Below are 144,179 nucleotides of genomic sequence, written 5' to 3'. Positions count from 1 at the left end.
TGTCGATAAAAGCCTTTGAAACATATGAAGTGCATGTAATTATATTTCACTACATCACAGAAACAACTGAAACAAAGATCTAAATGCAATTTAGCAGCAAACTTTGTGAAAACTAATATTTGTGTCATTCTCAAAACTTTTGGCCACGACTGTATATACTTTGTTATTAGTTTAAGCAGACTGTGATTGTCTATTGTTGTGACTTAGATGAAGATCAGATCACATTTTATGACCAATTTGTGTAGAAATCCATATCATTCCAAAGGGTTCACATACTTTTTCTTGCAACTGTATACCTTTGGTTAAGCCTATAGGAGTCATATCAGGGGTAACAATTCCCCAAAGCCTCGCTTGTTGTTTACTGGACATGAGGTCTATTTCTATGTCGAAGCCAAGTGTACGGTATTTGGGAACACATACCTGTAACCATCGTTTTAGTTGAATTGCTTTGTAGTAGTAATTTAAATCCGGCAAGCCCATTCCTCCATGTACGCGAGTTCTAATTAATTTGTCATAAGCTACTCTAGGTTTTTTGTTTTTCCACAAAAATGAAGCAAGAGTCTGCCTAACCCTCCTGAAATATGAATTAGGAATATGGATAGGGACCATTTGGAGGAGGTACAGCAATTTTGGAACAATATATGTTTGGAGAAGGTTTTTACATCCTAACCAGGAAACCCATGGGAGTGTTAATGATTGGAGCTGATTCTGAATCTTTTTCAGGAGAGGTAAGTAGTTGGATCTAAAAAGGTTAGAGGGGTCTTTAGTGAGTTCAATGCCCAAATATGTAAGGGAATCCTCATTCCATCTAAAGGGATAGGAAGTTTTGAGACAATGTGTCACACGGGAAGGTAAGGCCAGTCCCATAGCCACAGATTTTGAGTAATTTATCTTGAAATTAGATAAAGTACCAAAGGTGGAGAAGAGTTCTAGGATATGAGGGAAGGCTTGTTTGGGATTTGTTATCAGTAGCATTAAGTCATCCGCGAAAACCGCACACTGGTGGTTATTAGTGGTACACACTCAGATTGGGTCACTGTCACTAGTGGAGTTCCTCAGGGGTCAGTATTGGGCCCTATTCTCTTCAATATATTTATTAATGATCGTGTAGAAGACTTGCATAGTAAAATATCAATTTTCGCAGATGACACTAAACTGTGTAAAGTAATTAACACTGAAGAGGACAGTATACTACTTCAGAGCGACTACAGTACCCTGAAAGATTATCAAAATTAGGGTTATTCACTTTAGAAAAAAGACGACTGAGGGGAGATCTAATTACTATGTATAAATATATCAGGGGTCAGTACAGAGATCTATCCCATCATCTATTTATCCCCAGGACTGTAACTGTCACGAGGGGACATCCTCTGGGTCTGGAGGAAAGAAGGTTTGTACACAAACATAGAAGAGGATTCTTTACGGTAAGAGCAGTGAGACTATGGAACTCTCTGCCTGAGGAGGTGGTGATGGTGAGTACAATAAAGGAATTCAAGAGGGGCCTGGATGTATTTCTGGAGTGTAATAATATTGCAGGCTATAGCTATTAGAGAGGGGTGGTTGATCCAGGGAGTTATTCTGATTGCCTGATTGGAGTCGGGAAGGAATTTTTTATTCCCCTAAAGTGAGGAAAATTGGCTTCTACCTCACAGGGTTGTTTTTTTTTGCCTTCCTCTGGATCAACTTGCAGGATGACAGGCCGAACTGGATGGACAAATGTCTTTTTTCGGTCTTATGTACTATGTTACTATGTTATGCTCGGTTTTATTTATTGTCAAGCCTCGTATGGAAGATGGATTATCTCGGAAAGCTTGAAGCAACGTCTCCATTACCATTATAAACAAGGAAGGGGATAGAGGACATCCCTGCCTAGTCCTGTTAGTAATGGCAAAAGGCTTGGATAATGTGCCATTGACCCCCACTCTAGCACTAGGAGCATGGTATAAAGACATAATCGCTTTTATGAACAAGTCGGGAATCCCAAATCTATGAAGAGTGCGCTGAGTGAAAAGCCAATTAACCCGGTCAAAAGCTTTTTCCGCATCCGTACTTAAAAGTACCACCAGAGGCTGAGAATTCTTTTTGGCCCAGTAGATAGCGTTGATAAGCTGACAGGACTGGAAATTCCCCTCTCTTCCCAACACAAAGCCTGCTTGCTCCCTATTGATAATCCACGGGATTATAGAACTAAGTCTAGACGCTAGTAGTTTGGCCCATATCTTTATGTCTATGTTAAGCAAGGAAATAGGTCTATAATTGCCACACTCTCGGGTGTTCTTACCATCTTTTGGGATTATGGTGATTGTGGCTTCTAATGATTGTTTAGGGAGAGTTTCTCCTGCTGATAAGGCATGGCACCAATTAGTTAGGTGTGGGGATAAAATGTGCAAAAACTTCTTATAGTAACCTATTGGTAGGCCATCTGGACCTGGGGCTTTACCCAAGGGCATGCTTTTAATAATCTTTTGGACCTCACTCTCCGTTACTGGTTGCAACAGATAGGAGCAATCCTCGGGACTAATCTTAGACAGTTTTAGAGCATCTAAAAAGTTGTCAATTTGTCTCACTTTCTCAGACTCATTCAGATCATTTGGTGCTTTTCCAACGTTACTATCCAAGTTGTATATGGCTCTGTAGAAGGAGCAAAACTCATCCGCTATAGCCTCTGTAAAAGACACCAATTTTCCTTTTTTTGTCTTGATAGAGGAGACAAATTGGGCCGCCCTCTGCTTGATCTGGTGAGTCATGAATTTATTTCCTTTATCGCCATGCATATATTGTTTAAATTTCGTGTACTGGTAAGCTTTTGCACATTTTATGTTGAGTAGTTCTTTTAATTGCCTCCTCAAGGATGTAAGTTCATCCTGAGCAGAAGAAAGTTTGGATCGTTTCTGGATAGATTCAATTGCAGAAATTAGGGAGTTAAGTTTTTTCTGCCTCTCCTTTTTGAGTTTAGAGCCCAGCGCTATAAGTTCCTCTCGGAGAAAAGCTTTGTGGGCTTCCCAAATGAGGGTCTGGGGGAGTCCTGTAACTTATTCTCTTGGAAATAATGGGATAATTTAAGAGTGATGTCTTCTACATGTCTATCCGAGTCTAGTATGGTTTCATTTAAACACCATATCCATTCCCTTGAAGGAAGATTGGTGAAAGTTAGAGAGGTGGTAACAGGGGCGTGGTCAGAAATTGTGATAGGGCCTATGGACGACTTTCTTAGCATTTCTATGTGAGGGTTAGAAAGGAAAATATAGTCCAATCTTTGGTAAGACCGGTGAACCGCTGAGTAGAAGGTAAAATCTTTTACTGTATCATTGAGTGTCCTCCAAGTGTCTATTAAATGCTTCTCTTTTAACAACTTTTGAATTCCCTCTAGTGCTTTTTGTGGTTTGGTGGAGCTGCCTAAAGATGTATCTAGATGAGGATTTAGGGACACATTTAAGTCGCCACCAATTATTTTTACACCTTCAGCAAAGTCACTGAATCTGGAGAGGGTCTTCTTAAGCCAACTATGGTGTCGGGTATTTGGGGCATAAAGACCCGCAAGTGTTACTACCAGGTGGCCGATCCTACCTTTCACAAATATGAATCTGCCTTCAGGGTCCTGCTGAGTAACTATTGGTACGAACGGTACATTCTTGCTAATCGCAATACTAACACCTCTAGAGGCAGATCCATATGTGCTGTGAAACCACTGAGAGTACCGTGATTTGGGTATGAGCGGTATTTTATTCGTCTTGAAATGCGTTTCTTGAAGAAAGCATATATCACCACCAATCTTTTTCAGAAGTGTGAAGATATGGGACCTTTTCTGGGGCGTGTTACAACCTCTGACATTGAATGTAGTTATGTTTAATTCTGTCATGGTTACAACAGTAGATAGTGCTGCTGGACCTTCTGGGGAGTCATGCAGAGGAGTAAAACCAGTACTGAAACAGGTAAGCTGAATACATAATAGTCATGAAAGCTGAGTACATAACAGTTAAATGCGGTGAATACATAACATACATATGAGCTGAGTACAAGGAGAACCAAAAAGCTGATTACATAGAGAATTGATAAGCTGGGTACATGAGAAGATAGGTGATACTTCATAGAATTAGTGGACTGGAGCCACTGTAATATCACGTGGTAGGGCGTGAAGGGACAGAGATGCATCCTAACCCGTATCATCCCTACCCGCATTACTTATAACAATAATACTACCTAACTGAGGCGTATGTAAGTGTATACTGTTAATGGTAGCAGTTGAGGTAGCTGAAAGAATGCACATCTATTAAAATACCAAACTGAAACTGTCGCATGTAAACTCCTCACAGTAAACAGAATGCTGAGTTGGCAGCAGAATAAAGATACCACAGAGTTGCCCAATGACAGAGTGATGAGGTGGCAGCTGCATGATGATACCACAGAGTGGTGAGGTGGCAGCAGCATAAAGAGACCACAGAGTGGCCCAGTGACAGAGTGTTGAGTTGACAGCAGCATGATGGGACCACAGAGTGGTGAGGTGACAGCAGCATGAGGATACCACAGAGTGGTGAGGTGGCAGCAGCATGAGGAGACCACAGAGTGGCCCAGTGAAAGAGTGGTGAGGTGGCAGCAGCATGAGAAGACAACAGAGTGTTGAGTTAGCAGCAGCATGAGGAGACCACATAGTGGTGATGTGGCAGAAGCATGAGGAGATCACAGAGTGGTGAGGTGGCAGCAGAATGAAGATACCAAAGAGTGGTGAGGTGGCAGCAGCTTGAGGAGACCACAGAGTGGCCCAGTGACAGACTGGTGAGGTGGTAGCAGCATGAGGAGACCACAGAGTGGCCCAGTGGCAGAGTGTTGAGTTGACAGCAGCATGATGAGACCACAGAGTGGTGAGGTGACAGCAGCATGAGGATACCACAGAGTGGTGAGGTGGCAGCAGCATGAGGAGACTACAGAGTGGCCCAGTGAAAGAGTGGTGAGGTGGCAGCAGCATGAGAAGACAACAGAGTGTTGAGTTAGCAGCAGCATGAGGAGACCACATAGTGGTGATGTGGCAGAAGCATGAGGAGATCACAGAGTGGTTAGGTGGCAGCAGCATGAATTGACCACAGAGTGGCAAGGTGGCAGCAGAAAGAAGGGACCACAGAGTGGCCCAGTGAAAGGGTGTTGAGTTGGCATCAGCATGAGGAGACCACAGAGTGGAGAAGAGGCAGCAGCATGAGAAGACCACTGAGTGGTGAGGTGCAGCAGCATGAAGAGACCACGGAGTGGCCCACTGACATAATGGTGAGGTGTCAGCAGAATTAGAAGACCACAGAGTGGCCCAGTGCCAGAGTTGAGTTGGTGGCAGCAGCATGAGGAGAGCAAAGAGTGGTGAGGTGGCAGAAGCATAAAGAGACCACAGAGTGGTGAGGTGGCAGCAGCATGAGGAGACCACAGAGTTGTGAGGTGGCAGCAGCATGAAGAGACTACAGAGTGGCCCAGTGAATAAGTGGTGAGGTGGCAGCAGCATGAGGAGACCACAGAGTGGTGAGGTGGCATCAGCATGAGGAGACCACAGAGTGTTGAGTTGGCAGCAACATGAGGAGACCACAGAGTGGTGAGTTGGCATCAGCATGAGGAGACCACAGAGTGTTGAGTTGGCAGCAACATGAGGAGACCACAGAGTGGTGAGTTGGCATCAGCACGAGGAGACCACAGAGTGTTAAGTTGGCAGCAACATGAGGAAACCATAGAGTGGCCTAGTGACATAGTGGTGAGGTGGCAGCAGCATGAGGAGACCACATAGTGGCCAAGTGACAGAGTGGGGAGGTGGGGGGCAATACCAGTACCAGCTGAAGATGGTGGGCGGCAGTAGGAGCACCTGGCAGCAGGTGTGTGGCATCAGGCAGGTGGTAGCATCAAAACTGTAGCTGAAGCAGGTAGCCAGCAGAAACAGTTCTCTTTTGAGAAAGTTTAGGTGTGGCACCATGGATGATCTAGTCTGATGCATCAAGCACTGGTATGTGGAAATCCTGGCTGATCCATGTCTGATTCATCTTCACAAAGGTCAGTTTCTCCACATTTTGGGTGGACAGGCGAGTACTCCTTCGGGTAACTATTGCCACTCTGATGCCACACTGCTTGCCAGACAGGAAAGCTTGTCCAGGGCAAACTCGGCCAGTTGCGGCCACAAATCGAGTTCGGCTGTCCAGTAGTCAAGGGGATCTTCGATGTGTGATGGCAGGGTGCAGTCCAAGTATGCCACCATTTGCTGCATCAGGTTCTGCTCCATGTCTACCGGCTGCTGCTGGTGAGTAGTTTCTTCAGTAGGAGGGTGAAGGAAACTGGTTATCAGCGACTCTAGACTTAAGTTGCTGCTGAGGGAGCTGGTACTGCTCCTGCCTTCCCCCCCTGCGAGCAGCCACGGCAGTGGAATGGGAGCACAGAGGGTCCCCGGGTCAGACCTGCGTGAGGATGGGCGATGGCGCACATAGGTAGCGGCCAACTGACTACTTAGGATGTCTTGATAGTAGTTCAGTTTGTCCTCCCTCTCAGTGGGTGGTAAAAAAGGCCCCCATTTTGGGCCTGTAGCAAGAGTCTATCATGATTGAGAGCCAGTAGTCATCCCTCTGCCGAATGGTGACAATTCGGTTGTCACTATGCGAGCAACTGAACATGCATCGGGCCATTTGCGCAAGTGACTCGGAAGGGCTACCTGCCTCCATCTCCAATGCATACTGCCATGGTGTGTCTGGGTCATCTGCATCATCTCCCTCATCGCCCAGTAGCTCCTCCAGCTGCTCCTGCTCCTCCTCTCCTGTCAGCTGCGTAGACAAAACACATATTTCTATACGCATTGCTTATGCCCGAATGTCCTCCTCCTCGTAACAGTGGCTGCTGGTGCCACTGTTCCCCCGATTACCTCTGTCCTAATCATTGAGCAATCTGTGCTGATTTTTCATACAATCAACCATGTATATTCATATGTCATGTTTCTCGGTCTCTCTGCTATTTTAGTGGCCCCGTCAATTGACATTGCATTTTATAATATTGTTTTCTATATTTTTTCTATTATATCTTCATTTTTTTTTATACCTTCATACTTTTACACATATACAGTCCTGATCAAAAGTTTAAGACCACTTGAAAAATGGCAAAAAATCTTATTTAGCTTGGCTGGATCTTAACAAGGTTCCAAGTAGAGCTTCAACATGCAACAAGAAGAAATGGGAGTGAGACAAAACATTTTTTGAGCATTCAATTTGATGAAAACAACGAATAAACTGAAACAGGCTGTTTTTCAGCTGATCAAAAGTTTAGGACCACACCTCCAAAAAAAAACTAAACCCCCCCAAAACAGAAATCCAACTTCTAAACATGAACTCAGTAATGAGTAGCTCCGACGTTATTGTTTATCACTTCCAAAATTCGTTTCGGCATGCTTGATGCAAGCGTTTCCATGAGGTGAGTGGGAACATTTCTCCAAGCGGTGAAGACGGCCGCACGAAGGCCATCTACTGTCTGGAACTGTTGTCCATTTTTGTAAACTTCCCTTGCCATCCATCCCCAAAGGTTCTCAATTGGATTTAGATCAGGGGAACACGCAGGATGGGCCAAAAGAGGGATGTTATTCTCCTGGAAGAAGTTCCTTGTCCTGCGGGCATTGTGTACTGTAGCGTTGTCCTGTTGAAAAACCCAGTCGTTACCACACAGACGAGGGCCCTCAGTCATGAGGAATGCTCTCTGCAACATCTGGACATAGACAGCGGCCGTTTGATGCCCCTGCACTTCCTGACGCTCCATTGTTCCACTGAAGGATAAAGCACCCCAGACCATTATGGTGCCCCCTCCACTGTGGCGTGTAGAAAACATCTCAGGTGGGATCTGCTTGTCATGATAGTAACGTTGGAAACCATCAGGACCATCAAGGTTAAATTTTTTTCTCATCAGAGAATAAAACTTTCTTCCACCTTTGAATGTCCCATGTTTGGTGCTCTCTTGCAAAGTCTAAACGAGCAGTTCTGTGGCGTTCAAGGAGACGAGGTCTTTGAATACGTTTTTTGTTTTTGAAGCCCTTCAGTCTCAGATGCCGTCTGATGGTTATGGGGCTGCAGTCAGCATCAGTAAGGGCCTTAATTTGGGTCAAGGATCATCCAGTGTCTTGACGGAAAGCCAATTGGATCCTCCGGCTCAGTGCTGGGTCTTCCACTTGACTTTTTTGTTCCATAACCCTCAGGATCATTTAAGAAATTCCAAATGACTGTCTTACTGCGTCCTACCTCAGCAGTGATGGCGCGCTGTTAGAGACTCTGCTTATGCAGTTCAACAACCCGACCACGTTCAAAAAGGGAGAGTTCTTTTGCCTTTGCCATCACAACGTGTGACTACCTGACAGAAAATGACAATAAATCCACATCTTTGCACAGATTTGGCCTTTTAACCTCTTCAGGACACATGACGTACCGGTACGTCATGATCGGAACAAGGTGCCATCGGATCGGGACAATGTGCCATCGGGTCCCCATGCTGCTGTAGGTTGGACCCGATGGCATGGAAGGCAGCACGATGCCTAAGGAAGGCATCGAGCTGCCTTCCGGTGACGAGCCTGTGAGATCCAGCCCCCTGGATCTCACAGGCCGGAAGCTGTATGAGTAATACTCACAGTATTACTCATACAGCCAATGCATTCCAATACAAAAGTATTGGAATGCATTGTAAAGGTATTAGACCCCTAAAAGTTCAAGTCCCAAAGTGGGACAAAAAATAAAGTGAAAAAAAGTTTAAAAAATAAAGTTTTCCCCCCCAAAAATTAAAAGTTTCAAGTAAAAATAAACCAAAATGTCATCTTCCCCAAATAAAGTTAAAAAATTGGTAAAAAATAGGGGGAAAAAAGTATACATATTAGGTATCACCGCGTCCGTATCGACCAGCTCTATAAACATATCACATGACCTAACCCCTCAGATGAACACAATAAAAAATAAAAACTGTGCTAAATAAACCATTTTTTATCACCTTACATCACAAAAGTACAACAGCAAGCAATCAAAAAGGCGTTTGCCCACCAAAATAGTACCAATCTAACCGTCACCTCATCCCGCAAAAAATGAGCCCCTACCTGAGACAATCGCCCAAAAAATAAAAAAACTATGGCTCAGAATATGGAGACACTAAAACATCATTTATTTTTTTTAAAAAGCTGTTATTGTGTAAAACTTACATAAATAAATTAAAAAGTATACATATTACGTATCACCGCGTCCGTATTGACCGGCTCTATAAAAATATCACATGACCTAACCCCTCAGATGAACACCGTAAAAACAAAAAAATAAAAACTGTGCTAAAAAAAACATTTTTTGTCACCTTACATCACAAAAAGTGTAATAGCAAACGATCAAAAAGTCATATGCACCCCAAAATAGGGCCAATCAAACCGTCATCTCATCTTGCAAAAAATGAGACTCTACCTAAGGTAATCGCCCAAAAACTGAAAAAATTATAGCTCTCAGACTATGGAAACACTAAAACATGATTTTTTTTGCTTCAAAAATTAAATCATTGTGTAAAACGTGCATATATATATAAAAAAAGTATACATATTAGGTATCGCAGCGTCCGTAATAACTTGCTCTATAAAAATATCAATGACTTAACCCCTCAGGTGAATACCGTAAAAAAATAAAAATAAAAACGGTGTAAAAAAAGCAATTTTTTGTCACCTTACATCACAAAAAGTGTAATAGCAAGTGATCAAAAAGTCACCCCAAAATAGTGCCAATAAAACCGTCATCTCATCCCGCAAAAATCATACCGTACCCAAGGTAATCGCCCGAAAACTGAAAAAATTATGGCTCTCAGACTATGGAAACACTAAAATATTATTTTTTTGGTTTAAAAAAAGAAATCATTGTGTAAAACTTACATAAATAAAAAAAAGTATACATATTAGGTATCGCCGCATCCGTGACAACCTGGTCTATAAAAATATCACATGATCTAACCTGTCAGATGAATGTTGTAAATAACAAAAAATTAAAACGGTGCCAAAACAGCTATTTCTTGTTACCTTGCCTCACAAAAAGTGTCATATAGAGCAACCAAAAATCATATGTACCCTAAACTAGTACCAAAAATACTGCCACCCTATCCCGTAATTTCTAAAATGGGGTCACTTTTTTGGAGTTTATACTCTAGGGGTGCATCAGGGGGGCTTCAAATGGGACATGGTGTAAAAAAAAACAGTCCAGCAAAATCTGCCTTCCAAAAACCGTATGGCATCCCTTGCTTTGTTACTGGGAAAAATGGATTAAAATCGAAAATTTGTCAAAAAATTTAAATTCTGAAATTTCATCTCCATTTGCCAATAACTCTTGTGGAACACCTAAAGGGTTAACAAAGTTTGTAAAATCAGTTTTGAATACTTTGAGGGGTGTAGTTTCTTAGATGGGGTCACTTTTATGGAGTTTCTACTCTAGGGGTGCATCAGGGGGGCTTCAAATGGGACATGGTGTTAAAAAAAAAACAGTCCAGCAAAACCTGCCTTCCAAAAACCGTATGGCATCCCTTTCCTTCTGCGCCCCCCTGCCGTGTGCCCGTACAGCGGTTTACGACCACATATGGGGTGTTTCTGTAAACTACAGAATCAGGGCCATAAATATTGAGTTTGGATTGGCTGTTAACCCTTGCTTTGTAACTGGAAAAAAATTATTAAAATGGAAAATCTGCCCAAAAAGTTAAATTTTGAAATTGTATCTCTATTTTCCATTAATTCTTGTGGAACACCTAAAGGGTTAACAAAGTTTGTAAACTAAGTTTTGAAGACCTTGAGGGGTGTAGTTTTGAGTGGTTTCTATTATGTAAGCCTCGCAAAGTGACTTCAGACTTGAACTGGTCCCTAAAAATTGGGTTTTTGAAAATTTCTGATAAATTTCAAGATTTGCTTCTAAACTTCTAAGCCTTGTAACATCCCCAAAAAATAAAATATCATTCCCAAAATGATCCAAACAACAGTAGACATATGGGGAATGTAAAGTAATAACTATTTTTGGAGGTATTACTATGTATTATAGAAGTAGAGAAATTGAAACTTGGAAATTTGCTATTTTTTTACACATTTTTGGTAAATTTGGTATTTTCTTTATAAATAAAAATTATTATTTTTTACTTCATTTTAACAGTGTCATGAAGTACAATATGTGTCGAGAAAAGAATCTCAGAATGGCCTGGATAAGTCAAAGTGTTTCAAAGTTATCACCACTTAAAGTGACACTGGTCAGATTTGCAAAAAATGGCCTGGTCCTTAAGGTGAAATTAGGCTGTGTCCCAAAGGGGTTAAAGGCATGTGGTCCTAAAATTTGGATCAGCTGAAAAACAGCCTGTTTCAATTTAATCGTTATTTTCAATTAATTGAATGCTCAAAAAATGTTTTGTCTCACTCATTTCTTCTTGTTGCATGTTGAAGCTCTACTTGGAACCTTGTTAAGATCCAACAATGTAAAATATGATTTTTTGCCATTTTTAAAGTGGTCTTAAACTTTTGATCAGGACTGTATCTGGACATATCTGTGTGTATATATATTGCAGAAAAGACCGGCACTCGCTGTAGATCAATCTTGTATTTATTCAGTCACATGTACAGGGAATAAGTGACGCGTTTCGGTGCTACCGCACTTTCATCAGACTTATCATCATTCAAGAAAAATTTCATGTTTAAATAGACCGCCCAAACACAGGGAAATGACATCACACAGAAAACCACTCCCACACCACTGTATATATATATGTTTGTTTTTAAGACTTGAAAAAGGAGCTCCGCATGCTCCGAAACGTGTTGTCATCCTCCATTGAATAAACAGAAGTTCACATCCTTACTCATCTGGTCGTTCAGTCGCACCGACAAAGTGTCTTCACAGAGGTTGTATCGCCTTAGGGCACCACCCTCTCCAATTTCAGAGTGGATAGGTTTTCATCAGTAAGTTTGTGTTGACGTCACAGATTATTTGGCCCTTCCTCTGATCCATCAGAACAATAACCACCATCCGCCGTCACATAGTCAGTGACCCATAAGTATTGCTAAGGCCAAAAAAACCAGGAGTGGATCCAAAACAGAGTTGACACGTGAATGGAATATTTGCATGTCTTTTGGCTAACAAATTATAAGCCAATTCTGATGTAAAATAGGGACCATGTCTGTTAAAGGGGATATTAATTATTGATATTTATGCGGATCTCAATAATTAATATTCATAAATAGGCGTGAGTCGTCTTATGATAGCTCCGCCTATTTATGCCTTGCTTAACAACAAATCGCTACTGATTGCCCTACGCTACTCACTAAACTAGCTGCATGCGCCTTACTAACTCGCTACCGCTAACAAGTACACGCTACACAAAGGGTATAAATAATACCGTATATTTATTAATTCTTGCAGAACATAACACATGTAATACACTGATAATACAGTACAACAATACACTACAACTATTGCTGAGGCAACTTACATATATAAGGAATATAAAGGTTTATAACTATATATTTCTATATCAAGGGTATAGACTTATATAGTTACAGCGGCCCACAGCAATATGAATACACACACTATTACAACACACTAATACGGTTCTGACTACACTAACGAAGCCCCAAGTCCTCCCCAAAATCTAACTACAATTGCACTAATACACATACACACACCTTACCATCAACCCACCCAATCCTGACAATATACTATCCCTATGGGGAATGACCAGAGGTTATTACGGGCAAGGAGGGATGTCCTAGGGGAACACAGGGGATAGAAAAGGGGGGAACTCAGGGCAGGAGAAGGTATGGGTAACCAAAGGGATAAGGGGTGTTTCAAGGGTCCGGGGGGGGTATGTTGCAAGGGTTAACAGGATTGTATGGGGGGAAATAGGGTGTAGACTTAGGGTAACAGGGGGGGTATATATACTTAGGGTAGCAGGGGGGGGGAAATATATATACTTATATAGCAGGGGAGTAGCAATGGAGTATATATATAGATGGATAGTTAGCAGGGGAGTATGTATATAGATAGTGTGTATATATATATATATATATATATAGTTAGCAGGGGAGTATGTATATAGATAGTGTATATATATATATATATTTATATAAAGTTAGCAGGGGAGTATGTCGTTGGTGGTATAGGGTAGGGTTAAAGATACTTAGCGGTATAATGCTCGTTGTCCAGGGGGGCTTGTTTGTCCAGGGATGATCCTCTCCGGCTGGGGCTCCGTACAGAAGTGCCTCAGCGTAGCGCCGCCTGACTATTTAAGTTTGGCGGCGCTCGCTCCCGAGGCAGCACGTCCGGACGTGCACGTGCGCGCCGCCGGCCAGAACACGTGGGCCGGCGCGGTGATATGACGCATCCCGGAGCGCGCTTCCAGGCGGAGGGTTCCTTTGATCCTCCGCCTGTAGCGCATCTGCATACCATGCGGTGCGATAATTATCGCGCCGGAGGTGTGCAGATAACAGCGGGAGGGACGTTTGTTCCTCTCTCTGTTATGTTAACTATCCCCAACGGTTAGGGATAGTTAAATACCAAAAGGCATCGGATCTCTATTGATCCCATGCCTTTTGAGGTCACCAGAGGCTGGACATAATTGTCCAGCCATCTGGAGACCTTCTCATCCCCTGCAGGGATACATGAGGAGGGGGGGGGGGGGGGGGGCGGCACGTCTTGTTCCTATACTATATGTGTATGGATGCTTGGGGCACATCCATACACGTGTATATATATATATATATATATATATATACATATACACAGTTATATTTATAAGTATATGCACATTCATGGATGTTTGGGGCACATCCACAAATATGCATACACACACACAAGGGACAATAAGCCCATCCATACATATTATATATATATATATATATATATATACATAGAGATGTATGCCTGTCAAGGAGGCCTACATACATCTCCATGTATATCCCCTGGTCCCACCTGGACGGGCCCACAGTCAAGGGCCAATATACATGTATATATGTCAGGGCATATATACATATATATTTAAATATAACCCTTCCTTCAACAATCCCCCTGTTGTCGGGAATACGACAATAAACATTTTGGGGGAAGGGTTGGGAGGTATTTACCCCCTCTCAATCGCACTCTAGGTGACAATTCAGGAAGGACTGAAGTAGTATGACCCTTAGGTACCTAGACATCACCTATCATGACTAACATCTCCGACCTGCCCTTCACCAACGTCTCCGTCCACCGAATACACCGTCTTCTCTTTGGATAACTTCCTCGGCATCTTACATTATGTTCCTCAGGTGTCAGCCACTCCCTATGTAGTCTATTTCTGACTCCGGAATGGCTTCACCCTTGCCGTATTTAGGTCACTCCACTCGGTGATCGTGTTCTCTCTCTTGGCCAGTGTTGTTCTTCTGGCGTCCGTTACCCACAATGTTAGTGCCGGTAATTCATGTAGCACCTCCTTATGGGGTACGGACGGCCGTACCTTTTAACACCAGTATGATTTTCATCTTAATTGAAGACTCAGTTGTTGGAGAGGTTCTCCCATGGACAGATACATAGGTTTTTACAAGGCAGGTCAGATTTTCTGGGGGGGAGGTGATGTCATAGTACCTAAATTCTACCTGCGGGAAAGAACCCCGCATTACCATCATTCAATCCAACCCTTACAAAAAGTCACCATTGTCGACATTGAAGTGGCAAATACTTTAGTAGATGAGGGGCCTGACCCTAGGGAATCTACTCTACCCCACTCACACAAACATGTCATATCCCTCCCAATACAGCCCAATTTAATTCAGTGTGTACCCATAGAGACTCATGCCACCTGGCCTACTCTCTATACCTCCCAAGACACTGGTAGTTAACAGACCTTTGTGTCCTTGGGGAAATGACTATAGGATGCAAGTGTGCGTCCAGCCATATTGTAGTATGGCTGTCGCACATCTACACCTAGAGTGTCCATGGGTACATGAGGACACATACATACAAATAATCAATGTAAATCTATACACAATATGATGAGGTCACAGGGTGGCCTATGATTATACCCCTAACCTTCTTACGAAAATCTACTACAATACGTGATATACATGTACATAAGGCTATGAGGTCACAGGATGGCTTTGGATGTTCACCCTGAACACTCATAGGAAAAACCTACTACAACACAATATTTATATACACCCACCCCCACACACAATACTATGAGGTCACAGGATGGCTTTTGGATTTTCATCCCGACCCTCATAGGAAACAGTATGTCCATGCGATCTCTGGCTCCAGGACTTTGTTGGAGCTAAGTCCTGAGCCTCCTATGATTAACTTCGTGAAGTTCTGTCTGGTTCTGGTTTAGTTGGTCCGCAAGTCTCTTGACCCTCCTGTAGATTAGAAACAGTCCCGTGTACATGAAGATTACCAGAACCAGAAGAACTATCACCGGATGAATCAATAGGTTGAAGAAGGATGTTGCCTTTGGACTGTAGCCAAACAGACTTTCCCACCAGGAGACCTTGGAGTCTTTGTCCAAAGCGGTAGTGATTGCTGTTATTTTATTCTTGTCGTGCGTCAGTTGGATAGTGGCCTGTTCCTCTGTTTCTCGAAGATTCCTAAGTATTTCATCTTCTTGGCTGAAGTCCAGCAGGAGATGTTTGAGTTCTAGCCCAAAGCCAAGAGGAATCTTCTGGAGTCTCACGGGTACGTCAGGGCGGATGTCGAGTCTTTTCTCCGGGGTGATTGGTGTCCTTCCTTGTAGCTCTGCGACATCTAAACCTAGGACGGGACTAAGGGTGCAATACGCTCCAGGGAGGAGTTCTCCTCTCTCAGTGCAGTTAGTTCCATAGATTGTATAAGACATGTTTTGCCTTTGGTAACAGCACCAATACCCCTGTCCCAAGTATTTAAGGGAGGAGGGTATTGGGCTGGCCTTCATCTCACAGGACCCCTCGGTGCTCCAACATTGGTGTCTTAACACCCGATCCTGACTACCTTGACAGAGGATAGCATCCTCTTTCTTCCAACATCCCTCTGTGTCTAACAGATAAGGATGGCCTCTCTCATAGGTTAGAACGCCCGGGGGGAGCTGTGGATGAAGCACCGTCTGGTTATTTATGACAATCCCTAAGTTAATTGCACTGTAACCCTGTCTAAGATGGCCAGATACAGGAGCCAATGACGAAGCAGTGCAAGTGAGATTCCTACAGCCGTGCCACTGGACTACCCACTAGTTGGTGTGATTGGCTGCAAAAGGAGATATAAGAGGACTTACCCGTTGGCGGAGGTTAAATGGGAAGAGTCCGCCGTACAATGATGATACAATATGTTTAAGGTTGCCTGAGAGTTCACTCTGGACTTGCGTACACGCCAGAGCGAGCTGAGCTCTATCCTGTTCTTCCAAGAGACCCACAACTAACCTTCTAAACTTCTCTCGTAAAGCAGAAGATAGAGAGGTAGTGGCATCTATGTGTGAATGTTGCAAACCCTCTAAGACGTGGTTTACATCAAGCTGGGTCTCGAATCCTTCTCCGGCGTGTCGCGCAACATCCCCAAGTTTACCTCTCAGGACTTCCATATCCATAGTGTTCAGGGCGCCCACTCACAATGCACCTCCGCCTAGTCCCATGGCTATCAGATCTCTTCTTCCCCTGTGATTTCTATGTATGAGATCGTCCTTTCTTACCTCTTGCCCCGCCTCTATCCAACCTCTTATCATGTCAATTTGGTTCCTCACAAATTCCCCACATCTGTGATCCCACTGGTCGACTCGGAAGTCATCTACGGAAATTCTCCAAGTAAATAGGACGAATTTTGTCCCTGTGATGATCTTCCATGGGGATGACAGTTGAGGAGCTATAGGATCTGCCAATTGATGGATAGGGGCGGTGCAAGAGTCTAAATGCATTTTTACAGGTTGGAGACCTGTCGCTTCATAGGGGATCCTCACCACCGTTACACAAACTTGCCCTCTACCTCTGAACGGATACCATTGGTCACTTTCTCCAACCTGTAGCACTAGTTTTCCTACGGGTTTGGATTTAGACAGATAGACCCATTGTGTAAATGTCCAGCACCCTTCATCTACTGCCTCACAAAAAGGCCATCTAAACGAACCATCTATATTGATGTCAAAGTTAATATCCCTGCCACTGGGGTCTTTCCAATCGGAAGACACATACCTACCCCGGTATTCCTCATTCATAGGGGTACCGTCCATCCATACATCCACTGTAGGGGTATCCACCCCATTGCACACTAAATCCCAACTCCAGGGATTAGTGTCCAAGGTTACCATCTGGGTATCTTGTTCCCAGTGGGCATAGGTGATGAAATAATATCCAGTCACCTCCTGAACACAATTGTCTCTCATGATGGTGATCATAAAAGACCGTATGGATGGAGATCCCTTTGACTGAGCATACCTGGGATCCTTGGCATCTGTCCGTACTTTTAAAACCGTGGCTCGGTAAAAGCCTTCCAGTTTCACCGGACCACTCTGGTCATTCCATAGGGCCTGGCCAGAGTTACTGCAGTTTAACTTTAGCATCACTATACTGGTTCGTATGTAATCTGTGGACACATGTCCCTGAACATAACTGGATTCCCTGGTGATAATCATCTGGGAATCTCTTAACATACAATAAGCTTTTAGGGTGCCCTTTACCGGAATGGGTCTGTCAAAATATGTCCTTACCCTCAGCCCATCTTGGCTATCCCTCCTTATGAAGGTAGCTTTAAGGATATACCAGCCACTATACTCTGCACCCGTGACATCCTCGGGACTCAGAACCCCCTCCTTGGTACACAACACTGTGGTAGTGTTGGCTTCCACTTGTTTGTAAGGATGTAAGTGAGGGTCCTTGGACACCCATCGTAAGGATCTCATAGGAGTAGGGTCAGAGTCCCGAAAATGTCTGAATTCTTTGAGGCAGAGGGCATGTAAATCATGTTGTATGGCAGACACATTCTCCACAGGGGTATAATGTTGAATTACACCTTGGGCAAAACTCTCCCTCTGGAAACCATACAGATACCACTGTCCTGGTGTAAATGAAAAGTTCTTGTATGGTTTCAGAATCTTTCCCTCCAAACATTCCACCATTAAAAGGCCGGGTTTATTCATAGATATGTCAGCCATATCTATATTAACTCCCAGGCCCTCCCCCGAAGAGGCTGAGCCCGCCATCACCATGCTTACCACCAGTGCCACAAGTTGGGGATATGCCATGTTCAGAGGATTTATATATCTTTTCAGTCTAGTCGTAACCTTGGTGAGTCTCCCTCCCGTGATCTGTTAATTCAATGTGAATGTAATTAGTTTCATGGATCCACCCTCGACCCACCAAAACCCCCCCCCAGGTTACCCAACTCTGTGAGGGTTCATGTTATTGAATTGGGGAGGCTCGGGTGGCCTTGGCCTGGTCGATATGGATCCATAAAACTCCCTGCCGCCTACGTGACTTTTTCTTGGTAGTCATCGGCCTTTGCACCTTTAGCATGGTATCACCCATTACTTCAAGGACCTGATAGGGTCCTTCCCAGTTTGCATCCCAGGGGCCGGCCCGACGGAAGATTTTCACCATCACTAGCTCTCCTACAGAGGGCATTGGCGTTTCCCCCTGTAGATACGGTCTGTGTAGCCGTATTGCTGCATGAGGCAATAACGCCTTCAGGTTTAGTTGTACCTGTTGGAGAAACAGGTCTCTGGCGATGGCATTCTTCACTGGTTCTGACACTAGGGGTTCATTGGGTAGGCATAGGGGCATTTTGCGTCCGGTCATTAGTTCAAATGGGGTGATACCGGTACTGGTAGCCTCGGTAGCTCGGATTCCCATTAGCACGGCTGGCAGAGAGGTTACCCACGAGGAACCTTTCTCCAGTAGTGCTTTAGAAAGTCGTGTTTTTATGGTCCGGTTCATCCGCTCCACGATGCCCGCAGACTGAGGGTGGTAAGGCACATGAAACCTTTGCTTTATATCTAAAAGACCACAAAGTGCTTTCATTACCTTACCCGTGAAATGGGTCCCTCTGTCCGACTCTATCAATCTGGGGATACCCCATCGTGACAGAACCTGTTCCCAGAGAACACGGGCAGTGGTTGTAGCCGGAGAAGACATCCACTACCACCAGTGCGTAACGATAGTTACGACTTCCTGTTGGTAAGGGTCCTATAAAATCTATTTGTAGTGCGGACCATGGACCATCTGCAGGAGGAACTCTCTGCAACACCGGCTTCAGGGCTGACGCCCTTGGGTTAACCTGAGCACATACCAGGCACTGTTGTGTTACTTCCTCTACTGTGTTGGACATTCCCGGCCAGTATAATTTGTCTCTCAGGAGAGACAAGAGTTTATCCCGGCCCAGGTGTCCACAGTTGGTGGTTCAATCTGGTTAGCTCTGCTTGCAGATGCTGTGGAACCACTGGAAGAGGAAGTTGCTGTGTACCGGTATCGTAACACAGGATCCCTTGCTGTATTGACCAGGGATGCTGTGGAGATGTGAGGGGTGTCATTAGAAGAGGATCTTTTGCTTGTTCCTCCTCAAATGACACCGGGCCTTTACTCAGGTTGGTACGAACTGCAATCTGGTAGGCCGGTAACGGCTCAGTGTCTGTTTCCTGAAGGATCCCAGCCACTGCCGCTAGTTTGGCCAATTCATCCGCCTTGTTGTTACCTAACGTCAAAGGCTCATCCCCTTTCTGATGCGCAGGGATTTTTATGATGGCTGCTTCTGCCGTGTGTGCCATGCCCCATTCCCAAAGTTCTTTCAGGACCGACAAATGAGCCAGAGGTTTGTTTTGGCTATCCACAAATCCTCGTCTTTTCCATGTGTCCAGGTGCAGGGTGAGAGAACGAACTACATATGAACTGTCGCTATATATAGTTCGTTTCCCTGGGGGTTGAAGAAGCAAGGCTTCCTTGACCGCCTCCAGTTCCGCCCGCTGTGCTGACATGTGACCTGGTAACTTGACAAGATTCTGGGTACCTGTGGTCTCATCCAGCACAGCAAAACCTGTAACATAGGTCCCATCCATGAAAAATCGAGAGCCATCAACAAAGATGACTCTGTCTTCTGGATGTTTATCGGTCCTGAAAATTTGTGGTGCGTTGATATGCGCTGGTTGGCCACAGTCATGTTCGGTGCCAGTTAGGTTCAATAACTGGGACAGAACATACTTGGCTTTGTGGTTCACCTGCAGACTCCGGCCACTGAGATCCATAATCCACCTCCCGAATCTCTGTTGGGAGACTCCAGGGAGTGTATCACGGAGCAAGAGGGCCAATGGAGAGTGTGGAGTCTGTAAAGTGAGGGGCCTGAAGCCTACAATATGCTCAGTGGTTTTGACGGCATAGTGTATGGCTGCCAGTTGTTTGGCACACTCATCGAACCCTCGTTCAACAGGCGAAAGTAACCTGGAGAATTATCCCAGCGGTCTAGTGTCATACCCTATCTGCTGTAGGAGGACCGCTGAGATAGACTCCGTCCCTGCATGCGCCTGTATGGCTATTTCACTTTCAGGATGGGGAGTGGCCAATACAGGGGCAGAGGAGAGGTCCCTTTTCAAAGTAGAAAAGGCCTCTTCCTGTGCATCAGACCAACCTTTGATTGAGGGGTCTTCTCCTCTGAGGAGTTCATAGAGGGGTTTTGCTTCGGCAGCAAAATCCTCTATGAATTCCCTCATAAAATTATCAACTCCCAGGAATTTTCTCAAATCCTGTAGAGTGCCCGGTCTAGGTAACTTTACCATGGCTTCCACTCTGGCTGCCACGATTCCTTTGGCTCCAAAAGAAATTTGGACTCCAAGGAAAGTCACCTCTGTTCTGGCCAAATTTGCCTTGTGGGGACTCAGCTTGAGTCCTGACTTGGCCAGGAGTCCCAATAGCTCTTTTAACAGAACCAAGTGTTCTTCTATGGTTTCTGTGTGTAAGAGCAGGTCATCCACGTATTGCAGAAGGCATTCCAGCTGTGACAATACACTCAGAACGGCCGCCAATGCCTGGTGAAAATACGTGGGACTACTGTGGAACCCCTGGGGGAGTACACCGAACATGTACTGTTTGTCCCCTACTGTAAAGGCAAATTTGTACCTACAGTTTTCAGTGAGTTCAATTGAGAAGAACCCATTGGCAACATCTATGGTTGAGAATATGCGACTTTTGCCGCTTATTCTGGCCATGATGTCGGGAGTCTGTGCCACCACTGGAGCGGACATTGGGGTATATTTGTTGAGGACCCGGAGGTCTACGGTGAGCCTCCATGCATTGGTGTCCTTTTTCTTTACTGGCCAGAGGGCATTGTTGCATTTAGAATTGCCCTCTATGACCACCCCCCTAGTTTTCAATTCTTGGACGGTGTCCAAAATTGAATGGGTGGCTTCTGGCGGAAAGCGGTATTGGCGTTGAGGTGGAGGGTCGGGACCTTGTATGTCCACCTGAACACCAATCAGTCTGCCACAATAGTTTTTTCCCTGGGCCCACAGATCGGGGTACTCATACACAATAGGCTCAAGGTCTGGATTATGCGAGACCTCAGGCCATTTGTGTTCAAGTACTTCAGTAGAGTCATCTATTGTTGGCAATGGTGGTCCCAGAGACTGGCGTTGGATGACAAACACCTTGGATTGTCTGGGACCCTTCCATACAATACTATTTGCCAGATCTAGGATCCACCCATTTTGTGTCATTACGTCGGTTCCAATAATGTTGTCAGAACCGGGGTAATACCACATGGGGATCCTAAGGGTCGTGTGACTGGTAATCTAGACAATTACTTCTTCTATTCTGTGGGCCCTCACCCCCCCTTGTTGGTGATCAAATCCGATCACCACACACTGAGGGCTGTTGGGATGTAAATCATGTTTGACATTGGTAATGGAAATTTCCGCACCAGTGTCAAGCATGATTTTGGCGTCCTGATTTTTGATTTTGGCCTTTATGTGGGGTCTCCCTGAAGAATCCAGTATGATGGGACATACTGGCGCCAGATCTTTAGGGATCCCTGATCTTCAATCAATTTCTACCAGACTCCCAGTAGGTACCTGTGAGGTACATACTGCCACTTGTGGGTTCTTGCTATGGACCCTTCGTGTGGATTCCAGGGATTCCACACTCATTACCGAACGCGCTGGGTCATTCACAACAGTCACACGTTTTGGTGTCTGGACCTGTGAATGTCCCAGATATTCCCCCACTGGTTTGGCATAATTAGGTTTCATCTTGAAACCGTTATTATTGCCTGTTCTCTCAGGATTTGTCCGGTTACTACGTGACCATTGTGGACAATTCCTCTTTATGTGCCCGTATTGTAAACATAGGAAGCATCGAATGCCTCCCATCCTTTCCAATGGCGGGGCTGTGGGGCGAATAGCCGAGTTACCTTTTGTGTGCTGTACCCGTTCATCTTGAGATGTCTCGTGTACAGGCGCACGCTCCGTCACTTTGACGGATTTCTTATTGAGCAGTGTATCCTGTCTGCACTGCTCAATAATCATAGCAGCATCCGTGAGGGATGGCTCCCTAGCTGCACTCAACCGGATTGCAGTGTCAAGGTATGGGAATTTTTCCACAAACATACGTATTATACCCTGTGGAATTCCGATACCGTGATCTTTTGTAACCCTTCTGTACATTGCTTCAAACCGACTACACATAGACAGAGGTTCGTCATGTATAGTGGGTTTGAACTTGGACAGGATATCCGGAGTGACGTCCCAATGGCCCGTTGCCAGTCTCATGAGTATGGAGAGACGTTCCTCCTTGTCATAAAACTGTCCATTCATGGGTTGCGTCCTCCCCGTTACCTCATACCTTTGGTTTAGGTGTGTAGGTAACCATAACTTGAATAACTCCATGCGATATTCGTGAGCCACTGAATACTTGTTACAGTGACCCTCGAAGATATCACATGAAGTAAACGGATCTACACTGGGATCATATTTTGGGATCTCCTTGCAGATCCGTAACAGGAAGTTTATCCTTTCCATACTGGAATGGTTAGGATAAAAATCTTCTTGTCTTTCCGGACGCGTTGGCGGATTGGAAGTGGTAAATGGCCAACCACTTTCCTCTCTCCAATCGTTGCCCTGTTCCTGGGATCGGTTGCTACTATTCTCCCTGGGTGTGTGGGTGAAATGTAGCGTCCGTTCCACCTGTCCCCTAGTGTCTACTGTATCGGATGTTTGATCCGTGGAAGATCTTGGCGCTGTCGCCGCTATCTCCCACTGTGCCGTTTCCGAAACACAAACCTGTTTCGTGGGCACCATACTGTTAGCACCAGGCCGTGACAGATTCGAGATGACCTGCTGCAAATCCGCAATGGTTTGCGTTTTTGCAGCCAGGTCCTCTCGAAGTTGAACAATCATGTTATCCATAGATACCGTATTGTTCCTGAACTGGTTTATCTCAGTGTACAGTCTGAGCAGTTCCTTATCCATGTCAGAGTAGAAACTCTCCTTGTCCGAGAGTCTAGACTCTAACACGCAAATTTCCCTGCCCCTCTCGACCGTACACTGGGATTTCTCTTGTAGTTGTGTTTGTAATGTGTGTAACTGTTTAATGTTCTCAACACAACAATTGCAGTGGAAGTTTGCAGTGTTGGAAACTTCCTCTGCCTTTGCCGTGCTGTTAAGTGTTTCCAGATGTTCCGGCTTCCAAATGATATCCTCAAAGGTGTGAACCAATTTGGCTAACATTTGGAGCCGTTTTTTGTTTTTTTTAAACATGCTGCGATTAACGCAGAGTTTGTCATGAGCGTATGCCTGGTCCAATAAAGTGGACCATAGCAGCTCAGTGGATTTGTACGTGGTGGGGATGATGGGGTTGTATGTGCTATGTTTGCTGAGGTGTTGCAGTGTGGCGAAGTTCATACTTACTTTTTGACGAGAGGCCATCTTCATTGGTGTCGTTTGTTGTGCTGTGTTGCTGCGTGGAGGAGGTCCTTCAATATTCGGAACGCCTTCTCCCGACCAGCCAGACGACTTGTGTTCGACTTCAATGACGATGGTTCTCTCTTCAGTGGTGTATGACTTCTCTCCCGTGGGCGTGTAAGGGAATCAGAAAATATTAATACAGAAAAATCAGAAAAGATTTTAGATTCTCTGCTGTAGAGATTGCTCTGTGTCTGGTTCTGATTGAACAAACCGCTTTACCTGTACGAACTATCAGGCAATGGACGCTCAGAATCCACTGACCGCGTCCCTCCCGCCTGACTAGTTCCCAGCGTAAGCGATTCTTTTCACCAAAACCAAACACAGAAAACAAATTCTTAGCAGTGGGCCTGGCTCGCCAATGTTAAAGGGGATATTAATTATTGATATTTTTGCGGATCTCAATAATTAATATTCATAAATAGGCGTGAGTCGTCTTATGATAGCTCTGCCTATTTATGCCTTGCTTAACAACAAATCGCTACTGATTGCCCTACGCTACTCACTAAACTAGCTGCATGCGCCTTACTAACTCGCTACCGCTAACAAGTACACGCTACACAAAGGGTATAAATAATACCGTATTTATTAATTCTTACAGAACATAACACATGTAATACACTGATAATACAGTACAACAATACACTACAACTATTGCTGAGGCAACTTACATATATAAGGAATATAAAGGTTTATAACTATATATTTCTATATCAAGGGTATAGACTTATATAGTTACAGCGGCCCACAGCAATATGAATACACACACTATTACAACACACTAATACGGTTCTGACTACACTAACGAAGCCCCAAGTCCTCCCCAAAATCTAACTACAATTGCACTAATACACATACACACACCTTACCATCGACCCACCCAATCCTGACAATATACTATCCCTATGGGGAATGACCAGAGGTTATTACGGGCAAGGAGGGATGTCCTAGGGGAACACAGGGGATAGAAAAGGGGGGAACTCAGGGCAGGAGAAGGTAAGGGTAACCAAAGGGATAAAAGGTGTTTCAAGGGTCCAGGGGGGGGGGGGGTATGTTGCAAGGGTTAACAGGATTGTATGAGGGGAAATAGGGTGTAGACTTAGGGTAACAGGGGGGTATATATACTTAGGGTAGCAGGGGGGGAAATATATATACTTATATAGCAGGGGAGTATATATATAGATGGATAGTTAGCAGGGGAGTATGTATATAGATAGTGTATATATATATATATATATATATATATATATATATATATATAGTTAGCAGGGGAGTATGTATATAGATAGTATATATATATATATATATAGTTAGCAGGGGAGTATGTCGTTGGTGGTATAGGGTAGGGTTAAAGATACTTAGCGGTATAATGCTCGTTGTCCAGGGGGGCTCGTTTGTCCAGGGATGATCCTCTCCGGCTGGGGCTCCGTACAGAAGTGCCTCAGCGTAGCGCCGCCTGACTATTTAAGTTTGGCGGCGCTCGCTCCCGAGGCAGCACGTCCGGACGGTCACCGCGCCAGCCCGCGCATCCCGGAGCGCGCTTCCAGGCGGAGGGTTCCTTTGATCCTCCGCCTGTAGCGCATCTGCATACCATGCGGTGCGATAATTATCGCGCCGGAGGTGTGCAGATAACAGAGGGAGGGACGTTTGTTCCTCTCTCTGTTATGTTAACTATCCCCAACGGTTGGGGATAGTTAAATACCAAAAGGCATCGGATCTTTATTGATCCCATGCCTTTTGAGGTCACCAGAGGCTGGACATAATTGTCCAGCCATCTGGAGACCTTCTCATCCCCTGCAGGGATGCATGAGGAGGGGGGGGGGCGGCACGTCTTGTTCCTATAGTATATGTGTATGGATGCTTGGGGCACATCCATACACACACATATATATATATATATATATATATATACATATACACAGTTATATTTATAAGTATATGCACATTCATGGATGTTTGGGGCACATCCACAAATATGCATACACACACACAAGGGACAATAAGCCCATCCATACATATTATATATATATATACAGTGGCGGAAATAATTATTTGACCCCTCACTGATTTTGTAAGTTTGTCCAATGACAAAGAAATGAAAAGTCTCAGAACAGTATCATTTCAATGGTAGGTTTATTGTAACAGTGGCAGATAGCACATCAAAAGGAAAATCGAAAAAATAACTTTAAATAAAAGATAGCAACTGATTTGCATTTCATTGAGTGAAATAAGTATTTGAACCCTCTAACAAAAAAAGACTTAATACTTGGTGGAAAAACCCTTGTTTGCAAGCACAGAGGTCAAACGTTTCTTGTAATTGATGACCAAGTTTGCGCACATTTTAGGAGGAATGTTGGTCCACTCCTCTTTGCAGATCATCTCTAAATCCCTAAGGTTTCGAGGCTGTCTCTGTGCAACTCTGAGCTTGAGCTCCCTCCTAGGTTTTCGATTGGATTAAGGTCCGGAGACTGACTAGGCCACTCCATGACCTTAATGTGCTTCTTCTTGAGCCACTCCTTTGTTGCCTTTGCTGTATGTTTTGGGTCATTGTCGTGCTGGAACACCCATCCACGACCCATTTTCAGTTTCCTGGCAGAGGGAAGGAGGTTGTCGCTCAGGATTTCACGATACATGGCTCCGTCCATTTTCCCGTTTATGCGAATAAGTTGTCCTGTGCCCTTAGCAGAAAAACACCCCCAAAGCAAAATGTTTCCACCCCCATGCTTGACGGTGGGGACGGTGTTTTGGGGGTCATAGGCAGCATTTTTCTTCCTCCAAACACAGCGAGTTGAGTTAATGCCAAAGAGCTCTATTTTGGTCTCATCAGACCACAGCACCTTCTCCCAGTCACTCTCTGAATCATTCAGGTGTTCATTGGCAAACTTCAGATGGGCCTGCACATGTGCCTTCCTGAGCAGGGGGACCTTGCGAGCCCTGCAGGATTTTAATCCATTGCGGTGTAATGTGTTTCCAATGGTTTTCTTGGTGACTGTGGTCCCTGCTAATTTGAGGTCATTAACTAACTCCTCCCGTGTAGTTCTAGGATGCTTTTTCACCTTTCTCAGAACCATTGACACCCCACGAGGTGAGATCTTGCGTGGAGCCCCAGAGCGAGGTCGATTGATGGTCATTTTGTGCTCCTTCCATTTTCGAACAATCGCACCAACAGTTGTCACCTTCTCTCCCAGCTTCTTGCTAATGGTTTTGTAGTCCATTCCAGCCTTGTGCAGGTCTACAATTTTGTCTCTGACATCTTTGGACAGCTCTTTGGTCTTTCCCATGTTGGAGAGTTTGGAGTCTGCTTGATTGATTGATTCTGTGGACAGGTGTCTTTTATACAGGTGACTAGTTAAGACAGGTGTCCTTAATGAGGGTGACTAATTGAGTAGAAGTGTCTAACCACTCTGTGGGAGCCAGAACTCTTAATGGTTGGTAGGGGTTCAAATACTTATTTCACTCAATGAAATGCAAATCAGTTGCTATCTTTTATTTAAAGTTATTTTTTCGATTTTCCTTTTGATGTGCTATCTGCCACTGTTACAATAAACCTACCATTGAAATGATACTGTTCTGAGACTTTTCATTTCTTTGTCATTGGACAAACTTACAAAATCAGTGAGGGGTCAAATAATTATTTCCGCCACTGTATATATATATATATACATAGAGATGTATGCCTGTCAAGGAGGCCTACATACATCTCCATGTATATCCCCTGGTCCCACCTGGACGGGCCCACAGTCAAGGGCCAATATACATGTATATATGTCAGGGCATATATACATATATATTTAAATATAACCCTTCCTTCAACAATGTCATACAGGCTTTACAGTTGCTATATAGACAGGACCTGTTGTGTGTCTCATTTTTCCTTCCTTCTGACAGATCAGAAAAAGGGTCAAATAAATGGTGATGTCATCCAGGCCAAAAAAGCAAAAAAGTGTCCCAGGCATGGAGTAGGGAGGTTGAAAACAGCATAAGAAGTCCATAGAGTGGCCCAGAGAAAGAGTTTTGAGGTGGAGGCAGCATGAGGAGACCACAGAGTGGCCCCAGTGACATAGTGGTGAGGTGGCAGCAGCATAAGGAGAACACAAAATGGCCCAGTGACAAAGTGCTGAGTTGCCAGCAGCATGAGGAGACCACAGAGTGGTGAGGTGGCAGCAGCATGAGGAGACCACAAAGTGGTGATGTGGCAGCAGCTTTAGCAGATCACAAAGTGGCCGAATGACAGAGTTGAGTTGGCAGTAGTATGAAGAGACCATAGATTGGTGATGTGGCAGTAGCATAAGGAGACCACAGAGAGGCCCAGTGACATAATGGTGAGGTGGCAGCAGTATGAGACCACAGAGTGGCCCTGTGACAGAGTGTTGAGTTGGCAGCAGAATAAAGATAACACAGAGTTGCCCAATGACAGAGTGGTGAGGTGGCAGCAGCATGATGATACCACAGAGTGGTGAGGTGGCAGCAGCATGAGGAGACCACAGAGTGGACCAGTGACAGACTGGCGAGGTGGTAGCAGCATGAGGAGACCACAGAGTGGAGCAGTGACAGAGTGGTGAGTTGTCAGCAGCATGAGAAGACCACAGAGTGGTGAGGTGACAGCAGCATGAGGATACCACAGAGTGGTGATGTGGTAGCAGCATGAGGAGTCCACAGAATGTTGAGTTGGCAGCAGCATGAGGAGACAACAGAGTGGCCCAGTGACATAGTGGTGAGGTTGCAGCAGCATGAAGAGACCTTAGAGTGGCCCACTCACAGTGGTGAGTAGGCAGCAGCATGAGAAGACAACAGAATGGTGAGGTGGCAGCAGCATATGGGACTACAGAGTGGTGAAGTGACAGCAGAAGGAGGAGACCACAGAGTGGTGATATGGCAGCAGCATGAGGAGACCACAGAGTGGTGAGGTGTCAGCAGCATGAGAAGACCACAGAGTGGTGAGGTGACAGCAGCATGAGAAGACCACAGAGTGGTGATATTGCAGCAGCATGAGGAGACCACAGAGTGGTGAGGTGTCAGCAGCATGAGAAGACCACAGAGTGGTGACATGGCAGCAGCATGAGGAGACCACAGAGTGGTGAGGTGGCAGCAGCATGCGGAGACCACTGAGTGGCCCAGTGACATAGTGGTGAGGAGGCAATAGCATGAGGAAACCACAGAGTGTCCCATTGACATAGTGGGGAGGTGGCAGCAGCATGAGGAGACCACAGAGTGGCTGTCACGGGGTTCCGAAGGTGCACTCTGTCCCCCATTGCCCGCAGACCTGTTGCTTAGCTTTGGGAATGAGGATCTGTGTTTGACCTCATTCCCAGGGCGGCTTTACTGCTGGGTGGCTTCCTGCTCCTAAGTCTGCCTTGAGCGCCGAGCTGATCACTCGGTGCTCAACTGGTTGGTCTGTCGGTCATGTGACGCTGGCCACGTCACATGACCCTCACTCCCCACTATAAATACAGGCAGCCTGCTAGCCACAGGTTGCCTGTTAATTTCTTGGTTCCTGGCTATTTGTTGGACTGCTGAATACTTACCTGATCCTGTTCCCTGACCATCCTTTTGCCTGCTCCTCCTGTACTGCGCATCCGTCCTGGTATTGTGACCTCGGCTCCCACCTGACTACTCTCTTAGGACTCCTCTTGTACTTCTCTGCTCTCCTGGTATTTGACCCCGGCTTCTCCTGACCATTCTTTGCTTAACCCTTTGTATTGCGTAGCTCTCTTGGTTCTGACCCGGTCTGTTCATGTTCCGTATTTTGTCTTGTCTGTCTTCCCTGCACATATCCTAAGTTAGGGACTGTCGTCCAGTTGTCCCCTGTCATCAGGACTCGTGAGGCAAGTAGGCAGGGCCAGGGGTGAGGGTGGAGCGCAGTGGTCACTATCCTTCCCCCTGTGTGTGTGTGGACGTGACCGTTACAGTGGCCAAATGACAGAGTTGTGAGGTAGCAGCAGCATTAGGAGACCACAGAGTGGCCCAATGACAGAGTGTGGAGTTGGCAGCAGCATAAGGAGAACACAGAATGTTGAGATGGCAGCAACATGAGGAGACCATAGAGTGATGATATGGCAGCAGCATGAGGAGACCACAGAGTGGTGAGATGGCAGCAGTATGAGAAGACCACAGAGTTGTGAGGTGGCAGCAGCATGCGGAGACCACATTATGGCCCAGTGACAGAGTGGTGAGGTGGCAGCAGCATGAGGAGACCAAAGAGTGGTGAGGTGGCAGCAGCATGAAGAGACGACAGAGTGGTGAGGTGGCAGCAGCATGAGAAGACCATAGAGTGTTGAGGTGGCAGCAGCATGAGAAGACCACAGAGTGGTGAGGTGGCATCAGCATGAGGAGACCACAGAGTGGCCCATTGACAGAGTGTTGAGTTGGCAGCAGCATGAGGAGACCACAGAGTGTCCTAATGACATAGTGGTGAGGTGGCAGCAGCATGAGGAGACCACATAGTGGCCAAGTGACAGAGTGGGGAGGTGGGGGGCAATACCAGTACCAGCTGACGATGGTGGGCGGCAGTAGGAGCACCTGGCAGCAGGTGTGTGGCATCAGGCAGGTGGTAGCATCAAAACAGTAGCTGAAGCAGGTAGCCAACAGAAACAGTTTTCTTTTGAGAAAGTTTAGGTGTGGCACCATGGATGATGTAGTCTGATGCATCAAGCACTGGTATGTGGAAATCCTGGGTGATCTATTTCTGATTCATCTTCACAAAGGTCAGTTTCTCCACATTTTGGGTAGACAGGCGAGTACTCCTTCAGGTAACTATTGCCCCTACCGCACTAAACTCCCACTCTGATGCCACACTGCTTGCCAGACAGGTAAGCTTGTCCAGGGCAAACTCGGACAGTTGCGGCCACAAATCGAGTTTGGCTGTCTAGTAGTCAGAGGGATCTTCGATGTGGGATGGCAGGGTGCAGTCCAAGTATGCCACCATTTGCTGCATCAGGTTCTGCTCCATGTCTACCGGCTGCTGCTGGTGAGTAGTTTCTTCAGTAGGCGGGTGAAGAAAACTGGTCATCAGCGACTCTAGACTTAAGTTGCTGCTGATGGAGCTGGTACTGCTCCTGCCTTCCCCCCCCTGCGAGCAGCCACGGCAGTGGAATGGGAGCACAGAGGGCCCCCATGTCAGACCTGCGTGAGGATGGGCGATGGCGCACATAGGTAGCGGCCAACTGACTACTTAGGATGTCTTGATAGTAGTTCAGTTTGTCCTCCCTCTAAGTGGGTGGAAAAAAGGCCCCCATTTTGGGCCTGTAGCAAGAGTCTATCATGATGGAGAGCCAGTAGTCATCCCTCTGCCGAATGGTGACAATTCGGTTGTCACTATGCGAGCAACTGAACATGCATCGGGCCATTTGCGCAAGTGACTCGGAGGGGCTACCTGCCTCCATCTCCACTGCATACTGCCATGGTGTATCTGGGTCATCTGCATCGTCTCCCTCATCGCCCTGTAGCTCCTCCGGCTGCTCCTGCTCCTCCTCTCCTGTCACCTGTGTAGAAAAAACTCTGATTTCTATACGCATTGCTTATGCTCTAATGTCCTCCTCCTCCTTGTAACAGTGGCTGCTGGCGCCGCTGTTCTCCCGATTACCGCTGCATTCCGGGACAATCTATTTGTATTAGTGATATTGCTTCTGAGGATTCCGCTCCACATCTTCTATTCAGCCCTGGACACAGCCAGAGTTCGGCTGGTGTCATGTTACCCTGCTCTAGGGCCGACAGTATCACTCCCTGGGCGGGCTGGGTTAGGTCAGATGACCAACCCTGGCTCTCCTGCAGGTATTTAAGTGGTTCAGCCCTTCTCCCAGACACCTGTGCTGCCACCGTCTGTCATATTCCATCATAAAAGTTACCTTAACAGACATTTTCGGCAACCAAGTCCGCTTAGCTAGAGACCCCCAAATTATTTATTTATTTATTTTTTCCATCCAGTCTCTCTCACCAGGCTTCTGGCCCTTTAAATTCCACACAGCGACTCCTTTGCAAACCAGCAAAAAAGAAATGTCCAGAACAGCACGGGCAGCACCTGCTCCTTTCATTGATGACGTTGCCCCTAGCAACCTCTTTGCCTTCTTTCAGCAGGGACGCCTGCCCTCATCCGATACCAATTGTGGGGGATTAGCTCTTTTTCGGGGGTTGCAACCACACTTCTTTACGGACACCAGGATTTAGGGGCCAAACTGTGCTTTATTGTGGCACACGGCATAAAGAAAAAACATACAAAGCCAAAATAAAATACCTTGCCCGTCTGGGCCCTACCTAAACACATATGTTTCCCTGACTCACCTAAAGTGTAACACAGTTCACACCCGTAATGAGATGCGGCTTTCCCAGCCCAACCTCCAGCAGCCTCCAGGCTGCTCCCACACCAGTGTCTCTTGGGGGATAGTGGTCTCTCAGCCATCCCGGCTCAGACCACACGGAGCCACTTCAGCCTTCTGTGTGCAAGTCCCCACCCCTTCTCACTCGGAGGATTCCTTTATCCCCAGGTGATTACTGCACCTGGTCTTTCTTCAGAACTGGTGATTGTGAGGAAGACACAGAAAATCCTGCCATATATCTCCCCTAACACTCATGAGGCCTGTCACTGTATTCTTACTAATACACCACAAAAATGACTGTAAAACAATGTACATTTACTGCTGAACAGCTAATAACACACTTTTTTCTTATTAATACGCTACAAAAATGTCTATTAAACAATGTTTGTTCACTGTACTATCAACAAGCCTTTTTTTTACTTTTTAATACACCACAAAAATTTATTTGAAACAATGTACGTTCACTGCAAAACGGGTACTAACTCGCCCTTTTTTTCTTATTAATACACCACAAAAATGTCTATGAAAAGAAGTACGTTCACCGCTGAACGGCTAATAACTCGCACTTTTTTTTCTTATTAATTCACCACAAAAATGTCTATGAAACCATGTACGTTCACTGCAAAACGGCTAATAACAAGCCCTTTTTTTCTTATTAATACACCACAAAAATGTCTATAAAACAATGTACGTTTACTGCTGAACGGCTAATGCACACACGTTTTCTTATTAATACACCACAAAAATGTCTATTAAACAATGTACATTCACTGCTAAACGGCTAATAACACACACACTTTTTCTTATTAATACACCACAAAAATGTCTATAAAACAATGTACATTTACTGCTGAAAGGCTAATAACACACACTTTTTTCTTATTAATACACCACAAAAATGTCTATAAAACAATGTACGTTCACTGCTGAATGGCTAATAACAAGCCCTTTTTTCTTATTAATACACCACAAAAATGTCTATAAAATAATGTATGTTCACTGCTGAACGGCTAATAAGACATACTATTTTTTCTTATTAATACACCACAAAAATGTCTATAAAACAATGTATGATCACTGCTGAATGGCAAATTAGACATACTTTTTTTCTTAATACACCACAAAAATGTCTATAATACAATGTATGTTCACCGCTGAACGGCTAATAAGACATACTATTTTTTCTTATTAATACACCACAAAAATGTCTATAAAACAATGTACGTTCACCTCTGAATGGCTAATAACGCGTACTTGTTTTTCTTAATACATCACAAAAATGTCTACAGGGAGTGCAGAATTATTAGGCAAGTTGTATTTTTGAGGATTAATTTTATTATTGAACAACAACCATGTTCTCAATGAACCCAAAAAACTCATTAATATCAAAGCTGAATATTTTTGGAAGTAGTTTTTAGTTTGTTTTTAGTTTTAGCTATTTTAGGGGGATATCTGTGTGTGCAGGTGACTATTACTGTGCATAATTAGTAGGCAACTTAACAAAAAACAAATATATACCCATTTCAATTATTTATTTTTACCAGTGAAACCAATATAACATCTCAACATTCACAAATATACATTTCTGACATTCAAAAACAAAACAAAAACAAATCAGTGACCAATATAGCCACCTTTCTTTGCAAGGACACTCAAAAGCCTGCCATCCATGGATTCTGTCAGTGTTTTGATCTGTTCACCATCAACATTGCGTGCAGCAGCAACCACAGCCTCCCAGACACTGTTCAGAGAGGTGTACTGTTTTCCCTCCTTGTAAATCTCACATTTGATGATGGACCACAGGTTCTCAATGGGGTTCAGATCAGGTGAACAAGGAGGCCATGTCATTAGATTTTCTTCTTTTATACCCTTTCTTGCCAGCCACGCTGTGGAGTACTTGGACGCGTGTGATGGAGCATTGTCCTGCATGAAAATCATGTTTTTCTTGAAGGATGCAGACTTCTTCCTGTACCACTGCTTGAAGAAGGTGTCTTCCAGAAACTGGCAGTAGGACTGGGAGTTGAGCTTGACTCCATCCTCAACCCGAAAAGGCCCCACAAGCTCATCTTTGATGATACCAGCCCAAACCAGTACTCCACCTCCACCTTGCTGGCGTCTGAGTCGGACTGGAGCTCTCTGCCCTTTACCAATCCAACCATGGGCCCATCCATCTGGCCCATCAAGACTCACTCTCATTTCATCAGTCCATAAAACCTTAGAAAAATCAGTCTTGAGATATTTCTTGGCCCAGTCTTGACGTTTCAGCTTGTGTGTCTTGTTCAGTGGTGGTCATCTTTCAGCCTTTCTTACCTTGGCCATGTCTCTGAGTATTGCACACCTTGTGCTTTTGGGCACTCCAGTGATGTTGCAGCTCTGAAATATGGCCAAACTGGTGGCAAGTGGCATCTTGGCAGCTGCACGCTTGACTTTTCTCAGTTCATGGGCAGTTATTTTGCGCCTTGGTTTTTCCACACGCTTCTTGCGACCCTGTTGACTATTTTGAATGAAACGCTTGATTGTTCGATAGCTTTGCATTTTTAAGAGTGCTGCATCCCTCTGCAAGATATCTCACTATTTGCCTAATAATTCTGCACTCCCTGTATAAAGAAATGCATGTTCACCGCAAAACGGCTAGTAAGACGTACGTATAATTCCTATTAGCACACCCCCTAAGTGGCTGTATCACACAGCACCCCAATAACATGCAAGGTTTGCTGGAATTACTGATGTATCATATAGGGCAAACAATCTAAAAGCAGCAGTATAACAGAAATTTGGATCCCCAATTAGTGCAGCAAGGTGTAATAGAATCACTCCTATTACCCAGGCTGTACATTCCTCTATGGGACCCTGTTCTCCTTTTATAGTGTAGATATATTTTCCCTACACCTTGAATGATCTTTCCCTGAACTTTTAAATCTTTTTTTCAGCACAATAAAGTCTTTCCTAATACTATCCCTAGCGCCTTTTACGTCTCTCCCTGCACTAAGTACTCTGGAAAATGGCAGCATCCAAGACGCCTGAGGCTATTTATAGGGCTGTGACATCACAGTGGCTGGCTGGCTGCTGATTGGCTGCATGCATGGCATTGTGGGTGATCCCTCGTTCCCAGAGTTCTTTGCTCCATGTCCTAACATGTGCAGCAGCCATTTTAGAAAATTCGACTTCGGTGCGAATCAAATTTTTCCTGAAATTCAGATTGAATTCCACTTCCTCAACTTCGATTCGCTCCTCTCTAATCATAATACTAAATTTAAGGGAGATGGTTTTAACATCAACATAGAGCTTTTATGTTTTTTACTGTAAGAGCCATAGGACAATGGAACTGTGGTGGTTGAAAACCAGGCCCAGGTCGTCCGAGAGTCATAATTTGTTTAGTAGCAGCACCAGCCATCCAGCCAGTAGTAGTAATGGTACTTGTAGCCATGGTGGTGGGAGTAGGGTCAGTGGTAGTGACAGTTGCAGTTGGACCAAATACATAGCACGGAATTGGGAGGTGTACCAAGGAGCTCACAATGACATATCATAGTCTGATAAAAGTGGTGGGGAGGGTGAAGACTATGATGATGATTGTGTGTCAGACAGGACCTGGGAACCAGATTGGGGTGAAGAGGAGGAGTGACATCTGAGATGAGTGTGGTGGCAGAGGTGGCAATAAAGAGCAGAGGCAAAGTATGACCAAAACATCTCAAAAAGCTGGCAGAGCCAGATCTGCTTTTTTTTGTGGTCAGTTCAGGAACTGGTGACACTGCAAATGCTGTGGGTACAGGCTAAAATGTGGCAGACCTAGGCCAAACTCAGCTTCCTCTAGTTCTGTGCGAGCAACTCCCGTATTGCATTTTTTTTTTAACAAAAGCCTGGCACACAAAACCACAGCCATGTTTAAGATCTGCAGGATTAAAACTAGATGCGGACCGTCAAACACAAACATCGGTAACAGAGCCATAATGCAGCACATGAGGCAGCATCACCGGATCCTGTGGGAAAATAGAACTTGCCAGGATTCTCCTGGTCTTCTTTGTGGCAGCCAGTCCGCTTTCCCAAGCAATACTGTTTCCTTGTCATCATCAGCTTCTTCTTCTGCTCAGACTCCTTCTCCTCCTTGTCCTCTGCTTCATAGTGAGACATCCATAATGGATTGTGTGGCCCTGAGAAAACTATTTGTGAACAACAATTAGCTTATATTCAAGCTGAACTGTCACCTGGCCAATTCACTGGCCGTGCAGTTGCTGCCTTAACACTTAATAGTGTAAATGTGAGACACTTCTGTGCCTTCACCAAAATTTCATTCTGTACTTCTGGCCAAGTTGCAGGCGGTGCAGTTGCTGCTGTACCACTTAGTTGTAGGAACTATGGCACATGTCCACACCTTTACTAAAATGTAATTTTCTGGGCCGTATTTTCCCACTTGTCGTCAGTAGGACCTTTGCCCAGGAAGGCATGAGTAAACGACTGTCTGGTTTTGCGAATGTGGCATACTTCCATGCCTTCACCCAAATTTTAGTCATCACTTTCCAGCTTTCTCTGCTACAAGTAGCAGTAGCTGCAGCAGCCAGTGCAGTTTGCTAGTTATTGCATGATGCGGCCTCCCACAGCCCCCCCTCCCTCCCTCTATTGTATTATCATTGGTGGCCAGTGTGCGCCCCCCCCAGCCCCCCTCTATTGTATTAATATCATTGGTGGCCAGTGTGCGGCCTCCCCTCTCCCCCCCCCCCCCGATCATTGGTGGCAGCGGAGATTCCGATCGGAGTCCCAGTTTAATCGCTCTGGGGCTCCGATCGGTAACCATGGCAACCAGGACGCTACTGCAGGCCTGGTTGCCATGGTTATTTAGCAATATTACAATATTAGAAGCATCATACTTACCTGCTGCGCTGTCTGTGACCGGCCGGGAGCTCCTCCTACTGGTAAGTGACAGATCATTAAGCAATGCGCCGCACAGACCTGTCACTTACCAGTAGGAGGAGCTCCCAGCCGGTCACAAACAGCGCAGCAGGTAAGTATGATGCTTCTAATATTGTAATATTGCTAAGTTACCATGGCAACCAGGCCTGCAGTAGCGTCCTGGTTGCCATGGTTACCGATCGGAGCCCCAGCGATTAAACTGGGACTCCGATCGGAACTCTCCGCTGCCACCAATGATCGGAAGGGGGCGGAGAGGGGAGGCCGCACACTGGCCACCAATGATATTACAATAGAGGGAGGGGGGGCCGCACACTGGCCACCAATGATAATACAATAGAGGGAGGGAGGGGGGGCGGGGGGGCGCACACTGGCCACCAATGATAATACAATAGAGGGAGGGAGGGGGGGCCGGGGGTGGGGGCCGCACACTGGCCACCAATGATATTCAAACTGGGGAGGGAGGGGGTCTGCCCCCCTGCTGCCTGGCAGCCCCTGATCTCTTACAGGGGGCTATGATATGCACAATTAATTGTGCGGATCACAGCCCCCTGTAAGAGATCGGGTGCTGCCAGGCAGCAGGGGGCAGTCATGTACACAGTTAGTAGTATATTCTAACTAGAAGCGTCCCCATCACTATGGGAACGCCTCTGTGTTAGAATATACTGTCGGATATGAGTTTCACGATCTAACTCATATCCGACAGTATATTCTAACATAGAGGCGTTCCCATGGTGATGGGGACGCTTCAAGTTAAAATATACCATCGGATTGGAGAAAACTCTGATCCGATGGTATAATAGGGACTCCTGACTTTACATTGAAAGTCAATGGGGGACGGATCCGTTTGAAATTGCACCATATTGTGTCAACGTCAAACGGATCAGTCCCCATTGACTTGCATTGTAATTCAGGACGGATTCGTTTGGCTCCGCACGGCCAGGCGGACACCAAAACGACTTTTTTTTTCATGTCCGTGGATCCTCCAAAAATCAAGGAAGACCCACGGACGAAAAAACGGTCACGGATCACGGACCAACGGAACCCCATTTTGCGGACAGTGAAAAAATACGGTCGTGTGCATGAGGCCTTATACTGAGGGAAATCATCTCATTTGCTAATGATAGGTTTGTAAGAAAAATCTTATAATTCATCTAATGCAACTTTTTCTTTTTCCTTAAAAGCAATACATGTAGAACTTTAAATTGACTTAAGGCTCATGCACACAGCTGTAGCTGTTTTTGCTGTCTGCACATTACCAGCCAAGAGCCTGCAGACATTTTTTTTTCCACTCCTTCACAAATGTCCATATTTACAATTAGGATTAACCTAGAAAAGTGTAATAAATATAACCTTGATATCTTTCAGCTATTCTTAGCTTTTAGACAAGCATGTGATAGTATTTACTAAAAAAAACTACAATATAATATAGTGTGAAGTTCCATGAAAACTGGAATTGTATGTTATTATTAAAAAGGGTTTCTATCACTTCGTATGACATAATTAGCTCTCAGACACTAGTGATCCGCTAGTGTCTGCTCTGGCCAACCATCCTAATATAACAGCTTTTGGGGCAGCCGTTTTGCTAAAAAAATAACTTTTATAAATATGCTAATGAGCCTCTAGGTGCTATGTGGGCGTCATTAGCACCTAGAGGCTCCGTCTACCTTCATACACAGCCACCGCCCAGCGCGTCCCTCCAGCCCGCCCATCTCCTGCTGAATGCGATCCTCCGTGTGACGGCGGCCGAATTCTCGCGCATGCGCCGTGCGCGGCTGTTGTATTCGGCGCATGCGCAGTGAATGTCTGACCGCTTCCCTGCTCAGACATCTCCACTGCGCCTGTTCCTTGGAGCACTATGACGTCATCGGCGCAGGCGCAGTGGAGATGTCTGAGCAGGGAAGCGGTCAGACATTCACTGCGCATGCGCCGAATACAGCCGCGCACGGCGCATGCGCGAGAATTCGTCCGCCGTCACACGGAGGATCGCATTCAGCAGGAAATGGGCGGGCTGAAGGGACGCGCTGGGCGGTGGCTGTGTATGAAGGTAGACGGAGCCTCTAGGTGCTAATGACGCCCACATAGCACCTAGAGGCTCATTAGCATATTTATAAAAGTTATTTTTTTAGCAAAACGGCTGCCCCAAAAGCTGTTATATTAGGATGGTTGGCCAGAGCAGACACTAGCGGATCGCTAGTGTCTGAGAGCTAATTATGTCATACCAAGTGATAGAAACCCTTTAAGTCTTAAAAAAGCTCTGTTTAAGCTATGATTTCAGTGTGAAAAAGCAGCGCTGAGGTTTCCCAATGGATAACTAACCTGCTCTGACTCTGCTCTAATTTATTTTAGATTAATTAAAGACCAAAGTTATGCATTGTTTAAAGAGGACCTGTCACCTCTTCCCGCGTGTCTGTTTTAGTAAATACTTGTTTTCCATAAAATAGAGATTCACTGCTCAGAAAGATTAAGCCTATAGAAATGATAGGATAAAAACTCTAATTTTATTGGTATGCATTAAAAACTCTGGGTATAAAGTAAAGTGCCAAAAACATCCCACAATTGTTTGATTAGTAGTTTAGCAAATCAGCATTGGGAAACTCAGCAATGTGTATTAGTCAATACAATTCCATTATTAGGAAATGAACACTACTCCATACTTTTGAGTATATGGGCATAAATGTAGTATAGTAATTAAAGCCCACCACTCGAGATTGGAGACTACTTACTTATAATAATTGAATTACTCCCAAAATGCTACTTCCAGCTGAGTAACGTTGAGCGCTTGAGAACCTGGACATTTTACTCTTATTTCATATAGTCCAGTGTTCTCAAGTCATGACTCCAATGGAGCAGCCGCAGCGCTACAAAGGCAGTCACCCTGTACCACTCGCGTTGTCCTTATTTTCACAAATGTATATAGTAAGCCCTGAGCTCGACTATCTCTGATCCAAAAATTGTCAACTGGATGTTACAACTCCCTTGCCAAAGGAATGTGTCATAACACAGACTTACACTGGCAGCACTGATTGAACAGTGTGAGAGTGTGCAGTGCAAGTCCCACTGGTTAACACAGAGTTGGCAACAAATTCAGTGTTTGGGACAGGTGTAGTACAGAATCTATCAGTCAGGGCGCTTCTGTACTATACTGCGCCTGCACTGAACACTGAAGTTCATGTACAGGCACAAGACTTCAAGAGACTTCGGGACCAGGCATAATTATGTCTTCACTGACTGGCCTAGTCAGTCATAGGTATGGGAGTGCGGCATGCAAGAAAGTGAACAGAGCCTCTGGATGGAAAATGTGCATTTTAGGGCTCATTAAAATATTATTTAAAAGCAAATTTCTCAGCAATGTGGACACCTAGCGAGATGGAACCAACACCATTAAATTCATAGGACAGGCCCAGATCTCTCAGGTCAGCTTTTATTGTATTTGGTGACAGATTCCATTTAAACACTTCTTTTTGAATTAAACTGTGTTGCAGCTAGATTCTTGTTGTGATCTTCAGGGGCATAGTCCTAAAAAAAAGTGGCAGCACTTAGAAGCAGAGTCAGATGTAAGGTGGGCAGAGCTAGCCGCATAGGCAGAGGTATCTGGTAAGTTCTGTATTTGTGGCCATTTTCATGAAATAGAAGATATATATATTTTTTTCTTCCTTCTCTCCCCTCCCCCCTGTCTCTCCCCCTTCCTTTGGGAGGGATAAGGGGAGAAAAAGAGGTTATTAAATATATGGAGAGTTCATACAATTTCTTGTTCACTGTAATTTGTTTTTGATATACCGGTACTAATAAAGAAATTAATAAAAAAATAAAAAATAAAAAAAGCAAACGGGGATTGTGTTATGGTATTGCCTACCACCGCAGAGTGAACACACAGTGGTATATACCAGCTGTACACAGGTATACGTAATTACAGTAAATCCAGTGACTCCAAGTGATGTCTTCTCTGATTGTAGATGTTCTCTTTCTTTCTCTATTGACCAGACTGATATGACTACTTTTGACTACTACAGAGTTTCCTGCCAATACATCTTTGGCCTCTTGTTTCTGCAACCATTCCCAGCCTCTGTTGAAGCGCAATATAATTCAGACCCCCAAATTAATTCAGACCACAGGCCATACCTCAAAAATAAATTCAGAGCCTAGACCACTGAAATTTAGACAGCAGATGAGATAAAAAAAAAACACACCAGGCCCCTGCATACATAGTTACCCTCCTTCAGTCGATGTTCCTCATCAGATCCAGGCAATGGGAACTGCAATGGGGACCAAGTGTAGCAGCACCCAGAGCCTAAAAGGAATCTGTGACCAAAGTAGGGTCAAAAATTGCCAACCAGCTCTGTGAGAGAGCAGGGACAGGAAATACATGCTACTGAATCTCTGTTAGGGGAAGGAGGGCAGAAGAAGGTGGCAGAGACATAGTAGCAGGTGGCAGGGGCGTAGTTATTGAAAGGGGAAAAAGAAGGGAGTCAAAAGATCTCAGGGACTCTATGGAGGCAGGAACTTGAAATAGAAAAGGTGACAATGGCTCTGTTAGGAGAGAAGGCACATAAAATGTTAGTGGTATTAATCTGAATCTTTGAATGGGGCAGAATAGGGGCACAGATGGTGGCAGAGGCTTTGTGGGTGAAGAGGAAGAGGCATAAAAGATGGCACAGACAGTAGGAGACAGGCAAATGTGCATGTAGGCAAGTAGTCTTCCTACTTGAGACTCTCTCCTGACTGTCCTCACTGTTGATATGCTAAACTGAATGACACTGGCAGGCTGCGGGCATTCAAGACTCCTGCTGCTTCAGCCTGCCATAATGAATGCTCCACCTAGTATCACTGAGGAGAAGGATAGAAAGCAGGATGAGACAGGAGGTTCTTCTCACTTGCCACACTGCTTTGTCAAGCTACATTTTCTTGGCTGTGTGGCCCTAGCAGTGACATAATGATTGTGGACTTAGGGGATCGACTGGGCCATACCCACCCTGATCCTCAGACCATGCAAAACTTTCTATTGTGTCTGCAACTTCAAGATTCATATCCAGTTGAAAGTTACGGCAGAGAAGAGAGCCTTTGGCTCACTGACACTTACTCTAGTAAGCCACAGGCTACTTTAGGGCCGTGACTTACCAGATAACCAGAGGCTGAGCTCCCAGGTGCTCGAGAACAAATGGAAGTTGACTTCCCAGGAGATCGAGAGCAACACTGCCTTTTGCCACCTGTGTCGGGCAGTTCACAACGAGCATGAGGAAGTGGCAGCATATCATGTGAACAGAGCTAGATGATTTAAAAAAAAAATTATTGTTGCAAATGGCACACGTTATGGGTCATTACTATATAACAGGGCACAGTGGGGGGGGGGGGTCATTACTATTATAACAGTGTACAGTGGGGGACATTATTATTATAGCGGGACACAGTGGGGATATTACTATTATACCAGGACACAGTGGGGGACATTACTGGTCTAACTTAGCACAGGGGGTGACCACTATTATAATGGTGTACAGTGTGAGACATTACTATTCTAATGGGGTACAAAGTGGCACATTAATATTATAAGTAGAAAGGCGAACATTACTATTGTATAGGGCACAAACACAGTAATTTCTACTTTATGGAGCAAACAGAGTAACTTTCCTACTATATATGGATACAAAGAGGGGATTACTGTTGGGGTACAAAGGCGGCCCTAAATATTGCATGGGGCATAAACAGGGATATAACTATTAAGAGTGCTGAAAATGTGAGGAGTCAAAGAAGTCTTTGCTTTCATTCTGCAGAGTTGTGACTGGAGGAAGTCTTTATGATGATCTGGACAGGATGGTTAAGAACAGGGAAAGTGAATAATTCCAGTCTGTGAGGACATCATCTGTAAGTCACTGGATATAATTGTATTGTATATCCTGCAGAGCATTTGTTTAAAATTAGTTTCTACCACTATACTGTCACTGTATGATGGTAATTTTGGTCATAGTACAGTGGTTTCCATTGAGGTGGTTATGTGGTAGCAATATATGTTCATGGTCTGGCCAGTGTTATTGATCTTGGTTACTTAGTTTTGTTATATATATATATATATATATATATATATATATATATATATATATAGTATATGTTAACTGTATGTATTTAGAGGTTTGTTATCGTAGGCAGGAGGGGGAGGGGAGGCATAAATCTTCATGCAGGTTGGGGAAATCCATGTGGGGGGCAGGTCTAAAATTTGTCATGGGGTCCACAGGATTTAAGTTACTCCCCTGGGCCCTGACTGCAATATGCCACCTTGACACAACCTTTACACAAAGCCTATGTACAGTGCTGCCCATAATTATTCATACCCCAGGCAAATTTTATTTGTTCAATCAGCAAGTCATTTTTTGACCTTTGCAAAAGCTCATCTGGACAGAGAAGACAAAGAAGACGACTTCTGGTCTTCTGTGTTATGATCAGATGAAACAAAAATTGAATTGTTTGGTCACAATGATGTTTCCTTCATTTGGCGTAAAAAAGGAGAAGCCTTCAACCCAAAGAACAGCATCCCCACTGTCAAACATGGTGGTAGGAACCTAATGCTTTGGGGGTGTTTTTCAGCCAATGGACCAGGGAACCTAATCACAGTAAACGGCACCATGAAAAAAGAGCAATACATGAGGATTCTCAACGACAACATCAGGCAGTCTGCAGAGAAACTTGGCCTTGGGCACCAGTGGACATTTCCGCATGACAATGACCCAAAACACACAGCAAAAGTGGTGAAGAAATGGTTAGCATACAACAACATTAACGTTTTGGAGTGGCCCAGCCAGAGTCCAGACTTGAATCCAATTGAGAATCTGTAGAGGGAGCTAAAGATCAGGGTGATGGCAAGAAGACCCTCCAACCTGAAAGATTTGGAGCTCATTGCTAAAGATGAATGGACAAAAATACCTGTGGAGACATGCAAAAAGCTGGTCTGCAATTATAGGAAGCGTTTGATTGCTGTAATAGCCAATAAAGGCTTTTCTATTGATTATTGAGAAGGGTATGAATAATTTTGGACTAGACACTTTTTGCTCAAATGTAAATAAAAGCTGAGAAATGTTTTTTTTCCACAATAATGCCTCTTGTACATCGTCTTATTATCTTTTTGGAGACACCTATGTCATTTCCCGTCAAAAAATTACTTGCTGGTTGAATAAAAGTAACTTTAAGTAAAAATTTGCCAGGGGTATGAATAATTATGGGCAGCACTGTATATACAAGTGCTTGCATGCACGACTTTTTGTCAGGCCGAAATCCAATATTTATGCCAGAATGTGGCACTTTCAGTACAGAAGCAAGGATGAAAGGAAGTAGTTATATATCAACTAAATACACCCGAAAACTGGTTGTATCAAACAGCAGTTTCCACCCGATAACAGACGGTTGAGTTAATGAAATTACTGTTTAAAACAACCTAAAATCTGTAGTAATAGATCACTTTTAGTAACTCCAATTAGTGCAGCAAGGTGTAATAGAATAGCTCCTATTACCCAGACTACATTGTTCTATCGGTCCCTGCTCTCTCCCTATAGTGTGGATATTGCCTCCCTATCCTTTCCCTACACTATGAATAATTTTTTCCTGAACTGCTCAATAGATTTTTTTGGAATAAAGTCTTTCCTAAACACTGTCCCTAGTGCCTGCAACTTCTCTCCCTGCACTAAGTTCACTGTAAAATGGCGACCGGGCATGAGAAGGCTTTTTATAGGGCTGGCTATCTGCTGATTGGCTGTCTGCATAGCATTGTGGGTGCGCCCTCATTGTCGGGCTTCTTACTTTCACTTTGTAATGTGCAGCAGCCATTTTAGAAAAAATGTGATTAGTTTCCACGAAGTGTGAGGAAATTCGAATTTGGGATTAATAGAATTTTTCCTGAAATTCGGATCGAGTTACACCTCGTCAGCTGCGATTCCCTCATCTCTAGTACATGCTGCTTCTTAACTTAGAAAATCTGTATTCAAACAGTAGTGTATTTGTAAATTATGCAAAGCTTTAGTCATCATATTCCTGAACATATAATGGAAGCTATCAACCCAAAATAAATTTTTATAAGCATATGTAGATTATGCATTTTTCCTGTATAATGTATTTTTAGACCAAAAATCATTTACAAATATCACACACAGTTCTTTTTCTGTCAGCAAATAATATGTCTCAAAGGAAAGGATATCCAGTACCCAACTTGGTACAAAAATAATGACAAAGATTCTATTAAAGACGTTAAAACAGTAGAAAAAAAAAAACATCCATGGAGGTCACTTACGCATTTTGAACTGCTGTGAATGGGTTCTTAGTCATGTCATGCTTACGAACCCATCCAAAATGATTAATATAAAATCTTATTTTTTACTTTTCTACCAAGCCAGGTGCTGGATATCTGTTTCTTATTGGTTCTTATTGGTTGAATCCATTACCAATGTGGATTACTTCTTTGCAGCATCGAAACAAAAGTGGATTGTTTTCTTATCACGGTGAGCCGTATTAACTTTTTGTTTTTAACAAACAATATTAATGACCAGACAGAATTCTTATTTTGGAGATTCAAAGGTTTATAAAGCAAAATAACAGTCAGTAATATTTCTGAAATTAGGATGGGGGGCATAGGGATTTTGTATCAGATGTTATGTAAAGCCTGTTGCTGGAGGTATTTTATGCTGAGCTTTTTAAACTGCTCATTGGTAGGCTGTCGCCTTGCTTAAATTCTGATTGAATTACATTTTTGGATTGAAGGCAGATGCAATAATACTAGTGGTTGCAAGTTGGAACCAAACAAATGATATTGAAATCAGGGAAACACCCAACAAATAAAGAGATACAAAGTATATTGGTATTTTAAATACATATCACAACAATGATATGTTATTTCTTCAGCTTCTGTGATTGCTTGCCCCCATAGAAAAATATTGTTTCTGGGCTGCAGATCTGTGTTTTCATAGCATGATCTGCTGCCAAGAACAGTGATTTTATTGCAACAGGAGGCTCCCATTGTGCATTAACTTTCTTTACTACTCCCATTAGCAGCAAGAATAACTATTACAACAGGTGAAATTTTTTTTTTCAAGACAGGTATTAAATATGTAAATGAGGTAGTCCAGGTAGCCAATCATAGATCTCCCTAGTGTATAAAAGGTGTTGTTGATGTAGGTTCTGCCTCTTTCTTGCTGCTCCCACAAGAGAAGATACGTATTTTAATGTTATTTTAACGTTATTATATATCACCAATTGTAATTCAATGCCAATTGTATTTTAAGGCATAAATATATGAAATTTAGAGTTATTTGTATCAAGGGCTGAGGTCCGGTTCAGACCACTCAGAGTGGCGCGTGTCCCCCGTTCATAAATGCGCGTTCTATGCCGCCGTTTTATTGTGATACTTGTAGCTTCTTTCCCCCTTCCTTTAACTCCTGACTCGTTCCATTAAATTATTTCAGCCCTCAATACCTTTTAAATTTACCTCCGTCCCCTCTCCGGTATCTGAGCTCCATTTCCTGCATTCAACACCGAAATCCCGTCTATCGCGAGATTTCGAGCGCTCCGCTCTTTTGACTGTGAGGTGATTGCGCGCGCTTTTCAAATTACCTCAGAGCAGCCAGTCATCTCACAGAGAGCGCCCACTTACAGTTTTCTCCTCTTTTTCTCCACACATTATTAAAAATATACATATTCCTATATAGCTCCTACCCAATTGTAAGTATACCTATCACATTTACATTACATTTATTTACAGGCTTTTACACTTGCATACATTCAGTTACTTTATACTGGTCTGTATATATATTATGCGGATTAAGTACATTCCTGAATGCGTGCACTAGTGTGTATATATATATATATATATATATATATATATATATATATATATATGAATAAAACATTCATTTAAATTTTTTCCCATTTTCTCTTTTCTATTCTCATTCTTTATTTAGCAATATTAATCCCTGTGAAGAACAACCTAACCCCCAATCCACTCAACCCATACCCATTGGCTATGAGGTATTAATTTCGGATTCCATTCAACAAATGGTTGATCAATCCGTTTCCAAATCTGTATCAGTTGCAGTACAGTCAGCCATGGTATCCATTCAGGATTCCATTTCCAAATCCCTTTCCTTGATAGTAAACCAAAGACCTCTAAATTACCCTTCTACTCCAACTGACAATTTCCTCTCAGCGGAAGATTCAGTTACAGAACTTGCCAAAGGTTTTAAAAAATCAGGCAAATCAACAAAAAAGAGAAGATTTACAGACGACCCAAAATCCCACATCACGGGAAAGGGTCAAAATCACAAGGAATGTCCGCATAAACCTTGCGGTAATGATAACGGTGGCAAAAATCCCCACAAAGGACCCTCCACCCGGGAGGAGAATATCAATAGCCGGGTTATGACAGCCAGTAAGAGGGCTAAGTTTATCTCTTACAAAGAAATATCTCCCTCATCATCATCAGATGATTCTGATTCAGTGTTAAGGGACGAATTGCCATTTTTCTATGAGGATGACTATCCTGAGGATATTGAGGAATTCTCTTCAACCAGCCAGATCCCAGAATCTCTAGTCCTAGACAGTCAGGGTATCCCCTTTTTCAACCCTGATCAGATAAAACACCCGAGATCTGGAGAATGGGTTCCCCAACCTCAAATTTCAAAATTTTTGACGCTTTGGGTTAACAAATCCCTGGATAGATCCTCCAGAAACAAACTAAAAGCTGAATGTCCTAGACCTACTTTGCCACATAAAAAATCCCTGACTCCAGAGTTAGACCCCATAATTTTTAAATATTTAAATAAAACGGGAAAAAATCCCAAAAGAGGTCTGGACAGATCATTTAAACTTTGTCAGGACAAACTTTTAGATTTATTAGGACCCCTCAATAAAATATTAGACTTATCAGAACAAGCCGTTATTACAGGCGAACCAGTAGACACATCAGTTCTACGTGGCTGGGCCCAAAGGGCCATCTGTTTCTTCGGAAACATCAACTCCGCCCTGAGTGCGGAAAGAAAACAAAATATATTGATGAAACTAGACCCTCAGCTCACCCATTTGGCCAATTCTGACCCTGATGAGTCTGCCGATGGTCTCCTTTTTGGGGATTCCCTCATTAAAGAGATAGGGAAATTCGTGGGAGTATTTTCCTCCCTTGATAAAGCCAAAACCTCTTTGAAAAAAGTAGGTCAGCCCAAAATTTTTGGCAGGGCTGGGAAAGGCAGGGGCCGCTTTCCCAGCTGAACTTCACAGTTCAGACAAACTCAGCAGGCTCCCTTCCAATCAGACAGAACTACCACTTTTACACCGTCCACCACACCATTTTTCCCTACCAGAGGACGCCCATGGAGAACCCGAGGCCAGCGAGGTTTCCCTAGATCCAGACCCTCATCAGGTAAGCTTTTCTATCCCAAACTATTCCCACTTTCCTCTAGGGGGAAGACTGAAACATTTTTTCCAAATATGGTCCTCTCTAACCTCAGATTTATGGATCCTGAACACCATCTCAGGATATCTGATAGATTTCCAATCCCCCCCATCACAGAATCACATCCCTCAACCAATACATTTCTCGAACTTAGATCAAGACCTCATAGAGTCAGAGATACTAGATCTTTTCCACAAGAAAGCTATCATTCAGGTACCACCCCTATCCCCAGGTTTCATCAGCAACATCTTTCTAGTAAAAAAGAAAGATGGAGGTCACAGACCGGTCATAAATTTGAAAACCCTCAACAATTTTGTGACTTACCATCATTTCAAAATAGAGGGAATTCACCTTCTCAGGGATCTCTTACTCCCTCAAGATTGGCTAATAAAAATAGATTTAAAAGACGCTTATCTCACTGTACCCATACATCCTTCCCATCAACCCTTTCTACAATTTTTCTGGGACAATCAGAAATGGCAGTTCACTTGTCTTCCGTTTGGCCTTTCATCAGCCCCTTGGTGTTTCACCAAATTAATGAAACCAGTGATATCATCCCTAAGATCCCGAGGTGTACGTCTAATGATATATTTGGACGACATCCTAATTATGGCACAAACACTCTCACTAATCCGTACGCATTCACAATGGACCATTTCTCTTCTAACCAATCTTGGTTTTCTAATCAATTACAAAAAATCTATCCTATCCCCTTCCAAAGAGCTAGAGTTTCTAGGCTTCAACATCAATACAGACTCTGCTCTTTTGAGTCTTCCTACCAAAAAACTCACATTGATTCGAAGAGAAATCCGTTCAGTACTAAACAAACATCTAGTCTCACTGAGGACCATTGCACGGATTGTGGGCCTCTTATCGGCCTCCATACAAGCAATCTTCCCCGCCCCATTACACTACAGAGCCCTTCAACGTCTAAAAACGCAACACTTACGAGAGGGATTACAATATTCAAACAAAGTCCCATTATCCCTGGAAGCCAAAGAAGAACTTCTTTGGTGGCTTCAACATATTCAAATCTGGAATGGGAAAATGATATTAAACTCCCTTCCAGATCTGATACTAGAATCAGATGCCAGCCTATCGGGATGGGGTGCTCATTGTGGCCCTTACTCCACAGGAGGAAAATGGTCAGACTCAGAATCTCAACTACACATCATGGAATTACTAGCCGCCTTTTTCGCCATGAAAAGTTTTGCAAAAGACAAATCGCACTGCTGCATCCTCCTACGTATGGACAATATTGCAGTAGTTCAATACATCAACCGTTTCGGGGGCACCACCTCCAAGATTCTAACAGACATTGCCAAAGAATTTTGGCACTTCTGTCTAGACAGGGATATCACCTTAAAAGCAGAATACCTTCCAGGTTTGATAAACACAGTTGCCGATTGGAATTCCCGATACCTTTCGGATTCCAGCGACTGGCAATTACACCCGCTCATCTTTCAGCAGATCAATAAATTATGGGGTCCCTTCCTCATAGATCTATTTGCATCACGTCTGAACACCCAACTTCCCACCTTCTTCAGCTGGCGTCCAGATCCAGAAGCCTTAGCCATAGATGCTCTCCGCCAAATATGGCCACAGGAACGTCTCTACGCCTTTCCCCCATTTGCACTAATCCCCAGGGTTCTACTTCAGACAATCGCACAAAATTCCACACTAGTGATCATCACCCCATGGTGGCCGTCTCAAACATGGTTTCCCACACTACTCAGTCTGACGATAGATATCCAGAGAATTCTTCCTTCTCCCCAAGATCTTCTCCGAGACCCTTCGGGACACCTACACCCTCTGATCCTTTCGGGACACCTAACACTGATAGCTTGGTTGATTTCAGGCAACCAACAATCGATCTCGGACTTTCACAATCTACTATCGACATCCTCTCTGATGCATGGGCCCCGGGAACCAAAAAGGCTTATAGATCAGCCTGGAAAATTTGGCTTCATTGGTGCACTCAACGAGACTTGGATCCCATTCAAGCACCTGTTACCCACATATTAAGTTTTCTTTCTGAATCATTCAATATGGGGAAGGCTTATAGGACCATAAACCTTTATCGTTCCGCAATATCATCAGAACATGCCCCTATTAACTCCATTCCAGTCGGTAAACATCCAATGATTTGTAGACTCATGAAAGGCATTCGTTTTAGAAACCCCCCAAAACCTAGGTACCATTCCACTTGGGACGTTACCTCCCTTCTAAACCTTTTTTCTAACTGGGAAGACAATGAACATCTTTCACTAAAATTACTCTCTTTTAAAATCACGACCCTCTTATGCCTCATCTAACTAAAAAGAGTGTCAGATGTTAGAGCCTTAGACATTTCCCACAGATCCTTCACCCCTAACGGAGTAACCTTCCAAATAACCAGAAGAACCAAAACCAACTTACACATGGTTTTCTACCCGGCTTTCCCTTCTAACGATAAATTATGCATTGTCCGTTGTTTAAAAACATACGAATCCATGACCCAATCTTTACGCTCTCCTCAATCTTCGCAACTTCTTATTTCTTTTCGTAAACCACATCTTCCAGTATCCTCCCCTACATTAGCAAGATGGATTAAACTTACCATGCAAATGGCAGGGATTAATACGACAATATTTGGCCCGAGGGGCAGTTTCTACTAAAGCATTCCAAAAAGGAGCTTCTCTCTCTGAGATTTTGAGATTTTGAAGGCCACGGACTGGTCTTCAGAATCCACTTTTAAAACATTTTATTTCAAACCTGACACTCATGTATCCATGTCTATAATTTAATTATGGTTATGTCATCTAGCATAAAGTTAGCTTTAAACTTGCACAATGGGAGCCTCCTGTTGCAATAAAATTGGAGATTTTCCTAGCTATTGTAACGGAAAATATAGATTTTATTGAAGACAGGAGGCGAGCATTGTCCCCCCCATTTTTAACCCAACCCTAATAGTTTTTTAAATATATTTCTATCTCCATAGCATACTAGAATATCTTAAATTCTTCAATCCTCCATCCATCCTCCAATGTTCCTGTTACTCCGGATTTGTCTCATCTAGATCTACTTTATATTCCTTTATGGTCAAGATACGTTTAATTTCAAGTTACTTCATCGCGAGTCATCATCAAGAAAGAGGCAGAACCTACATCAACAACACCTTTTATACACTAGGGAGATCTATGATTGGCTACCTGGACTACCTCATTTACATATTTAATACCTGTCTTGAAAAAAATCTTTTCACCTGTTGTAATAGTTATTCTTGCTGCTAATGGGAGTAGTAAAGAAAGTTAATGCTCAATGCTCGCCTCCTGTCTTCAATAAAATCTATATTTTCCGTTACAATAGCTAGGAAAATCTCCAATTTAGGTGTCCATATCAGCTATGCCTTTACTAGTTTGCTTGTTAATCAGGTGATCAGGGGCACCAATCCCTGTAGTTGTCCTGTATAACTTTCTGTAAATCAGTTTGGTTTTACAGGAATCTGCAGCTTTGCTTTAAATACAGAAAAGTTCATTTTTTAACATTACTGCTTGTGATGCCAGACATTCCCCGGGTTGCCTTCAATGAAGCATCACACTTGTATCCTTTGCTTTCTATTTAGACTGAGTCATTAGCTCTGATGTGGACATTATAGGCATCAAACTGGGCATTTCAGAATAACCTTTTATTGAAGACAATGTGTTACTAATGTTAATGATGCCACTTGTAATTATTCCTTGCCTCATGAAATGAATCAATGACTTTGATCTACGTACAGGTTTGGTGGTTCATTATAATGAGGCTATGACTATGCAGCGCTGACTATAAACTTTCAGTTGAAATTATATTTAGAGAAATATTAGTTCTATTAGATCCTTAGTTCCTGGACATAGAAATGTATGAATGCCACTTACCCCACTGACACACAGGGGCGTTACTAGGGTCTCAAAAGATCTGGTGCCCAAGCCCCGATGAATATGGCCCAGTTCTCTAAGTCGACCCCCCCTCCCCCGCACACTGCATTTTGCTGTACTTGCTATACAGCAGCGCATACCTGTCACATCCAGTGCCTCCCAGGTGATGTCTACTCTGATGTAGATCTTCTCTGTCATCTTCTCCATTTGGTCCGCACAACTTCTTTCAGCCGCACCTCATCTCTGCAGAGTGTGACACACAGACATCTTAGCTTCCTCACATTTCTATCATCATCCCCCAACCTGGAGTCCCCACAGTGTTATCCTGCTGCTCGCTGTACCCCCCAATACCTCAAAATACTATTCTGAAGAAATATGAGTGCCCCCATAGTAATAGTGCTCCTCATAGTCCCACCAATAGTAATTCCCTTCTGGAATGCCCTCATTAGTAATACTGCCCCCTACAGTGCCCCCAACAGTGATAATGCTCCCCAAGAATGCCCCCATTAGTAATACTGCCCCATACAGTGCCTCCAACTGTGAAAATGCTCCCCAAGAGTGCCGCTATTCAAAGAAGACCCTTCCAGTATTAATAATACCCTCACAGAGCCCCCAGTAGAAATAAGGCCCCCTATTGTTCCTCCAGTGGTAATAAAGCTATCTACAGACCGCTCAGTAGTAATAAGGCCCCCCCATAGTGCTCTTAGTACAAATAAGGCAGATCAGTAGTAATAAGAATGCCTATAATGTCCCCTGTATTTAAAATAGTTGCAGAAGAAGAAATAAAATGAACATTTTGGATGGCGCTGTCAGCAGGAGTCAGAAGCAGGTAAGTGTTGATAACACAGTACTTTTTATTTTCAGTCAACGCGTTTCAGGGGCGGAGAGCCCCCTTCATCAGGACAATATACAACATAAAACAGCATTCACATGTGGCGGTTATTTAAACTCAAAAAAGGCGCGTGAGGCCAAACAAAGGTGGAGCAAGGGGAGGGGAGGGGGCGGAGGGTGAGTGTGTGTCTCAAACAATAGAGAGCTGTCATCGGGCATTCAGCTCCTTGCTGATCCCTTTAAAAATATATAATGGACCTGATTTCTTTTAGGAAAAAGAAAATAAAATGATTATATTCTAAGGTGCTTTCTTACCCCTTGTACCAATTATTATACTACACCACACATGAGGCGCTGCCTCCTATCTCTCTTTTATCTTCCTGGATTTAAAATATCCCTACAATGCCCTCAGTATTTATACTGCCCACCCTGAAGTGCCCCCAGTATTTATAATGCCCCCTGCAGTGCCCCCTGTAGTTATATTCCTCCCTCCACCATACAGTCCCATTTAAATAACATCACACCATCTCTCCTACCCACTCCAAAATAAAGTCCTATATAAATATCATCTCTCCCCTCTCTCCAGCTCCTCTAATATGTAGTCCCATGTAAATAACACTATTTCCCTCCCTCCACCATAGAGTCCCATGTAAATAACATCACACCATCTCTCCAGCCCCCTCCAATATACAGTCCCGTGTAAATAACATCCCTCTCTATCTACAGCCACCTCCAAAATATAGTCCCATGTTAATAACATCACCTCCTCCCCAGCCGCCTTCAACATACAGTCCCAAGTAAATAATATCACCCCCTCCCCAGCTGCCTCCAACATGCAATCCCATGTAAGCATCACCCCCTCAACATTCAGTCCCATGTAAAATCATCTCCCCACACAAGCCACCATCAAAATCCAGTCCCATGTAAATAACATTGTCCCCTCAACATCCAGTCCTATGTAAATAACATTAAGGCCTCCCCCAGCCCCCTCCGACATACAGTCGCATGTATATAACATCACTCCCTCCCACAGCCACCTCCAACATACAGTCCCATGTAAGGGCGGGATTCCTTTATTTTCTGTTATAATGGAAAAAAACTAAACGGAATCCATAATGGTGATGTGAGCCCGCCCTAAATAACATAATCCCCTCCCACAGCCGCCTTCAACATACAGTCCCATGTAAATAATATAACCCTGCCCCAGCCCCCTCCAACATTCAGTCCCATGTAAATAACATCACTTCCTTCCACAGATGCCATCGACATACAGTCCCATGTAAATAACATGACCCCCTTCCCCAGCCACCTCCAACACACAGTTCCATGTAAATAACATACCTCCCTTCAGCCTTAACATACAGTCCCAGTTAAATAACCACAACTCCCAGCATTTCTCTGTCTCTCCTTTCACTTACCTCTCCTCATGTAGCAGACATCTCCACAGCTTCTTCCCCCAGGACTTCTCCTCTTCACTGCCGTCCTCTCCTGCACTGGTTACATGATGGTGACATCATCGCAGGTCCTTCTGAACCACTGCCTGTTTTACTGGTCACATGACCTGTGATATCACCACAGGTCCTTCAGCTCTTTCAGTGCATTAGATTCAATTGTATTGCCGTCCTGAGGAGGGCAATACAGTTGTATCTAGCTGGCAGGCAGGACATTCAGGGCCTGGGACAAAACATCTGGGGCCTAGGACCCGAGTGTTTTAACCTAGCAACACCCCTGCCAACACACATAGTAACATAGTTTAGTAACAAAGTTTATACGGCCGAAAAAAGACATCTGTCCATCCAGTTCTGCCTGTTATCCTACAAAATTTTCCTTTGTGTGAAAAACAGGTATTGGTAACTTAACCACTTCCCGACCGCCCATTGACTATAAGCGTCTTGGGTGGTCGGGTTTATCTCTGAATGGACATTCTGCAACGTCCGTTCAGAGATGGTTGCTGCACGCTAATTGTGCAGCTTCTGAGCGGGGGGCCTACTGTCAGTGACAGCAGGGCACCCAAGAGAGAAAGCAGGGACTGTTCCTGGGTGTCCCTGCCTTCTAGATAGCTGTATACACAGCGCTGAATGAGCACTGTGCATACAGCTGAGGAAGCGATGTGCGCTGTGTATGACCTTATGGGGGACACAAAGTGTAAACTAAAAAAAATAAAAATTAAGTGTTTTATGAAAATAAAATAAAAGTTTCACATGTAAAAAAAAAATAATAATTCCCCAATGAAGTCATTTAAAAAATGTAAAAAAAAAAAAAAAAAAGAGATATTTGGTATTGCCATGTCCGTGACGACTGGCTCTATAAAAATATCACATGATCTACCCCCATCAGGTCAACGCTGTAAAAAAAAAAAAAAAATAGACATTAGCCAAAACTGTTTTTTCAGTTACCTCACCTCCCAAAAAACAATGTTAATCGATCAAAAAGTCGTATGTACCCCAAAATAGTAGCAATAAAAACATCACCTCATCCCGCAAAAAATGAGCCCCCACACAAGACCATAGCTAGAAAAATTATAAAAATATGGCTCTAAGAAAATTGCAACACAAAAACATGATTTTTTAAATATAAATGCTCTTATTGTGTAAAACGTAAACATAAAAAATAAAAAATAGACATGTTTGGTATTGTCGTGTCTGTAACAACTGGCTCTACAAAAGTATCACATCATCTACCCCATCAAGTGAACAGCGTAAAAAACAAATAAAAATGACACCAAAACAGCTTTTTTTTTGTCACCGCACCTCCCAAAAAACATAATATCTATCAAACAAAAAGTCAAATATAGCCCAAAATGGTAGCAATAAAAACATCACTTCAAAAAACAAGCCCTCACAGAAGACCATAGCCAGAAAAATTTTAAAAAAATATGGCTTTAAGAAAATGGCAACACAAAAACATGATTTTTTTTTTCAAAAAATATTATTATTGTGTAAAATGTAAAGATAAAAAAAAAAATGGACATATTTGGAATTGTTGCATCCGTAGTGACCGGATCTACAAAAATATCACATGATCTACCCTATCAAATGAACGCGGCTCAGTCAACAAAAAAATGAAAAAGTTATCGCTCTTAAAAACCATGGCAGAAAATTCCATGTTAGAAAATCCAGATGAAAATCCAGATGCAGCTCCTTCCCTTCTGATCCCTGGCGTATCCCCAAATAACAGTTTACGACCACAATTGGGGTGTTAATACAGGGAAATTGGGTAGCAAGTTGTGGGGGGATATTTTCCTGGTTTGTTTTGTGAAAAAGAAAGAAAGCTCTATTTTCTTGTAAAAAAAATGAAATTTTTCATTTTCATATCCAAGGGTTATAATTTCTATGAAATGCTTGTTGGGTCAAAGTGCTCACTACACCCCTTAAAAATTCCTTGGATGGATGTAAAAAAAAAAAAATTCCCCAATTAAGTCATTTAAAATATGTTAAAAATGAAAAAAAATAAAATAAACTAGACATATTTGGTATTGCCACGTCCGTGACGACTGGCTCTATAAAAATATCACATGATCTACCCCATCAGGTCAACACTGTAAAAAAATAAAACAAATAAACATTAGCCAAAACAGTTTTTTCAGTTACCTCACCTCTCAAAAAACAATGTTAATTGATCAAAAAGTTGTATGTACCCCAAAATAGTAGCAATAAAAACATCACCTCATCCAGCAAAAAATGAGCCCCCACACAAGACCATAGCTAGAAAAATTATAAAAATATGGCTCTAAGAAAATGGCAACACAAAAACATGATTTTTAAAAAAAATATATTATTATTGTGTAAAATGTAAAGATAATTTTTTTTTTTACATATTTGGAATTGTTGCATCCGTAGTGACAGGATCTACATGTCACATGATCTACCCTATCAAATGAACGCGGCTCAGTCAACAAAAAAATGAAAAAGTTATCGCTCTTAAAAACCATGGCAGAAAATTCCATGTTAGAAAATCCAGATGCCGCTCCTTCCCTTCTGAGCCCTGGCGTATACCCCAAATAACAGTTTACGACCACAATTAGGGTGTTAATACAGGGGAAATGGGTAGCAAATTGTGGGGGGATATTTTCCTGGTTTGTTTTGTGAAGAAGAAAGAAAGCACCATTTTCTTGTAAAAAAAATTTAATTTTTCATTTTCATATCCAAGGGTTATAATTTCTATGAAATGCTTGTTGGGTCAAAGTGCTCGCTACACCCCTTAAAAATTCCTTGGATGGTGTAGTTTACAAAATGTGGTCACCTTTTGGGGGTTTTCACTGTGGGGGTACCTCAGGGTCTCTTCAAATGCAATATGGCACCCAAGGACCACAAAGGCCTCCAAAAACCATGTGGCGCTCCTTGACTTCTGAGCCTTGCCATGTGCCCATACAGGGGTATATGACCACATATGGAGTGTTTCTGTAAACCGAAGAATCAGGGTAATAAATGCTGAGGTTTGTTTTGTTGTTAACCCTTGATGTGTTACAGGAAAAAAATGATTAAAATGAAAATCTGCAAGAAAAAGTGAAATTTTGAAATTTTACCTCTATTCTGCTTTAATTCCTGTGGAATACTTAAAGGGTTAACAAAATTTTTAAAACCAGTTTTGAATAGTTTGAGGGGTGTAGTTTCTAAAATGGGGTATTTATGGGTGGTTTCTATTATGTGAGCTCCTCAAAATGAATTCAAAACTGAACTAGCCCTTAAAAAAGTTGATTTTGGAAAATTTCTCAAAAATTGCTTCTAAAATTCTAAACCTTCTAATGTCCTAAAAAATGTAATTACATTACTAAAATGATGCCAACATAAAGTAGACATATGGTGAATGTTAATTAATGAGTATTTTATGAGGTATCACTATCTGTCTTAAAAGCAGAAAGATTAAAATTTAGAAAACAGTGATTTTTTAAAAATTATCGGTAACTTTTGGATTTTTTTTTATAAATAAAGGTGAAATATATTGACTCAAATTTGTGCATCATGTTAATGGTAATCTGTCATGAGAAAACAGTCTCTGAATGGCTTGGATAAGTAAAAGCATTCCAAAATTATCACATAAAATGACATATGTCAGATTTGCAAAATTAGGCCTGGTCAGGAAGGGGGCAAATGGCCTGGTCTGGAAGTAGTTATTTATTAAAATTTATTTCTGAACTTTTTGACTATATTATGCACTGTAGATGGTGGGATATTCTTTACAATTTTACATTGAGGAACATTTTTCTGAAATTTTTAGATTCAGTTTTCGCAGGTTTGTGAATATCTACACATCTTGCTCTTTTTATACTCAGTCGTAAGACTTACCGTAGTTGCAACTTGCTACATCAGCTGTTGTTTTTTTTATATTAGTTCCACTTTATTTTCCAGCCTTTTTTTTGCACCTGTTCTGACTGTTTTGAGATATGCTGCCGCCATCAAGTTCTAAGTGAGTAATTTTTTTATGAGATGGTAAAATATCTCATATTCAACATCTGATATGTGTTCTATGATCTATTGTGAATGAAATATGGGTATATGAGATTTACAAATCATTGCATTCTGTTGTTATTTATATTTATTTACATTTTACACAGCGTCCAAACATTTTGACATATTTGGCGCCTCTTTGCACAGTTGTCAGCAAATCTGCACTTAGAATATGTGTATGACAGTTTATGCAGCCAAACACCAGTTATTAAAAAATGTGAAGGAAAATATTCTTTGATGTATACCTTTTATTTCTATGGCATGCAAACTGATAAAAAAAACGACATCACTGCATCAGTTTAGTCAGGATCTTATGCTCTAAAATACGAAAACATACAGTATAGAAGCGCTCTAGGGCTAATTTTACACAAGCAAGGTTTTCTGTCCGGATGCAATCCCAACTAAAAACATGAAACACTGAATGCAGTCGCAGAATAGGGTTGCCACCCGTCCGGGATTGACCCGGACAGTCCGGGTTTGCAATCCTGTGCCCGGGTACAAGCCTTTCTTAGACCCGGACACAGGATTATTCTATTCTATTCATTGAAACTGCAGACAGTCAGTGTGGAGTCCGTCCGATCGCATATTTAAGCTGCTGCTGTCTGAGTGCACTGCACTGTCACTGATGATCAGCTGAGCGGAGCGCTCCCTCCCCCAGTCCCCCTCCTCCTCCTCCAGTCTACAATCACTACAGTGATGCGGCTGCCAGGCAGGCAGCGCAGGCGCAGCAGCTCACTCACTGTTTAGTAGTCTCCAGTCTCCTCGCTCCTCCTCTGCCTCCCAGTCCCTCCCTCCTTCTCTCTGATAAGGAACTAAGTCAAGTCCACAGGAAGTGACATCAGAGAGAGAGGCAGGGAGGGAGATTTGAAATCATTCTTCCAGCAGCTCCAGGCTCCAGCAGCCTGCCCAACTAGTGCCCAGCCCAGACTGTGCCCGCTGTGCCCTGCTAGTTTTTCAACATGACCAAGACTGAGTCTGACTGTGACACTAGGTAATCACTTACTTTACTTCTAAAAAGGTATAAATATAAAACATTTGAAGCATGTTTGTAACAGTGTTTAAACAGCCTCAGGTTTCTGAATCTGTCAATCAGAAAAAACATTTATGTTATGTAGCTGATTGACATGAGCGATGGGCTGATGTCAGCAGTGCATAACAGTGTGTTTTATAACTCCCTGCCTGCTGCCGTTCTCTTAAAGGGCTTCTGTCACCCCACTAAAGTGTTGTTTTTTTTTGGGGCCAGTTAAATTAGTTATATTGCGATATATGAAAATATAATGGTGTTACTTACTTTGATCCAGCAGTTTATTCAAAAAATGAAGTTTTATCATATGTAAATTCGGTCTCTACCAGCAAGTAGGGCGGCTACTTGCTGGTAGCTGCTGCAGAAAACCGCCCCCTCGTCGTGTTGATTGACAGGGCCAGCCGTGATCTCCTCCTCCGGCTGGCCCTGTCGGCATTTCAAAAATCGCGCGCCTGTGTTGATTCGGCGCAGGCGCTCTGAGATGAGGAGGCTCGTCTCCTCAGAACTCCCTCAGTGCGCCTGCGCCGATGACATCACCGAAATAGAAGACGTCATCGGCGCAGGCGCACTGAGGGAGTTCTGAGGAGACGAGCCTCCTCATCTCAGAGCGCCTGCGCCGAATCCACACAGGCGCGCGATTTTTGAAATGCCGGCTGGCCCTGTCAATCAACACGACTAGGGGGCGGATTTCTGCAGCAGCTACCAGCAAGTAGCCGCCCTACTTGCTGGTAGAGACCAAATTTACATATTATAAAACTTCATTTTTTGAATAAACTGCTGGATCAAAGTAAGTAACACCATTATATTTTCATATATCGCAATATAACTAATTTAACTAGCCCCAAAAAAAAAAATCACTTTAGTGGGGTGACAGAAGCCCTTTAAAATAAAGACATGATATGCTAATGAGCCTCTAGGTGCTATGAGGGCGTTGCTGCAGCACCTAGAGGCTCCGTCCATTCACCTTTGGCAGTGGCACGCCCATGTTTAGTTGATTGACGTCCGAGTTCTCCTCTTCGTCCCGTAAATCCTGCATCTGCGTCGAATACTAAACAGTACGGCGCAGGCGTGGGATCAGGGGCGTAACGATTGCGGTGCGACAGCAATCAGGGGTGGAGGTGGGACATGGGCGTGGTTGGAGGCGGGGCATGGGCGTGGCTGGAGGTGGGACATGGGTGGGGCCTGGAAAGGGCCCTCCCTCCCTTCTGTTCGGGTTTGGCTTGAAGAAAAGGTGGCAACCCTATCGCAGAATAAAAATAATTCAACTTGCATGCACAACCACCAGTTTTTCATTGAACAGACCCTGAGACATTCTGTATCACTCTTGTGAAAGAGGCCTTAGGATGTAAATCTAACTGGTAAACTAACAGGTAAGAAGTTGCTGATCCAATATGGCAGATTGAATTAAAGGGGTTGTCTCGTCTGGGATATTTATGGCACAGGATATGCCATAAATGTTTCATAGATGTGAAAACCACTTTTGGACCTGCACCAGAGTAATACAGGCTAGTTGCATGGTATAGCCATCTGACTCTTAACCCCAGGGCCGGTACAAGGCAGGGGCCGAAGGAGCGGGTGCCCTGGGCGCTACCATTTGCGGACAGGAGGGGGGCGCAGGTGAAGTGCCAGCAGCAGTGGCGTCGCCAGGGGGGGGCCAGAGGGGGCCACGGCCCCCCCTACATCATGCTGTGCCCCCCCATGTGCCCCCCCAACTAAAATGACCCCCCCCCAAGTGAGCAGCCGCCGCCGGGCACAGGGAGATGAGCGCTTCCATTGCGCTCATCTCCATTGTAAACTGTCTGTGCCAGCGGAGGTGCAGGGGAGGGAGAGGCGTGTCCCTTCCCTTTCCTCTGATAGCCTGCAGGCAGGCACCGAAGTGGAGGAGAGGCCCCGCCCCCTAATTACTCCTGTTTACCTTTCTAAAGCTAAAGGACCTTTGATGATGTCATCACAGGTCCTGTAAGGGAACTGCACAGTGTAAAGTGTAGTTCCCAGGTTAGAACAGTGCATCTGCCAGGACCTGTGATGACATCATCTTCAACATCACAGGTCCTGCAGAATCTAGCAAAGGAACTGCACCAAAAATGGTGTAGTTCCTAGGTTTCAAAGGTACATCTGCCAGGACCTGTGATGACATCATCACAGGTCCTTCAACCCCTAACAGCAAGTATTAAAAGTTCACAAGCAGCTCTGTATTGATCCATACAGACTGGAATGGAGAGGTAAGAGGAGGTCCTCCACTTTTCATCATTTACCCCCCCCCCCTCCATGCCCTGTTTTTACTCATTGCTCACTCATGTATACTACTTCAGACAGTTACCACTACCTCATGTACCTCACAGTGACTATAATGCATAACTGACCACATATTTCTATAAACACTGCATCTACAGTATTATACCTTCTATGTGTCACATCAATACACTGCTCTGTATATATATATATATATATATATACACACACACATACATGCACACACACTGCATATATTACACAGTATTATACATGCAATATGTACAGATATATAGTATATACCGCAGTGCACTGATATGTGAGGTATGAGGTATAATAGATGCTGTGTGTACAGATATCAGTACACTTCTGTATATACTATATATGTGAGGTACGAGGTATAATAGATGCAGTGTGTACAGATATATAGTATATACAGCAGTGTACTGATATGTGAGGTACGAGGTGTCAATACACTGCTGTATTTACTATATACCTGTACACACTGCATCTATTATACCTCGTACCTCACATATTACACTACTGTATATACTGTATACACTGCATATATTATACCCCGTACCTCACATATCAGTACACTGCTGTATATACTATATACCTGTACACACTGCATCTATTATACCCTGTACCTCACATATCAGAACACTAGGGAATATACTATATACCTGTACACACTGCATCTATTATACCGCGTACCTCACATAACTGTACACTGCTGTATATAATATACATCTGCATCTATTATACCTCTTTTGTGTGCCAGGGCTGTTTTGTAATCCCATTCCGGCCCTGATGGCATAAATTATAAAACGCAGCAGCAAGAATAGTTCATGGAACAAAGGGAGGGGCTATAAAAGGGGAATGGGGGCCCAATTTAGATTCCTGCTATGGGGCCCAGTGATTTTTATGTACGCCCCTGGCTGCAGGCACTAGGCCGGCAGCCTATCAGAGGCCGGCGCAATGACGTCATCGTGCCGCCTGAGCCTTACATTACAGCGTGGGACACAGGAAGAGGCTGCATCGCATCGCTGACACTTAGGTAAGTATAAGTGTTTTTTTTTTGTTTTTTTTTACAATAGTGTTACTGGCACATTGGGGGGGCTTATTACAAAACTGGCACATGATGATGGGGGGGACTTTATACTGGCACATGATGATGGGGGGGAACTTTATAGTGTCTGTGACTTTCAAAGTCCCACAGTCCTTTGTTCTATTGCTTTAAGTATATTCTTGTTTTGAAACAACATTGATTCTTTCTTAAAAACGGGGGGGGGGGGGGGGGGGGGCGCAGTTTGCCATCTTCGCCCTGGGCACCAAATGGCCTTGTCCCAGCCCTGCTTAACCCATTACCAACCAGACTGATCAAACCTGTTTGTCATAATCTCTTCCTGCCTGTCCTGAGTGAATACCTGAGGGACACACGTTGTGCACACTGGAAATCCTAAAAACAACCCTTTACCTTTATTGAATGAGTCGGTACAATTACCAAAATACCTAATTTATGGACTTTCAGTTCCGGCGCGCACATGTGAAGACGTGCAGGGAAGGAGCTCCGGACACTCAGGCGAACATCGCAGGAAATAAGCCACAGATCGGGGAGATAAAACCCCAAGAATACTACCTGCGGTCACGTGGATACAGATGGAAAAATTAACCGTGTGCAGCGGCTCCCCGCCAGCAGAGTCTCCTCTCAGTCAGCGAGAGAGCGGCATAAAGCAGAAAGGCAAGATGGCCGACAGGAGGCAGAGACTTAAACGCTCCTCGACCCAACCCCCTCCTCTGCAAGAAACTGGTGAGTCCAGGACCACAAGGATAGACATGTTCCCGCAAATACAGGGGCTTGAAATACCATGTAAGGAACTTGCAATAGCAGTGGCCAATTTGCTAGCGCCTGACATTAAGGCCACGTTAGAAGCAACAGTCGCCTCTTCTATGAAACAAATGCAAAGTGAGGTGGCTCAGCATTCAGAGCAAATCCAAGAACTGGAACAGAGAGTGTGACTAATGGAAGATGAGCTGGAGACAGCGGAAATTCAAGTCAGGGAAACTCTCAGGACGAATCAAGTTCTAAGAGATAAAGTGGAAGATTTAGAAAACAGCTCACAAAAGGAACAATCTTAGGATTGTGGGCCTTTCGGAGACGATACCCCCAAGCCAGCTAATTCAAATATGCGCAGTGGAACTGCCCCAGGCCTTGGGAATCCAAGGCCCATTAACAGTGGAAAGAGCCCACAGAATTGGTCCTATGAGAGAATCACGCAAAGAAGAGCCCAAGCAGAGACCAAGACCTGCTTTTGTAAAATACCTCAATTACGCTGAGAAAGAATCCCTCTTGATCAGATACAGACGTGCAATACAACCGCTTAAAGATCTTACTTTTTGGAGATTATTCAGCAGACATGGCTAGAAAGAGAAGAGCCTTCTCCTCTGTATGTCACACTGGTGACAGGATTTAGAAGGTCTGAAAGATTATTTGGTTTTGGTTTCACTTTGTCTGTGTGTTGCTTGTATGTCCACATCTCCTGTTCAGGTGTGGATCATGTGACCTTTACCTCCCCCTATTTAGTCTAACTTTACCCATCTCTCCTTGCTCCGGATAGCTTAATTTGGTTTTTGGAAGAGCTGGAGTGTGGTTCTAGTTGAAGTCCTGTTCATCCATCATCAATCAGCCTCAGAAGTTAAGTGTTCCGCTTGTATTTTGTATTCCCCCCACCTTTGTTGTTTGCTAGGCCTCAGCGAGACACTGGTTCCTTCACCAGGGAAGGAGCGGGTTGTCTCTGCCCTGTCATTACCATTGGGGCATCCGAGGGCCACCAGGGTTTTCTAGGTTTCTGTGTATGGGCATCTCTACCATCGGGAGGTGCCCATATGGATAGGAGTTAGGACCAGGAGCAGGGTTTTATAGGTAGTGACCCTTTTCCTTCCCTAGCGGTGAGGCCTAGTGTCTTTTCCCTTCCCTCTTGTTGTCTTTTGGTGTTCTCCCCTACTACATCCGTGACATAATCCAGAGCCCATACCGCCATTTTTTGTTCTGATCTGTGCAGCTATGGATGCTATGACTGCACTGGTCGAACAGCTGCAGAATCTGACTTTGGAGGTAGCAGACCTCTGTGCGATGGTTTTGCAGATTCAGAGTCCACAGGCTGCTGGTTCCGGTGGTGGGTTACAGGCCTGCCCTGAACCGAAGGTAGCTCTCCCGGACAGGTTTCCCGGGGGTAGTGACAATTTCATCCGGTTCAGAGAGTCATGTAAATTATACTTTAGGCTGCGTCCATACTCTTCTGGTGATGAGTGTCAACGTGTGGGTATGATTATTTCATTGCTTAAAGAGGACGCCCAATCTTGGGCTTTTTCTCTGCCGACCGGATCACCGTCCCTCCGGTCGGTAGATGAATTCTTTAGAGCCTTGGGTCTTATCTATGATGACCCAGATAGGATCTCTCAGGCCGAGACCAAGTTACAGGGTTTTTCGGCAGGGAGAACGTTCTGCGGAGACCTATTGCTCTGAATTTAGGAGATTGGCTACGGATACAGAGTGGAACGATTCTGCTCTCTGTAGCCAATTCTGCCAGGCTCTCTCTGAGAGACTACAGGACGCATTGGCTTTTCATGAAAATCCTGAGTCATTGGAAGCAGCTATGTCCCTTGCTGTACGTCTTGATAGATGTCTGAGGGAGAGATCTAGGGGTCCTCACCTTCAGGACGTACTGTCCAATAAGGGTACTGCCAGTGGCGTAGGGATCACCATAGCAGCCATAGCAATGGCTATGGGGCCCTACGCCACCGGGGGCCCGGGCCGCCGGCTGAGTATTAAAATTTTTTTAAATTCATGCGGCGAGTGGCAGTGCGATAGTGAGCGGCCTCCCCCCCCAATCATTGGTGGCAGCAGCAGTTCCGATCGGAGTCCCAGCAGTGTAATGCTGGGGCTCCGATCGGTTACCATAGCAGCCAAGATGCTACTGAAGCCTGTCTGCCATGGCCAGTTACTCTGCAGCAGCATACTTACATGCGCTGTGGCCGCCGGGCGCTCCTTCTTCTTGTAACTCATCACAGATCTGTGCGCCGCATTGCTATAAGCATAAGCAATGCGCCGCACAGACCTGTGAGTTACAAGAAGAAGGAGCACCGGACGGCCACAGCGCATGTAAGTGTGCTGCTGACTAACTGACCATGGCAGCCAGATAGGACTTCAGTAGCGTCCTGTCTGCCATGGTAAACAATCGGAGCCCCAGCATTACACAGCTGGGACTCCGATTGGAACTGCCGCTGCCACCAATGATGGGGGGGGGAGGAGGGGAGGGCGCACTGCCCACCAATGATTTTAATACTGGGGGGGCAAGGCGCACTACCCACCAATGATTTTAATACTGGGGAGGGCGCACTGCCCACCAATGATTTTAATACTGGGAAGGGGGGGAAGGCGCACTGCCCACCAATGATTTTAATACAGGGGAGGGGGGGAGGGTGCACTGCCCACCAATGATTTTAATACTGGGGAGGGGCGGAGGGTGCACTGCCCACCAATGATTTTAATACCTGGGAGGGGGGGAGGGTGCACTGCCCACCAATGATTTTAATACCGGGAAGGGCGCATTGCCCACCAATACTTTTAATACCAGGGGGAGGGTGCACTGCCCACCAATGATTTTAATACCGGGGAGGGCGCACTGGGGGGGCTGATGGAGAGGCACTGGGGGCTGATGGAGAGGGTACTGGGGGCTGATGGAGAGGGTACTGGGGGCTGGTGAGAGGCACTGTGGGCTGATGGAGATGCACTGACTGGGGGCTGATGGAGAGGCACTGGGGGGTCGCTGGTGAGAGGCACTGGGAGCTGATGGAGAGGCACTGGGGGCTGATTGGGAGGCACTGGGGGCTGATGGAGAGGCACTGATGGCTGGTGAGGGGTACTGGGGGCTGATGGAGAGGCACTGGGGGCTGCTATGAGGCTACTGGGGGCTGCTATGAGGCAACTGGGGTTGCTATAAGGCTACTGGGGCTGCTATGAGGCTACTGGGGGCTGCTATGAGGCATATGGCTCTTATCTGAGGTCTGATTGGGGGTCATTCATATTGGGGTCTGAGCTGAGGTGTTATCTGAGGTCTTATTGGGGTCTTATTAACATTGGGGATCTTATTGGGGCTGTTAGCTGAGGTCTGATTAACATTGGGGTCTGATTGGTGGTCTGACCTGAGGTGTAATGAATAAAAAAAAATCCAGAGCAGCTTGGAGAAAAAAGGCCTCACAGTCTCCCAAACACCTCCTGCCCGGCCAAGCGAGCCAGCACCCCTCAAGGCCAAGCCAGCCAGCACCCCTGAGGCCAAGCCAGCCAGCACCCCTGAGGCCAAGCCAGCCAGCACGCCTGAGGCCAAGCCTGCCAGCACCCCTGAGGCCAAGCCTGCCAGCACCCCTGAGGCCAAGCCTGCCAGCACCCCTGAGGCCAAGCCTGCCAGCACCCCTGAGGCCAAGCCTGCCAGCACCCCTGAGGCCAAGCCAGCACCCCTGAGGCCAAGCCAGCCAGCACGCCTGTGGCCAAGGCAGCCAGCACCCCAGCACCCCTGAGGCCAAGCCACCCAGCACCCCTGAGGCTAAGCCAGCCAGCATCCCTGAGTCTTCAGAACTGTAAGTAAATTATATATAAGGGGAGCTTATAATATGAAAGAGACGAATTATGTCTGAACAGACATATAACGCAAATTCCAGTTTTTGTTTACGTTTTATGTTGCACTGAATTTTCTGCGAAATATATATACACGTGTATCAGCACTAGATATATACCTCTTACTCTCCCTAATACCCAAACTACACAAGATACATATCCCTACCTTCTGTCTAATACATATACACACACCACGATATGTACTTTCACCTTCTTGTGTTACAGACCCCTGTACAATTTAACAATCTTCTTTAATTCACAGACATTTAGATTCATACATTTCCTACACTGGCACAAATGCATTGCCAGTGACCAACTTTCTGTGCTCAGTCCTACGCATAACCGTCGCAAGTGCATGAGGAGCTGCGGATGTGACAGCGAGGTCCGATAGGTATGTGGGGGTGGGAGATCCAGGAGGGGGGGCCCATCATTTTTTTTGCTATGGGGCCCAGTCATTTCTAGCTACGCCCCTGAGAGCTGCCTCATCCTCCTCTCTGATTGACAGGGATTATGATTCTGAATACAGCTGATAAGATCTTTAGCTGAATCTCTGTTGGAATTGAGTTCATGAGCAGATGATGAGCAGCAGCTCTTGTATGCAATCTCCATTACCACAGCCCCGCATTACCACAGTATGTCCTGTCCATCCTTTCTGTACTTCATGTCTCCTCATGAACTCCATTCCCACAAAGATTCAGCTAAATATTATATTAAACTGTATTCAGGATCATAATCTCTGACAAACAGAGCAGAGAGGAGGATGAGGCAGCTTTTTACCTCAGTGTTATGAACTAACTTGTCCTCCTGTGTGATTAGGACAGGTTTTGTGTGTACTAATAGTACAGCGGCCATTTTGTTTCTCCTAATCATTGCTCTCTAGACAAAATGAGCCATTATTACTAATGAAAGGTATTTGGGAATATATTTATAATAAACTAATATTTACATATTTTAATTTTCTTAATTTACGGAGAACCCCTTTAACAAGTCAGTTTTACTGCATAGGGAATGCCAAAAAATCAAAATGCACAAAAATAGCAAAATTGACCTATTTAACTTTTTTTCCACCTTATCACAATATGATGTGGAATATTAAGTGGTGCTATTACAGACTACAACTTGTCCCACAAAAAACAAGCCCTGATTTGGCTGTGAACAGAAAAATAAAAAAGTTATGTCTCCTGGAAGTCAGGGAGTATTTTGAATAGTCTTGGCTGTCATCAGCATCTACTTTGCTTTGCCATATTGCTGTGTCTTTGTTACTTTAAGGGAAGATATGCACAGATCATTTGTACGTTCCTGACCTTTAGCTATTCTTTCATTTCAAAGCAAGGTAGACAGTATTTGTTACTCATCTTTCATCTGATGTGAACTCTGCCATCCCTGTATATACTAGGTGTGAAAAGGCTTCCGAATAGGTGAAAGACAATCAGTCATCACTTTCAACCTTGGCTTTGTAATTGTCTCATCGATAGACACAAAGTGCAATACAGTAAAGTTTCCAAACTATATATAATATTGCATATTCTAGATATTATATATTCTAGAAGTCTAAACGTTTGACCTTCCTGTCTGTATTTGCAAAGTACTCACCTGGAAATGCAGAAGATGTTAATGCTTATGACAAACATAATTATATTTTCAGGGTGTAAACACAAGAAATAGGTGAAAATTCTATATTTTATCTGATAGGAAAGCTCAACCCTTGTAGATAATTTTCAATTTGGTAAGTATGCACAAAAAACTAAGTAAGGTGTCATTAAACTTTTTGTTACATTTTTCACAATACAACGCTATAATAAAACACCAAAAATATAGTGTCCCAAATAAAGAGAAAGAGACTGAACAGATGCAGGAGAAAATAAAGAGTCCCAAAAGTGGGTTTTTCACTATTCAGGTAGAAGAGTAAATTCAGAATTCTCCTGGACTTCTGTAGTAGACAACAGTTACAATTTATAAATAAAACTGTTAGGTCACATGTCAGACAGTGGACTGAACCTTAAAGGTTTCCGACTTCTGGCATCAGCTGTTTAAAGGGGTCCCAGTGTCCATGACTTAACCTCTTGGGGACACAGGGCGTACAGGTACGGCCTGATGTCCCGGTACTTAAGGACACAGGGCGTACATGTACGCCCTGTGTATTTCCGATCACCGCTGCGCGGCGGGCGGTGATCGGAACAGAGTGCCTGCTTAAATCATTCAGCAGGCACTCTGTGACGATGCCGAGGGGGGTCCTGTGACCCCCCGTATCGGCGATCGGAGCAAACCGCAGGTCAATTAAATTTGCTGCGTTTCCGGGTTATTCGGGTCTCTGGTGACCCGATAACCCGGAATAGGATGGTGATTTTTGGTGTGATAATACACCACCAATCACCATCCTTAGATCCTGGGAGGTGGCGGTGACATCACCTCCCAGGATCGCTTCATATTGGCTGCACGGGCGGGCAGGGGATAACTTCCCCCAGATCTGCTCTCCTCCTCCACACTGCGTCCTGGAGCCGTGGACAGAGGAGCCTCGTGGATCTTTGAGCCCAGCACCCCTCATCTGTGCCCAGCACCCCCCATCTGATCCACCACAGTGCCATCTGGCACTAAAAAGGTACCTAGGGACAGGTTTAGGGACAGCTTAGATTAGGCAGGGAGACTTAGGGAGAGTTTAGGGTGAAAGAAAGTTTTTTTTTTCGGCATCACCCTGATTAGGTGTCTGGGGTCCACAGCACACTCAGCTGTGTGACCCTAGACCCCCCAGGGGTGCTGCAGCTTTTTTTTTCTGCGTACGCGGACTGTGGCCGGCACTCTTAGCGTCCGGCCACTGTTAGCGCATCGCCCACCCCACCGCTGATCAGCTTATCAGCTTTGGACCGCTGATCAGCAAGTTTGAATAATTTTTTATTTATTTTTTCACATTTTTTTCGTCTTTTATTTTTCTTAGTTAGTTTTTTTTTCCTGTTAGGTTTAGGGGTAAGTGTACGCGAACACCCGTCCCCCCACACACACGCACACTAAATAAAGTTTTCCACACACACGCACACACACACTCCCCTATGGCCCACCGGACGTTCTCAGCCGAGGAGGCATACGCCCTGCTTGTCTCTCCGAATCCGAGAGCCCCAGTGAGGACGAGGATGACCCCACTTTCCTCTTGTCATCCGTGTCCTCCTCCTCATCTAGTGATGATGATGAGCCCTCAAGGCAGCGGAGACGCCGCCAGGCGGAGACAGGGGACCCCCATGCCAGGTACCCTGTGGCCCACACTAGTATGAGCAGCTCTGGGGCTCGTACTAGTTTTCCGGCCCACCAGATAAGTCCACTTGAGCCGCCTACCGGTGAACTTGCATGGTGTACCCCAGAGAATTTTGAGCCCGTGATTCCTGATTTTGTTGGCCAACCAGGAATCCAGATTTCCACAGTGGGCTTCACTGAATATGACTATATTATTATTTTTTTCAGTGACCACTTTGTGAATCTGATGGTGGAGCAAACAAACTTGTATGCCCAACAGTCCATTGCTCAACACCCGGGCTCCTTTTTGGCTAGGTCCGGTGGCTGAACTCCGGTCAGTGCAGCCGAGATGAGGACGTTTTGGGGCCTCGTGCTGCACATGGGCCTAGTCAAAAAACTCAGTGTCAGACAGTACTGGAGTGGGGACGTCCTCTACCAGACCCCACTCTACTGTATGGCCATGACACGTTCCAGTTTTGAGCCCATTCGGAAATGCTTGCATTATGCAGATAATGCAGCATGTCCCCCCCGAGGTGATCCTGCCTATGACTGCCTGTACAAAATCAGGCCGGTCATCGATCACTTTGGGGCCAAATTTTTGGAGGCCTATGTACCTGGAAGGGAGGTCGCTGTTGATGTCTCTCATTGCTTTCAAGGGGAGACTCATTTTTCGCCAGTATGTTCCCTCTAAGCGGGCGAGGTATTGCGTGAAGCTGTACAAACTTTGTGAGAGTACCTCAGGGTACACTTACAAGTTTCGTGTGTACGAGGGGCAAGATTCCCGTATTGAACCTCCAGAATGTCCCCCCACTCTGGGTGTTAGCGGGAAAGTTGTGTGGGACCTTATGCACTTACTGCTGGATAAGGGTTACCACCTTTACGTGGATAACTTTTATACTAGTATACCCTTGTTCCGTTCCCTCGCCGCCAGATCCACGTCCACTTGTTGGACCGTGCGGAAAAATTAACGCGGCCTCCCTACCTACCCCCTCCAGGTACCTATCTCCAGGGGTGAGACCCGTGCCCTTACCAGTGGAAACCTATTGCTGGTCAGATATAAGGACAACTATCCACAATTCACGGTAACGGCATCATCCCTGTCCCTGTGCTAGGTACCGCTGCAACGTTCCTCAAGCCCGATTGTATCGCCAAATACAATCGGTATATGGGAGGAGTTGATCTCTCTGATCAAGTCTTCAAGCCATATAACGCCATGCGCAAAACCCGGGCATGGTACAAAAAAGTTGCGGTCTACTTGGTACAGGTTGCCTTGTATAACTCTTTTGTGCTATCCCAGAGCGCTGGCAACACAGGGAGATTCCTGCAGTTCTATGAGGCAGTCCTCAAGGACCTGATCTTTTCTGACTGGGAAAGAGCAGGCTGGAGTACTTCGGGAACTGGAGGCCAAAAAAAGTGCAGAGTGTGTCACAGGAGGGGATACGGAAAGACACCACCACTCAGTGTGACACGTGCCCGGATCATCCAGGTCTCTGCATTGACAGTTGCTTCAGGGAGTACCACACTTCCATGGAGTACTAAAGGCATCATAAAAATGATATTACTTTGTAAAATTCCATTTGCCAATAACTTTTGTGGAACACCTAAAAGGTTAACAAAGTTTGTAAAATCAGTTTTGAATACCTTGAGGGGTGTATTTTCTTAGATGGGTCACTTTTATGGAGGATCTACTCTAGGGGTGCATCAGGGGGGCTTCAAATGGGACATGGTGTAAATAAACTAGTCCAGCAAAATCTGCCTTCCATAAACCACATGGCGCTCCTTTCCTTCTACGCCCTGCCATGTGACCGTACATAAGTTTACGACCACATATGGGGTGTTTCTATAAACTACAGAATCAGGGCAATAAATACCCTTGCTTTGTTACTTGAAAAAATGGATTAAAATTGAAAATTTGCCAAAAATTCTAAATTCTGAAAATTCTATCTCCATTTGCCATTAACTTTTGTGGAACACCTATAGGGGTTAACAAAGTTTGTAAAATCTGTTTTGAATACCTTGAGGAGTGTAGTTTCTAGAATGGGGTCATTTTTGGGTGGTTTATATTATGTAAGCCTCACAAAGTGACTTCAGACTTGAACTTGTCCTTAAAAAGTGGGTTCTGAAAAATTTCAAGATTTGCTTCTAAACCTCTAAGCCTTGTAATGTCCTCAAAAATAAAATGGCATTCCCAAAATGATCCAAACATGAAGTAGACATATGGGGAATGTAAAGTAATAACTATTTTTGGAGATATTACTATGCATTATAGAAGTAGAGAAATTTTTGGTAAATTTTGTATTTTTTTATAAATAAAAAATGAAATACAATATGAAATACAATATGTGACGAAAAAACAATCTCAGAATGGCCTGGATAAGTAAAAGCGTTTTAAAGTTATTCACACATAAAGTGACACTGGTCAGATTTGCAAAAAATGGTCTATAAGATGAAAATGAGCCTGGTCCATAAGGGGTTAAGGACATGCGCCCGCCCAATCTGCGGCAGGAGTCCGGCAGTCACTGATAGCAGGACCTCTGCTGCATGCGCTGAATGCGTGAAATCACCGATGGCGGCGCATTAACCCTTGATGTGCTGCAGTCAGCGCTGACCGCGGCACATACGATGTCCTCGCTGGTATAGAAGCTGCGATCGGGTCCCCGTGCTGCAGTGGCGGGGACCCGATGGCATGGAAGGCAGAATGATGCCTTCCTTAGGCATCGTGGCAGCCTTCCCGGAGAGCCTGTAAGATCCAGCCCCCTTGAGGGGTGTAATTTCTAAAATGGGGTTACTTTTTTGGAATTTCTACTCTAGGGGTGCATCAGGGGGTCTTCAAATGTGACATGGCAGCTTAAAATTATCCCAGTGAAATCTGCTTTCCAAAAACCACATGGCATTCCTTTCCTTCTGTGCAATGCCTTGTGCCCTTAAAGCAGTTTACAACCACATATAGGGAGTTTCTGTAAACTACAGAATCAGGGCAATAAATATTGAGTTTTGTTTGGCTGTTAACCCTTGCTTTGTTAGTGGCAAAAATTTATTAAAATGGAAAAACTGCCAAAAAAGTGAAATTCAGAAATTTCATCTCCATTTTCCATTAATTCTTGTGGAACAGATAAAGGGTTAACAGAGTTTGTAAAATCAGTTTTCAATACCTTGAGGTGTGTAGTTTCTAAATTGGGGTCATTTTTGGGTGGTTTCTATTATGTAACCAGGGCCGGCGCAACCTGTAAAGCGACCTAGGCAGCGTGCGGTTTAAAAAAAAAAAAACTTTGGTTAAGTGGCCGGCCCGCAACTAACTATAAGCAGGAGTGGACACGTGTCACACGGAGATGAGCGCTTCAGAACAGCGATACAGAAGGCTGTGCAGCAGGGCAGGGGAGGGAGAGGTGTGTCCCTTCCCCTACCTCTGATAGGCTGCAGGCACTAGGCCGGCAGCCTATCAGAGGCCGGCGCAGGCGGAGCGATGATGTCATCGCGCAGCCTGAGCCCTGTGCCGTACAGCGCGGGACACAGGCCGGAAGAGGCCTGCATCGCATCGCTGACATGGAGGTAAGTATAAGTGTTTTTTTGTTGTTGTTGTTGTTGTCAATACTGGTGGCTACTGGGCTGGCACATGAATGGGGGCTCTGGCTACTGGCACATGATCGGGGGGGCCTATGGCTACTGGGACATGATAGGGATAGGGGGGCCTATGGCTACTGGGACATGATAGACGGGGCCTTATGGCTACTGGCACATGATACGGGGGCCCTATGGCTACTGGCACATGATAGGGGGGCCCTATGGCTACTGGCACATGATAGGGGGGCCCTATGGCTACTGGCACATGATAGGGGGTGCCCTATGGCTACTGGAACATGAGAGGGGGGCCCTATGGCTACTGGCACATGATAGGGGGGCCCTATGGCTACTGGCACATGATAGGGGGGGCTCTGGCTACTGGCACATGATATAGGGGGGCTCTGGCTACTGGCACATGATATAGGGGGGCTCTGGCTACTGGCACATGATATAGGGGGGGGGCTCTGGCTACTGGCACATGATATAGGGGGGGGCTCTGGCTACTGGCACATGATATAGGGGGGGCTCTGGCTACTGGCACATGATATGGGGGGCTCTTGTTACTGACACATGATGGTGGGGGGGCTCTTATTACTAGCACATGATTGGGGGGCATCTATGAGGGCACATTTTACTGGCACATTATTGGTGGGCACTATAGGGGCATCTACTGAGGCCACAAAGAACTGCTATTTTATATGGGGGCTCTGTATAGGGGCATTTTATACTGGGACACATTATGGTGGGTACTATGGGGAAGGTGGGAGAGGAGTACTATGGGGTCATCTACGGGGGCACTGAGAAGGGGTATTTTATACTTACAAATTATGGGGGACACTGAGGGCATCTACTGGGGCCCTATATATGGGCATTTTATACTGATATAAACATGTAGTAGACAGATGGGAAATATAAAGTAATAACTATTTTTGGAGGTATTACTATCTATTATAAAAGTAGAGAAATTGAAATTTGGAAAATTTACTAATTTTTCATTTTTTTTTATAAATTTCATTTTTTTTATAAATTAAAAAAAAATAATTGTACTTAATTTTACCACTGTCATGAAGTACAATATGTGACGAGAAACCAATCTCAGAATTCCCTGGATAAGTAAAAGCGTTTTAAAGTTATCACCACATAAAGTGACACGTGTCAGGTGTGCAAAAAATGGCCTGCCTACCACAATCACTCTACGGCTAACATGGCTACAAGTGCCACTACTACTGGCTGGATGGCTGGTTCTGCTACTACCCACATTCTGATTATGGGAGGATGAGGTTTGAGTCTTTTGTTTTACACTATTCAATTTTCCAGACATTTTAATATAAGACTATGAAAAGTCACAGGTTTGGTGGACCTAGATTGTTAAACAGTACTAGCAAAATTGCAGGTGTTTTTTTTCTGTCATTTAAAGACAGAGGTGCAATTATATGTCCCGAATATCTCCCTTTCCACAAACACACTGTAGACCAGTATTGACAATCTACAATGGTAATAATGCAATTTTTGGAGTGAAACATGTTCAGACTACTCGCTCTGAAGTAATACCAGCCCTTTACTAAAACATGTGTGTGACAATGCAATCTCTTTTGCAGTGATACCAGACGTCTGTACAAGACGCTTTGATACAGTTGTCTTCAGTAACACGGTTATAATTTGCTTTAATGATTTGAAATGCATATGCTGCTGCTGTATCCTATCTACCCCTTATCATGCAGCAATGTATGTGCTGTAAAACAGCTATAACGCACTGAGATGCCCAATTACAAATGGTAAATAGAAACTGGTTTCTAGGAATAAAAGGGCAATTCCACAGTGTTATACCTGGAATAAAAGGGTGAGGAACAAGAAAAAAAAAACTATGTGGATAAATAGAATTGTAAATAAAGCAATAAATGACAAAAAAAAACATTTAAATCACTAATACAGGAGGGTAACAAATCAGAGAAAATTGCTGCACTCCAATCATATCAGTAATTAAAGTATAATTTATTTTACAAATACATCGGAAGTTTCTGATCCAGATATATATACAGTTGCAAGAAAAAGTATGTGAACCCTTTGGAATGATATGGATTTCTGCACAAATTGGTCATAAAATGTGATCTGTTCTTCATCTAAGTCACAACAATAGACAATCACAGTCTGCTTAAACTAATAACACAAATAATTAAATGTTACCATGTTTTTATTAAACACACCATGTAAACATTCACAGTGCAGGTGGAAAAAGTATGCGAAACCCCTAGACTAATGACATCTCCAAGAGCTAATTGGAGTGAGGTGTCAGCCAACTGGAGTCCAATCAATGAGATGAGATTGGAGGTGTTGGTTACAGCTGCCCTGCCCTATAAAAAACACACACCAGTTCTGGGTTTGCTTTTCACAAGAAGCATTGCCTGATGTAAATGATGGCTCGCACAAAAGAGCTCTCAGAAGACCTATGATTTAAGAATTGTTGACTTGCATAAACCTGGAAAGGGTTGTAAAAGTATCTCCAAAAGCCTTGCTGTTCATCAGTCCACGGTAAGACAAATTGTCTATAAATGGAGAAAGTTCAGCACTGCTGCTACTCTCCCTAGGAGTGGCCTGTAAAGATGACTGCAAGAGCACAGCGCAGACTGCTCAATGAGGTGAAGAAGAATCCTAGAGTGTCAGCTAAAGACTTACAAAAGTCTCTGGCATATGCTAACATCCCTGTTAGCGAATCTACGATACGTAAAACACTAAACAAAAATGGATTTCATGGGAGGTTACCACAGAGAAAGCCACTGCTTTCCAAAAAAAACATTGCTGCACGTTTACAGTTTGCACAAGAGCACCTGGATGTTCCACAGCAGTACTGGCAAAATATTCTGTGGACAGGTGAAACCAAAGTTGAGTTGTTTGGAAGAAACACACAACACTATGTGTGGAGAAAAAGAGGCACAGCACACAAACATCAAAACCTCATACCAACTGTGAAGTATGGTGGTGGGGGGCATCATGGTTTGGGGCTGCTTTGCTGCGTCAGGGCCTGGACGGATTGCTATCATCAAAGGAAAAATGAATTCCCAAGTTTATCAAGACATTTTGCAGGAGAACTTAAGGCCATCTGTCCACCAGCTGAAGCTCAACAGAAGATGGGTGTTGCAACAGGACAACGACCCAAAGCATAGAAGTAAATCAACAACAGAATGTCTTAAAACAGAAGAAAATACGCCTTCTGGAGTGGCCCAATCAGAGTCCTAACCTCAACCCGATTGAGATGCTGTTGGATGACCTCAAGAAAGCGATTCACACCAGACATCCCAAGAAAATTGCTGAACTGAAACAGTTCTGTAAAGAGGAATGTTCAAGAATTACTCCTGACCATTGTGCACGTCTGATCTGCAACTACAGGAAACATTTGGTTGAAGTTATTGCTGCCAAAGGAGGTTCAACCAGTTATTAAATCCAAGGGTTCACATTCTTTTTCCACCTACACTGTGAATGTTTACATGGTGTGTTTAATAAAAACATGTAACATATAATTATTAGTTTAAGCAGACTGTGATTGTCTATTGTTGTGACTTAGATGAAGATCAGAACACATTTTATGACCAATTTGTGCAGAAATCAATATCATTCCAAAGGATTCACATACTTTTTCTTGCAACTGTACAGTCGTGGCCAAAAGTTTTGAGAATGACAAAAATATTAGTTTTCACAAAGTTTGCTGCTAAACTGCTTTTAGATCTTTGTTTCAGTTGTTTCTGTGATGTAGTGAAATATAATTACATGCATTTCATACGTTTCAAAGGCTTTTATCGACAATTACATGACATTTATGCAAAGAGTCAGTATTTGCAGTGTTGGCCCTTCTTTTTCAGGACCTCTGCAATTCGACTGGGCATGCTCTCAATCAACTTCTGGGCCAATTCCTGACTGATAGCAACCCATTCTTTCATAATAACTTCTTGGAGTTTGTCAGAATTAGTGGGTTTTTGTTTGTCCACCTGCCTCTTGAGGATTGACCACAAGTTCTCAATGGAATTAATATCTGGGGAGTTTCCAGGCCATGGACCAAAAATGTCAACGTTTTGGTCCCCCGAGCCACTTAGTTATCACTTTTGCCTTATGTCATGGTGCTCCATCGTGCTGGAAAATGCATTGTTCTTCACCAAACTGTTGTTGGATTGTTGGAAGAAGTTGCTGTTGGAGAGTGTTTTGGTACCATTCTTATTCATGGCTGTGTTTTTGGGCAAAATTGTGAGTGAGCCCACTCCCTTGGATGAGAAGCAACCCCATACATGAATGGTCTCAGGATGCTTTACTTTTGGCATGACACAGGACTGATGGTAGCGCTCACCTTTTCTTCTCCGGACAAGCCTTTTTCCAATCGGAAAGAGGCTTCATCAGAGAATATGACTTTGCCCCAGTCCTCAGCAGTCCATTCACCATACTTTCTGCAGAAGATCAATCTGTCCCTGATGTTTTTTTTGGAGAGAAGTGGCTTCTTTGCTGCCCTTCTTGACACCAGGCCATCTTCCAAAAGTCTTCGCCTCACTGTGCGTGCAGATGCGCTCACACCTGCCTGCTGCCATTCCTGAGCAAGCGCTGTACTGGTGGCACTCCAATCCCGCAGCTGAATTCTCTTTAGGAGACGATCCTGGCGCTTGCTGGACTTTCTTGGACGCCCTGAAGCCTTCTTAACAAGAATTGAACCTCTTTTCTTGAAGTTCTTGATGATCCTATAAATTGTTGATTGAGGTGCAATCTTAGTAACCACAATATCCTTGCCTGTGAAGCCATTTTTATGCAACACAATGATGGCTGCACGCGTTTCTTTGCAGGTCACCATGGTTAACAATGGAAGAACAATGATTTCAAGCATCACCCTCCTTTTAACATGTCAAGTCTGCCATTTTAACCCAATCAGCCTGACATAATGATCTCCAGCCTTGTGCTCGTCAACATTCTCACCTGAGTTAACAAGACGATTACTGAAATGATCTCAGCAGGTCCTTTAATGACAGCAATGAAATGCAGTGGAAAGTTTTTTGGGGGATTAAGTTAATTTTCATGGCAAAGAAGGACTATGCAATTCATCTGATCACTCTTCATAACATTCTGAAGTATATGCAAATTGCTATTATAAAAACTTAAGCAGCAACTTTTCCAATTTCCAATATTTATGTAATTCTCAAAACTTTTGGCCACGACTGTATATATATATATATATATATATATATATACACATATAATTATTGTTCCACAATATAGATCATCGGATGTTTCGGTCCTACAGGACCTTCCTCAGCGATGTAACCTGTGGTATGGCATCTGGAAAGACTGGATCGTGACGATGGTGAATTCACTAAAAGTGGTGATGATGAATAGTGATGAGTGGCAGGGGCTATATTCGAATTTACCATATTTCACTAATATTTTGTAGAATATTCATCATATATTCGCGAATTTCGCGAATTCGAGATTATTTTATTGATTGCAAAAAATCGGCAATGTAAAAATCGCATAAAGCAAATTCGTAACGCGAAATACAGCGTGGGTCACTTTGGCTACATTTTTTAGGCTGGTATGAGTTTCCTGAGACTGGAGAAAATGGTTGGCACGGCAGAACATTTGAATAGCTTTATGTGCAGATAGAGTCAAGTCCTCCAATATATTTGCGATTGCACTAATCGGCAGTGATTAGAATATTTTTTCAACTTCACATTTTAGCAGGTCTGACTACAGATTACTTATTGGTGCACTAAATATTGCTGTGAACTTGACATTGCTTCCTTCTCATTGGCCCACAAGCAAGAAGCAGAGAGGAATCATGTGTCCAGATGGAAAAAAATGCTGAATATTCGATATAACAAATATAAAGCACTGTATTCTAAATATTCACGAATTCTCGAAGTGGCGACATTCGCGATAAAAATTCGCTATTCGAATATTCGTGCTCAACACTAATGATGAATTTACTAGTTCAAAAGGGGCCTGGATGTATTTCTGGAGTGTAATAATATTACAGGTTATAGTTAATAGAGATAGGTTGTTGATCAGTTATTCTGATTGCCTGATTGGAGTCGGGAAGGATTTTATTCCCCTAAAGTGAGAAAAATTGGATTCTACCTCACAGGCTTTTATTAATTTTTTTGCCTTCCTCTGGATCTACTTGCAGGATAACAGGCTGAACTGGATGGACAGATGTCTTTTTTCAGACTTACAAACTATGTTACTATTAGAGTTGAGCGGACACCTGGATGTTCGGGTTCTACGGGTTTGGCCGAACTTCGGAAAAAAGTTCGATTTCGGGACCCGAACTTGACCCCGAACCCGAACCCCATTGAAGTCAATGGGGACCCGAACTTTTGAGCACTAAAATGGCTGTAAAAATGTCATGGAAAGGGCTAGAGGGCTGCAAATGGCGTGAAAATGTGGTTAAGAGCATGGCAAGTGCTCTGCAATTAAATGTGGATAGGGAAATGACTTTAAATAACATAAAATACGTAAAAATGAAAAATAATAATCTTGATCTAGGAGGACCAGGTCCATATGGAGTAGGAGGTTGAGGAAGCGGTGGATGTGGCGGTGGCGGTGGAAGCGGCGGTGGAGGAGGAGGTAAACTACACTGGTTTTTGGTTTTAAATTTTATTTTAAAAATTAGGGTACACCCCAAAACATTGGGGAATATAACCTGTGATAACCCCCTCCAGTCATGTTAAACAAACGTTCAGACAATACACTGGCTGCAGAGCAGACCAGCACCTCCAAGGGGTAAAGGGCAAGCTCAGACCATGTGCCCAATTTGAAGACCCAGAAGTTGCAGGGGCTGACCCCTGTCAGTCAGTTCGTGTAGGCGTGTGCAGACTTACTGCCCCACCATGTCGCAAGTCCCCGTGATGTTCACGATCCAATTTGATATCTGCTCTATCAACTTTCGATGTTCTTTTATGCGCCTACCATGGTGATTACGGGTGGCGGGGAATCAGGGTTCCAGGCCAGAGAGGGAGCATGAGAAAAAGGGACCAAATTTAAGGGAGATAAATTTATTTGAAAAAATTGGGATCCAGAAGAAATGTGGGAAAGGTTATTGAGGCGCAAATGTGGGACAAATTACAGAAGCCCAAATGTGGGCCAAAAGAGTCAAGGGAGATAAATTTATTTAAAAAAATTGGGATCGAGAAGAATTGTGGGAAAAGCTATTGAGGCGCAAATGTTGGCCAAAAGAGTATAGCGAAAATGTGGGACAAAGTATTGAAGCTTAAATGTGGTACAACTTGTTTAAGTTTAAGCATTAAATCAAAGGAGGTGGTGCGCATCAATTAAAGAAGCATTTCAGAAATTTTATTCCCTGTCACCTATGCAGAGCAAGGGTTTATTCACGTCTAAAATTGTATAATGTCAACCCAAGAATGTAACAAAAAAATTACAGAAATTAATTAACCTGTCTACTTGGTAGAGCAGGGTCTATGACAGAAAACAATTGTTTATTGTCACCCGAAAATGTAAAATAAAAATTATTGAAATTTATTAAGCTGTCAATAAGGTAGAGGAGGGGTATATTACACCCAAAAATTGGTGAATTTGACCCTAAAATGTAACTGACAAATGTTATATATTTTTTTTACCGGTCTAATAGGTATAGCAGTGGCGACCTCTTCCTCGTCCTCTGCCTTCGCCTTGTGCTTCCACTGTGCCCCTGCTGTCAGGTGGGAATGCCACCAGCAGCGCGTCTACCAGCGTGGGCTTGTACTCGCGCATCTTACGATCACGCTCCAGTGACGAAATTAAGGACGGTGCGTTGTCCTTGTAACGGGGATCCAGCAGCGTGGCCACCCAGTAATCAGCACACGTTAGAATGTGCGCAACTCGGCGGTCGTTGCGTAGACACTGCAGCATGTAATCGCTCATGTGTGCCAGGCTGCCCGGAGGCAACGAAAAGCTGTCCTCTGTGGGAGGTGTATCATCTGTGTCCTCTGTATCCCCCCATCCACGCACCAGCGATGGCCATGAGCAGGTCTGGGTGCCACCCTACTGCGAACATGGTTCCTCCTCCACCTCCTCATCCTCCAGAACTGTGGCCAACTTGCTCGGAGCCACTTGGGAATGACTGGCCGGAAACCCTACGAAATGATCCCTCTTCCTCCTCCTCCTTCTGTGTCACATCCTCTTCCATCATCGCCAGGAGCATTTTTTCAAAGAGGCATAGAAGTGGGATAGTAACGCTGAGAACGGCGTTATCGGTACTGGCCATGTTGGTGGAGTACTCGAAACAGCGCAACAAGGAACACAGGTCTCGCATGGAGGCCCAGTCATTGGTGGTGAAGTGGTGATGAAACGCCACTATCGCCTGCTGCTGCTCGCACAGTCTGGCCAGCATGTGCAAGGTGGAGTTCCACCTTGTGGGCACGTCGCATATGAGGCGGTGAGCGGGAAGGCCGAAGTTACGCTGCAGCGCTGACAGGCGAGCAGCAGCAGGGTGAGAACGCGAAAGCGCGCACAGATGGCCCGCCCTTTATGCAGCAGCTATGACATGTCGGGGTAATTTTTAAGGAATCTCTGCACCACCAAATTCTGCACATGCGCCAGGCAAGGTATGTGTGTCAAACCGGCTAGTCCCAAAGCTGCTACTATATTTTGCCCATTATCGCACACCACCAGGCAGGGCTTGAGGCTGACTGGCACAAACCACTCGTCGGTCTGTTGTTAAAGGCCCGTCCACAGCTCCTGCGCGGTGTGGGGTTTGTCCCCCAAACAGATAAGTTTTAAAACTGCCTACTGTCGCTTACCCCTGGCTGTGCTGAAGTTGGTGGTGAAGGTGTTACGCTGACCGGATGAGGAGCTGGTAGAGGATGAGGAAGCAGAGTAAGAGGAGGAAGCAACAGGAGACAAACTGAAGCGCCCTGCAATCCTCGGTGGTGGAAGGACATGCGCCAAACTGCTATTTGCCTCAGGCTCAGCCGCCACTGCATTTACCCAGTGTGCTGTTATAAAGATATAACGGCCCTGACCGTGCTTACTGGTCCACGTATCCGTAGTCAGGTCCACCTTGCCACAGATGGTGTTGCGCAGTGCACACCTGATTTTGTCCCCTATTTGGTTGTGAAGGGAAGGGATGGCTTGCCTTGAAAAGTAGTGGCAGCTGGGCACGACGTACTGTGGGACAGCCACCACCATAAGGCCTTTAAAACTATCTGCCTCCACCAGATGGAATGACAGCATTTCAAAGGCAAGTAATTTAGAAATGCTGGCATTCAGGGCTAGGGATTGCGGGTGGGTAGGGGGGTACTTCCTCTTCCTCTCCAGCGTTTGGGATATGGAGAGCTGAACGCTTGCGTGGGACATTGTGGAGATGCTTGGTGACCCAGGTGTTGGTGTTGCTGGCAGATCCTCTGTTTGCGGGGTGCCAGGTGGCACTGTCATTCCAGAGGTGGATGAAGAGGCCGCGACTGCAGCAGAAGAGGAAGCAGGAGGAGCCAGAGACCTTTCTTGGTTTTTGAGGTGTCTACTCCACTGCAGCTCGTGCTTTGCACTTAAATGCCTGGTCATGCAGGTTGAGAACGTTTATGCCTCGCTTCAGGCTCTGATTGCACAGCGTGCAAACCACTCGTGCCTTGTCGTCAGCACATTGTCTGAAGAACTGCCACGCCAGAGAACTCTTTGGAGCTGGCTTTGGTGTGCTGGGTCCCTTGCTGCGGTGGGCAGTAGGAGCCGTACTGTCTAGAGTACGGCCGCTCCGCTTTTGCACCCTGCTCCCTCTTCTGCTGTGCTGGTTGCTCTGTGCGACCACGCCTCTTCCTCCGAACTACTTCGGTTACTCGCATGACCTTGATTCCATGTGGGGTCAAGGACCTTATCGTCCTCCACATCATCTTCCACCCAGTTTTCACCCCTGACTTCCTTGTCGGTCTGCACACTTTCGAAAGCCCCAGCAGTTGGCACCTGTGTTTCGTCATCATCCGAGACCTGCTGCGATGGTCCTCCCATGTACTCATCTTGAAAAATAAGTGGTTGGGCACCGGTGCACTCAAGCTCTTCCACTTCTGGGGCAGGGCTAGGTGGATGGCCCTGGGAAACCCTGCTAGCAGAGTCATCAAAAAGCAGAAGAGACTGCTGCATGATTTGGGGCTCAGACTGCTTGGCTGATTTGCAAGGGGGTGAGGTGAAAGACTGATGGACATCGGCTGCAGGTGCCAACTGTGGTCTTTCAGCAGGAGACTGGGTGGGAGACAATGTGAAGGAACTGGATCCACTGTCAGCAACCCAATCTACTATCGCCTGTACTTGTTCAGGCCTCACCATTCGTAGAGCAGCATTAGGCCCGACCAAATACCGCTGTAGGTTTTGTCACCTACTCGCACCTGAGGAAGGGGTTTCACTTATGCGTGTAGCTGGCACAGATCGACCACGTCCTCTCCCTGCAACAGGAGCTCCACCAGCAGCACCACTACCTGGGCCACTTCCCTTAGTTGACGCTCTCCTCATATTTTTTGAATTTAGGATCTTGCCCTAAATGGGTGATTAATTAATAGTAGAAAAGAACGACAGTATGTAAATGATGTATCTCACACGGCCTGAACCAGACTAGGCCTCAACTAAAGATTTCTTTGGACAAAATGGCTGTATTTCAAATAGCTGTATTTCAAATGGCTGAATCAAACCCCTGTATGTATAGGGGGGATCTCACACACCCTGAATCAGTGTAGACCTGAATTAAAGATTTCTTTGCACAAAATGGCTGTATTTCAAATGGCTGAATCAAACCCCTGTATGTATAGGGGGGATCTCACACACCCTGAATCAGTGTAGGCCTGAAGTAAATATATCTTTGAACACAATGGCTATATTTCAAATGGCTGTATTTCAAATGGCTGTATTTCAAATGGCTGAATCAAACCCCTGTATGTATAGGGGGGATCACACACGCCCTGAACCAGTGTAGGCCTGAATTAAAGATTTCTTTGCACAAAATGGCTGTATTTCAAATGGCTGTATTTTAAATGGCTGAATAAAACCCCTGTATGTATAGGGGGGATCTCACACGCCCAGAATCAGTGTAGGCCTGAAGTAAATATATCTTTGCACAAAATGGCTATATTTGAAATGGCTGTATTTCAAATGGCTGAATCAAACCCCTGTATGTATAGGGGGGATCTCACACGCCCTGAATCAGTGTAGGCCTGAAGTAAATATATCTTTGCACAAAATGGCTGTATTTCAAATGGCTGTATTTCAAATGCCTAATTCAAACCCCTGTATGTAGGGGGTTATCTCACACAGTCAGAACCAGTGTAGGCCTGAAGTAAATATATCTTTGCACAAAATGGCTGTATTTCAAATGGCTGTATTTCAAATGGCTGAATCAAATCCCTGTATGTATAGGGGATCACACACGCCCTGAACCAGTGTAGGCCTGAAGTAAATATATCTTTGCACAAAATGGCTGTATTTCAAATGGCTGTATTTCAAATTGCTGTATTTCAAATTGCTGAATTAAACCCCTGTATGTTTAGGGGGGATCTCACATGCCCTGAATCAGTGTAGGCCTGAAGTAAATATATCTTTGCACAAAATGGCTGTATTTCAAATGGCTGTATTTCAAATGCCTAATTCAAACACCTGTATGTAGAGGGGGTATCTCACAGGGCCTGAACCAGTGTAGGCCTGAATTCAATATTGGTGCACCAAATGGCGGTATTTAAAATCTCTGAATGTAACCCAAATGTGTTAAGGGTGTATCTCACAATGACATCTGCATCAAAGGCTGCCAACTAAATGTTTTGTGCCCAAACGAGTGTTTGTTTAACAACTGAATTTGACAGCAGTATATAAGCATGTAATTTCACACGTGCTGATGCTGCAAGGCCTGAAAATAGTGTTTTTGGTAAAAAAAGTGTGTTTTTCAAACCCCAGAAAATGATGGGTGTATTTCTACCTTAAATTACACACTGACTAATACAGATGTTGTAGATTGCCAAAAAAGTCTTTTTTTGCTAACAGAATATGAATGCTGTATATATTAAACTTGAATTTAACACTTGCAGATCTGGAAAATGATGGGTGTATTTATACCTTAAATTGCACACTGACTAATCCAGATGTTGTAGTTTGCCCCCAAAAAATGGTGATTTGCAATGTCCCAATAGCTCAGATGCAGTGCTGGTGCACTGAGCATACATAAAATGGGTCAATGGCCTCAGGGCAGGGTAAAACGATTGTGTCCTGCACCCACACAACTATTTCTAGGTAGATAGCTGAGTTAGATTCTCTCCTATTCTCTCCCTTAAATCACAAGTCCAGCAGCATCCTCCTACACTTGTAACAGCAGAGTGACGTGCAGCGCTACGTGACTCAAGCTTTTATAGAGCCTGGGTCACATGCTGCTCTGGCCAATCACAGCCATGCCATTAGTAGGCATGGCTGTGATGGCCTCTTGGGGCAAGTAGTATGACGCTTGTTGATTGGCTGCTGTGCAGCCTTTCAAAAAGCGCCAAGAAAGCGCCGAACACCGAACCCGAACCCGAACTTTTACGGAAATGTTCGGGTTCAGGGTCCAAAAATCGTAAAGTTCGGTAAGAACCCGAACTTTACAGTTCGGGTTCGCTCAACCCTAGTTACTATGTTGCAAAAATGGAATGAAACTTTTTTCCCCAAAAATATTTTTATCCAGTTTTTTTAAGGATTCTATAATATAGAACTAGTTTCCAAAAGCACAGCTGACAGTAGCCTGCAAGCAAATACACCTATAGTGACCAGTTCCTCTTCCCTCTCCCTGATTACACCCCTTAATATATTCAAAATTCCCAAATATAACTCCTATTCTCTCCCTATAATCTTCTTATACAGTCCCTATCACCTATTCCCCCTCTATAATCTTATACTTTCCCTAGGTCTTTATATCAGTGAGTTACGTCTGCAGAGGCAGAGCCACAGCACAGCTTCCTGCAAGGCCGCTGCCTATGAGCCAATCAGGGCCGGCTCTACCCAATAATTCCTTCCAGTATCATGTGACCATCATTCTTCTTCCTTGTGGTTTTGCCTGCCTATGTGGACAGTAAAATGACACTGTGTGCATTTTATGTGGTTTGTCTGAAACAAATCACCCATATCGGTTTCCACAACAGAGACAGCAAATTTCCTCCACTTCCCTCTTATTGCTTTCTTCATGTACTACATCACACATATTTAAATGTATTAGGGTTAGTGGATAACGGTTAATATCATAATTATATTATGTGGTTTGGGAAGTTGAATGGGTTAATGATGGTGGTCTAGGGCAAGAATGTGTAGTTATAATTTCATGTATTTAAATAGGTTCCGAATTCTTATAAGGGTTGGAGTTTTTTTTTTTCTTTCCAGTGCTGCTTTAATGCTTCTGCGCTCAGAGACCACCAGGGACCCTGAGGAGTTGACAAAAATGGTTTATAATTCTTCTGCTTTTCTTTTGAAGTCTACATACCCCCCAGCATGGAAAAGCTACAGAGTTTTAGCAGACTGAGAACAGCTCTGTCAGTGATTAATGTCATGACAAGGGGATGTTTTCCACTATAACAAGCGCTCCTCTGACAGGCCTGTTATCATTTCTTGGGGAAATATAATATAATAAAAATATATACTCACATAAGTAAAAAAAAATACTCACATAAGTAAAAAAAAACTCATACTATCACCACCAGTAGACAATAGATGCCTCTGGTGGACAGGACTGGTCACATTGTCACAGAGGACATAGAAAAGGGCAACTTGTACTAGTGCTGCTATGCCAGAAAGAGTTCCAAGGTACTGATGTCACTTCAAGTTTGTTTATTCAATTTTTATTACACATTTCATAAACAAACTTGATGTGAAATCAGTACCTTGGAATTCCTCCTCGGATAACAGTGCTGGTACAAGTTCCCCTGTTTTTGCCCTTTATGACAAGTTTGGATTCTGGAATCTGGATCTCTTCTCTGGTGGGACAATAAAACAGCAGTTCCTCTCTGTCCTCGGCTAGCTGGGTTGTTGTGCACCTAACACAATGACTTAAGGCGATACACTAAATAGTACTTACCTTGATGCACTAAATACTACTGCTCTATGTGCACAGTTTGTGTATTTTTACCAGACATTATTTGAGGACTAGTCACATGACTCTCCATCAGCACTCATTTTGGAACCAGAGTGCCAGGCTGTAGGCAAAAATAAATGCTGTGAGCATGGATTAAGGCTTATCAGCTCATATTATTAATATTTTCGTGACAACTTTGCTTCAATTTAAAGGAAATTATTTAACTCCTTGCCTTCCTGGAGCTGTTACTTTTTTTTGCGGGACAACTTGTATTTTACAATGGCAGAAATTTAATATTGCATATGATGTAGTGCAAAACTGGAAAAAAAATTCCAGATGGAATGGAATTGCAAAAAAAAAAACAGCAATTTTGCCACAGTTTTATGGGTTACTCCCTATGTGGTAAAACTGACCTGTTACCTTCATTCTCCGGGTCAGTACAACTACAATGACACTACATTTATATCGTTTTTATTGTGTTTTAATACTTTAAAAAAGTAAAGTCTCAGGAGAATTTTTTTTTTTCATTTGCATCACCATATTCTGACCCCAATATCTTTTTTATAGTTAAGTCTACAGAGCTGTGTGAGTGCTCATTTTTTCCAGACCGATCTATTTTTATTAATACCATGTTGAGGTGTGTATGACTTTTTGACTACTTTTTTATTCAATATTTGGGGAGGAGGTGAACTGACAAAAAACTATGAATCAGCAATTTAGATTTATTTTTGTTACGCCATTCACCTTATGGGCTAAATATTTTACATTTTAATGGTACAGGCGTTTTGGGAGAGACGATGTTAATGATCTTCATTTTTTCTTGTTTCATTTTATTTTTAATACGGGGAAAGGGAGTTGATTAGAATTTTTATTTTTTATATTTTTAATAACTTAAATTACTTTTTTCTTACTTCTGTTAATCCCTTAAACATAATGCCATACACAGTTATGTCCAGAAATTTTTGGACAGTGACAAAAAGCATTTTACAAAACATATTCAAGATACAGTGCAGACTCTCAGCTTTAATTTGAAGGTATTCATTGGCTATTCTCTTGTTAATCTATCATCAATTAAGCAGGTAAAAGGTCTGGAGTTGATTCCAGGTGTGGCATTTGGAAGCTGTTGCTGTAAAAACACATGTGGCCATTATTAGGCTGAAATCCATCAGAGAGATAGTGGAAATGTTAGGAGTGGTCAAATCAACAGTTTGGAACATTCTGGTAAAAAAAAAAGAGTGCACTGCTGAGCTCAGGAACTCAAAAAGGCCTGCACGTTGACAGAAGACAAGAGTGTTAGAGGATTGCAGAATCCTTTCCATGGTAAAGAAAAACTCCTTCACAACATCCACCCAAGTGAAGAACATTCTCCAGGAAGTGAGTGCATCAGTCTACCATAAAGAGAAGACTTAATGAGAGCAAATACAGAGGGTTCACCACAAGGTGCAGACCATTATTCAGCCTCAAAAATAGAAAGGCCAGATTAGACTTTGCCCAAAAACATCTAAAGAAGCCAGCCTAGTTCTGGAACAGCATTTTTTAGACAGATGAAACTAAGATCAACCTATACCAGAATGATGAAAGAAGAAAGTTTGCAATGGCTCATGTTCCAAAGCACATCACATCCTCTGTAAAACATGGTGGAGGCAGTGTGATGGCATGGGCATGCATGGCTTCCAATGGCACTGGGTCACTAGTGTTTATTTCCACTGCTAATCTCCCCCTGCACACACCCGCTATGGGGAGAAACAGAGCATTGCATCCTGTTACTAAGGATGCTGTCTCATTACCAGGGGACATGGCTCAGCAGCGCGTCTCTCCCGGCACAGCTGTGCCAAGGTTGAAGATTGCACCACTGAAGCACGGACAGGTACATTTGTTACATTACCCCCTCTCTTACGAGGGGCCACCAGACCCTCAATATAGGGAGGAGGCTTCAATGGGAACTCAAGATGAAACTTCTTAATCAGACAAGGAGCATGAACATCCCGAGCCGCAACCCATATTCTCTCCTCAGCACCATATCCCTTCCAATGGATAAGGTACTGCAGAGAGTCCTCTCCAGGAGTTAAGAATTTTCTCTACCTCTTACTCCAATTCACCTTGGATAACAACTGGATCAGGAGGTTTAGTTGGAGAAAGCACCAGAGGAATGTGTTTTGTGGAATACATTATGTATCCTAAAAGAGGATGGCAACTGAAGAGCAAAAGATACAGCATTTACTATAGTAGTGATCTTATATAGGCCAATAAATTTTGGAGCGAGTTTACCAGACAGGACCCTAGGAGCAAAATTAATAGTATAAAGCCATACAAGTTCTTCTAGAACAAAATTCAGACCCAAGGAATGTTTCCTATTTGCTTGTTCACACAGGATACCCAAACTGTTTACAGATCGTTCATGATGACATCCACTGCAGGGCTCACAGAACTAAACTCAGACAGTGAAGAAAAATGCTGATTAAACCCATAATTGCAATAGAAAGGTGAGAAGCTGATGTGGTTGTTGATAGCAAACTCCACTTGGGACAAAAATATTTTAAATTAATTTTGACAATCGGATACAAAGCATTTCAAGAACTGCTCCAGAATCTGGTTGACCATTTCAATTTGTCAATTTGTCTCAGGATAGAATGCTGAAGAGAAGGACAGTTTGATTCCCAACCTTTTGCTAAACTCTCTCCAGAATCTAGAGACAAACTATACTCTCCTATCAGAGACAATGGGCTCAGGTATTTCATACAATTTAAGAATATCATCAATAAAAAAAATATGCAGGTTTCTTAGCATCAGGAAGCTTCTTTAGCAGAACCAGATGACACATCTTGGATAATCTGTCTATGACTACCCAGATAACAGTCCTCCCCTGAGAGGGGGGAAGATCTGTTATAAAGTCCATAGAAATGTGGGTCCAGGGTCTCGGTGGAATGGACAAAGGACAAAGTAGACATGCAGGACATCTCCTGGGTATCTTGGCCCATGAGCAAACATCTCGTGCTGAGACGAAGGTAACTACATCTCGTGATCAAGTAGGCCACCAGTAAGCTCTGGAGACCAAATATTTAGTCCCAGCAACTCCCGGGTGACCTGCAAGTACCAAGTAATGAGATTCCTCCAAAACTTTAAGACCAAGATTTGGAGGCAGAAACAATTTACCAAAAGGAAGATTACTGGGAGCTAAAGCAACATTGAATTTCAGAAGCAAAATCAGGATCGACAGCAGCAATGACAATACCAGGGAGGAAGAATGTTAACAGGTTTAGAATCAGTAGGCTCAAGGGTCCCAAAACTATGTGACAAGGCATTTGCTTTCACATTACCAGACCCAGGATGATACAGAGCAATAAAATTAAACTGGGTGAAGAACAAGCCTACTATACTTGTCTAGGGTGTAACGGGGTGCCGAGGCCGCACTCGGTCTCCCATCAGCCGCAGAACTGCTGCTTAGCTTTGGGAGCGAGGATCTGTGTTTGACCTTGTTCCCAGGGCAGCTTTGCTAGCTGGGAGGCTCCCTGCTCCTAGGTCTGCCTTGAGCGCCGAGCTGATCACTCGGTGCTCGACTGGTCGGTCTGTAGGTGATGTGATGCTGGCCACGTCACATGACCCTCACTCCCCACTATAAATACAGGAAGCCTACTGGCCACAGGTTGCCTGTTAATTTTAGGTATCTGGTGATCTTTTTGTTCCTGCATACTTACCTGATCCTGTGTTCCCTGACGATTCTCTGCCTGCTCCTCCTGTACTGCGCATCTCTCCTGGTATCCTGACCCCGGCTTCCACCTGACGATTCTTTGCGGACTCCTGTTGTACTTCGTTTCGCTCCTGGTATTTGACCTCGGCTTTTCCTGACTGTTCTCTACTCATTCCTTAGTAGTGCATAGCTCTCTAGGTATTGAGCCGGTCCGTTCACGTTCCGTTATTAGTCTTGTCTGTCTTCCCAGCACGTATCCTAAGTTAGGGACTGCCGTCTAGTTGTCCCCTGTCATTAGGACTTGCGAGGCAAGTAGGCAGGGCCAGAGGTGAGGGTGGAGCGCAGTGGTCACTATCCTCCCCCTTGTGTGTAGTGTACGTTACCGTCACATAGGGTTCAAGCACTTAGCAGTGTCAAGGTACACCAGGTTCTTATAATCTGTAAGTACAATGACCTAGTGTTGGGCCCCTTCTAGGAAGCCAGCAGTTCCCAATTGCCAATATCATAATTATTTTCTGAAGAGGAAATTTTTCAAGAAAAGAATGCAGATGGCTGCAGATTAGTCAGAGAAGATGACCCCTGCAACAATACAGCATAAACTCCAACAATTAATTGCTTGGTGACATTCTGACTGTCACAGACAGTACCTTGCAGATAAAAAAAAGTCCATTTATTATTTCTCTGTGATATAATCGCAGTTGCAAGCCAGTGAGTGTCTGGCCCACAGACTGTACTGTGGCCACTGGCTAGGCCACCACTCATACCGTTACAGGGTGTCACTCACAATACCTTGCAGATAAAAAAAAAATCCATTTATTATTTCTCTGTGATATAATCGCAGTTGCAAGCCAGTGAGTGTCTGGCCCACAGACTGTACTGTGGCCACTGGCTAGGCCACCACTCATACCGTTACAGGGTGTCACTCACAAAACCTTGCAGATAAAAAAAGTCCATTTATTATTTCTCTGTGATATAATCGCAGTTGCAAGCCAGTAAGTGTCTGGCCCACAGACTGTATTGTGGCCACTGGCTAGGCCACCACTCATATCGTTACAGGGTGTCACTCACTAGCCACATGATCGCACATCACAAACGCCTATGGGATCAACACATGAGTACAAGCAGCACACAAACTCAAAGCCACCATCCTCCTCCTGGTCCAGCATCTTCAGCCACGTCAACCACTGCTGTCCTCCTTGCCCCCTCTCAACCATCCGCCACTCCGCCTCTCGCCTTCAGCAGTTCATGCTCATCTGTCCACAGTCAGGTGTCTGTCAAGGACATGTTTGAGCGTAAGAAGCCAATGTCACAAAGTCACCCCCTTGCCCGGCGTCTGACAGCTGGCTTGACAGAACTCTTAGCCCGCCAGCTTTTACCATACCAGCTGGTGGAGTCTGAGGCCTTCAAAAAATTTGTCACTATTGGGACAACATAGTGGAAGGTACCCGGACAATTTTTTTTTCAAAAAAGGCAATCCCAAACCTCTACTCAGTTATTGAAAAGGAAGTCATGGCATCTCTGGCATACAGTGTTGGGGCAAGGGTCCATCTGACCACTGATACCTGGTCTGCAAAGCATGGTCAGGGCAGGTATATCTACACTGCGCATTGGGTCAACCTGCTGACGGCTGGAATGTGTGTCTCTGCAGCGGAGTTGGTGACACCGCCACGACTTGCAGGCAGGCATACTGCCACCTCCTCTACTCCTCCTACTCCATCCTCTTCGATAACCTCCTCGGCTGAGTCCTCTTCTGCTGCGGCATCTGGCTGCACATCAACTGAATCCCCCTAGCTCCCCAGGGGCTATTCCACATCCCGGATACGACAGTGTCACGCTGTCTTGGGGTTGAATTGCCTTAAAGCAGAGAGCCACACCCGACCAGCACTCCTGTCCGCCCTGAATGCACAGGTGGTTCAGTGGCTGACCCCGCACGAACTGGAGATTGGCAAAGTGGTGTGTGACAATGGAAGCAATTTGTTGGCGGCATTGAATTTGGGCAAGTTGTCACATGTGGCGTGCATGGCACATGTGTTGAATCTCATCGTACAACGCTTTGTGTCTAAGTACCCAGGCTTACAGGACGTCTTCAAGCAGGCCAGGAAGGTGTGTGGCCATTTCAGGCGTTCCTACATGGCCATGGCGCACTTTTCAGATATCCAGCGGCGAAACATGCCAGTGAGGCGCTTGATTTGCGACAGCCCGACACGTTGGAATTTAACACTCCTAATGTTCGACCGCCTGCTCCAACAAGAAAAAGCTGTCAACGAGTATTTTTATGACCGGGGTGCTAGGACAGCCTCTGCGGAGCTGGGAATTTTTTTGCCACGTTACTGGACGCTCATGCGCAATGCCTGTTGGCTCATGCGTCCTTTTGAGGAATTGACAAACCTAGTCAGTCGCACTGAAGGCACCATCAGCGACCTCATCCCATTTGTTTTCTTCCTTGAGCGTGCCCTGTGAAGAGTGCTGGATCAGGCTGTAGATGAGCGTGAAGAGGAAGAGGAAGAGTTGTGGTCACCATCACCACCAGAAACAGCCTTGTCATCATCGCTTGCCGGACCTGCGGCAACGCTGGAAGAGGAGTATGAGGAAGAGGAGTCAGAGGAGGAATGTGGCTTTGAGGAGGAGGAAGACCAACCACAGCAGGCATCCCAGGGTGCTCGTTGTTGTCACCTACAGTTGCAAGAAAAAGTATGTGAACCCTTTGGAATGATATGGATTTCTGCACAAATTGGTCATAAAATGTGATCTGATCTTCATCTAAGTCACAACAATAGACAATCACAGTCTGCTTAAACTAATAACACACAAAGAATTAAATGTTACCATGTTTTTATTGAACACACCATGTAAACATTTACAGTGCAGGTGGAAAAAGTATGTGAACCCCTAGACTAATGACATTTCCAAGAGCTAATTGGAGTGAGGTGTCAGCCAACTGGAGTCCAAACGATGGGATGAGATTGGAGGTGTTGGTTACAGCTGCCTTGCCCTATAATAAACACACACCAGTTCTGGGTTTGCTTTTGACAAGAAGCATTGCCTGATGTGAAGGATGCCTCGCACCAAAGAGCTCTCAGAAGATTTACAATTAAGAATTGTTGACATGCATAAAGCTGGAAAGGGTTATAAAAGTATCTCCAAAAGCCTTGCTGTTCATCAGTCCACGATAAGACAAATTGTCTATAAATGGAGAAAGTTCAGCACTGCTGCTACTCTCCCTAGGAGTGTCCGTCATGTAAAGATGACTGCAAGAGCACAGCGCAGACTGCTCAATGAGGTGAAGAAGAATCCTAGAGTGTCAGCTAAAGACTTGCAAAAGTCTCTGGCATATGCTAACATCCCTGTTAGCTAATCTACAATACGTAAAACACTAAACAAGAATGGATTTCATGGGAGGATACCACAGAGGAAGCCACTGCTGTCCAAAAAAACATTGCTGCACGTTTACAGTTTGCACAAGAGCACCTGGATGTTCCACAGCAGTACTGGCAAAATATTCTGTGGACAGATGAAACCAAAGTTGAGTTGTTTGGAAGAAACACACAACACTATGTGTGGAGAAAAAGAGGAACAGCACACCAACATCAAAACCTCATCCCAACTGTGAAGTATGGTGGTGGGGGCATCATGGTTTGGGGCTACTTTGCTGCATCAGGGCCTGGACAGATTGCTATCATTAAAGGAAAAATGAATTCCCAAGTTTATCAAGACATTTTGCAGGAGAACTTAAGGCCATCTGTCCACCAGCTGAAGCTCAACAGAAGATGGGTGTTGCAACAGGACAACGACCCAAAGCATAGAAGTAAATCAACAACAGAATGGCTTAAACAGAAGAAAATACGCCTTCTGGAGTGGCCCAGTCATAGTCCTGACCTCAACCCGATTGAGATGCTGTGGCATGACCTCAAGAAAGCGATTCACACCAGACCTCCCAAGAATATTGCTGAACTGAAACAGTTCTGTAAAGAGAAATGGTCAAGAATTACTCCTGACCGTTGTGCACGTCTGATCTGCAACTACAGGAAACGTTTGGTTGAAGTTATTGCTGCCAAAGCAGGTTCAACCAGTTATTAAATCCAAGGGTTCACATACTTTTTCCACCTGCACTGTGAATGTTTACATGGTTTGTTCAATAAAAACATGGTAACATTTAATTCTTTGTGTGTTATTAGTTTAAGCAGACTGTGATTGTCTATTGTTGTGACTTAGATGAAGATCAGATCACATTTTATGACCAATTTGTGCAGAAATCCATATCATTCCAAAGGCTTCACATACTTTTTCTTGCAACTGTATCTGGAACCTGTGGTGTTGTACGTGGCTGGGGGGAAGAACAGACCGTCAATGACATCAGTGAGGACGAGGAACGGGAAATGAGAAGCTCGGCATCCAACCTTGTGCAAATGGGGTCTTTCATGCTGTCATGTCTGTTGAGGGACCCTCGTATAAAAAGGATGAAGGAGAACGACCTGTACTGGGTGGCCACGCTACTAGACCCCCGGTATAAGCAGAAAGTGGCGGAAATGTCACCAAATTACTGAAAGTTGCAAAGGATGCAGCAGTTCAAAACCAAACTAAAAAATATGCTTTACACAGCTTATAAGGGGGATGTCACAGCACAACGGGAATCTAACAGGGCAAGAGGTGAAAGTAATCCTCCTCCTCCCACAACCACGCCAGCAAGGACAGGACGCTTTACAAACGTGTTGTTGATGGAGGACATGCAGAGCTTTTTCAGTCCTACACATCGCCACAGCCCTTTGGGATCCAGCCTTAGAGAACGACTCGACCGACAGGTAGCAGACTACCTCGCCTTAACTGCAGATATCGACACTCTGAGGAGTGATGAACCCCTTGACTACTGGGTGTGCAGGCTTGACCTGTGGCCTGAGCTATCCCAGTTTGCGATAGAACTTCTGGCCTGCCCCGCTTCAAGTGTCCTGTCAGAAAGGACCTTCAGTGCAGCAGGAGGCATTGTCACTAATCAAAAAGTGTTGATTACCTCACCTTCATTAAGATGAATGAGGCATGGATCCCGAAGGGACTGACAGTGGGGGATACGTTTGACTAACAAAAGGCCTGGTGATGACATGCCTTGGCCTCAAAATGGTCCCCACGCTGCTGTATTTAATGTCTGCATACCGGATGACTTTCGTGAATTCTCCGCCACCAACTAGGTTTCAAGCCGCAATGTTTTAGTCACCTTTCTGCCTGGAAAACATCAATTTTTCCGGCCGCTGCTACAACAGCGGCTGCAACAATACCATTGTTTTTCAGGCATGTGTACATGCCTAATTTTTCTGGCCTCTGGTGCTGCACTGTGGCTGCAAAAACAAAACAAAAAAAAGGCACATACATGTGTCAATTCCCCTTCGTGATTGTTACCTTGTCATGGTGAAGGGGCTTGCGTATAACAATGAAGCGATCATCACCTCTATGAGTGTGTTGGCAATGTTGCCACACCCCAGATGATAAGGCCGTTGCTTCATTATGATCAGACCAAAAGCGATCGGCTGGATAATTTTTCATAGAAAAAACATAAATTTTCTTTTTTTTTCTTTTTTTTTTAAGTTGTATGGGTTTAATACATAAAATGAAAAAATCATAATAAAGTCTCTTAATAGTTTATTAGAAATAATGCAGACAATTAAAAAAATCCCCATCAATTCCAATACAAAGCAAGTACAGAGCTCAGAACTAAATTATTTCAGGATGTCATAATGGTTCGTTAATTCGACAATGGTTAATCAATTTGACACACGTCCCCGGATAGGGGACGTAACAGGGATTAAACTGATAGGAATAGTACTAGTTAAGACACCACTCATATAGGGTGTCACAGCACATTGCTCTGTGCACGCGCAGTGCCCTAACTTGGGAGTAAGAGGACCGACCAAGCTGCTTTTTCCATCTCCCGGTTCCTAAAATCAATTCAGTTTGGTGTATCAGAGTTTGGTCTGTCACTGTGAAGGCAGTCGAAGGTACCCGGCCTAAATTTTTTTTTCACAAAAGGCAATCCCTGATATGGGACGTAACAAGGATTAAACTGATGAGAAGAGAACTACAGAAAATACCACTCATATCGGGTGTGACAGTAAATTGCACGGCGCAGACGCAGTGACCGTGGATTCAAACAAAGGGGAGGGAGCCAGCGTTTTTTTAACCATCTCCTCGTTCGAAAAATCAATTCAATAAATGGACCCCAGATTGGGGACGTAACAGGGATTAAACTGATGAGGATAGTACTACAGAAAATACCACTCATATCGGGTGTGACAGTAAATTGCACGGGGCAGACGCAGTGACCGTGGATTCAAACAAAGGGGAGGGAGCCAGCGTTTTTTTTAAACCATCTCCCCGTTTGAAAAATCAATTCAATAAATGGACCCCAGATTGGGGACGTAACAGGGATTAAACTGATGAGAATAGTACTACACAAAATACCACTCATATCGGGTTTGACAGTAAATTGCACGGCGCAGACGCAGTGACCGTGGATTCAAACAAAGGGGAGGGAGCCAGCGTTTTTTTAACCATCTCCCCGTTCGAAAAATCTATTCAATTCACCTTTCGGGGACCCTTGGTGTTGTACATGGCTGGGTGGAGGAAGAAACCTTCAATGACATCAACGGGACATGGCTAGCTTGGTATCCAACCTTGTGCAAATGGGGAGTTTGCGGTTGGGCAAATGGACTGTTTGCGGTTGTTTGCGGTGCATTAAAAGGGGAGTTTGGTCTGTCAATGTCTGTGAAACGTCATACCTGATCGTATACACACACTGGATGTTTTAAACCACGTTGTTTAAATTTTTTTTAGGATTGTTAGGTGATTTATGCCCTTTATGGATTAAAACCCAAATCTGCATCAACTATGTAATTTTCCATGGGAGTTTTGCCATGGATCCCCCTCCCGCATGCCACAGTCCAGGTGTTAGTCCCCTTGAAACAACTTTTCCATCACTACTGTGGCTAGAAAGAGTCTCTGCGGGTTTTAAAATTCGCCTGCCTATTGAAGTCTATGGCGGTTCGCCCGTTCGCGAACATTTGCAAAAATTTGCGTTCGCCGTTCGCAAACGGAAAATTTTATGTTCGCGACATCTCTAGTGGCTATGGCATCCAATCAGTTTCTGATCAGGCGCCATCTTTATGGTGGAGGTTGGGAAGGATTTACATGCTTACCATTTATCACATTAAAAAGGGTTTTGATGAACCACAATAATTCAATTTTACATTTAAGTTCCTAAACCATACAGGGTGTCATAATGTGTCCTTAAAGGGGTTGGGCCATCTGGAAAATTGATAGTATATAGCTAGGATATGCAATCAGTGTCAGATAGGTGCAGGTCCCACCTTGGATATCCGCTGCTATCTAGAGAATAGGGCCCCCAAAATGAAGGAGAGTGCACCATATACAGTTAGGTCCATATATATTTGGACAGAGACAACATTTTTCTAATTTTTGTTCTGTACATTACCACAATGGATTTTGAACAAAACAATTCAGATGCGGTTGAAGTTAAGACTTTCAGTTTTAATTCAGTAGATTGAACAAAATGATTGCATACAAATGTGAGGAACTAAAGCATTTTTTTAACTCAATCCCTTCATTTCAGGGGCTCAAAAGGAATTAGACAAATTAAATAATTGTAAATAAAATGTTAACTTCTTGAAAACCCTTTGTTGGCAATGACTGCCTAAAGTCTTGAACTCATGGACATCACCAGACCCTGTGTTTCCTCCTTTTTAATGCTCTGTAAGGCCTTTACTGCAGTGGTTTTCAGTTGCTGTTTGTGGGCCTTTCTGTCTGAAGTTTAGTCTTTAACAAGTGAAATGATCTATTGGGTTCAGATCAGGTAACTGATTTGGCCATTCTAGAATATTCCACTTATTTACTTTAATAAACTCCTGGGTTGCTTTGGATTTATGTTTTGGGTCATTGTCCATATGTATTATGAAACGCAGACCAATCAGTTTGGCTGCATTTGACTGGATTTAAACACACAGTATGTCTCTGAAAACCCCGGAATTTATCTGGCTGCTTCTGTCCTGTGTCACATCATTAATAAACACTAGGGACCCAGTGCCACTGGCAGCCATGCATGCCCAAGTCATCACACTGCCTCCGTCGTGTTTTACAGATGATGTGGTATACTTTGGATCAAGAACTGTACCATGCCTTCGCCATACTTTTTTCTTTCCATCATTCTAGTAGAGGTTGATCTTGGTTTCATCCGTCCAAAGAATGTTCTTCCAGAAGTGTGCTGGTTTTTTAAGATGTTTTTTTTAGCAAAGTCCAATCTAGCCTTCTTATTCTTGCGGCTTATGAGTGGCTTGCACCGTGCAGTGAACCCTCTGTATTTACTTTCATGCAGTAATCTCTTCATGGTATATTTTGATATTGATACGCCTATATCCTGGAGAGTGTTGTTCACTTGGTTGGCTGTTGTGAAGGTGTTTATCTTCACCATGGTAATTATTCTGCGATCATCCACCACTGTTGTCTTCCGTGGGCGTGCAGGTGTTTTTGCATTGTTGAGGTCACCAGTTCTTTCTTTCTCAGGATTTACCAAACTGTAGATTTTGCCGCTCCTAATAGTGTAGCAATTTCTGTGATGGTTTTTTTCTGTTTTCACAGATGGAGGATTGCTTGTTTCACCTGCATGGGGAGCTCCTTAGGCTGCATCTTTACTTCTCAGCAAAATCTTCAAAATGCAAGCACCACACCTCAACTCAACTCCAGGCCTTTTATGTGCTTATTTAAGAATGAAATAATGAATGAATTGCCCACACCTACCCATGAAACAGCCTTTGAGTCAATTGTCCAATTACTTTTGTTCCCTTTAAAAACAGGGTGCCACATGTAAAGGAGCTGAAACTCCTAAACCCTTTATCCAATTTTAATGTGGATACCCTCAAATGAAAGCTAAAAATCTGGACTTTATGTCCATGTCCATTATATAACTACAACTTGAATATGTTTTAGTAAATAGGTAATAAAAACAAAATTTGTGTCAGTGTCCAAATATATATGGACCTAACTGTATGCATAGCGTGCTCTACATTCATCGCAAAAATAGCTAAGGAAAGTGTGCTTGCCATTTTCAGAAGTCACATAGGGGTGAATGAAGAGTGCACCACACAAACATGGGCACCTCTCCATTCACTGCTATGAGAACGGCTGGAAATAACTAAGCTAATGTTCTGCTATAGTATTTTCGGAATTCCCATAGCTGTGAACGGAGGGTGGTTGCTCTCTGATCACTTTGGGTGTCCCCATTATGGAGATAGGAGCAGGTCCCAAATGTGAGAAGCTCACTTATCTGATCTTGACTGCATATCCTATAGAGAGGCCATCAATGTCCCAAATGGGTAAACCCTTTTTAATATTGGTATCTTGCAAGACTATTGGAAATAAAGGCTGCAGTTTCAGATCCAATGACATTAGTCATCCTACCCGTTTTACAGCTGATCCTGGATCCTGTTACTCTTTTCTTCTCCGGACAAAAAAAACTCAACAGCTAAGAGTTTTAAAGGCATCTACAAACATCACAGGTGGATACACTGGCTGCAAGAAAAGCAATTACACTGGCCTGCCTGAAACTCTATCCTGCATGTCTGACATCAGTCAAAACAAGATTATATAACATGCCATTGATGGAGAGACGTTTTGCCATTATCAATAGGAGAGCATGTTCATAGAAGCAACTGAAAAGATGAATGCTCTGCTGGTTGGTGTCAGGAAACTGATAATTATGTCCTTTCAATAAACAAGAGTAGTTTCTGGTCGATAAATTAAGGCAGACTTTGATTAAAACAAAATGTGGAAAGTTGTCTTTGCAGTGAACTTATGTTTTGTTCCTTCGACCCAAAAATGAAACATCCATTTTCTAATTATACAAAAACTAACTGAATACTGACTATAAAGACAATAAGAAGAGTTAAAGGTCTGTAACACAAAAAATAGCGAGTTTATCTGAAAAGACTTTGTGTTTGAGACACTTTCATTATTGTGCTATTGTCTTGTATAATATCAGAACTTTATAGCCATGGAAAGAACAGACTGTGCTGTCTTTATAATAGGTCTCTCATATTTGTATAAGATTTTTAGTAGCAGTGATTTTAGCAATGAACCATAAAATGTGCTTGCTTTGCAAATACTCTTTGAAGCGTAACATCACAATTTCAGAAGCAGATTTCAAAGAATTTGAATTATCAAAGGCGAACGTGCAAACTGTCAAAACTATTAGCCACAAGAACAATTATTTGGTGCTATGCAAACTTATATACAATAGCACTTAAGGAACGGGAGTTCATGCCAAAAATTCTGCAAAAAATGCACATTAAAGAAAAATATAAAACACTATAGCAGGAAAAAGTGAAGATGACTGGGTTCAAAATTAAGGAGGACTGTCCTCTCTGAACTATGCACATATACAGGTCCTTCTCATTATTTTCTGTAATGTACTGATAAACATTAGACTTTCATATATTTTAGATTCATTACACACAACTGAAGTAGTTCAAGCCTTTTCTTGTTTTAATATTGATGATTTTGGCATACAGCTCATGAAAACCCAAAATTCCTATCTCAAAAAATTAGCATATCATGAAAAGGTTCTCTAAACGAGCTATTAACCTAATCATCTGAATCAACTAATTAACTCTAAACACCTGCAAAAGATTCCTGAGGCTTTTAAAAACTCCCAGCCTGGTTCATTACTCAAAACCGCAATCATGGGTAAGACTGCCGACCTGACTGCTGTCCAGAAGGCCATCATTGACACCCTCAAGCAAGAGGGTAAGACACAGAAAGAAATTTCTGAACGAATAGGCTGTTCCCAGAGTGCTGTATCAAGGCACTTCAGTGGGATGTCTGTGGGAAGGAAAAAGTGTGGCAGAAAATGCTGCACAACGAGAAGAGGTGACCGGACCCTGAGGAAGAGTGTGGAGAAGGACCGATTCCAGACCTTGGGGGACCTGCGGAAGCAGTGGACTGAGTCTGGAGTAGGAACATCCAGAGCCACCATGTACAGGCGTGTGCAGGAAATGGGCTACAGGTGCCGCATTCCCCAGGTCAAGCCACTTTTGAACCAGAAACAGCGGCAGAAGCGCCTGACCTGGGCTACAGAGAAGCAGCACTGGACTGTTGCTCAGTGGTCCAAAGTACTTTTTTCAGATGAAAGCTAATTTTGCATGTCATTCGGAAATCAAGGTGCCAGAGTCTGGAGGAAGACTGGGGAGAGGGAAATGCCAAAATGCCTGAAGTCCAGTGTCAAGTACCCACAGTCAGTGATGGTCTGGGGTGCCATGTCAGCTGCTGGTGTTGGTCCACTGTGTTTTATCAAGGGCAGGGTCAATGCAGCTAGCTATCAGGAGATTTTGGAGCACTTCATGCTTCCATCTGCTGAAAAGCTTTATGGAGATGAAGATTTCATTTTTCAGCACGACCTGGCACCTGCTCACAGTGCCAAAACCACTGGTAAATGGTTTACTGACCATGGTATTACTGTGCTCAATTGGCCTGCCAACTCTCCTGACCTGAACCCCATAGAGAATCTGTGGGATATTGGGAAGAGAAAGTTGAGAGACGCAAGACCCAACACTCTGGATGAGCTTAAGGCCGCTATCGAAGCATCCTGGGCCTCCATAACACCTCAGCAGTGCCACAGGCACTGGGCCTCCATGCCACGCCGCATTGAAGCAGTCATTTCTGCAAAAGGATTCCCGACCAAGTATTGAGTGCATAACTGAACTTAATTATTTGAAGGTTGACTTTTTTTGTATTAAAAACACTTTTCCTTTATTGGTCGGATGAAATATGCTAATTTTTTGAGATAGGAATTTTGGGTTTTCATGAGCTGTATGCCAAAATCATCAATATTAAAACAAGAAAAGGCTTGAACTACTTCAGTTGTGTGTAATGAATCTAAAATATATGAAAGTCTAATGTTTATCAGTACATTACAGAAAATAATGAACTTTATCACAATATGCTAATTTTTTGAGAAGGACCTGTATAAAGTACTAACAAAAAAGTAACCATCTAGATTTTATACCCAGGCACTATAACCATGTACTGTAGATACATAGTTATTGTAGTTACCATATTGTTATATATTGTTGAAGTGTGCAACCAGTTATGGTATAAATGGTAAAGAGTTTTTCTCTCCAAATTGGTGATTGCTTTCCAAGTAGTTTTAGGCTACTTTCACACTTGCGTTTTTCTTTTCCGGCATAGAGTTCCGTCCTAAGGGCTCTATACCGGAAAAGAACTGATCAGGTATGTCCCCATGCATTCTGAATGGAGAGTAATCCGTTCAGTTTGCATCAGGATGTCTTCAGTTCAGTCGTTTTGACTGATCAGGCAAAAGAGAAAACCGTAGCATGCTACGGTTTTATCTCCGGCTAAAAAAACTGAAGACTTGCCTGAATGCCGGATCTGGCATTTTTTCCCATAGGAATGTATTAGTGCCGGATCCGGCATTCAGAATACCGGAATGCCGGATCCGTCCTTCCGGTATGCGCATGCGCAGACTGAAAAAAAGGTGAAAAAATAAATGCCGGATCCGTTTTTGCCGGATGACCCCGGAAAGACGGATCCGGCATTTCAATGCATTTTTTCGACTGATCAGGCATTTTTAAGACTGATGAGGATCCTGATCAGTCTTACTAATGCCATCAGTTAGCATACATTTTGCCTGATCCGGCAGGCAGTTCCGGCGACGGAACTGCTTGCCGTATCTCTCTGCCGCAAGTGTGAAAGTAGCCTTAACCTAATGAATGCAAAAATTGACCTTTTGTAAATGTCATAATTGAAATGCAAACAAAGAGCAGTTGCAGAGAGAGCACCAGCCATAGGCACTAATACATTCCTATGGGAAAAAATGCCGGATCCGGCGTTCAGGCAAGTCTTCAGTTTTTTTAGCCGGAGATAAAACCGTAGCATGCTACGGTTTTCTCTTTTGCCTGATCAGTTAAAATGTCTGGAAAATTGAATAGTGTAAAACAAAAGACTCAAACCTCATCCTCCCATAATCAGAATGTGGGTAGTAGCAGAACCAGCCATCCAGCCAGTAGTAGTGGCACTTGTAGCCATGTTAGCCGTAGAGTGATTGTGGTAGGTAGCTCCTCTTCACGCAGTGCTGGCCGATGAAGAAGACCTCCAGCATCTCGTCATCTATTTGGAAGCTGCTGCCCACTCACTGCACTAATTTGGGATTGCCTGACCTAGGGTAGTCTGCCGTCTCGGTCAATGCACCATATCATCAAACACCAATCCAGTGGCGTCTCTAGCTTTCAAATTTTGGGGGGGCACACTGGGGGCCAGGACAAAAGTAGGGGGGGCAGCTATAACGATACATTTACACAAGTACGCTTAGAAATGCTGCAATACTTTACCCAATACCTAAAACCGCAACAGGGAAGAAAAGTCCTGCTGTCTGTGGTTTAAAAAAAAAAAAAAAAAAAATCACTCAGATTTCAACATGTCCTAGCTGCCTGTGGATGACACTTTTATAGGGAGGGGGATCTGTGGATGACACTGCTATGGGGGGGGGGATCTGTGGATGACACATACCGTATATAGCATCTTATGCTATATGTGTCATCCACAGATCCACCCCATGACAGGGTCATCCCCATTTCCCCCTCTATAACAGTGTCATCCACAGATCCCCCTCTCTATAACAGTGTCATCCACAGATCCCCCTCTCTATAACAGTGTCATCCACAGATCCCCCTCTCTATAACAGTGTCATCCACAGATCTCCCTCCCCGCCGCTCACAGGAGTGTACATTTGACATTTCTAAACTGTAATCCATATCCTGCAGTAACTAACTTTAAATCCGGATTCAAGGGCCGCTCATCTCTACTAGTACCTTAACCTTACACCACTCGGCTAGCTTCGATAACAGGGCCAGGCTACAGACTTCAGGTACTGCCTGTTAGTTGTTACCGAGCGAGTGCTGATTTCTGCAAGTCAGAGGATACGGATTACAGTTTAGAAGAAATGTACACTCCTGTGAGCGGTCCAGTGGCGGATCCAGAGGCTGGTCTCGGGAGGGGCACTTCCAGATTATTTTCTGTCCACCGCCACAGAACAAGGGTGCTTATAGAACAGACTCCACAGTGTAGAGGTATACTGTATATTGTGTGGCACAGTGTAGCGGTATACTGTATATTGTGTGGCACAGTGTAGCGGTATACTGTATATTGTGTGGCACAGTGTAGAGGTATACTGTATATTGTGTGGCACAGTGTAGAGGTATACTGTATATTGTGTGGCACAGTGTAGCGGTATACTGTATATTGTGTGGCACAGTGTAGAGGTATACTGTATATTGTGTGGCACAGTGTAGAGGTATACTGTATATTGTGTGGCACAGTGTAGCGGTATACTGTATATTGTGTGGCACAGTGTAGCGGTATACTGTATATTGTGTGGCACAGTGTAGAGGTATACTGTATATTGTGTGGCACAGTGTAGAGGTATACTGTATATTGTGTGGCACAGTGTAGCGGTATACTGTATATTGTGTGGCACAGTGTAGAGGTATACTGTATATTGTGTGGCACAGTGTAGAGGTATACTGTATATTGTGTGGCACAGTGTAGAGGTATACTGTATATTGTGTGGCACAGTGTAGCGGTATACTGTATATTGTGTGGCACAGTGTAGAGGTATATTGTGTGGCACAGTGTAGAGGTATACTGTATATTGTGTGGCACAGTGTAGAGGTATACTGTATATTGTGTGGCACAGTGTAGCGGTATACTGTATATTGTGTGGCACAGTGTAGAGGTATACTGTATATTGTGTGGCACAGTGTAGAGGTATACTGTACATTGTGTGGCACAGTGTAGAGGTATACTGTACATTGTGGGGCACAGTGTAGAGGTATATTGTACATTGTGGGGCACAGTGTAGCGGTATACTGTACATTGTGGGGCACAGTGTAGGCTATATGTGTATAACAAACATATTTCACATGAAAACTTACAGTTACTTGGCTTGGCCCTTGGGGATCTCGGACGCCACTTCACCACATTGGCCGGGGGCTCGGCGGAGCTGATGTTCTGTTTCATCCTAATGAGAAAGATTTCATAATAAGGATTTGGAGAAGGGGCAGAGGGATAGCAGAGCAGGGAGAGGCCGGTGCTGCTACTAGGGGGCTCATACCATGGGGGAGTAATAAAGCCCACCTTAATGCCCCCCCAGTAGAAATAATTCTCCTTATAATGTGACAGTGCAAAAATACCCCCTTGTAATGCCCCCAGGTGAGCTAATGTCCCCATAATGGGCCAGTGTAAAATACCCCTATATAGTGCCCCCAGTAAATGCCCCCATAGTGCTCCTCTCCCCCTTCCCTCCTAGTGCCCCCCATAATGTACCAGTATAAAATGCCCCATATATAGTGCCCCAGTAGATGCCCTCAGTGTCCCCCATAATTTGCAAGTATAAAATACCCCTTCTTAGTGCCCCGGTAGATGACTCCATAGTACTCCTCTCCCCCCTTCCCCATAGTACCCACCATAATTTGTCCCAGTATAAAATGCTACTGTACAGAGCCCCCCATATAAAATACCCCTTCTTTGTGGCCTCAGTAGATGCCCCTATAGTGCCCACCAATAACGTGCCAGTAACAAGTGCCCCCATCACGTGCCAATAACAAGACCCCTCCATCACGTGCCAGTAATAAGCTGCCCCCTCCAATGTGCCAGTAATAAGCTGCCCCCCCAATGTGCCAGTAATAAGCTGCCCCCCCAATATGCCAGTAATAAGCTGCCCCCCCCAATGTGCCAGTAATAAGCTGCCCCCCCAATGTGCCAGTAATAAGCTGCCCCCCCAATGTGCCAATAATAAGCTGCCCCCCCAATATGCCAGTAATAAGCTGCCCCCCCAATGTGATGTGCCAGTAATAAGCTGCCCCGCCAATGTGCCAGTAATAAGCTGCCCCGCCAATGTGCCAGTAATAAGCTGCCCCTCCCAATGTGCCAAGAATAAACTGCCCCCCCAATGTGCCAAGAATAAGCTGCCCCCCCCCAATGTGCCAAGAATAAGCTGCCCCCCCCCAATGTGCCAAGAATAAGCTGCCCCCCCCCAATGTGCCAAGAATAAGCTGCCCCCCCCAATGTGCTAAGAATAAGCTGCGCCCCCCCCAATGTGCCAAGAATAAGCTGCGCCCCCCCCCAATGTGCCAAGAATAAGCTGCCCCCCCCAATGTGCCAAGAATAAGCTGCCTCCCCCCCCCCATGTGCCAAGAATAAGCTGCCCCCCCCCCATGTGCCAAGAATAAGCTGCCCCCCCCCCCCCCAATGTGCCAATAACACTGTTGTAAAAAAAAAAAAAAAAAAAAAATCATACTTACCTCTATGTCAGCGATGCGATGCAGGCCTCTTCTTCCGGCCTGTGTCCCGCGCTGTATGGCTCCGCCTGCGGCCTCTGATAGGCTGCCGGCCTAGTGCCTGCAGCCTATCAGAGAAAGGGGAAGGGACACGCCTCTCCCTCCCCTGCCGCAGCACACAGGCCGGCAGATGAATATGGAGATGAGCGCAATGGAAGCGCTCATCTCCCTGGCTGTGCCCGACTGCGGCGGCTAACTTGGGGGGGCACGGGCATTTTAGTTGGGGGGGCACAGCATGATGTAGGGGGGGCCGTGGCCCCCTCTGGCCCCCCCCTGGCGACGCCACTGCACCAATCTGGGTTGCGCTGCCCCCTCGTCATCTTGCTGCTCCTTGCTGCCTTGTCGTGGTGTTGGCAGTAATGCAGGAAGTTTGCTATAGGCGGAGCTTTCTCTTCCCACTCTGGATCTGTGTGGATCCTTCTTTTACCACTCTGGAGGCAGCATGGCAGCATAAGAAACACAGCCAAGATGGCCGATTAACCCTTATTATGCAGGAGCACAACTTGTGGCACAGTTCTCAGAGTCTCAGTAGCAATAAAGTCATTTTCAGGAGTCTCACACATCAATCAGGCCAACAGTAGCAATGCGCAAAAGTTCATCGGTGGCTGTAAACCCCTAGAACTGGAGCCGTGCTGCAATACCAGACATAACCCATGGACAGGAGTGGTGCTGTTTATGGAAGAAAGCAGCCATGTTTTTCTAATCCTAGACAACCCTTTAACATTTAAATTTCAAGAATTTAATTTTGGGAGAAGAGGCAAAAATGATTTTGCCTATTTTTTTCCTTGGTACTGTTATTTTTCACTGACACTTATTTTTCACTGATACATTTAAAGTACTTCTTGTAATGATTAAGGGGATACAAAATGTATTTAAACATACAAATGATTTCCTTTAGACTGTTGCACAATTCTTGAATAGCTGAATGTTCTGGAATCTATGTATTGACTTTTATGCAAGCGGGTGTGGACCCACTGCACCACTGACTGCCTGTACTCAGGAGGGGAGTGACTAAGCAACTACTTGGTTTTCACTAGAGCCTCTGATGGTGAGGATAGGCTTGGGCCGTTAGGGTAGTTGCCAGGTGCCACTCCAGAGCAGTCACCGAGTCAGTGGCAGCTGACCAGGGGGCCAGAGATACCAGTGCAAGCACCGAGGGGAAGTACGTGGTCAGGGCAGGCAGAGATCAAGCAAGGTCCATAAACGAAGTCCAAGGTCAGAGGCAGGAGGCAAACAGGCAAAATCCAATAATTACAAAAGCAGGGTCCGGTACACAGCAAAGCAGAACTTGAAAAACACCTTCATACTTGGAACTAGGCAAGCTAGTGACCATGAGTTGCTTAGGCATCTTCCTGTGGTAAGAAGCACCTTTAAATACTTCCTGCAATCCAGCCATAGGCTGGTGAGACAGAGGGCATGTACGTGCTGTCTCACAAGTGAGGAGAGACACACCCATGCAAGCCCTAACAACAGTACAGATCTCCAGCAGAAAGTAAACTCTTGCATGGAGCACAGATGCAACAGTTTAGCTACCTGCTGTCCGCGCTTGTCATCACGGTGCATGGCAGCAGGAGGGAAAGAGGGAGCCCGGCGCTCATGCCTGCAGGTAGGGGCAGCAGCGCCGGTATGGACCCCTGAGCTAACATTTCTATAATACAGTGGTCCCTCAAGATACAATAGCCTCGGGATACAATGGTCTTTCTGCAGTACTCAGCCCTGCAGGGTATTGCAATAGTGAGGTCACGGTTACTTAGGCAAACGAGGGTTGCTCTTGGTTACTCACAGTTTGAAGGGAAACCCTGGGCAGGCGTACAGCAGTGATGGAGAGGCTGGCACAGGGGTCCTCTGGGGCACTCTCTGTGTATAGGGACCAGGCCGGTGGTAGATGAGGTGCCGTGGGTGTTGCAGGATTAATGTGCTGGTGGCAAGATCCCTTTAAGATTCATGACGCCAGTGCCTGTAACGATGGCACACCGATTTGTAGTAGTAAGAATTGAGGAACACAGTTTGTAGTGAACCAAAACTTTCTTTACTGGAAAACGGTTAACTATTTACAGTTCTCTAGGTTCAGTTCCATATGACAGTAGCAAATCACAAGCAGGCTTTTATAATTGTCAGGCACAATGTTCTTGCAAGATACTCAGAGGGTTAAATACACTCACAGATCAGGCTGCACCTTTTCCTCAGAAATCCTGTGCACTATTCCTCAGAACGCCTGTCTGTCTTGATCCCAAGGCCCGTATGCCCAATTGGTGGCTTTATCCTTGGTAAAGAAACTTCCTCAGGTATATATCTCCTTGCATTAAATAGACTCTTCGGCTCTTCAGCTCTCTTGTCTGGCTGGAAACACTTCTGCTCTGCTCTGTACTGTACTTTATAGGAACTGCAGGTTTCTCAGGAGGTAACTCTTCCACTGGTAGCATCTAGAAGCCTGGGCTGTCTAGCTGCATGTCAGAAGCTCACTTCAGCTGCTGCCTAGCTAAAGTCCACACTCACTTCTGACTCTACACACCCTTTCCCTGAACAGGACCTGACTATTTATATTAGGGGTTCCCTAGCTCCCTCTACTGTCTTGGAGGAGGAATTACACCCTAACAGGCCTGATACACATTTAAACAGGAAAAGGCACATAAATAACATGAATAAAGTGACATTGTGCATCAAAATGACATATAAGACGCAATGGCCCTGTTCCACAGGAGGTGGAGAACAACGTGGCACAATTGACCCTTGTGTAGTGCCCACATTTACCTAGTGGGAAACTACATTTCCTGGGCCATCGTACCTTGAAACCAGATTCAACATACATATCCTCAGACTGAGATAAAACCAGTTAACATGGCCACCTTTCTGGTAAAACACCTGCATTGGTTGCTTATTATACTACATGTCCTATACGGCCCTCTGTCAGTGCCAGGATGAGCTGCTCCTTTGGGTGTCAGGTGAGAGTGGCTCCATTTTATTTTCTGGCACACTGTCTGCCATACAGGACCCTGAAAAAGCTTCTATCCTCATCACAGAAAGTGATCTTTACAGCTTCCAGGATCTATTCCTGAGTGTTACATTTAAGGACTTGTTTTGTCTTCTTAGTTTTCTTCTAATTTTTCTGAAATCTTAATATTTTTTATTTTGGGATAATATTTTGGGTCTTTGGAACCAATTACCAGTTTTCCATAGAGTTATGGACTCAAGTTACAATGGTTTCAACATACAATGGTCATCTCAGAACCAATTAATATTGTAACTTTAGGGACCACTATAATTACACATATAAAGCTAGGTTCACTCCATGTTTTTGAAATAGAGTTGAGGGATATGAAGAAAGTGATATAGCGGCTCACCTGTCTTGATTTCTGGTTGTAGGTGCACTGTTATAGGCTTACCCCATAGCCTTTAAAAATAAATGTCTAAAATAGGAAGGTTAACAGGTACTCAATCACCCGGAACTGTATTAAGAATTCATATATTTAATAACAAGTAAACAATACAACAATTAGTATATAGAATTGTATATAAAAAAAGATTAAAAACACTATGAGGGCATTCTCCTAGCAGAAAGGATTAATCAGTTATCATATATACCTCTAAGTACATTTCCCATTCAGGATAGTATTTATCTAAAACACATTCCCCAGTCAAATACATATCATCATGATTTATATTATGAAGTATACCATAAATAAAAATTATAATAAAATGTAAAAAATATATTAAAAAAGTCCCCAAAAATATTATCTGATCCAAATGTTCAGTGATTAGTATTATTAGAGGAAATTAATCATGTCAGCTAATCCAGATACTGAATAAATGTTGTTCATAATTCATCCAATAATCAATGTTCATAATTGGGATAGCAATAAATGGTTAATGGTGTTATTTAATCCAGATTATTTCATTCAAGAATCAATGTCCATGATTATCCTTATTGAGTTGTCATCTGTCTAAAACGTTATAAATGAAAATTGCTTTGGGATAGAGGTTATTAATATGATTTATATACACTCACCTAAAGAATTATTAGGAACACCTGTTCTATTTCTCAATGTCTGAATGTCAGAATGGGAAAGAAAGGTGATTTAAGCAATTTTGAGCGTGGCATGGTTGTTGGTCCCAGACGGGCCGGTCTGAGTATTTCACAATCTGCTCAGTTACTGGGATTTTCACGAACAACCATTTCTAGGGTTTACAAAGAATGGTGTGAAAAGGGAAAAACATCCAGTATGCGGCAGTCCTGTGGGCAAAAATGCCTTGTGGATGCTAGAGGTCAGAGGAGAATGGGCCGACTGATTCAAGCTGATAGAAGAGCAACGTTGACTGAATTAATCCCTTACGAAGAAGCCCGTAGGCTTCGAAATGCGTAGGATCGCTTTTTGGTCTCTGGATCTCTCCATAGGACTGTTGTGACGTCACACTACACGCTCTGGAACCTCATACCAACACAGCTCCTTCGCGCGCACGCCAGCTACCGGCCGGGGCGGCGCACGCGCTTTGAGGTTGAGCAAGAAGCACTGCGAGTTACTCCACCACATCGTTGGATCGGATACCCGCCGTACATTTTACCCGGCATCGAGTCATCATCTTACTGGAATAAGGTAACTGTCAATTAGTAAAACGGAACCTTATATAAATTATTCATCTTTTTTCCAGCGCTGGTACCAAATATCAATTTTACAATCTCTACTTGTTTTGTTGGATCGGAGCAGCCGACATCCATCTAGGTACCCAGCAGCGGCCCTATCTGCCTAGTGCATATAGAGGTAACCATTCAGCGACAGCGCAGGCACAACTATATACTTATGAATTAACCACTCGTTACAACCAAGGTATGCAGCAAAGCATTTGTGAAGCCACAACACGCACAACCTTGAGGCGGATGGGCTATAACAGCAGAAGACCCCACCGGGTACCACTCATCTCCACTACAAATAGGAAAAAGAGGCTACAAGCTCACCAAAATTGGACTGTTGAAGATTGGAAAAATGTTGCCTGGTCTGATGAGTCTCGATTTCTGTTGAGACATTCAAATGGTAGAGTCCGAATTTAAATTTAAATGTAAACAGAATGAGAACATGTATCCATCCTCTGATGGCTACTTCCAGCAGGATAATGCACCATGTCACAAAGCTCGAATCATTTCAAATTGGTTTCTTGAACATGACAATGAGTTCACTGTATTAAAATGGCCCCCACAGTCACCAGATCTCAACCCAATAGAGCATCTTTGGGATGTGGTGGAACGGGAGCTTCGTGCCCTGAGTGTGCATCCCTCAAATCTCCATCAACTGCAAGATGCTATCCTATCAATATGGGCCAACATTTCTAAAGAATGCTATCAGCACCTTGTTGAATCAATGCCACGTAGAATTAAGGCAGTTCTGAAGGCAAAAGGGGGTCCAACACCGTATTAGTATGGTGTTCCTAATAATTCTTTAGGTGAGTGTGTATGTGGTACCTCGGGGATCGGTTAGGGCAATAACGCTGCAGATGACCCGCCTGATTACATGTATAGCACTTAGGCCCGGTTTTGATCGGGCTAAGGGTCTAGAGGCAGCCCACTGAGATACTGGAGTTGGGCTCGAGGTCGGTACACTGGGCCGCGGTAGTGGATAGCGCTGGCCTCCAATGGATCCCGAGAGTCCAGATATTCAGCGGCCAAAGTCGCTGCTTGTGGCCGCTTATCTCGCACCCAATCCCATACTATCGGAGGGGTGTGGTCAAAGAACTCCTCTAAGAGAACTAGCTGGGTGATGTCCTCTATGGTATGAGCATGGCTTCCCTGGAACCAGCCCTTGAGGTTCCTCTGCAGACGATGTGCCCACTCCACGTAGGTTAGGTTGCCTTGTTTCCGGGATTCTTGAAACTTAATCCGGCTGGCTTCAGGGGTAATGGCAAATCGGGCTTGCAGGGCTTCTTTTACCCGGTTATAATCCATGGCGTCCTCATCCTCCATGGCCCGATACGCATCCGCAGCTTTTCCAGTTAGGTTACTCGCCAGTAAGGCAACCCGATCTTGGGACGGCACTTTATGTATCTGGCACAGTCTCTCAAAGTCCTGGATGAACTCTTCTATTTCCTCCTCTCCTTCCTTAAATAATTTGAATGCGCAAAAGGGCAACTTACGGTCAGGTGCTGTGTCTGATTGCCGTATTTCCGCCATTCTCCACTGTTGTCGCTCCAATTCTCTCTCTTGACGCTCTAGTTCTCTCTCTTGCCGCTCATCCTGCAGCTGGATGTCTCTGATGGCATTCTGTATGGTGGTCTCGGATGGGTTGGCACCATATAATGCCAACCGCTCTCTAACTCGTTGCTGAAACAAGTCTTCCACGGACCGAGGTCCAACATCACCATCCCTCTGATCCATCTCAGCTAACTCACTGATCAAGGTGGCTTTGTTCTTTGTCCCAGCGATCCCTCCTCGGCTCTCAAGTAAATCTTTCAGCGTGTCTCTCCTGCAGGCTGCGTAGCTGGTCATTCCTAGTTGTGATTTGGAGTGTCCCAGTAGCTGGAGAGCCAATCCCACCGCTGCCACCAATGTAACGAGCCCCTGCTCGCTCTATTCTGCTCTCACGACACTCCCTGATGTGACCACAATATCTGCTGGTTCCGCCGTTGATGATCTGGCCTCAAACGACCGCTCGTGTCGTTTTAATTCTCACAGAACTAACACCAGTCAGGCTGTATGTGAGTTTAAACTGACTAAAATTCTTTATTGAATGCATCACATATATTTATATTGACAGTTGGAACACCTCTTTCAATTGGTAAATTGTAAAACCCCCTCTAATTGGCTATGCAAATGAGGTAAGCAGGGATTAGTTCAAGAGCTTAGCTGGGAGGCAGATGGGTGTGGCCATTGTCACAGAGAGATTCAAACCATGACACAAGTAGAGACCCCCGACAGAGTGGAGAGGGTGTCAGGAGTAAGTTTGTGTTGACGTCACTGATTATTTTGCCCTTCCTCTGATCCATCAGAACAATAACCCCCAAAAAACAGATCCTGTCTGTGGCGCAAATGAGGTGCAGAACAGCATGACACCGCCATGCCCTGCACATGTGGTATGCTAGAGGGGCACTGTGAATTGTCCCTGCAGTGGAGGCTGAGGACAGGCTGGAGAATGAGGAGGCAGAGACGCACATTGTCGCAGGACCAACAGTGGGAGAATGTGGAGGCGCAAGTTGCGTCACCCGTCCAAGTTGCTGGTGTGGCTGTGCAGGAACCACAGCACCAGCAACTTGGCCAGGAGCACGTTCAGCTTCTGCGCCGTTGGACTCTCGGCGGATCCCCTGCGTTTGTCTGCCTTGTCTGGTGGTGCTTCCTGCCTCCCTCCTCCTTGGATCTTTGGTGTCGGCTGGGACCTGGTTACAGGTTTGAAGTATCGAATATATGTTGCTTCGTTTCCTCCTCTGCCTCCATGTTTGACCCGTTTGACCCCGCCTCCCCCATGCCCTGTATAATAGTTTTCTCGATCTCCCTGCTTCGTCTATTCATTTATAGGGAATATGGGACAGGAGGTTAAAATTTCTCAACTTTACAAAGTGTTGCTTAAAACACGATTTAATAATACACGTTCTCCACAACAAAAGGCTTGGCAAATTGATTGTCCAGGAATTTCCCTCGAAGATTGAGATAATATATTGACAAATTTAAGTTTAGTTTCTAATAATTTTAATCACGTGTTGGTTAAATTTAATACTTTAAATTTAATTTAACTGATTGAAGAATGGGGACAATTCGATCTGATAATTGGCAGCAGTCCTTGTAATGACTTATCTGTGGTTAACCCGCACCAGGAAGGCCTTTATGGGGGCAGTGGACAACAGTTTTTTTCCATGATTACTCAATAAAGTATTGCCTAAGACAGGAGAGAATCGGCCAGTCTTCTGGTTATTCGAGAACGTGTTTGCAATGGAGAAAGCATTCCAAAAAACTATTTCTCTCCATCTGGAGACGAATCCTGTCAAGATAGATGCAAGTGCAGTATCGGCTGCTCATCGAGCCAGATACTTCTGGGGAAACCTGCCTGGCATGAACAGGCCTCTAGTAGCTACAGACACTGAGAAGGCAAAGCATTGCTTGGAGCCCGGAAGAGTCGCGAAGTTCATCAAGATTCAAACCATAACTACCAGCCCCTGGTCTCTTCATCATGCAAAGAATCACGAGTTCCCTGTCATCATGGATGGGAAGGAGGACATCCTGTGGTGCATGGAGATGGATAGGGTCTTCGGATTCCCCCCGCACTATCATAAATGAACCTCTGCTCCCGACAGAAGCTCCTGGTAAGGTCATGGAGCGTCCCGGTCATCCAGCATCTATTCGCCCTGCTGAAGGATTATTTTGAAAGTGTGTAGAAGCCACACGGGGCCCCCACGCTGCAGATTTATCATGGAGACACCGGATTTTATAATATTACATTATTATATAAAGAAAAAATATGAAGCCCCTTTGTCATCCAACTCCCAAGTGTGATCAGCTACATCATCATCATCGAGTACTGTCTGCACGTCACTGATGTCCTCCTCAACCGTCTCTGGGTCAGGAGCCTGACCTCTCGCAACACCAGCTCCCACGTCACTCTCCTCATCACTACTTGTCCGTCTAGTGGAGGAAGCGGCGGATGTCTCCTCCACATCTTGGCTGGCCAGTAGCTGCTGACTGTGTTCTAGTAGCTCATCCTCCCTATATAGTGGAGCTGAACCCACAGTATACAATACTTCTCTGGCTCTGGGAACAGAAAAGGACAGAGGCAGGTTGAGGACAGGTGAGGGCACAGGGCCTGTTCCCGGGCCATGCGAAATAAGGTTTGTGTCTGACGAACTCGCTGGGTTGCTGGTCACGACGCGGCCGCTAGCCGACACTGAGTGCTCAGGCCTCTCGAGGGGATCCCTGCTGCCACAGCCCCTTACTCTGCTGCAACCACTGCCTGTGTCAGAAACATTTATGCCTCTGCCAACTCCCCTGTGCAGGGCCTGGCACTTCTCTGTCTGACATACTGTTAGATCAAATAAAAAAAATAAAAAGGAAATTAAAGCACCCCCAAAAAGTCTGTAATTTTCTCACTTCACCACACAACAGCTAAGAAGCTCTTTTTTTCCACTATTACACACCACCAAAGGCTTTACAATAGATAACTGCACCACAGATTGGCAAATATATTTTTTCTTTTTCTGCTAATACAAGTCACAAAAGGGCTTTAGAACAGAAAACTGCACTACTGAATGGCAAATATATTTATTCTTTTTCCACTAATACACGCCACAAAAGGCTTTACAACAGATAACTGCACCGCTGAGCGGCAAATATATTTTTTCTTTTTCCACTAATACATGCCACAAAAGGCTTTACAATAGATAACTGCACCAATGAGCGGCAAATATATTTTACTTTTGCCACTAATACACGACAAAAAGGGCTGTCATTTTCGCACTTCACCACACAACAGCTAATAAGCCCTTTTTTTCCCACTAATACAAGCCAAAAATGCTTTAGGACATATAACTGTACTGCACAAGGGCAAATAAGACATAGAAATATTTCCTTGTGATAAACACTGTTAATGCCTGTATCAAACAGCACTTGCACCCTAATAAGAACGGTTTGCTTGAATTACAGAGCTGTATAATGGCAATTTGGATCCCCAGTCAGTGCAGCAAGGAATAATCGGATTGTTCCTATTACTCAGGCTGTAACCTCCCCTACTGAACCCTGTTCAACATAAATTTTGCGGAATGATTCCTCCCTATCCTTTCCCTACACCTTCGTGCATTTAAAAAAAAAAGGTGAATTACCTATTACCGTATTTTTCGCCCTATAAGACGCACCGGCCCATAAGACGCACCTAGGTTTTTGGGGAGGAAAATAAGAAAAAAATAATTTGACACTGTTATGGGGGGGGGGGGGGGGGGGGAATCTGTGGATGACGGACACTGTTATGGGGGGGGGGTCTGTGGATGACGGACACTGTTATGGGGGGGATTTGTGGATGACGGACACTGTTATGAGGGGGATCTGTGGATGACGGGCACTGATATGGGGGGGATCTGTGGATTACGGACAATGTTATGGGGGATCTGTGGATGACGGACACTGTTATGGGGGGGATCTGTGGATGACGGACACTGTTATGGGGGGATCTGTGGATGACGGACACTGTTATGGGGGATCTGTGGATGACGGACACTGTTATGGGGGGATCTGTGGATGACGGACACTGTTATGGGGGGATCTGTGGATGACGGACACTTATGGGGGGATCTGTGGATGACGGACACTGTTACAGGGGGGGATCTGTGGCTGGCACTGTTACAGGGGGAGGATCTGTGGCTGGCACTGTTACAGGGGGGGATCTGTGGCTGGCACTGTTATATATGTGCCATCCACAGACCCCCCCACCCCATAACAGTGCCATCCACAGACCCCCCCAGCCCATAACAGTGCCATCCACAGACCCCCCCCAGCCCCATAACTGTGCCATCCACAGACCCCCACCCCTTAACTGTGCCATCCACAGATTCTGTGTGCCCCCCCCCGCCGCCGCCCCCCATTATACAAATATAAAATGTATTATTGAATTAAAAGTTATTAAACATGCCCCCCTCACTCCTAATAGTACCGTATATCCGAATTGCTTCTGTATAATGCCGGCAGGCAGGCCGGGCGGCAGGCACGTCCCTCAGTGACGTCACTTGTCTGCGCCACCTGCTTCGTTCATAAAGTAGGCGGCGCAGGCACGTGACATCAGGGAGCTACGCTGCCGCCCGGCCTGCCTGCCTGCATTATACAGAAGCAATTAGGATATACGGTACTATTAGGAGTGAGGGGGGCATTTTTAATAACTTTTAATTCAATAATACATTTTATATTAGAATACCGGAGCGGTGGGGCAGGGCTATAGTACAGTGACTGCACCGCCCCACCGCTATTGCCGGCCCCCAGCTCCTCCTCCCAGTCCCTCCCCCGGCCCCCGCTCTGTACATCGCATCCAGCGATGTTAAACTGTCAGCATTCGCCCCATAAGACGCAGGGGCATTTTCCTCCCATTTTTGTGGAGGAAAAAGTGCGTCTTATGGGGCGAAAAATATGGTAACTAATATTAAAAATGTAAAATTAATTATTTTTAACTTAAAAATTATTTATTTTTACTTCAAAGATTATTCTTAGGCCTCTTGCACACGAACGTTGTGCATCCGTTCAGTGCATTGGGGACTGCAATTTTCGGTCCCCAATGCACGGGCAACGTGGCCAGGACGGATTGAGACCCATTCAACTTGAAAGGGTCTGTGATCCGTCCGGAATGAAAAAAAATAGAACAAGTTCTATTTTTTGGCGGTGCGAGGCACGGACAGAAACACCACGGAAGCACTCCGTAGTACTTCAGAGGGGTTCCGATCCATGTTTCCATTCCGCATAAAGTGAATAGGTCTGCAATGTTCGTGTGCAAGAGGCCTTGGGTGCATATCTTTTCTCTTTTTCTATATATACTGTATATCCTTTTTCAATAATGAAACAAATGGAATTATCTATTGGCTTATTTTAGTCTCTATACACCCAATCATTTTGATTTGTATAATGATTATAGATATTTTAATTTTTGTTTTTATTTTTTAAACATTCTGTTTTGATAGGCAGAGATGGAGATAATAAGGTAAAGGCATAGGGGCCTCACCCAGTGGAGAGATAGAGGTGCTGGTAAACAGCCGGACCTCGATGTCGTGTCCGTGCAGGGCACCCATCCCGTATCTACAGAAATCTGAAAAGTTCAATTTCTGCATTCAGACCGTTTGGGATTAGCGTATCGAACTCAAAAATTCTTCTAGAGTCTATTCGCGACATACACGCTATATGATGACCTCCCCTCCATTGTTTCCTAACATTCTCAATGGCTATAAAGGTAAGTGTTGATGGATCTTTGTTGTGGAACTCTTTATAATGTTTGGACAGAGAGTGTTCAAAACCATTTCTGATATTATTAATGTGTTCAACTACCCTCTTTTTTAATGTACGTTTGGTCCTTTGATGTATTGTTTGTTACATGGACACTGTAGTGCATAGATCACATCTGTTGAATTGCAGGTCAAACTATCCTTAATCTCCAGACTGAAGGAATTCCTTGTTGAATATATCTTTGTGATCTTTTTTAGAAATGTTGCAATTTTGCAATTATTACACATCCCACATCTAAAGAATCCCTTCAAATCCAATGAATTATGTGTGCTTTCAACCTTAGTTTCTTTACATGTCGGGGCAACTTTGAGGCACAAATTGAATGCTTTGGTGTAAGTTACCTGTGGGGTTGTTGTTAATATTGGTCCTATAATTTTATCTTCTAATATGTAATACCAATATTTTTTTTATAATCCTCTCTACCTCTTTATATTGGCTATTAAATGGTAGAATTATCCGTAAATTCTCATCTTTCTTTTTTTTCTTTTTCGGTTGTATTAAAAATATCTCTCTATCCATAATTCTGACTTTATTTAGAGATGTGTCAAGTAATTCCAAGGGGTATTCCTTCAGTAGAAATTGTTTCTTCAATTGTTGGGCCTCCTCTTCAAACTTGTCATTAATAGTGCAATTACGATTCAGTCATCTAAACTGACTTGTCGGTATGTTAATTAACCATCTTGGCAGATGACAGCTTGAGAAAAGTATATAGCTGTTTCTTGTAACCGGTTTTTGATATGTTACAAATTAAATTTAGATTTTATACCTTAATTGTTATATAAAAGGATTCTATTTCTTGTTTGCTAGTAGTTGTAGAAAAACTTAAGTTCTTTTCGTTCTTATTTATTTAAATAATCTTAGTTATTCCTCCGATTTCTGCCAAATGAAAATTACATCATCTATATATCTACGCCAGACCACCAGGTCTTCTCCCAGCTTGGGATTGGTGACTTTGTCTTCCCACTGTGCCATAAAAAGATTGTCATAGCTGGGGGCAAACCTGGTGCCCATGGCTGTCCACCTTTTCTGTATATAAAAATCTGATCCATAAAGAAAATAATTATGTGATAATATATACTCAACTCCTTCTGGTATAAATTCTATCTGTTCCTCATGTAGTTTCCCACTATGGTGTAATCTATTTTTTAACTCTGAAACACCATGTGTGTGATCAATTATTGTATATAATGAATTAACATCCATCGTACCTAAGATCCAATGATCTTCAACTTGTAGCTTCTCTAATAGAGCTATAATCTCTGTTGCATCTTTTATATATAAAGGTGTATCTCTAACTATTGGTTGTAAAATCCTATCTATATATTGGGATAGGTTTGATGATATGGATCCTATGCCTGAGATAATAGGTCTTCCAAATGGATTTTTTGGATCTTTATGAATCTTTGGAATACAGTAGAATATTGGTGTCCACTGTTGAGTACTCATAATGTATGTGTATTTACGCTCTCATAAAATCCCTTTATCAAGCCCTCTTTTGCAATATCTGGGAAGTTCTTTTGAAAAGTCCTGTAAAGGGTCTCTTTTTAACATTCCATACGTATTATGATCAGATAGTTGTCTTCTACACTCTTTGTCATACTGTTTAGAATCTAATATAATGATAGCTACCCCTTTATCCGCCGGTCTGATAACTATATTTTTGGACTTCTGTAGTTCTTTAATAGCTTCCATCTTCTTTTTTGATAAATTATTCTTTAATGTATTGTTTCTCAGTTTCCTCATATCTGTCTCTACACATTTCCGAAATGCTGCAATTCTATTCAGAGATTTAGAGGGCTTGTTACATAGACAATTAAAACAAAGGTGGGAAGTTAAATCATTTAATCAATATTTACAAAGTGGACTAATGCTAAAGGCTAAATGCTGACTAAGAATCCAGCACAGGATCTATGTAATGAAGAAGTCAATAGAGAATGGAATTCTTTTTTGACTAAATAATCTATCACATTGGTACAAATGATAATAAAAAGAAGAACACAGATTTTAGAAGAAACAGTAGGGCAAATTAAGAAGATTAAAGAGATAGTTGATACATTTCCACAGGATGATGAGTTTAATGAATAGCAAAAATGGATATGTAAGGGGTTAAACATACATAAACAATCAACAGAAGATAAAAATAGAACACAAATTGACAATATCTCTGATAAAGAGAATAATAAAAATAAAAGTACAATGAAAATTCAATATAATATTCCAGTAACAAACCATTTTCAATCACTTACCAATTCACATTTTATAGACAGGACTCCACCACACCATCGATTACGAAGTCGGCAGACACATTCACAGTAGAGTGAAGACACCAACGATCACAATTACCAACACACAGGTACAATTTAAGGCACAGAACTAACAGAATTATACAAAGAACATATCACCAACACGATCACAGAGACTTGAGTATCCACACAATATACAACACTATCGAAAGGAAACACGTACACAAGAAGTAGATCAATATTTCAAACCATGACACACATACAACAGTGGAAAAAGACACAGAGAGGTAGGGGGGAAGAATGACACAGAAGACATCATGCATGACAATAGGAGATGATGCGATAATCAACTTAAGTAATGTATCACTAACAGAATCCCAAAATAAATTACTTAATAAAGGTCTAAAATTTTCACCTACTGTAGGTTTAGATAAATTTAACGCATATATTGGGATAGAAAAATTTATAAGAAAGGTTTGTTTGAAGAAGTATAAAGTATGAAGTATAAAAAATCCAATTGCAAAAAGCACTAACGATCCCTCAAGATATATACATATAGAATTGAGACAAAAATCTAAAATATATCTGAAGCAAGAAATCGGACAGGAAATTGCAGCATTTCGGAAATGTGTAGAGACAGATATCAGGAAACTGAGAAACAATACATTAAAAAATAAATTATTAAAAAAGGAGATGGAAGCTATTAAATAACTAAAGAAGTCCGAAAATATAGTTATCAGACCGGCGGATAAAGGGGGAGCTATCGTTATATTAGATTCTAAACAGTATGACAAAGAGTGTAGAAGACAACTATCTCATCATAATACGTATGGAATGTTAAAAAGAGGGCTTGATAAAGGGATTTTATTAGAACGTGAATACATATACATTATGAGTACTCAACAGAGGACACCAATATTCTACTGTAATCCAAAGATTCATAAAGATCCAAAATCCCCGGACAGAATGGAGAGGGTGTCAGCAGTAAGTTTGTGTTGACGTCACTGATTAATTTGCCCTTCCTCTGATCCGGCAGAACAATAACCCACAAAAAACGGATCCTGTCTGTGGAGCATACACCTTCACTCGGTCAACATTTTCTCAATAATCCATCTGTATTGCTAATGCCAAAAAAAACAGGAGTGGATCTAAAACAGAGATGACACGTGAATGGAATATTGTCTGTGTTTTATACCCACTCCTGCTTTTGGCTTTCAAATCATAAGCAAATTCTGATGGGACCATACAGGCATTACAGCTGCTACACAGACAGGATCTGTTGTGCATATCATTTTTCCTTCCTTCTGACAGATCAGAAGAAAGGTCAAATAAATGATGATGTCAGCCAGACCGAAAGGCAAAATAGTGGCCCAGTCATGAATTGGGGAGGGTGGGAACAGCATGAGAAGTCCACATAGTGGACCTATGACATAGTGGTGAGGTGGAAGCAGCATGAGGAGACCACAGAGTGGCCCAATGATAGAGTCTGGAGGTGGCGGCAGCATCAGGAGGCCACAGACTGGCACGACGACAAAATATTGTGGAGGTGGCAGCAGCATAAGGAGGCCACAGAGTAGCATGACGGCTTGATATTGTGGAGGTGGCAGCAGCATGAGGAGGCCACAGAGTGGCATGACGATAAAGTGTGGAGGTGTCAGCAGCATGAGTAGCACGATGACGAGAGATTGTGGAGGTAGCAGCAGCATGAGGAGGCCAGCGAGTGACACAATGACCGAGTCTGGAGTTGGCAGCAGTATGAGGAGGCCACCGAGTGGCACAATGACATAGTCTGGAGTTGGCAGCAGTATGAGGAGGCCACCGAGTGGCACAATGACAGAGTCTGTAGTTGGCAGCAGTATGAGGAGGCCACCGAGTGCATAATGACCAAGTCTGGAGTAGTGATGGACGAGCATCGGCCGGGACGTTTCGCGAACGGGCCCCATTCACTTTAATGGCAGGCGAGGGGGGTTAAATAAAAAATCGGTTCACTAAGCAAAAAAAAAAATGTCGCTAAAATGTAACTTTTATTAAAGATGTATTAAAATAATTAGGGAAGAAAGATCTAATAAAATCTAAATTGTCCAATCCCACTTTCATTCTTCAGGGATAATTCACCGGGAAGGGGGGGGGGGGGCAGCCAGCCTATGTGCAGGCACCGCTATCTCCCCTGGGGGACAAAGCTAATGTGGGGGGGGGGAAGGGTGAGGAATATTTTGCTTTAGTCAGTGAACAATGGCCTCTCACACATACTTCCTTTTCAGCTATTCACCTCCAAAATCTCTTTTACTCCGCCCACCACATTTCCTAAAGTGCTCGCTATGAACACATAGACTACTGCTGTCTCACATAAGCTGACTGCTCTTGCTGCTAATGAGTCTGACTGTTCTTACTGTCATTCATTCATACACTCTCCACACTCGACGCGTTTCTGACTAAAGGAAAATAGGATCAGTGATATATCGAGGTCCAGGTGCACATATTAATTCCTCCCCCCCACATTAGCTTTTTCCCCCAGGGGAGATAGCGGTGCCTGCACATTGGCTGGCTGCCCCCCCTGGTGGTTTAATGGCAGGCGAACCTGAAAAACCTTCAGGTCATATTTGCAGCCACCAAATACATACTAGAAGTGCACAAATAGTTCCACAACATGGACAGTGACATACCAGAGAAGGATCAATGGCAAAAATTCCCACAAAAAATATGTATTTTAATTAGGGGCCATTTTTATGTGTCTTAAAGGGAAACTCTCAAAAATGTGCCCTGCTGGAGCCTAGAAATTTTTTATTTGGCTAGAACAAGTCATTATGTGGCTAGAGGTATATTAGACGGTCAGTGGATAACAATTTTACTGTAGGCCAGTGGAGTACAGGCCCCAAAAATTACGCATTCACTGGACAGAATAGAACAAGTGATTATGTGGCTGGAGGTATAGAAACAAATATATAGAACACCTGAATCAATATTTGGTGGAAGCAGTTATTTCGCACCCCTCAATCAGTATTTTGTGGAAGCAGGTATATCAAACCCCTCATTCAGTATTTTGTAGTAGCAGGTAAATCGCACCCCTCAATCAGTATTTTGTGGAAGGTATATAGAACACCTGAATCAATATTTGGTGGAAGCAGGTATATCGCACCCCTCAATCAGTATTTTGTGAAAGCAGATATATAGAACCACTTAATCAGTATTTTGTAGAAGCAGGTATATCGCACCCCTAAATCAGTATTTTATGGAAGCAGGTATATCGCAGGCCTCAATCAGTATTTTGTGGAAACAAGTATCTAGAACATCTGAATCAATATTTGGTGGAAGCAGGTATTTCGCACCCCTCAATCAGTATTTTGTGGTAGCAGGTATATCGCACCCCTCAATCAGTATTTTATGGAAGGTATATAGAACACCTCAATCAATATTTGGTGGAAGCAGGTATATCGCACCCCTCAATCAGTATTTTGTGGAAGCAGGTATATCGCACCCCTCAATTACCGTATTTTTCGCCCCATAAGACGCACTTTCACCCCTGTCTTATGGGGTGAATGCTTCCATTTTACATCGCAGTCTGCAGTCTGCACTGCAGTATTTCTAGACATTAATCCTTAACCTGTTAATGAGTATAACTAAAGCTGCGCTCTCCCCTGTTCTCCTGTATCAGTACAGCTTTTACTAACAAGCTTCCATTGCAGGCAGAGCAGACGGCAGCAGTAATGTCACTCACTGACATTGTGCGCCTGCTCCTCCCACTTTGCAGGCGGAGCAGGCGCGTGACGTCAGTGAGTGACGTTGCTGCTGCCGTCCGCTCTGCCTGCTATGGAAGCTTGTTAGTAAGTGCTGTACTGATACAGGGGAACAGGGGAAAGCACAGCTTTATTTAAGCTTATTAACAGGTTAAGGATTAATATTTATCAATACTGTGGTGAGCGGAGGGCCTGTGTATTGGGGGACACTGTTATAAGGGGGATCTGTGGATGAAACATACACTCACCTAAAGAATTATTAGGAACACCTGTTCGATTTCTCATTAATGCAATTATCTAGTCAACCAATCACATGGCAGTTGCTTCAATGCATTTAGGAGTGTGGTCCTGGTCAAGACAATCTCCTGAACTCCAAACTGAATGTCAGAATGGAAAAGAAAGGTGATTTAAGCAATTTTGAGCGTGGCATGGTTGTTGGTGCCAGACGGGCCGGTCTGAGTATTTCACAATCTGCTCAGTTACTAGGATTTTCACGCACAACCATTTCTAGGGTTTACAAAGAATGGTGTGAAAAGGCAAAAACATCCAGTATGCGGAAGTCCTGTGGGCGAAAATGCCTTGTGGATGCTAGAGGTCAGAGGAGAATGGGCCGACTGATTCAAGCTGATAGAAGAGCAACGTTGACTGAAATAACCACTCGTTACAACCGAGGTATGCAGCAAAGCATTTGTGAAGCCACAACACGCACAACCTTGAGGCGGATGGGCTACAACAGCAGAAGATCCCACCGGGTACCACTCATCTCCACTACAAATAGGAAAAAGAGGCTACAATTTCCACGAGCTCACCAAAATTGGACTGTTGAAGACTGGAAAAATGTTGCCTAGTCTGATGAGTCTCGATTTCTGTTGAGACATTCAAATGGTAGAGTCCGAATTTGGCGTAAACAGAATGAGAACATGTATCCATCATGCCTTGTTACCACTGTGCAGGCTGGTGGTGGTGGTGTAATAGTGTGGGGGATGTTTTCTGGGCACACTTTAAGCCCCTTAGTGCCAATTGGGCATCATTTAAATGCCACGGGCTACCTGAGCATTGTTCCTGACCATGTCCATCCCTTCATGACCACCATGTACCCATCCTCTGATAGCTACTTCCAGCAGGATAATGCACCATGTCACAAAGCTCGAATCATTTCAAATTGGTTTCTTGAACATGACAATGAGTTCACTGTACTAAAATGGCCCCCACAGTCACCAGATCTCAACCCAATAGAACATCTTTGGGATGTGGTGGAACGGGAGCTTCGTGCCCTGGATGTTCATCCCTCAAATCTCCATTAACTGCAAGATGCTATCCTATCAATATGGGCCAACATTTCTAAAGAATGCTATCAGCACCTTGTTGAATCAATGCCACGTAGAATTAAGGCAGTTCTGAAGGCAAAAGGGGGTCCAACACCGTATTAGTATGGTGTTCCTAATAATTCTTTAGGTGAGTGTATATAGCAGTGTCATCCACAGATCCTCCCATAACAGTGCCATCCACAGATCCCCCACCCCATAACAATGCCATCCACAGATCTCCCACCCCATAGCAGTGCCATCCACAGATGCCCCTCCCCATAACACTGCCATCCACAGATCCCCCATAACAGTGGCATCCACAGATCCCCCATAACAGTGCCATCCACAGATCCCCCATAACAGTGCTATCCACCGATCCCCCATAACAGTGCCATCAACAGATCCCCCATAACAGTGCCATCCACAGATCCCCCACATGACAGTGCCATCCACAGATCCCCCACATGACAGTGCATCATCCACAGATTCCCCCATAATAGTGTCATGCACAGACCACCGTTAGTTCAAAACCCACCAAAAGCACACCTTTTGGTTAAAAATGTCTTTTTTCTTATTTTCCTCCTCAAAAACATAGGTGTGTCTTATAGGCTGGTGCGGCTTATAGGGCGAAAAATACGGTAGTATTTTGTGGAAGCCGGTGTATCGCAGGCATTAATCAATATTTGGTGGAAGCAGGTATATTGCACCCCTCAATCAGTATTTTGTGGAAGCAAGTATATATAACCCCTTAATCAGTATTTTGTGAAAGTAGGTATATCCCACCCCTCAATCAGTATTTTGTGGAAACAGGTATATAAAACACCTGACTCAATATTTGGTGGAAGCAGGTATATCGCACCCCTCAATCAGAATTTTGTGGAAGCAGGTATATCAAACTTCTTAATCAGTATTTTGCGGAAGCAGGTGTATCGCACCTCTCAATCTGTATTTTGTGGAAGCAGGTATATCAAACCCTTTAAACAGTATTTTGTGGAAGCAGGTATATATCACCCCTCAATCAGTATTTTGTGGAGGCAGGTATATAGTACCCCTTTATCAGAATTTTGTAGAAACAGGCATATTGCACCCATCAATCAGTATTTTGTGGAAACAGGTATATAGAACCCCTGAATCAATATTTGGTGTAAGCAGGTATATCGCACCCCTCAATCAGAAATTTGTGGAAGCAGGTATATAGAACCATTTAATCTCTATTTTGTAGAAGCAGTTATATCCCACCCCTCAATCTGTATTTTGTGGAAGCAGGTATATCAAACCCTTTAATCAGTAATTTGTGGAAGCAGGTATATCGCACCCCTCAATCTGTATTTTGTGGAAGCAGGTATATCTCAAACCCCTCATTCAGTATATTGTGGAATCAGGTATATCACACCCCTCAATCAGTATTTTGTGGAAGCAGGTATATAGAACCTCTTAATCAATATTTTGTAGAAGTAGGTATATCGCACCCCTCAAATCAGTATTTTGTGGAAAAGGGTATATTGAACACCTGAATCAATATTTGGTGAAAGCAGGTGTATCGCACCCCTCAATCTGTATTTTGTGGTAGCAGGTATATCAAACCCTTCAATCAGTATTTTGTGGAACCAGGTATATAGAACCCCATAATCAGTATTTTGTAGAAGCAGGTATATCGCACCCCTCAATCAGTATTTTGTGGAAACAGGTATATAGAATACCTGAATCAATATTTGGTGGAAGCAGGTATATAGAACCCCTTAATCAGTATTTTGTAGAAGTAGGTATATCGCACCCCTCAATCAGTATTTTTTAGAAGCAGGTATATCAAACCCCTTAATCAGTATTTTGTGGAAGCAGGTATATTTCACCCTTTAATCAGTATTTTGTGGCAGCCGATGTATCGCAGACTTCAATCAGTATTTTGTGGAAGCAAGTATATAACACCGCTCAATCAGTATTTTGTGGAACCAGGTATATAGAACCCCTTAATCAGTATTTTGTAGAAGTAGGTATATCGCACCCCTCAATCAGTATTTTGTGCAAACAGGTATGTAGAACACCTGAATCAATATTTGGTTGAAGCAGGTATATCGCACCTCTCAATCAGTATTTTATAGAAGCAGGTATATCAAACCCCTTAATCTGTATTTTGTGGAAGCAGGTATATCGCACCCCTCAATCTGTATTTTGTGGAAGCAGTTATATCAAACCCATTAATCAGTATTTTGAGGAAGCAGGTATATCGCACCCCTCAATCAGAATTTTGTGGAAGTAGGTATATAGAACCCCTTAATCAGTGTTTTGTAGAAGCAGGTAGATCGCACCCCTCAATCAGTATTTTGTGGATACAGGTATATAGAACCCCTGAATCAATATTTGGTGGAAGCAGGTATATCACACCCTTCAATAAGAATTTTGTAGAAGCCGGTATCAATCAATATTTGGTGGAAGCAGGTATATCGCACCCTTAATCAGTATTTTGTCGAAGCAGGTATATATAACCCATTAATCAGTATTTTGTAGAAGCAGGTATATCCCACCCCTCAATCAATATTTTTGGGAAACAGGTATATAGAACACCTGAATCAATATTTGGTGGAAGCAGGTATATCGCACCCCTCAATCTGTATTTTGTGGAAGCAGGTATATCAAACCCCTCAATCAGTAATTTGTGGAAGCAGGTATATCGCACCCCTCAATCAGTATTTTGTGGAAGAAGGTATATAGAACCCCTTAATCAGTATTTTGTAGAAGCAGGTATATTGCACCCCTTAATCAGTATTTTGTGGAAACATGTATATAGAGCACCTGAATCAATATTTGGTGAAAGCATGTATATCGCACCCCTCAATCAGTATTTTGTGGAAGCAGGTATATCAAACCCCTTAATCTGTATTTTGTGGAAGCAGGTATATCGCACCCCTCAATCTGTATTTTGTGGAAGCAGTTATATCAAACCCATTAATCAGTATTTTGAGGAAGCAGGTATATCGCACCCCTCAATCAGAATTTTGTGGAAGTAGGTATATTGCACCCCTTAATCAGTATTTTGTGGAAACATGTATATAGAACACCTGAATCAATATTTGGTGAAAGCATGTATAAAGAACCCTGTAAAAAACTCCCCAGTAACCATTCGATTATTTTACCTCCCTGCTACTTAATCCTCATGGATACCTACTCCTAACAATGGACGTAGACATCTATGTGTATCAAGGACATGTGTTCACACACTTCCGAGACATTCAGTCTTTTTCTGACCACAAGACCGATCTACTTAATTAAAATACACATGATAACACTCTTGGCCATTGTCATGGAAAAGTCACAATGATTGCTTGTAAATAGAGTTGAGCGAACACCTGGATGTTCGGGTTCGACGGGTTCGGCCGAACTTCACAAAAAGGTTTGAGTTCGGGACCCGAACTTGACCCCGAACCCAAACCCTATTGAATTCAATCAGGACCCGAACTTTTGAGCACTAAAATGGCTGTAAAAATGTAATGGAAAGGGCTAGAGGGCTGCAATTGGCATCAAAATATGGATAGGGAAATGACTTTAAATAACATAAAATACGTAAAAATAAAAAATAATAATCTTGATCTAGGAGGACGAGGTCCATATGGAGTAGAAGGTTGAGGAGGTGGTGGATGTGGCGGTGTAGGTGGAAGCGGCGGTGGAGGAGGTAGCCTACACTGCTTTTTGGTTTTAAATTAATTTATATTTTTTTAAATTAGGGTACACCCCAAAACATTGGGAAATATAACCTGTAATAACCCTCTCCAGTCGTGCTAAACACACGTTCAGACAATACACTGGCTGCAGGGCAGGCCAGCACCTCCCAGGCGTAAAGGGCAAGCTCAGGCCATGTGCCCAATTTGGAGACCCAGAAGTTGCAGGGGGCAGAACTAGAGTTGAGCGAACACCTGGATGTTCGGGTTCGAGAAGTTTGGCCGAACTTCAAGGAAATGTTCGGGTTCGGGATCCGAACCCGATCCGAACTTCGTCCCGAACCCGAACCCCATTGAAGTCAATGGGGACCCGAACTTTTGGGCACTAAAAAGGCTGTAAAACAGCCCAGGAAAGAGCTAGAGGGCTGCAAAAGGCAGCAACATGTAGGTAAATCCCCTGCAAACAAATGTGGATAGGGAAATGAATTAAAATAAAAATTAAAAAAATAAAAATGAACCAATATCAATTGGACAGAGGTCCCATAGCAGAGAATCTGGCTTCACGTCAGCAGAGAATCAGTCTCTTCATGCCATAGCAAAGAATCTGGCTTCATGTCAGCAGAGAATCAGTCTCTTCATGCCATAGCAGAGAATCTGGCTTCATGTCAGCGCAGAATCAGTCTTCATGTCATAGCAGAGAATCAGGCTTCACGTCACCCACCACTGGAACAGGCCACTGTCACACATTTAGGCCCCGGCACCCAGACAGAGGAGAGCGGTCCCGTAACAGAGAATCTGGCCTTATGTCAGCGCAGAATCTGTCTTCATGTCATAGCAGAGAATCAAGCTTCACGTCACCCACCACTGGAACAGGCCACTGTCACACATTTAGGCCCCGGCACCCAGACAGAGGAGAGAGGTCCTGTAACAGAGAATCTGGCCTTATGTCAGCACAGAATCTGTCTTCATGTCATAGCAGAGAATCAGGCATCACGCCACCCACCACTGGAACAGGCCACTGTCACACATTTAGGCCCAGGCACCCAGGCAGAGGAGAGAGGTCCCGTAACAGAGAATCTGGCCTTATGTCAGCGCAGAATCTGTATTCATGTCATAGCAGAGAATCAGGCTTCACGTCACCCACCACTGGAACAGGCCACTGTCACACATTTAGGCCCCGGCACCCAGACAGAGGAGAGCGGTCCCGTAACAGAGAATCTGGCCTTATGTCAGCGCAGAATCTGTCTTCATGTCATAGCAGAGAATCAGGCTTCACGTCAGCCACCACTGGAACAGGCCACTGTCACACATTTAGGCCCAGGCACCCAGGCAGAGGAGAGAGGTCCCGTAACAGAGAATCTGGCCTTATGTCAGCGCAGAATCTGTATTCATGTCATAGCAGAGAATCAGGCTTCACGTCACCCACCACTGGAACAGGCCACTGTCACACATTTAGGCCCCGGCACCCAGACAGAGGAGAGAGGTCCTGTAACAGAGAATCTGGCCTTATGTCAGCACAGAATCTGTCTTCATGTCATAGCAGAGAATCAGGCATCACGTCACCCACCACTGGAACAGGCCACTGTCACACATTTAGGCCCAGGCACCCAGGCAGAGGAGAGAGGTCCCGTAACAGAGAATCTGGCCTTATGTCAGCACAGAATCTGTCTTAATGTCATAGCAGAGAATCAGGCTTCACGTCACCCACCACTGGAACAGGCCACTGTCACACATTTAGGCCCAGGCACCCAGGCAGAGGAGAGAGGTCCCGTAACAGAGAATCTGGCCTTATGTCAGCACAGAATCTGTCTTAATGTCATAGCAGAGAATAAGGCTTCACGTCACCCACCACTGGAACAGGCCACTGTCACACATTTAGGCCCAGGCACCCAGGCAGAGGAGAGAGGTCCCGTAACAGATAATCTGGCCTTATGTCAGCGCAGAATCTGTATTCATGTCATAGCAGAGAATCAGGCTTCACGTCACCCACCACTGGAACAGGCCACTGTCACACATTTAGGCCCCGGCACCCAGACAGAGGAGAGCGGTCCCGTAACAGAGAATCTGGCCTTATGTCAGCACAGAATCTGTCTTAATGTCATAGCAGAGAATCAGGCTTCACGTCACCCACCACTGGAACAGGCCACTGTCACACATTTAGGCCCAGGCACCCAGGCAGAGGAGAGAGGTCCCGTAACAGAGAATCTGGCCTTATGTCAGCGCAGAATCTGTATTCATGTCATAGCAGAGAATCAGGCTTCACGTCACCCACCACTGGAACAGGCCACTGTCACACATTTAGGCCCAGGCACCCAGGCAGAGGAGAGAGGTCCCGTAACAGAGAATCTGGCCTTATGTCAGCGCAGAATCTGTATTCATGTCATAGCAGAGAATCAGGCTTCACGTCACCCACCACTGGAACAGGCCACTGTCACACATTTAGGCCCCGGCACCCAGACAGAGGAGAGAGGTCCCGTAACAGAGAATCTGGCCTTATGTCAGCGCAGAATCTGTATTCATGTCATAGCAGAGAATCAGGCTTCACGTCACCCACCACTGGAACAGGCCACTGTCACACATTTAGGCCCCGGCACCCAGACAGAGGAGAGCGGTCCCGTAACAGAGAATCTGGCCTTATGTCAGCGCAGAATCTGTCTTCATGTCATAGCAGAGAATCAGGCATCACGTCAGCCACCACTGGAACAGGCCACTGTCACACATTTAGGCCCAGGCACCCAGGCAGAGGAGAGAGGTCCCGTAACAGAGAATCTGGCCTTATGTTAGCGCAGAATCTGTATTCATGTCATAGCAGAGAATCAGGCTTCACGTCACCCACCACTGGAACAGGCCACTGTCACACATTTAGGCCCCGGCACCCAGACAGAGGAGAGGTTCATTCAACTTTGGGTTGCCCCACAATATAATGGTAAAATGAAATTAAAAATAGTATTGAATGAGGAAGTGCCCTGGAGTAGAATAATATATTGTTAAGGGGAGGTAGTTAATATCTAATCTGCACAAGGGATGGACAGGTCCTGTGGGATCCATGCCTGGTTCATTTTTATGAACGTCAGCTTGTCCACATTGGCTGTAGACAGGCGGCTGCGTTTGTCTGTAATGACGCCCCCTGCCGTGCTGAATACACGTTCAGACAAAACGCTGGCCGCCGGGCAGGCCAGCACCTCCAAGGCATAAAAGGCTAGCTCTGGCCACGTGGACAATTTGGAGACCCAGAAGTTGAATGGGGCCGAAACATCAGTCAGTACGTGGAGGGGTGTGCACAGGTACTGTTCCACCATGTTAGTGAAATGTTGCCTCCTGCTAACACGTTCCGTATCAGGAGGTGGTGCAGTTAGCTGTGGCGTGGTGACAAAACTTTTCCACATCTCTGCCATGCTAACCCTGTCCTCAGAGGAGCTGGCCATGACACAGCTGCATTGGCGACCTCTTGCTCCTCCTCTGCCTTCGCCTTGGGCTTCCACTGGTTCCCCTGTGACATTTGGGAATGCTTTCAGTAGCGCGTCTACCAACGTGCGCTTGTACTCGCGCATCTTCCTATCACGCTCCAGTGTAGGAAGTAAGGTGGGCACATTGTCTTTGTACCGGGGATCCAGCAGGGTGGCAACCCAGTAGTCTGCACACGTTAAAATGTGGGCAACTCTGCTGTCGTTGCGCAGGCACTGCAGCATGTAGTCGCTCATGTGTGCCAGGCTGCCCAGAGGTAAGGACAAGCTGTCCTCTGTGGGAGGCGTATCGTCATCGTCCTGTGTTTCCCCCCAGCCACGCACCAGTGATGGGCCCGAGCTGCTTTGGGTGCCACCCCGCTGTGAACATGCTTCATCCTCATCCTCCTCCACCTCCTCCTCATCCTCCAGTAGTGGGCCCTGTCTGGCCACATTTGTACCTGGCCTCTGGTGTTGCAAAAAACCTCCCTCTGAGTCACTTTGAAGAGACTGGCCTGAAAGTGCTAAAAATGACCCCTCTTCCTCCTCTTCCTCCTGGGCCACCTCCTCTTCCATCATCGCCCTAAGTGTTTTCTCAAGGAGACATAGAAGTGGTATTGTAACGCTGATAACGGCGTCATCGCCACTGGCCATGTTGGTGGAGTACTCGAAACAGCGCAACAGGGCACACAGGTCTCGCATGGAGGCCCAGTCATTGGTGGTGAAGTGGGTCTGATCCGCAGTGCGACTGACCCGTGCGTGCTGCAGCTGAAACTCCACTATGGCCTGCTGCTGCTCGCACAGTCTGTCCAGCATATGCAAGGTGGAGTTCCACCTGGTGGGCACGTCGCATATGAGGCGGTGAGCGGGAAGGCCGAAGTTATGCTGTAGCGCAGACAGGCGAGCAGCGGCAGGGTGTGAACGCCGGAAGCGCGAACAGACGGCCCGCACTTTATGCAGCAGCTCTGACATGTCGGGGTAGTTGCGAATGAACTTCTGCACCACCAAATTCAGCACATGCGCCAGGCAAGGGATGTGCGTCAAACCGGCTAGTCCCAGAGCTGCAACGAGATTTCGCTCATTATCGCACACCACCAGGCCGGGCTTGAGGCTCACCGGCAGCAACCACTCGTCGGTCTGTTGTTCTATACCCCGCCACAACTCCTGTGCGGTGTGGGGCCTGTCCCCCAAACATATGAGTTTCAGAATGGCCTGCTGACGTTTACCCCGTGCTGTGCTGAAGTTGGTGGTGAAGGTGTGTGGCTGACTGGATGAGCAGGTGGAAGAAGAGGAGGAGGAAGCTGAGTAGGGGGAGGAGGAGACAGGAGGCAAAGAATGTTGCCCTGCGATCCTTGGCGGCGGAAGGACGTGCGCCAAATAGCTCTCCGCCTGGGGCCCAGCCGCCACTACATTTACCCAGTGTGCAGTTAGGGAGATATAGCGTCCCTGGCCGTGCTTACTGGTCCACGTATCTGTGGTTAGGTGGACCTTTCCACAGATGGCGTTGCGCAGTGCACACTTGATTTTATCGGACACTTGTTTGTGCAGGGAAGGCACAGCTCTCTTAGAGAAGTAGTGGCGGCTGGGAACAACATACTGTGGGACAGCAAGTGACATGAGCTGTTTGAAGCTGTGTGTGTCCACCAGCCTAAATGACAGCATTTCATAGGCCAGTAGTTTAGAAATGCTGGCATTCAGGGCCAGGGATCGAGGGTGGCTAGGTGGGAATTTACGCTTTCTCTCAAATGTTTGTGAGATGGAGAGCTGAACGCTGCCGTGTGACATGGTTGAGATGCTTGGTGACGCAGGTGGTGGTGTTGGTGGTACATCCCATGTTTGCTGGGCGGCAGGTGCCAACGTTCCTCCAGAGGAAGAGGCCGAGGCGGCGGCAGCAGCAGCAGAAGAGGCCGAGGCGGCGGCAGCAGCAGAAGAGGACGAGGCGGCAGCAGCAGAAGAGGTAGCAGGGGGAGCCTGAGTGACTTCCTTGTTTTTAAGGTGTTTACTCCACTGCAGTTCATGCTTTGCATACAGGTGCCTGGTCATGCAGGTTGTGCTAAGGTTCAGAACGTTAATGCCTCGCTTCAGGCTCTGATGGCACAGCGTGCAAACCACTCGGGTCTTGTCGTCAGCACATTGTTTGAAGAAGTGCCATGCCAGGGAACTCCTTGAAGCTGCCTTTGGGGTGCTCGGTCCCAGATGGCGGCGGTCAGTAGCAGGCGGAGTCTCTTGGTGGCGGGTGTTCTGATTTTGCCCACTGCTCCCTCTTTTGCTACGCTGTTGGCTCGGTCTCACCACTGCCTCTTCCTCCGAACTGTGAAAGTCAGTGGCACGACCTTCATTCCATGTGGGGTCTAGGACCTCATCGTCCCCTGCATTGTCTTCCACCCAGTCTTGACCCCTGACCTCCTGTTCAGTCTGCACACTGCAGAAAGACGCAGCAGTTGGCACCTGTGTTTCGTCATCATCAGAGACGTGCTGAGGTGGTATTCACATGTCCTCATCATCAGGAAACATAAGTGGTTGTGCGTTAGTGCATTCTATCTCTTCCACCCCTGGTGAAGGGCTAGGTGGATGCCCTTGTAAAACCCTGGCAGCAGAGTCTTCAAACAGCATAAGAGACTGCTGCATAACTTGAGGCTCAGACAGTTTCCCTGATATGCATGGGGGTGATGTGACAGACTGATGGGCTTGGTTTTCATGCGCCATCTGTGCGCTTTCTGCAGAAGACTGGGTGGGAGATAATGTGAACGTGCTGGATGCACTGTCGGCCACCCAATTGACTAATGCCTGTACCTGCTCAGGCCTTACCATCCTTAGAACGGCATTGGGCCCCACCAAATATCCCTGTAAATTCTGGCGGCTACTGGGACCTGAGGTAGTTGGTTCACTAGGACGTGCGGCTGTGGCAGAACGGCCGCGTCCTCTCCCAGCACCAGAGGGTCCACTAACACCACCACGACCATGTCCACGTCCGCGTCCGCGTCCCTTATTAGATGTTTTCCTCATTGTTCCCGTTCACCACAATTTTGAGAATGGCAAATTTGGGAATGCTTTTTCAACCCAGAACAAAAAGTCTGCTTTGACGGTCACTACAAATAACTTGACCAGCTAAAACTGTGCAGATTTGGTTGAATAGAGATGTGAGACCTGTTTTTTTTTGCGCTGTGTGACAGTTATAGGTTTAATCACAGAATGACACTTCTATTAGCACGCTAGCGTGTGTCTTAGGTTTTTCTGAATGATACTATCAATAACTTCAATGGAAGATTTTCTTTTTGGGATAGATTTCAAGTAGGCCTGAAATACCACAAACTAGTTATTTTCAGAATGGCAAATTTGGGAATGCTTTTTCAACCCAGAACAAAAAGTCTGCTTTGACGGTCACTACAAATAACTTGACCAGCTAAAACTGTGCAGATTTGGTTGAATAGAAATGTCAGGTCTATTTTTTAGGCGCTGGGTGACAGGCTCAACTTGCCCCTGATGTAATATATGGCCAAAAAATAACCAGACTGTTGATGGTTAAATGCACTTCGGTGACACAGGCTCAGCCTGCAGCTGATGTAGTATATGGCCAAAAAATAATCAGACTGTTGATGGTTAAATGCACTTGGGTGAAACAGGCTCAGCCTGCAGCTGATGTAGTATATGGCCAAAAAATAACCAGACTGTTGATGGTTAAATGCACTTCGGTGACACAGGCTCAGCCTGCAGCTGATGTAGGATATAGCACAAAATAACCACACTATCAATGGTTAAATACACTTGGTGATAGCTCGTGCTGGCACACAACAAGTCACAAAATGGCCGCCGATCACCCCAGAAAAAAAGTGATCTAAAAACGCTCTGGGCAGCCTCAAAAAAGTGAGCAAGTCAATAATAGCACTTCAATGATCCACAGCTGCAGATCGATCACAGAATGAAGTCTTTTGGAGGAGTTAATCTGCCTAATCTCGCCCTAACGTCGCAGCTGCAACCTCTCCCTATACTGATCATAGCAGAGTGACGTGCGGCGCTACGTGACTCCAGCTTAAATAGAGGCTGGGTCACATGCTGCACTGGCCAATCACAGCCATGCCAATAGTAGGCAAGGCTGTGATGGCCTCTTGGGGCAAGTAGTATGACGCTTGTTGATTGGCTGCTTTGCAGCCTTTCAAAAAGCGCCAAGAAAGCGCCGAACACCGAACCCGAACCCGGACTTTTACGAAAATGTTCGGGTTCGGGTCCGTGTCACGGACACCCCAAAATTCGGTACGAACCCGAACTATACAGTTCGGGTTCGCTCATCCCTAGGCAGAACCATCAGTCAGTTCGTGTAGGCGTGTGCAAACATACTGCACCACCACGTCGCACGTCCCTGTGATTGGAAATCTGCTCTATCAACTTTCGCCGTTCTTTTCTGCGTCTACCATGTTGATCACGGTTAGCGGCGAATCAGGGTTCCACCCCGGAGAGGGAGCGTGAGAAAGAGAGATCACATCCAAGGGAGATCAATGGATGAAATGTAATTGTGATCGAGAGGAAATGTGGGAGAAGCTATTAAAACTGAAGAATTGAATCAAGGAAGGGGCGCGCGGCAATTACCCACTCCCGACTTGGGGAGGTAGTGACGATAAATAACAATACAAGACTCTTAAGATGCCCTGTTATTTGAATGGTTAATAAAAAATTATAGGGAATGTCATTGGGGTATTTTGGATTTGAAAACGTAAGCCAGGAGAGGCACTGCTGCCGCTTTGTTCACTCTAGATAACTTCTGCCTGATCGCACATTCCTGTGACGTCCACCATCCATTTGGGTATCTTCTCTATCAACTTTCGATGTTCTTTTCTGAGCCTACCATGTTGATCACGGTTATCAGCGAATCAGGGTTCCACAATAGAGAGGGAGAGCGTGAGAATGGGAGACCTCATCCAAGGGGTGCAGTCAATGGCTGCAATGGGATGAAGCGGAAATGTGGGACAAATTATTAAAGCAGAAGGATCGAAGGAAAGGGCCAATTAGAGACGAATTTTAGAAATTTAAGTCCCTGTCACCTATGCAGAGCAGGGGTTTTTCCTCGCCAGAAATAGGTTAACGTCACCCACCAATGGAGCAGATTATTTTTAAACATTTCGGTCCCTGTCACCTATGCAGAGCAGGGGTTTATTCACGGCAAAAATGGTAAAATGTCAACCCAAGAATGTAACTGAAAAATCTGTGAAATTTATTAACCTGTCTACTAGGTAGAGCAGGGGTCTATCACAGCCAAAAATTGTTGAATGTCACCCAAAAATGTAAAAGAAAAATTTATTAAGCTGTCAATTAGGTAGAGCAGGGGTATATCACAGCCAAAAATTGGTTAATTTCACGTGAAAATGTAACAGACAAATTAGTGATTTTTTTTTTACCTGTCTACTAGGTATAGCAGTGGTATATCACACCCAAAAATAGGTGAATTTCACCCGAAAATGTAACAGACAAATTAGTAAATTTTCTTTACCTGTCTATTAGGTATAGCAGTGGTATATCACACCCAAAAATTGGTGAATTTCACCCAAAAATGTAACAGACAAATTTGTGAATTTTTTTACCTGTCTACTAGGTATAGCAGTGGTATATCACACAAAAAAATTGTGAATTTCACCCGAAAATGTAACAGACAAATTAGAGATTTTTTTTTACCTGTCTACTAGGTATAGGAGTGGTATATGAAACCCAAAAATTTGTGAATTTCACCTTAAAATGTAACAGACAAATTATTGAATTTTTTTAACCTTTCTACTATGCAGAACAGTGGTATATTACACCCAAATATTGGTGAATTTCACCCGAAAATGTAACAGACCAATTAGTGAAATTACATAAAATAAAATATGTACAAATAAAAAAAATAAAAACTTGATTTATGAGGTGGAGGTCCATATGGAGTAGGAGTTTGAGGAGGCGGCGGATTTAGCGGTGTAGGTGGAAGACGAGGTAGCCAACACTGGTTTTTGGTTTTAATTTTTTTATATATATTATTTTTATTAGGGTACACCCCAAAAGAGTGGGAAATATTGAAAATACAACAATGAGCAATTGCGCTGTAGTATAACAATGGCTGGTTAAGGCCGGTATACATGTCTATTTTGCACAAGGTATGGACAAGTCCTGTGGAATCCATGCCTGGTTCATTTTAATGAATGTGAGCTTATCCACATTGGCTGTGGACAGGCGGCTGCACTTTTCTGTGATAACGCCCCCTGCCGTGCTAAACACACATTCAGATAATACACTGGCTGCAGGGCAGGCCAGCACCTCCAAGGCGTAAAGGGCAAGCTGAGGCCATGTGCCGAATTTGGAGACCCAGGAGTTGCAGGGGCAGACCCGTCATTCAGTACATGTAGGCGTGTGCACACATACTGCTCCACCATGTTGGTGAAATGCTGCCTCCTGCTAAGACGTTCCATATCAGCTGGTGGTGCTGGTTGTTGTGGCGTGCTGACAAAGCTTTCCCACATTTCGGCCATGCTAACCCTGCCTTCTAAGGTGCTGGCTGTGCCCCAGCTGCATTGGCGACCACTTCCTCGTCCTCTGCCTTCGCCTTGTGCTTCCACTGTGCCCCCGCTGTCAGGTGGGAATGCCACTAGCAGCGCGTCTACCAGCGTGCACTTGTACTCTCGCATCTTATGATCACGCTCCAGTGAGGGAATTAAGGATGGTAGGTTGTCCTTGTAACGGGGATCCAGCAGCGTGGCCACCCAGTAATCAGCACAAGTTAGAATATGGGCAACTCGGCGGTCGTTGCGGAGACACTGCAGCATGTAATCGCTCATGTGTGCCAGGCTGCCCAGAGGCAATGAAAAGCTGTCCTCTGTGGGAGGTGTATCGTCTGTGTCCTCTGTATCCCTCCAGCCACACACCAGTGATGGCCATGAGCTGGTCTGGGTGCCACCCTACTGTGAACATGGTTCCTCCTCCTTCATCTCCTCCTCCTCATCCTCCACCTCGTCATCCACCGGAACTGTGCCCTAGCTGGACAATTGTGTACCCGGCATTTGTGTGTGCAGGAACCCACCCTCTGAACCACTTGTGAATGACTGGCCGGAAACCCTATGAAATGATCCCTCTTCCTCCTCCTGTGCCATATCCTCTTCCATCATCGCCAGCAACGTTTTTTCAAGGAGGCATAGAAGTGGGATAGTAATGCTGAGAATGGCATTATCGGCACTGGCCATGTAGGTGGAGTACTCGAAACAGCGCAGCAAGGAACACAGGTCTAGCATGGAGGCCCAGTCATTGGTGTTGAAGTGGTGCTGTTCCGCAGAGCAACTCACCCGTGTGTGCTGCAGCTGAAACTCCACTATTGCCTGCTGCTGCTCGCACAGTCTGGCCAATATGTGCAAGGTGGAGTTCCACCTTGTGGGCACGTCCCATATGAGGTGGTGAGTGGGAAGGCCAAAGTTACGCTGCAGCGCTAACCGGCGAGCAGCAGCAGGGTGAGAACGCCGAAAGCACGCACAGACGGCCAGCACTTTATGCAGCAGCTCTTACATATCGGGGTTATTTTTAAGGAATCTCTGCACCACCAAATTCAGCACATGCGCCAGGCAAGGGATGTGCGTCAATCCGGCTAGTCCCAGAGCTGCTACGAGATTTCGCCCATTATCACACACCACCAGGCCGGGTTTGAGGCTCACTGGCACCAACCACTCATCGGTCTGTTGTTCAAGGCCCATCCACAGCTCCTGCACGGTGTGGGGTTTGTCCCCCAAACAGATAAGTTTTAAAACTGCCTACTGTCGTTTACCCCTGGCTGTGTTGAAGTTGGTGGTGAAGGTGTTACGCTGACTGGATGAGGAGCCGGTAGAGGATGAGGAAGCGGAGTAGGAGGAGGAAGCAACAGGAGGCAAACTGAAGCGCCCTGCAATCCTCGGTGGTGGAAGGACATGTGGCAAACTGCTATCCGCCTCAGGCCCAGCCGCCACTGCATTTACCCAGTGTGCTGTTATTGAGATATAACGTCCCTGACCGTGCTTACTGGTCCACGTATCCGTAGTGAGGTGCACCGCAGTGCACACCTGATTTTGTCCCCTACTTGGTTGTGCAGGGAAGGGATGGCATGCCTGGAAAAGTAGTGTTGGCTGGGCAAGACGTACTGTGGGACAGCCACCGCCATAAGGCTTTTAAAACTCTCCGTCTCCACCAGACGGAATGACAGCAAGTCAAAGGCCAGTAATTTTGAAATGCTGGCATTCAGGGCCAGGGATCGTGGGTGGGTAGGGGGGTACTTCCTCTTCCGCTCCAGTGTTTGGGAGATGGAGAGCTGAACGCTTCCGTGGGACATTGTGGAGATGCTTGGTGACCCAGATGGTTGTGTTGCTGGCAGATTCTCTGTTTGTGTGGTGGCAGGTGGCCCTGTCACTCCAGAGGTGGATGAAGAGGCCGAGACTGCAGCAGAAGAGGAAGCAGGAGGAGCCAGTGACCTTTCTTGGTTTTTGAGGTGTCTACTCCACCGCAGCTTGTGCTTTGCACTTAGATGCCTGGTCATGCAGGTTGTTCTCAGGTTGAGAACGTTTATGCCTCGCTTCAGGCTCTGATTGCACAGCATGCAAACCACTCATGTCTTGTCGTCAGTACATTGTCTGAAGAACTGCCACGCCAGGGAACTTCTTGGAGCTGGCTTTGGTGTGCTTGGTCCCTTGCTGCGGTGGGCAGTAGAAGGCGTACTGTCTAGTGGACGTCCGCTCTGCTTTTGCACCCTGCTCCCTCTTCTGCTGTGCGACCACTGCCTCTTCCTCAGAACTACATAGGTCACTTGCATGACCTTGATTCCATGTGTGGTCGAGGACCTCATCATACTCCACATCTTAAACCCAGTCTTCACCCCTGCCCTCCTTGTCGGTCTGCACACTTTCGAAAGCCCCAGCAGTTGGCACCTGTGTTTCGTCATCATCCGAGACGTGCTGCGATGGTCCTCCCATGTATTCATCTTGAAACATAAGTGGTTGGGCATCGGTGCACTCAATCTCTTCCACTTCTGGGGCAGAGTTAGGTGGATGGCCCTGGGAAACCCTGCTAGCAGAGTCATCAAAAAGCAGAAGAGACTGCTGCATGACTTGGGGCTCAGACTGCTTGGCTGATTTGCAAGGGGGTGAGGTGAAAGACTGATGGACATCGGCTGCAGGTGCCAACTCTGATCTTTCAGCAGGAGACTGGGTGGGAGACAATGTGAAGGAACTGGAGACACTGTCAGCAACCCAATGTACTATCGCCTGTACTTATTCTGGCCTCACCATTCATAGAGTCGCATTAGGCCCTACCAAATACCGCTGAAGGTTCTGTCGCCTACTTGCACCTGA

The sequence above is a fragment of the Bufo bufo genome, chromosome 3, assembly GCF_905171765.1.
Source record: "Bufo bufo chromosome 3, aBufBuf1.1, whole genome shotgun sequence".
NCBI classification, from domain to species: Eukaryota; Metazoa; Chordata; class Amphibia; order Anura; family Bufonidae; genus Bufo; species Bufo bufo.
Note: the sequence above shows the minus strand (reverse complement) of the source record.